We start from the raw sequence: 144,179 nt of genomic DNA, 5'->3' as shown, positions 1-144,179 counted from the left end.
GGAGTCCTCTCACATAATAATTAAAATCAGAAAATCATAAAGTTACCTGCTGAATATCTAGCCATGGGTTTTACAAGTTGGCAAAGATGAACATTTGTTTCAAAAGGATGTCAATTAGACAGCTGTTGAAAGAGTTGGTTTTACTTGGTAAGGCTTAACCTACTTATGTACTAGGATACAGTGTCTCCATTCTTGTTCTATATAACCAAAAGAAAGCCTTGAAGGTGAGACACCAGCAAGAATGTTCTCAGTAGCATTGTCTATTATATAGAAATACTCAAAACATTCCCCAAGAGTAGAAATGGACCAATGAAGTCATATAGATTCATAAAATGGAATACTACACAGTAAGAAAATGAATGTGCTATGCTACTGATGTCAAAATGAGTGACCTTGTGTGTGTGTTGTGAGTGTCGTATTGTGTATTGTGTGACATGCATACTTACACCTGTGGGTATGTAGGTCTGTGTGGGTAAGCCTGATGTTGATGCCAGCTATCTTTTCTTGATTACTTCCTACTTTTATTTTATTTTAAGACAGGATTTCTCATCTAACCTGTACCACATTGTCCTGGGCAGAATCCTGGCTGATGAATTTTAGACGTCCCTCTGTCTCTACCCTACCAAAGCAAATGCTACCATGATGGATTTTTTATGTGGTTCTGCATATCTGAACTCAGATGTTTGTGTTTGTGTGGTGGCTACTTTACTACTGAGTCATCTCCCCTGTTCTGGGTGAGCTTATATTGAAAAACAACAACAATAACAAAACGGTGAAGAACCATGAGCCCATTAGCATGAAACAGGCAAAATGAAGAGTCTTGGTGTAAGAATAAAGCCAGGGAACATATAACATACAGGTAGACAGAAACATACAGCTAGGGCTAGTTTGTACATGAAAGAGTAGACATCACTTGCAAGATTGCAAGCAGGATAGGATCATAGGGAGAGTGCGTCTTAGGGAGCTGATGGGTGGGATGCAGGCATTCCTAGGGAGAAAATTTCAGAGAAGTTTATCTTCTGGCTCTGCCAGGAAGGTACACAGTGTGTGTTACATGATTTTCTTTCAAACAGTTACGTTTAGACTATTCTGAATGTGTGACACAATATCTGCAGTTAAGATGTGCAGGGATGTTTCTGCCTCTCACATGGGAACTGCACAAAGAAGGAGAACCCTCAAAATGGGGCATTTGCTCATAGGTTGCTTTCACTTACAGTTTCTTTTTTCTGCTAAAAGAGGTAGCTTTTTAGTCAGTCCCAGGGCTGCTCAGACAAAATACCTCAACAGGACAACTGAAGGGAGGAAGAAATGATTTTGGCTTGGTGTCTCAGAGGTTCTTCCCAGTGCTGCATACATCAGTATGCTCATATTTTTATGTGGGTCCTGGGACTCAAACTCAGGTCCTCATGCTTGAGAGACTGACACTTTACTGCCTGAGCCATCTCCCCAGTCCTTGGCCTATGTATTTGACCTGGCTTGCGGGCTATCACTGAAACCCTAGCTGTAATCCTTGGAAGTCGCTTGCACGCTGGTGATCCAGAGTGACCCAGAATGCCTTGTAGGCTCACCCTTGTATTCATAACCTGGAGTGGAGCGCCAGCTATCATTTCGCCGTGTGCATTTCCCTCCAGGGAGCAGTGGATCCACTTAAAAAGGCAAAAGCAACAAACAGCAATTATGCAAATTGGATGGAAGGAAAGCAATAGCGTCCTGTTGGAGGTAATTTCCCCCATAATGAGTGTTGGAGGAGGCAGGAGAATGGCAAAGAAGAAGGTTAAAAAAATCACAAAGTGTAAGTGTGTGTGTGTGTGTGTGTGTGTGTGTGTGTGTAACAAGTACACGAGGAAAGCAGATGTGCATTGTGGAATGTGCATTGTGGAAGTCATGTATAAAGGCAATAATCTGTGACAGAAAAGATTTACATAATATTCTGTCTCTGCAAGGTCCCCTTTCTAAAGAGATGGTGAGATGCAGTCAGCAGGACTGCCTATAATGAATCTAAATCAGGTAATAATTTGCACTCTCAGATTATACCCCACCCCTGCGTAGTATCCATACTTGTTTAATGGATCCATTTCAGCCTAGAACAAGGAGAACAGAGTTACCTTGATGACATAAAGAGGGGCAGGCATCTTGACAGTAGGATGGTATTGGTAGGCACTGTGGATTTTGGTCGTGGAAGCCAAACCTACCTAAGTTTTTTTTTTTTTTTTGACAAGTTTTCTCTGTGTCACCACTCTGGCTGTCCTGAAACTAGCTCGGTAGATCAGGCTGGCCTCGAACTCACAGAGATCTGCCTGCTTCTGTCTCCCAAGAGCTGGGATTAAAGGAGTGCTCCACCACTGCCCAGCTCTCCCTAAGTCTTGATGGAATGTTGTTTTCAACATACCTCCTCCCAAATGGCCCCAGGTTTGTAGGGGTACTGGCTTCTGCCTGGAAGGTGCCTATATGACCAGGCAAATCAGTTTCCAGATCAGCAAGGTTCCTTTCTCTTTCTGAATTGCAGAGTGCCTCCTCCTGGCCAGAGAAGGCAAACAAGAGCATGAGATGTCACGTGCACCTTAAGATGTCACATCAAAATGGGGCAGGAGTGAGTCCCAACTGCTTGTCTTTAAATGTGGGGACAGCACTTACGTTTTGCGTCCTCAGGCACCTTTCTTTGTCATTCTACCCATTGTACTCAGAGGACTTGAAGTGTTCCTCCCACCCATGTATGTTAGGCTGACCCAGGTCTTTTGTGCTTGTCTGCCGCTGTTGTGGAGGCTGGGTCAATACCCTGGACACCAGCAGCTCCCATCCCAGGTTATCAGCTTCTAACTTTTCTGTGCTGTAGCCAGGAGCCACCGTGGAGTCCTCACTACATACTTAATGCCATGCTACAAGTTTTAATTAACCTGTAATCTCTTAGTGCAATGGTTAATGACGGTTGGACTCATGGTTGGCTGCCACGGTTGCATAAAGCTTCTTCAATGATGTGTCACATGTGTAGAAATAGCAAGTCTGGTTTCTTCAAGTCTTGTACATGCAACACATGACTCGTTGTGTGTGCCTATCCTGCTGTAAAGCTACAGGCAGAATAATGACCAGGAAGCAAACCACAGCATGTGTTGCCAGCACAGGTGTTGTCTATTTCCTCCAGTCTTTCCCCATTGCCTGCAGGTAATCAGCATGGATAGCAAAATGGGATGTGAGAAGAAGAGAATTTGCTTAAATTAGCAAAGAAGATTGCGGCTTATTGGGTGACTGTGTCTGATTTGCTGAAGGATAGCCTTCTTTTTGATGCTGGCATCCTTCAATTATTCATATGTATTTATCATCATAAAATGATGACTTAGATTTTTTTAAAGAAAGAAAAAGTATGTATATATGTGTATGTATGTAAGAAACCACACACACACAAACACACATGCAGACATGTACACACATTCATACAAAGAGTAATGTAAGAGGCTGTCTCTCAAGGGCAGGCTATTTCTTGGATCTGATTATAGGGAAAGGCTTTCTCAATGGGATTATACCCCCTCCCATAACCTATCAGTTGTCTGATCAGAAATTCATAACTCAGCTCAGTCAGGGTTGCAGGACTGCATTTAAATAGGCAAACGCCAGAGCCAGGCTCTGACATTCCCTCCGTCTCTCTCAATCACCCTCTTTCTCTTGTCCTCCTCCTAATCGCATGGCCCCTCTTTTCCCTTTCCCCTCTCATTTTCTTCTTAAGATTCTTCCACACACCACCATGTTATATTAGGCATGAACTAACATGATGGGAAGTTATTAGGAAATAGAGGAAGAACGGCGGCTGGAGAGGCAGGCACTGTGGGGATGGGGTGCAGAGAATGTGACGGGAGAAAATTGTAAATTGTTGCTGTCATTTCTTTCTGGAGACAGTAAAACCTGGTGGCTTGCTTTCCCTTTTTCATTTTGTATTTAGAAGGAAATATTTCAGGATTCATAGCTTAGCAGGCGTCCTTACCCAATGGTAAGATGTTTGTGATTATGAAGTTTCCGTGGCTTCCATATTCTATCCTCTTTTTTTTCTGTGAGACTGACAATGGATAGAATGCATGCGAGTCTGTTTGCTATCAGTCTTGGTGTCTTCCCTGTTGAATGTCTACCCACGGGCTGGATTCTATAGAGTTGTAACTCGATGACATTTCACTGTGGTCTGATAAAGTCGTAATTCAGAGTCCCTCCTTCCATCTTCTCTCCCGTCTTCTCCCACCCCAGTGCATATAAATCAGAACAATCTTGAAGCCCACATCCTACACTGGGAGGAAAATCTGTTTAATTGATAACACGCTAGAACTATCTGTAGAACTGAAATGTTGAAAGTTGAAGGTTTTTGCGTGCAGACAGGGGATGAATGTGAATCACATTGCCTGGGCTTTGATAGAGATGAATTAAAAAAAAAAAAGAATGAAAATCTCTGTGAGCCAACTGCCTATTGCTCTGGTCGCCTGTAAAGAAGGTGGTAAAACTGGTTTAACTTCATGTCATGTCACTTCCTTTTAAACGTTTTGTGTCTGTTCCCCGCTCTAACTCCTTTCCTCTCTTCTTGTTCATATAATTTGTTTTGTGCCTTTTGGGGATAGTCTTACTGTGTAGCTTAGGTTGGCCTGGACCTCACCATGTAACCAGCCCAGGCTGATCTAGAACCCGCGATCCTCCTGAATCTGCCTACCCAGAACTGAGATAATGGGTATATGCCACCAAACCTGGAGATTCTCTGGTGCTTCATCAGGCAAGAAAGGGAATCTCTAGCTTGGCGTTTCATAGCAATGTTTGCACTGAATTTTTTTTTCCTCGAGGATACCTATAAAGCATCATCTTCTGGATTTTGATATTTTCATGCTTAGTTAAAAATATTTACATGTATTTATTTATTTAAAATTGCCATCAATTTACTGGTGCTTAAATTTATTCCAGAGGCAAACTCCAAAGCCATTTTATCCATAAGGGAAAAACATATGGTTATGACAGATACTGTGTAACTTTTAACAACTACCCCAACCTTAATAAAACTTAAAGCATGCTATAATAATACTGTACAATTTCTGCCTGGGGAGGGGCAGGCATTGTCTACCAGAAAGCATGCTAAATAGATTTCTTTTAAGACTTAACCACTGTGTGAACCTTACAACTCCCATCATTGGCTTTAGCTGAGGACGGTTTTTATATCTAGAAGCAAAGGTACCACAGAAACTGATGAAGGTTTCTGGTCAGCACAGCCTAATGGCATTTGGTCCAGGTAAGATGGCGAATTTCAACCCAAGTCATTACAGGCTCAAAGATGATGCTTTCCCTGAGGGATTTGCCTTGATAAGGAAAGAGGCCCCTGTAGTTATTGTCTTTGCCATTCTATCTACTGGGTCAGGTCTAATGATTCCTCGGATCTTGCTTTCCTCTAGAGGGGCTGACCTGTACATTTCTGATAGGTCAAGTAATAACAACAGCTTTCTTGAGATGTAATTCACGTACAATATGATTTACCCATTTTAAATACACACGTCATTGGCTTTTGGTACAGTCACAGAGCTGTGTGAGTGTCATGGCATGCTCAACAGCCAACATAAAAAAATTCCCAGCCATTGGCACTTAGGTACCTCAAACCACAACTTTGTCCCCTAAGCTCCAAGCAGTGTTATTCTGCTTCCTGTGACTCTGGATTTGCCTACTTTAGGCATTTTCTGTAAATGGAACCATACGCTGTCTAGTCCTTTGTCTCCAGCAGGCCTGCCTGTCATGTCTCCTGAGATCCCTGATATGTCTGAGAGTTCATAAAAGTGCAAATGCATTCAGAGTTTGAGAGCAGTGTTGGGGTGACTGTCCTTCCTGGTCTGAGGACCCCTTGTGTAAAAACATCGCTTCATTTATTCCAGCAGACACATGCAAGGTAGGAGAGGGCCAGGGCGTGAAGAAGTGCCACCTGGAGTGTTGATGACTCCTCTCTCTGTCCTCTTCCTTGATGCCCTTTGGTACAGGACAAGGTCAAAAGAGTCTGCATTTGGTTCCCCAAACGACAAATGCCTGTCACCTTTTCTTCCTTTGGTAATCCTGGTTGCATACTTGAATCATTACTGTATCACTTGATTTCAGCAGCTGAAGGTGGATTCAAAGAGATCCAAAAGAAATGAAAACCTTTGGGTCTGGGGAGATGGCTCTCAGCAAAGTGGCGGCTGTGTGAGTGTCAGGACTGGAGTTCCATCTCCAGAACCCACATGCAGAAAACAAACTCCCCGACTGGGTAATTGACATGTGTGTGGGCAGAGAGAGTCAGGCAAGCCCTTGGAGCTTAGTGGCTGGCCAACCTTGCCTGTGGAGCCAGATCCATATGTTTTGTTTTTGTTTTGTTTTTTAAAAGTGGACAGTGCTTAAGAACTGACACTCAGTGTTGTCTTCTGGCCTGCACATGCATGCACACCTCACAAGTACCACCTACAAACATGCCCAGGAATGTACACTAACATAAGTAGATTTTTAAAAAATCAGTTTCCATTTAAATCGCCTCTACCATATGCCCAGCATAGGTGGAGAAGCCTAATGAACTTCTTTTCAAAAACAAGTTTTAAAAATATTTCTATTATTTTATGTGTATGGGTGTTTTGCATGCATGTGTGACTGTGCACCGCCTGGTGTCCATGGAGGCCAGAAGAGAGAGTCAAATCCCTTGGTACTGGAGTTACAATGGTTGTGAGTGCCATGTGGGAGCTCCAAATTGAATCTAGGTTGTCTGGAAGAGCAGCCAGTGCTCTTAACCATTGAGCCATCTCTCCAGTCCCAGGAATTCCTTTTTAGACTCAGCTGGCCGCTGAATACATCCAAATCTCCTGACAGTGCTCCAGAGGTGTTGATGAGGAAAGGTCTTTTCTCTCTGTTCCCTTCCTCCTGCTCCTGCCAGCTTCCTGTTCCTTGTCTAGAAAAGGTCAATGCAGTCTACCTTACATGGTTAAGCGTGGTGTGCACCCAAGCCTGCCACCCAAGACTCTAAATGTCCCGACCAGAGAGCAGCATCCTGGCTCTTCCAAAGTGCTGCCAGGATTTCTTCTCTGCCCAGCTTACCGGACAGGTCACAAGGTCTTTTCCCACACCAGCTTTTGGATTTCCTACTCCTGACCAGCTGCCATTCCAATAATGCTGATGCACGCATGAGGGACCCAGGCCAACACTTTGTCTCTGCTCTCTGGTTTTATCCAGAGAGGAGCCACAGTGCAACTCCACCCCATCTGATGCTCAGTTCACAGGAAAACAGTACCGAGGCTGGGGTTGAGGAGTGTTGGGGGTGGTTATTGTTTTCTTTTCTCTATTACTTCCTCCCATTTTTGTTGTTTTCTTTTGCACATATATTACCTTTCCCCCCCCTTACCCTGGGAATCTTATTTTTATTTCAAGAGCAATGGAATTTGTCGGAAAGCCAATTTTACACACACAATGAATCTTTATCTCCATATTATTATAAGCCAGAAGTACGAGGGAATACATGGGACAGAAACCATAATAAATTTATTTCTCATTTTCAGCTGTAAGCTAGGGTCCAATTCTGTTGAGACATTGATCAAAAAGAAATAGTGGGGTTTGCTGTGCTTTGTCAGGGCTGGATGTAGTCTGGGGTACACAGCTGGTTCAGAGATCACACTGCTCATATATGCCTTGGTTTTGCTCTATGAATTCTGGCCTTGGAGTCAACCTGACTGCCCCTGGTTAAAAGCCACATTGCTCTTAGGGACCAGGGACTTTTCTCAGTTCAGGAACATCCTCATCAAAGACTTCCATAGTCAAAAGCAATGCAAACCAGCCTTTCCCACTTTTCCATGGTGCTAAATAAATGGAAAACCTCACAGATCTGGAAGGAGTCATTCATGTGTGTGACAGGAGGCAAGGACACAGCTTAGACCTTGACCTACACTTTAGGTAGGGGACTGGGGTGCTTTGGTTGGAGTGAGGGAGCTGTTGATTTAGATGAGCCTTAAGAGGGAAGGTCATAGGCATAGCATGGGTCACAGAGATGTCAACTGACTGTCAGTTCATCCTATTTACTTATTTATTCTCTCTCTCTCTCTGTGTGTGTGTGTGTGTGTGTGTGTGTGTGTGTGCGCGCGCACGTGCACACAGGCTGTAGGACAACCTTGGGTTGCATCCTCAGGAAGGAACACCATCTACCTCCTTTGTGACAATGTCTCCCAGTGATTCTGGAGTTCATCATTAGGCTGGACTGGTGACCAGTGAGCACTGCGGGTCCTTCTGGCTCCATCCTCAGATACTGAGGTTGCAGACATGGTACGCCTGCCTGGCTTTTCCCATGACTGCTAGGATTTGGACTCCTGTCCTCTTGCTTTCAGAGAAAGTAACCTGCTGAGTCATGTGCTTAGCCCCTCAGTTTGTTCTTTGGCTCAACAATACTCACGGAGGAAAATCCAGAAATGGACTGGAAATGTGGTTAATTTGGGGATGGTCCTCAGTGTTTATTTCCAGTGAACTTCTGATACTTACATTAGCCAGACGCTACTTGGTGCGTGTGTGTTTGCCTGTGAATGTACGGTCACCATCAGGAGTCCTCCTCACTTCCCCTTCATCATATTATTTGAGACCAATTCTCTCAGTGAACTAGTTCAGCCATTGGTCTAGACTAGCTGGCCAGCAACAACCAGGGGTCTGCCAGTCTCCCTGTCTTCAGAACGCCTCAGTTGCAGACATGAGCTGCTCCCTCCACTTGGCCCTGGAGTCTGGGCTCAGGTCCATGCTTGCACAGCGAACCCTTTACCAACGGAGCCATCTCCAAAGCCTGTTCCTAGCTTTAGCTCTGCTCTCTGCAGTTCACAGTGCCATCAATATCAGCGCTCACTTGACTTCATTTTCCTCCAAACTGTTCATGAAAGACATGTTGGGGCAACCATTCCTTTCTGTTACAGAGCCTGCAGTGATAAGATAGCTCAGTGATGTTATTGTAGGCACATATTTTTGGAAAGCCCCTGGTTGACTATCAGAGAGGTTTCTGAGTACCTTGCTCTGTCTTCTTGCTGCCCAGTCCCTTCTTTTTTTTCCCTCTAGTTTATGCCCACCTCATTTCCTTCTTCGACTTACCAGCTCATTTCTCTGTTTCTCCCTTGGAAACGGTTGGGTTTTCATCTTTACACTGGGGTTGTTGTCCTCTTTCAGTGGTGGCTTGTGAACGATGGCCACCTCCTTAACTCAGCATTTTCTCCCACTATGAGAAGTGACTCTGGTGCACAGCCCTAGAAAGAATGAGGACACTTTGGCAGCACAAAATCCAGTCACTTTCCCCATTGCTAACCACATTGGGGGGTTCCTTGGATGACTCAGCTTGTGATGTTAAATGTGGCATTTATAGTTTTTATATTGTATCTGTGAGTTGATTTTAAATCAGGGAAATAGTTTCATTTGAATCCTTAAAGAGAAAAGTAAGGTAATTTATCCTTCAAAATTGGAAAATAGAACAAGGAACTGAGAAATAAAAAGGAAGGAACTAGCCGGGCGTTGGTGGCGCACGCCTTTAATCCCAGCACTCGGCAGGCAGAGGCAGGTGGATCCCTGTGAGTTCGAGGCCCACCTGGACTACAGAGTGAGTTCCAGGACAACCTCCAAAGCAACACAGAGAAACCCTGTCTCAAAAAACAAAAAAAGGGAAGGAACTATAGAAGGCTCCAGAAGAAAATGTGAAGAAGTGGTTTTGGGTCCTGCTAGAGAATAAAATTATACATATTAAAGCAAATATTATGTGAAAATTTTCTCAGGCCATTTGTGAAACTATATAAACAAATAAGTGAATAAATCTCATAGGTAGTAAAAAAATGAAGAAAAATTCAAATTCATTTGAAACAAATGTTTCAACAGCTTGAAACAAAAAAGGAAATTTCAATGGAATGTGTGATGTTTGGTTGTATAAAATAGAGAGATGATCAATGTGTGGAAATTCTCAGATCTTTAAAAGAGATACTGTTGCAGCTGGAGAGATGGCTCAGCAGGTAGGAGCACTTGTTCCTTCAGAGGACCCACATTTAGTCCCCAGCACCCACATGATGGTTTACAAACCTCTGTAACTCCAGTTCTTGGGGATACAGTGCCCTCTTCCGACCTCCATGGGTACCAAGCACACATGTGGTGCATATGCACACATGCAAGCAAACACACTCATTAAAAAAGATACTGTCTCAGCCCGGCTGGACCTCCGAAACAATACAGAGAAACCCTGTCTTGTAAAAACCAAAAAAAAAAAAAAAAAAAAAGATACTGTCTCTTAGCTGCTATTAGATCCTCTCCACAAAGCAACAGCGGGACACAGAGGAGTAGGGACAGAAAGTGACGTCATCATGGTTCAACAAAAGCATACGAGAAGGAGGACTTTAGCTTAGGTAACTTGATAAGGCATTTTTAGAACCATCCCTGTCCTTTGGATTTGGTTCCAGTCATTTCTACCTACAGTTTAGTTGCATGGAGTTTCTGGTCAAGGAAAATTTAACTTTGAAAAGTGCTGGAGTTGAATGATTTCAGGAGCCCAAACAACAATGTTTTCATGTGCAATTTAGTTTTGTTTCTCTAGCCAGAAGTCAGTTGGTTCCATCTGCATTTCTGCATGGGAGGAGGCCTTGGTCTTCTTGGCTGGTACATCCTGGTAGGAATAACTTGCAGGTTAGCAGAGTTTTTCTGATGTCATCAAATATTTCCTGATGAGAACTCTCGGCCATCTCATCCCCGGCCTCTTTTCACATGAATATTTCAAATTGGCGAGAGTGTGAAATACAAGCCTTAATCTCCTGTTCAAACAGTTTGAAAGGTCTAGGCATTTAATATGTGCGCACACTTTGGAGAGGGCTCCTGCAGCGCTGAAAGCTAGTTTAGTTTGGCACGCAAAAGAACTGTCTGTATGGCTGACATGTACCTGCCCTACTGTTTTAGGGGGTTTGTTTTGGAAGGATGCTATCAAATAATACTCTGAGAGAACTTCAGGGTGTCTACTAGCACAAAACAAAGGAATGAGATTGCCCTACAATCCCCCAGAGCTTGTGATTAAACAGAAATTTTTAAATGTATTATTTTTATTATCCACATTGGATTTTCAAAACCCTTGGATACACCTCTTGGCATGTAAACATGTGTGTTTGTGTATGGGAGTTAAGTACTGACATCAAATGCTTGTTTGGGGCCAGATCTACTGAGGGTAGTCCAGTGTATTGTCAGAGAAGACAGGGAAACAGCGTAGAGAATACAAGTTAACTAGCATCATGTCTTCTGTTTCCTGGAACAATATAAAAATAGTCACATGCCGCTTAATGATGAGGATCTACTGTGAGAAAGGCATTATTGGGAAGTTTTATCCTTGTGCCAACGTCCTGGACAGACTGTGATGTCTTCTTTGTCTCTGGGCAATATAATGTTATGGTATCATTTGGTGCAGGTGATCCATCGTTGACTGATACTGTTTGTTATGAGGTGTGTAGCTGGGTTTTTAGGGAGTTGTTGAAATGGCAGTCAATCACAGGCAATCCCTAAATACAGGAGTGCTGTGTAGTTAAGTCTTACCCAATGTCTTTGGGTAGCTACTAAAGAAATTTCAGGAAGCTTTTCCCAGAGTCTACAACACTTTGACCCAACCTTATAGAGTATATTTGTTTTCATCAAAATGCCCCTTAATGTATTTATTTGTATGTTGTGTTTACTGAGGGTGGGTAAGGCCAAGGTTTCACCCTGGTGAATGCAACCATGACTGCCTCCCATATAGTTATTGACCTGTGATTTTATGCAAGTCTCATAACTGATCAAGACAGCTATAGGGAAAATTATTCCTTAAAGTCACTGTGTCGTTTTGACACAGTGGACAGACAATGAATTTACCTCTAGAGTGGGGATTCTTTTTTGGGGGGGGTTTACGAGACAGGGTTTCTCTGTATAGAGTGGGGATTCTTAATTTCCTTTAGATCATGGACTCTTTGATAATTGGAAGCTCTGTGCTACACACACACACACACACACACACACAAGTTTTGCAGAGTAGCTCAGAAGACTTTTGGACTCTCTGATGCTCAGTGGTCTTCTTGTTAGATATAACTTCCCAGGTCAAGATCTCATCTTCTAAAGAATCCATACATGGGCCGGAAGGATGGCTCAAGTTAAGAACACTTGCTTCTCTTACAAAGAAACCCATTTCTGTTCCTAGTACCTATATCAGATGACTCACAACCATCTGTAATTCCAGTTCCAGGGGATCTGACACCTCTAGCCTCCTAAGGTGCTTGCACTTCTGTGCATATACTCACAAGCAGAGACACACACCTACACATAATTTTAAAAAAAAGAGGTGTGGGGCTAGAGAGATAGCTCAGTGGTTAAGAGTGCTTACTGAGTTCACAGAAAACACAGGTTCATTCTCAACACCCACATGGTAGCTCAACAACCCCTGTAACTCCATTTTCAGAGGATCTGACACCCTCTTTTGACCTTCATGGGATCATGTCTAAACACGGTACATGCATACACACACACAGACACACACACTCAGGCATACATGTATGCACATTAAATACACATAATATTTGAAAGTAATATAAACAAATTTTTAAAGAGCTCATACATTGAGCAGTCTGCATATTGTTAATGACCGTGGCCCTTTGTGACTCTTCATCTCGTTCTCCTTCCATAGCGTGTTTCCATCTTTCCATTAATTCTCTGAGTGTTGTCTTCTTTTAACCCCCAATCCTGCATCCATCTGGAGTTTAACTCGTTTCTGTCTTAGTCTCCTTCTCCCACTGCTTGTCACTGAAATGCCTTTGCTGTCCCTGCTCTGCTCTGAATTTCTCCATCTGTTTCCCATGCTCCTCGATTGCTGGAGGGGACCTGACAAACAGGATGTCAGTGCTCAGAGAAAACAGGTTTTAGAATGGGGCTACATAATTTTGGTACCAGTCACTCTGCAGAGAGCCAAAAATATAGTGATCCCATTTTCATTTTGTCAATATCACAATGTAAAGAGAGAGAGACACGGAAGATATGGTGGTGACATTTTACAGGCAGGAGAATTTTGATGTAAAACAAAGAATATTGATGTTTTATCAGAAATGTTTAATATTTAATAAGTCAATGTGCTACAAAGTATAATCCAGGGAAATGAAGTTCTGACTTCATTTCCAATGTTTTTTTCTTTCTTTCTTTTCTTCTTATTAATTTTTTAAAAATAGGATCCATTTTTCCAGTAGTCTGATTAACCCATAGCTGGATTTTAAGTTATTTAATTCCATGACCCATTTTGAGTGGATTCTGTTGAAACCAAATGAAAATGACAAGTGATGAAGTAGCCATCTCTAACTACAGCTCAGAATGAAGCAACTTAAATCAGTGGAGATCAATTGGATGTTAGGAGGACCAAGGAAAATGACCTGGTAGGAGGACAGCCAAGTAGAGAACTAACTTGCATGCCAGCATCGGTCTGTTTCCCTGCAGTCCTGAGCCTCTGTGGGCTTATTTGAGTGAATGGTCTACACAAACCATTTCCCAGGTTTAACAATTTGAGTACAAATTCTTATGAAAATGCCGTGTGATGCCATCTCCAATAGGGACAGAATTTAGCAGATTTTTTTCCTTTGGTGCTGCTTATGGAACCCAGGGCCTGGTCAGTGCTAGATGAACACCCTACCTCTGAGCCTCAGGCCCAGCACTCAAAAAAATCGTAGAAGTCACTGGATAGCCCGAACAACATTGCTTCTGCATTTTAGCATAGACTGTAACCTAATTTAGCTGCCAGTCCTTAATGCCTCATAAATGTCTTTTACCTAATAAGTGCTTGTATACATAGAAGTGAATTGCATGGAGCTGAGTTTATCTTAAGTTACAAAGTAATACTAATTCCATCTTGTTCCGTGGTCTTCATATGTGAATATTAGGAAATGCTGTTATCATTAGGTATAGGGGTGTATGAGCTGGAGGTGATCCTTTGGATCCATGGATATTCTGAAAAGATTCTACCTGTTGTCCAGGCTATTTCGGGGCAGCTGAAGAACTATGCCAAGTACAGCCTTTAATGAAGCAGTCTCCATGGCTCCAAGAAGTCTCCTTCCATTTCAGGCAACATAAGGCATCCTGGTAGGATGGAGCTCTGCACCCCCAGTTCTTTGTAGGACCCCATCTGGTTCTTATAAAGGTAATGTTTCTTAAAACAGAAATATCCTTAGGTTCTTGGAATTGATGGAAATTATTTTTAGTGATTTTTACATAGCATATTATTTAAGTTTGGGCAAACACTGAATTAGGTATTAATTTCCTATGCACTTAGCTTTTATCCAGCTGTAAAACTGAGATAGATTTACAGATTTCTATATAAATTTACTATAAAATGCATTAAAGTTCAAATTAACAGCATTAATTTAATGTCTTGAGTGATATTTGCTGGAACCAAGGTGCTGCTGGTGGATTTAATTGTAGAAGAAACCATATTTTCCTATTTGGTGTTTTACTTATTAAGTTGATTCTTTGGATTTTTGAGCCTGATGGGATTAACATTTTAATAATTTTCTTTATTGTGGTTATTTTTTCCTTTTCTGTCTGGCTTCATTTCAAATCACTGACCCATCATTTTGATGGGCCTATCAGTTTAATAGTGCAGCCTAGAATACAGTGTTGTGAAATTAAGAAGTGTGCTTGAATGAAAAATTCCTTCCTGTTTTTCTCCATGCTTATTGAAAATAAATTGTCAAGTCCTTAGAAATAAAGATTAGAGTCCCATTACTAATTTAAACTAGAAGTATTAGGGCTGGAGCAATGGCATACGAGTGTTTGCTGTGGGAGCATGAGGACTGGAGTTCAAATCCCCAGAACCCATATAAAGAAGGTGGGCCTGGTGCTCTAAAGGTGTCCTGGGCAGAGGCAGGAGGATCTCTGGGGCTTGCCAGACACCAGGCTTCCTCCAGGTTCTGTGAGAGGCCCTGTGTTGAGGGCATAAGCAGAGAACAGAACACATGTTGTCCACGCTGGCCTTTGTGTGTGCTTACCAGAGCATGTAACCTCCTACCCCACTGTACATACACACACCTACGTTTAAGATTACAGTGGGGCCACTAACACACAGGTGCTCTGGAGTCTGGTTGCCTGTGTTCTGATGTGTGCCATGAGATGCCATAGTTTTGCTGCTGTTTTTCTTCATTCTCCCCTCTGCAAGCTTTCGTTCTTACAATGTCTTATGCAGTCATTTGGCAAATACATATCACAGAATAAGTCAGCCTTTGCCCCCCCCATTAGATGTTTAACTATTTTTTTCTTTTTGTAAATTATTTTAATTTTAAGTAGCTTGTTTTACATGTCAATCCCAGTTCCCTCTCCCTCCCCTACTCCTGCACCCCCCACCATCCCCCCCCAGCCTCCCACCCTATTGCCAATTCCTTCCACATAGTGGATATCTAGAGTCTGTCATTTCACTCAGGGCAGGGTCCAGGCACTTCCCTAAGAGTCCAGGCTGAGAGAGCATTCCTCTTTGTGTTATGGACACACGATGTCTGTTTGTATTCCAGGGATAAACACTGATCCACTGCTTAGGGTCCCATAGGTTGCCCAGGCCTCCTCACTGACACTCACATTCTGGGGGGTCTGGATCAGTCCCGTGCTGGCCTCCCAGCTGTCAGTCTGGGGTCCAAGAGCTCTCCCCTGTTCAGATCAGCTGTCTCTGCTGGTTTTGCCAGCCCATTCTTTGCCAATTTGCTCATCGCTCCTCTCTCTCTGTCACTGGGTTCCATGAGTTCAGTTCAGTGTTTAACTGTGGGTGTTTGCCTCTGCTTCCATCAGTCACTGGACGAAGGCTCCAGGATAGTTATAGACATCAAGTTCATTATCAGGCATGGGCATTCGAGGTGGTCTCTCCACTATTGCTTATCTTGCCAATTGGTGTCATCCCTTTAGATCACTAGAGGTCACACTGGTGCCTGATCTGTCTTCTAACCTATGATTCCCTCTTCCCTCATCCTACCCCCCACTCAACCTTCCTGTTCCCCCATGACCTACTCTCTCTTCCTCTTCTCCCCCTCTCTATTTCCCAGCTCCCACTCCCCCCACCCCTTGCCGTGTTCCCCATCAGTTCAGAGGATCTTGCCTCATTCCTCTTCTCTTGGGTACCATGCATATCTTTTAGGTTCTTTCCTGTTTCCCAGACTCGACTCTCTGTCAGTGGAAGTGCAGACTGGCACTATCCTGATCCATGTCTAAAATCCATATATGAGTGAGTACATACCATGTTTGTCTTTTTGTGACTGGGTTACCTCACTCAGGATGGTTAGCACTGGAAGATGTTTAACTATTTAGGAACACATTTGTGCTGGCTAGTTCTTTTTTTGTCAACTTGATGCAAGCTAGGGCCATCTGGGAGACGGAACCTTGAATGAGAAAATGCAAGTTTGTGGGGTGTATTCTTGCTCAATGAATGATGCTGGAGGGCTTTTCCCACTGTGGGCACCCCTGGACTAATGGTCCTGGGTGCTACAAGAAAGCAATCTGAGCAAGTCTGAGCAAGTATCAGTCTGTTTGCCCTGTAGACCTGGGCCTCTGTGGGCTTATTTGAGTGAATGATCTAAACATGCCATTTCCCAGTTTTCACAGTATGAGTTTAAATTCTTATGAAAATGCCATCTCCTATAGGGACAGAACTTACCAGATTTTTCCCATCAGTGCTGGTTATGGAGTCCAGAGCCTTGCCAGTGCTAGATGAACAACCTATCCCTGATACTCAGCTCCAGGCCAACACTGGATCAAGCCAGTAAGCAGGGCTCCATCACGGACCTGCCTTCCTCTGACATGGACTGTAAGCTATAATCAAAATAAATGCTTTCCTCCCCAAGTTCCTTTTGGTCATGATCTTTGTCACACCAACAGAAAACAAACTAAGATAGTGTCAAATGACCCCACTGTCCTTTCATGATGCTAAATCAAACACTCAATTTATTAAATAACTTAATAATCTGCATCTTATTCTATGAAAAGAGTTCTTGAGTGGTAATTATTACTGGCAAGAGAAGTTTTGTCAGTATAGTATAAAGAATTCCATGTGAATTGCATGATAGATGTGATATGATTGTTTTATGTTTGGGATTTGGGTTTGTGTAAAGCCTTAGAGTAGCACATGGGTGCTGTATTTGGATGCTCTGTGAGGCAGAGATAAAGTTAAGTAGAAATGGAAGCACTGAGATGCCTCATAAGGCCAAGGTACTTGCAGTTAAGTCTGATGACCTGTATTTGATCCCTGGGAACCACATGGTGAATGGAGTAAAATGTCTTCTACAAGTTGTCCTCCAATCTCTCTACACACAACAAAGCATACAAGGTGTATGAGTGTATTCGTATACACAGTGATTAAATGTAACGAAAAGTTGAAAAGAGTGGAAACGGGAGGATCTTCCACTGTAGAATGAGCATGTCTGTGATCCTGACCATGCACAGAATTGATCTTCTGAAGGACAAACAGACATCGCTGTTGCAAAGACTATAGTAATCTCTTATATATAGGTGGGTGGTATGTATGACCGTATGTACGAGTGTGGGCATGGAGGACTCAGAGGTTGATGCTACGTGTCTTCCTTGATTTCTCTCCCTCTTATTTATGAGGCAGAATCTCTCCTTTGGACATAATGCTCACTGGTTGATCTAGTGTAGCTTGCCCTTTGTTCCCCAGATTCTCATGTTCTGGGGTTGTAAGTGGCCACCCACCCAGCAAGCATTAAAATGGGGCATTGGTGATCCAAACTCAGGTCCTGGTGTTTGAGGAAAACACTTTTACCCACTGAGCCATCTTCTTGAATCCATGCCCACCCCTTCCCATTTTAAATGGAAATATTGTTGCAAATGATTCAGTTTAGCCTACAGCTCTTTCCTGGATAAGCCCTATTTGTCACTTAGGACTTCAGAACTTGGCTTAAGTTGTTGCTTTTGGTTGTTTCTTAAGTTTCTCACTAATGACACTGGTTTGTTTTCAAGACAGGTTCTCTCCCCCCCCCGCCCCCCCGTGTGTGTGTGTGTGTGTGTGTGTGTGTGTGTGTGTGTGTGTGTGTGTGTGTTTGGGTTTGGGTTTTTGAGAGCATGTTTTTAGTTGTCGATGGCCTGGAATTTGCTATGGAGGCAGGCTGGTGTCAAATTTGCTGTAATTATCTTGTCTTTTTCTCAAAGGTGCTGGGATTACAGATGTTAGCCATCATGCCTGGCCATGAATGTGTTTTAAGGGATACTATAATTTGATGCAGCAATCAGACATGTCAGAAACTGGAGTTTAGTGCCATCTCAGAAACCCAGGCAAAGCCAGGGTCTGGAAACTTGGATTTTCTTATCCACAAAACAGGCTTCACATAGCCCGATCTGTACCCTGATAGAGCAAAGGACAGTAGTCTCTATCATAGGAGATATGTTTTAGATTCCCTCAGTGGACACAGGAAACTATGGCTAGGCACTTTTCCTTATACATAGGTACCTTTGATAAATCTTAATTTGTAATTAGGTAGAATAACGTATTAGCAGGAACTAATAAGATAGCACAAACATAACAGCGCACCATGATCAAAGTGCTGTGGACAGCAGGCCTCTCAAAGCACCTTACTGAGCTGTTGCTAATGATGCTGTAAGATGGTACAATATTTATGTGACAATGTGAACTGAGGCCAATAGCATGAATGTGGTGACGGGGTATCAGGCTACTCAGAAAAGGTTAGTCACTTAAACACAGGCCGTGCAACAGGTGACTTTTCAGTCTGAAAACCCCTACCCATGGGACAGAGCTTGTAGATGTACTAGGGAAAGGGTGGAGTGTAGTGCCTTGCAATTGCATCATGGTGTCCAGAACATTACACAATTAAGCCTTATGAATTCATTGTGGAATATTTCACTTAAGATGTTTGGGACCATGAGTAACTGTGGTATCTAAACCATAGGCAGTGAAACTGAATAAGCCCGGGAACTGCTGTGGTTTGAAGGAACAAAACTTGTCTATATGCTGAGCATGGACCCTCCCCCCAAATCCAAATCACACAGATTAAAATCCTCATGTACTTGTAGTCATGAGAGAGTCTCCAGTTGTCTCACATCTAGTGGATAGTGTCATTTTCTTCATATTTTAGTTGTATTAAAAAGTTATTGTAGATCAGGGGTTTTCCAGTTGGCTGAGTCTTGCTTGCTACTTGTTTTATACATAAAGTTTTACTGGGACACAGCCATGCTCAATGGTTTATGTATTATTGATTTCTTCTTTCTCACCATAAGGTCGGTTAAATGGTTGGACTAAAGACTGAGTGGCTTACAAAATCTGAAAAATTTCCCATCTGGTTCTTCACAGAAAAATGTTCCATTCTGATATTTATTACTGGACTCCAGAACTAATTATAGTCCAGTCTTTTCTAGAACCTACATCATTGATAGATGATATTTGGTGATTCAAACTCTTTTGTTCAGAACCCACCAGCTCCCAGTGCCCCTCTCAGTGGATGGTATTACCTGTTCTACTCTGACCTGTGAGTTCAAAGAGATGGGTATCTTGAGACTGGGTAACTGGAATGGTATCACTGAAGAGCTGGCTAGGAATCTAGGTACATATAAATCCAGTTCATGACCAACATGTAGCAGTGTGTACAAGCTACACCACTGTCATCTTGGTTTTTTTGTTATTGTTTGTTTGTTTTTGAGACAGAGTCTCACCTTGGGACTAACTGCTTGCTGATTAGGCTAGACTGTCTAGCCAGAGAGCCTCAGGACTCCTCCTGTCTCTGCCTCCCCAGTGCTGGGGTTGCAGGCAGTTGCCATCCTGCCTAGCCTTTTACATTGGGTCTGAGGATCCAAACTTAAATTCTCTTGCCTGTGCAGTGAGCCCTTTACAGACTGAGCTATCTATCCATTCCATACACCCCCAAGTTTAAACTTAAATGGTTTTTGAGTAAAGCAAATGGCCAACCCAGAAAATATATAATGAGGAAGGAGAAGACACAGCGGCTAAGTTCACATTTGAAATGCATTTATCTATTTTCCACATTTCCATATTCTTATGTATTTAAGTTTTCAGGCATGATTTGTTCTGTTCAGGTGAATTGAAAGAAGTAAGTACGATGGTTGGGGGACGTGGCAGTCTCTGTGAGCTTCCTTTCCACTGATTTAGAAAAGTCAGAGGTGTCTCATTTAAAGTAGAGACCTGTAGAGCTGAAATAGACCTCTGAGATCAGCATCTCCAACCTTTTTGACCCATGGATCATTTTCATAGTAATTTATAATGTTGTCAACCCTCTTAGGAATTTTTAAGATCAGCTCATCATTTTTGCATGATATATTATGAAGAGGTAATTTTAAGCAAAAACTTTAATCTTAGATCAGTACATTATTAAGAACTGCACTATACATTTTATCTTAACATAACCACCAATGAGAGTATATAAAAACACATTTTGCCTTTCTTCACTAGGGGAATGATAAATACTTGAAAAATCTACATAAAAGAAATCATAAAAGTAAAAAGTATAAATTGATAAAAAATGAATTGTAAACTGGCATTATTTTCACAGTGTAATTTTGGAATCGAAATGTGGATTAACATAAAAAGAGGAAAATTACTCCCATGATCTGATATTTAAGTTTCTTATATTCTTATGCTATAAACATTTATTTATTTTTATAATCTTGATGTTTGTGAATTGAATGATGACATCAGTTTGGGTTTTCCCTTCTCCAAAAAAATAATTTTGACTTAAAAGTCCCAGAAAAATTCAAACTGAGTATAATTGTGTGTGTGGGGGGGTATATACTCACTTTAGCATTCTTTCAAGTACCAGATGATTCTGGATGCTATGTAAGACTTTGCGAGCATGCAAGATGGCTCAGTGCGTACAAGTGCTTGTCCTGCAACCTGAGTTTGAGTCCCAGAACCCACAGTAGAAGGAGAGAATCAGCTCCAAAAAGTAGTCCTCAAACCTCTATAGCACTCAGTGGAATGAGCGTACTTGAGCTTACACACACACACACACACACACACACACACTAAATGAAAACTTTTGATCAATGAAAGTATTCAACAACTTACTAAAGCTATTGGTACAATTATTACTATATTATTCTCACAAAGTTCTGTTTCATCATCCCTTCCTAGTTTGACTTTTGGTTAACCAAACATCCTGGTCTTTATGTATCGTGTTGCATGATAGCCAAGGGAGTTTAGGATAAATCATAAAGTGGTTAGGGAACCTTAGAGGCCAAAGGACTGGGATCAGAGGACCCACAATTTATCTCCACTGACCCTAGACTCCATTCACATACACTGAGAGGCTCTTGACCCCTTCCACTATAGAATGGAAGAGTATTTCATGTATTATTTTACTAATTTTTGTGAAGAAATGGAAACTGATGATAATATTGATGAGTACTCATTGTGGGCATGAAGAAATTGGAACCAAGAGAAATGCAATAAAACTTAAGTTCATACAGCAGTGCTAAAACACAGGACCCCTGAATCTAGGGAAGCATTCATGGGTTTTGACTATACCACTTAGTATTTTGCCCAAGCTAGTTAGTTAATTAAGCTCATCAGTTAGTTCATGCCACAGTATGTATGATGTTCTAAAGCTGCTGGTCATCACATGGAAACTCATCTCATTATTCTTTAGACATCTTTTTTGAAGATGAAACTCATAATGTGTCTTTCTTTACAATATGCTAATTTTCTAATTATTTTGTCTAAGTCCCATACAGCAGTTATCCATTTTGTGTAAGTCACTTTGTCTTGAACGGCACAGAAGTCATGATCATTTGTTGGAGGCTAGACATCAACGAAATGAGCTTACAAGATGATAGAAGAATCCAGAAGGTACCCTGATGTACCTGATATTCAGTGCGCATAGATTAACCAACCCCCAATAGTATAAACAATGCCTACAAATTTAGATTGAAGATTAAATAGAGTTAATTATAATATTGTGGTACCAGATAGTTAATCCAACAAAATTCAAGACGTCCATTTCCCAAGTTGATTGGCTCATGATGGTTTCTTTGCAGACTGTAATTTCTTCAGTTGGTTGATTGTTGGCTGTCCATTGGTCCAGTGTATTGATTTGCAGTCCTTCCTCCTCGTTGTTAAATTTGTCAAGTTATATTATCGTCCCATTCAAGACTATGACATCATTAAGGCGTGGTGGAGACTATTTTAAATCAATCCATTGCTTTCAGAAGAGTGGAAGGCTTCATGTTGGTAAGGCAGTGTGCTTAGTTATGTATGATATACAGTGAAGAGGAAATCAGAATAGGATATGTCAAAGACCAGGAAGTTAGGAACTTCTGCTGGTCAGATTGCATGTCTTGATGAAATAGAAGCATCCCTCGGGTCTCTGGGTTGACAGTTCTCAGTACCAGTTTTAGAATCATACAGAGAACAACAACTTGGTCAACAGATATTGTCCACTCTAGCATTTCTCTCTCATGGTTTCACAGCCTCCTGCTTTCTCCCTGGGGCCACACAGCACTTGTGCAATGCTCTGGCGAAGAGCCTGTCAGTAAGATCTGGGGAGGGTACTCTGGCTCTTCTTAAATCCAGGAAATTGGGCCCTGAGTACCAGTGTTTGAGGTATCCAACCTTGCAGCTCACAGACTGTTTCTCATGCCTCCTCACTACCATTTAACACGCTTTGGCCAACTGTTCCCACAATCATCATTTGGAAATTTTCATTTCTGACATTGGCATATGAACTGTCTTGGAAGAAAGACATTTGTTAGAAGACTTTTGTCTAAATTCCTAAAAAAAAAAAACAAAACAAAAAAAAACCTTTGCTCTTGAGGCATGTCATGAACCAAGCCCCCACCCCACCTTTTTTTTTTCTTAAATTACATTTCCAGGAAGCTGACCTGGGTAGAAGCTGATCATGCCTGTCTTCTGTTTCTCTTTAGGAAGTGCAAATAACATGTTCTTAACAGGAAACCAAGTTATTAAGGGAACATGAAATGGCACCCTTAAAAACATTATGGAAAAAACCTAAATGTTTACACTCTGTAGCCATTATTAAGAGCCACCAAGTCCTAAGTGGTACACAAGATTACAGAATAAATATCATTTATGGAAACTTTATTGGTGATATCCATGACTAATTCAATGTCACACTGAGCACACTGACCCCAAACAAATACCTTTGGAGATATTTCATATTCTTTGACCTCCCCTGTCCAGCCCCTACCCCAGCCATGCAGTGAGGGGTGGGGGAAAGACAGTTTTCAAATGTAAAGCCAGGCTCCCTTCCTCACGTGTTTACTATCTCAGTGGGATTCCCACCAGCAGATTATTCACGTAGCTATGTTGTAAAATCGTCAATTTTTAATATCTGAACTACTGAGTACAAACATAACATTTAAATAAAAATAATGCGGAATTATTTATCTCTACCAAATCTTCGCTACTCCATAGAGGATGCAAGCTGTCTTTTTAATGATGCAAAGGAGTTGTAAATTTCCAGCTGAGGATGGGCAATAACAAAGAGAGTGATCTCCACGAGGCTCTAATGTCCGTGGAGTGGCTTAGGAGGCCAGCTTATTAGTTCTAACACACTGGTCAGCACAGGGTCACCTCTCTGCCTCCATCTCCCCCCAGCAGGACCACTCATGTCTGGACTATATTTGGGAATAAAGAAGTGAGGGGGAGGGGAAGAAATATACTTCAGGGTCCTCTCATCTTCCTACCATTTACAGCTATTTTTTTCACTCCTCCAATGTGCTATTCTTGTTCTGAGTGCAGCCCCATCCTTCCCTTCCCCATAGCTGCCCATTCTTCTCCCCTGACAGTTTATCTGTCTTTACATCGTGTTGTTAAAACAGACATCCTAGACATGGTCTCCTCATCATCATTTATTTCATTTGTAGAAGTCACCCCTGAATAAGTGTTTATAAATATATAGCTAAATGAATATTTACACAGGTGAAACACACACACACGCACACACACACGCGCACACACACACACACACACGGCTGGGGGGGTGGAGGGAGAGAGACACACACAAGCTGGGAATAGGATCCAACGTAGTATTTCAGCTTCCAATTAACAGGACCAGCCAAAGGAAATAAGAGGGAATATAGATACACATGCCTACACCTTTTACTGTCTTCAAAAATCAAGATCAATCCCATTTTAGAACGTTATAAATCCATAGAATAGTGTAAATCAATCACACCAAGACCCATGCTTCTCAGATTTTCACAGAAGAAAAGGTTTAGCTAACTATCCCCTTTTACACACGGATTTCTGTGCTGTCTTTGATTTTTTCTAGTATAGCTTTGCATATCACCTCTTCTCTTCCCCAGCCCCCAACCCCCAGCTCCCATTCTCCATCCAAAAATGAATGCAAAGAAATACTATTAGGCTGTCTGGTTATGTATTTTTTATGAGGCCATACAAGACGCTGTCTGACCCCTTGCCGCTCGTGTTATAAGCACACTGAAGATGCTTTTCATTTGGGTTTTGCTTTTCAGCCTGGGTGACCTCTATTAAATAAAAAAGGGGGAGGTGGGGGCTGTGAGGGAGGCCTAATATGTGACCCCAGGGACTGGTCGCTTCAAGGATTACATTTAATTCATATGATAATATTGAAATATAACGTTCCTGGGTCTAATGTTGTGGCTATTTTCTTTTTCTTTTTATTTCAGGGACTTGATGATGAATCTTGTCATAGATATTTTTCATCAGTTTGGAGCAGAGCTATAGTCCAAGTACTGGGGTCAGAGCCTTAACAGTACCCTCTTCCCTCTTCAAATTCAGGCCAGGATCATTAAAAAAGTCTCTTTTCCTGCTTTCCGTGAGAGACACAGATACATTAATTTCTTTCTCCTGTGTGCCTACCAAGAGTTCTGTTTCAGATAAAGAAGCAATTCATATTTTAGCATTTTTGTCACCCATACCCAGCCACTCCCAAATTTTTTATTACTGTAAAGGGTAACATCTTTTTAGCATCCATCCTTCCTTCCCTCCCTCCCTCCTCCTTTCCCTCCCTCTCTCCCTCCCTTCCTCCCTCCTTCATATCAGTTGTAGATATATAATGCTAATTTCCTATATGTACATGTGTGGTCATTTAGATAAAGACCTGCCTTTGGGTTCTAGCGTTTAGTACTGTGCGTGCGTGCACGCGCACACACACACACACTAATCCCTATATTCATATTACTCTAAAATTATCCTGCTGTCCATAATGTTCACATTGGTTGGTGAGTGTCCACTTGCATATATTGCACAGGCCTTACCCATTCACCAAAAGAGTATTTTCCTCTTGCTTCAGTTTAACTTTGTTTATAGCATTTAAGTTTATGATTGATGCTGCAAAACAATTTGCAATCGCAACCCCCTGTCCAGTTTTCAGAATCAGAATCCCGTTAAAGGTTCCTTAGACATCTGATGTCTTTTTTTTTTTCCTGGTTGAAATAAACTGGTTGATAGATAGATCTCAACTCCCTGCCGTACACTGTGTTTTGAAAATGTTTTTATTCCTTTCACTTTAATAGAGCAGTACTTAATTTCCTGGAATCAGCTGCTGTTCCCCAGTGCTGTGTGTCGATGTCCTCCAAGGCAGGTTCCTTGGAGGGATGGTAGCATCTCACCAGAGCTAATAAAGTCAATTAGGGTAATGTTATACAGTAGGCCACCAGAAAATCAGATGTGTCTGCATCATCCTTCTGTGTTTTCAGTTCATACCAATCTTGCTCTTCATAAAGAATATATAGAGATGACTTTTATTATTAGTTTGTAGATATATATTAAATTATAATCTCTCTATCTCCCTTTCCTATCTCTCCTTCCCTTGTCCCTCATTTCTCTCATTTCTTTTTAGTTATTTCAAGAGGAAAAAAAAACCCCAGAAAAATGTGCGGACATGTTCACACGTTTTCATTACCCGAAAAGTACTGCTGAAAACTGATCAAAGCTGGGAAATTCACGGCAGCAGCTGAAACCCCCATCTCCAGCCCGTCTGTTATTATTACCCAGGTATTACCACAAATGTGATTCAGCAAATAAAGCCCCTGGCTGCCTGGTTTCCCGTGCAATCAGCAAGCCAAGAGGGTCTGCCATGGGGTTTCCTGAAGGGACTCCTAATTGTCTTACATGTGTTCGCCTATAACCTGAATATTCCTGGCATCTGGGAGACTGGTGGAAACGTACAAATGTCTCCATGTACACATGGAGTCCCTATATTTTTGCCTTTGTCAGTCACTGTGCGAGAGATGTTTTGAAGCAGAGCCCAGGTTCTCCTTTGTAAGGCATTAGCTATGACCCTCCTCCTCTCTTCCCGCCCCCAGTAGCCCTGGACTTCAGGGTGCCTCCTTGACTGGAGCTTAACATGGAGTTGTCTTTTTTTATTTTTTTTTAAACCCAGTCACAACACAGAGAGAGGAGGAGGAGGAGGAAGAGAGAGAGAGAGAGAGAGAGAGAGAGAGAGAGAGAGAGAGAGAGAGAGAGAGAGAGAGAGAGAGAGAGAGAGAGAGACCCTGAAGGATGGGTCTCAAAAATTGTAAAGGAGCCACAGGGAATTCCTTTTGAGAACTACAGAAAGCAGGCTAGCTGAGGTAAGGTAGATGTGAAAGTCTTTCTTTTCTTTTTTTCTTTTCTTCCCCCTCTCTCTGTCTCTTGCTGGTGTGTCTCCCTCTCTGCCTTCTCCCTCCTTCTTCATACCCCCCCTCCCCGCGTCCATGTGTTCTCCCCTCAGTAACTGTCTGTCTTTGGATCTGGGAGGGCGGCTGGGGGTGGGGGGAGCCACCTAACTTCTTCCCTGCTTAAGCAATCTGAGAATGGAACTCATGTGAATATGCAAATAGGACTCCTGGCCGCTTGCGTTGCTGCCGACACGTGTACGTGTTGTATCTCCCCCCCACCTCCCTGTCTCAGCGTCTGATCTTCAACAGATTGCCGTTGTTTCCTCTGATCGCCAGCGCAGCGCGCTGGAAAGAGAGATGGGGGGGGGGGGTGGAGAGTGGAGGGAGTGTGTTGTGTGGCTGGGAGGGAGGAAATCATGACAAGATTGCTGTGACTTTTTTATATTAATGTGTGGCTTTTTCTCCTAGCTCATTTGCATGTCAAAGTGGCGGAGGTGTGAGGGCAGAGATTAGGATGGGGATGACATAATGATGTAATGAATTAAATGTGATCACTTCTCCCAAGCTGGGGGTGAGGTGGGGGGGGCGCATCGAGGTGGGGAGGGGGAGCTAGTGTCAGACAGCCAGAGTGAGCCAGCAAGAGGGGAGCACTGCTTCTGATCTGCACTGTGGTTGATTGATGTCACCAGCTCTCGGAATGCATCTTTTTATTGTGATGATGATGATGGTGATGGTGCTGATTGAGCTGATTACACTTAGCATTAGTGTGAAATTTGAATTTTAAGTGGTCAGTGCCAGAGCCCCCCAGCGCACGTGATTATTTGGTCCATCAGTGCAAACCCTTCACTGTCAAAATCTAACACCGCCCTGGCATTCGCTTTTATTTAAAAAGGATGGTGCAACCTCCAGGAAAGAGAAGATGACTAATTTGTGATATTACACAGAAGGCTGGAGCACAGGGCCTTTTCATGTGGCTTCAGTTCTGGTTTTAAGTACGCAAAAAAAAAAAAAAGGCGGGGAAAGAAGATTAAAAACATTTTTATTATGAGGGGAGAGGGAGATCGAGAGAGAGAGAGAGAGAGAGAGAGAGAGAGAGAGAGAGAGAGAGAGAGAGAGAGAGAGAGAGAGAGAGAGAGAATCTTTCACTATATCAGTAGGGTGGCAAAGGTTTTCACCATTGACAATAGGGAAAATGCAATTTCATCTCTGGCATTCAGCGTTATCTCCCTTTAATAACAAATCCAAACGACGCTGATTGCGAACAAAGCAAATCACCAGGCGGCTAGGTTGCAGGTCCAAAAAGCAGCAAAAATGGGACATTTCCCCTCCTCCTTTTGCCTGCTTCGTATGCAACACCTGAAAATGTGCACACAGTAGTCGCAAACAGGGAAAGGAGAGAGTCTTCCCCCCCCCCCGCCTTTTTAAAAATGTGTGTAATTAAAAAGAATATAAATACCAACTCCAATGGTTTTTCAGAGTTGGAGCTTTATTTTGCTCACATTCGTCCTGAGAGCCTCTAAGTTTCCTTTGGCTCGTTCTTGTGTCCTGCTCCTTGGACTTCCTAAGGTGTAGGAAATCAGTATAGCAACTTGGAACTAATTGTCCTTGTTGCAATAGCCCCAATGGTATACTCGAGCACTTAGGAATCCACAGACGTCACTACCATTAATTTATTGAAAAAGAAAATCCAAAGCAACTCCATTAGTTTTTTTTCCCCCTCCCTTGTTATTGTTAAGGGCTTTAAATGGATTTCCTAATTGGATAATTTTATTCACAAAGAATAATACACAGATGGAAAACAAGCCCGGACTCCGGGGTGGGGGTGGAGTCGGCAGGCAGAAGGAAGGAGAAGCATCAGTGCGAAGCAGCAGGGTCAAGTTCACAGACCCGCTCAGGTGCTATGCTAAGAAGGGCAGAGGGTGCAGGGAACAGCAAGGATGTGAGAGCCACCTGATCTTCCAGCCTGCAGGAGACAGATGGGTGGCTTAAACATGTTCAGACAACACAGCGGAGGATGCGTTTGCCTCCTTTCTGTCATGTTTAAAGGAAAACCCGGTGTGACTGGTCCTTGTTGATCATAGCTACTTCAGATTCATCCCAACCGCACTTTTCCTAAGATGCAAGCATCCTGGGTCTCCCTTCTCTCTGCTGCTGCCGTCAGATCTGTGTCTCCTGTCCCCCAAGTCCATCTTTTTGGAGGTGAGCTGGGTTTCTGACGTCTCTCTTTCCTTGCCCAGTTCTGATCACTATAAACCAGGTCCCAGAGGATGCCACACCCAGACACTGTCAGCAGAAAAGCACATGGACTCTGTTCTTATACCCTTCACCTGCCAAATGCAAACGATGCAGCAGGGCAGTGAGAGGAAGGTTCAAGTCCTGGCCCTGCTGCTTCAACAACACCTGTCCCCTTATCCTCCTTTCCTTCCCCAGGTAGGCCGTGGCCTCTGCAGCATCCTGCTTTCTTCCTGCCTTAGTCTTCTATGCCAATAAAGAAGAAAGGCAGCCATGAGGATTGTTACTATTGATCTGCCCAAGGGGATCATTAGGCGTCCGTATCAATCTACAAATCAGTAGGCCTGTGTTACTAGCTTGGGCAGTCATTGCCAATTTGTTCCTATTAGATGGCGGAGCCTGGAGGTGTGTGATGAGCAGATCGGTCCTTATCTCAGCACTGGGTTTACAGGCTTGCTGCCAGAGTTCACTGGAGTTTTATTTTGGGGCGTGGAGGTGATGGAGAGTGAGTGAGACGGTGATCTTTGTGGGCTTTCCTTCTCAGCCTGACAACTGTATGCACTTTGATTAGACTACCAAGGCATACCCCACCCTTTTTATCTGAGTCATCACTAGTGGGAAGTGGCCCCCAGGATCTTCCCGGAAAGCTGCCCAAAGGAGCCTGGAGCAGAAGTGTCTTCTTTGTCCTTGTTTTGTTACGTTGTTCATGGTCTGCCTCCCCCCCGCCCGCCACTGCCTTTGCTACCAGCAGTGTATTTACTGTTGGGCAAGTGACATTTTTCCCTGATATTTTCTCTGTAGTTCAATTAGATAAGGTAAAAGTTAAAGCTGCAGGTAATTTTGTTTGGGTGAATCATATTTACTTTGTCTCTTTGAACTGAAATCTAGAAGGAAATTCGTTCTGGCTGCATTCTTTATTACTGTTGTGTTTTTAAATCTTTAAAAAATCATCTTTGTCTCTGGTCTTTAGCTCCAAAAAAGCAACAACCAGAGTAAAAGCTCCATTCTGTTTCATGCAAGTAGATCGTGAAAAATAAAAATTACGTTGCCACGGAGGAAGGGGAGGGAAAAAAAAGGATAATGAATAAATAAGCACAATTTATGCCGTTACCGCTGCCAGCGTGACATTTCCTCTTCATTATTTTGTGAAAACCTCAATTTTAAACCTGGTTTTACTCATTTCTGACGTGAGCATTATTCAGTATAAATATCTGTCCATTGCCAGGCCTCGATGAAGCGCCGAGTGACATTTCTGCTTTATAGCTTGCAACTGGGGGTGGGGGAGAAGCAGGGTGGGGTGGCGGGAGGCAGAGAAGGTGGGCTGGTGCAGAGATGGAGGGGAGGGGCCAGGCTGCATCCACTTCCTGGGAGCTGTTTTTAATCCTGCAGTGCGTTTATTCCTCGTGAATAATAATCTCGTTTTCCAACTGGGGATAAGGGTACTGGGTCACACAACCTAGCCTAAATTGAATACTTAACGTATGTGTTTGCTATTGAATTGGCTACTCAAGAGGCAGGAAAGTTCTGTATTTATTTTTAAGCAATCTTTCAAATTTTGATTGTTGAAAATGAGACAAAACTATATATCAGTAAAGGCCAATTTCCAAGGGCTTTGGGCCTGCTTTTTAGTTATTCAAGGGATTTCAGTTTACTCTATAAAAAAAAAAAAAAGGTCCTGTCAGTTCCTTCAGGTGACCTTGAACTTAGTATTAGCTGGCGTGGGCCTTTCCTCACTTGTATATTTTTATTACTGTATTCCTCTCCTCCCTGCCCTCTCTTCTTTTGGCTTCCTCCTGGCCCTCCTCTAATGCACCCCCTCTAGCTCACCCCCCTGCAGAGCTGTACTCATCTGACAAGGCGGCTTTGCTGCCTTTGTTACTGTTGACTAGCTCACAGGACTTCCCAGGAGCACCTCTGTGCAGAGCTGACGATTCTGCAAGTTCAGCCACTCTGACTCATCCTAAAGCAGACATCCAGCCCCTTCCATCTCTGCAGAGCACGGATAGAAATCAATCTGGAGTGGGCTCAGACGCACGTTGTGAGAACTTGTCTTGCAAATGTTTATAGGCATGTTCTTTGGGCCCTGAGTCTCTTTCAGGATGGCCACCACACTGTGGAGAACAGAGTTTGCATTGAGAAGGCTGTTGCCCCAGCTGTGGCTTGTCTTCTCAGAACTGGGAATTCAGATTGCTTTTACCAGTGATGCGCTGTCAAAGCCAGATGTATCTGTGAATAAACTGGTTATTTAATAATTCTACGATTCTCCTGCCCCTCACCTCCACCCTGTCTGAATCAATGAGAACTTTGCAGAGGAGTGAACCAACAGCCCAGGGAAGCAAATGGCCCAGGAGCTCAGCCTGATGCTCGGCTGAAGGACAGAAAGGAGACCGTTTGCATGTCTTTGTAGTAGCAAAGGGAAACCCATCATTTTCTCATCACATAAGGCCTTATTGCTTAGGGATGCTGACTGTGTGCTACACTTCATAGAAACTTTTCATCAGGGAGGGTTTGGCTCCCTAGCTATGACATTTATAGTTGGTGATTGACCTAGTGAGGGCCCTGCACTGGGAATGTTGCCTTGCTCTTTCTCATTTTTTGACAGAAAACATTTTGATTTCTTAAGGTCCTGCTTCTCTACCCAAGCAGTTTTCTAGGTTCCTTTGGTTTATTTAGAGTGGTTTCATGGGTGCTATTTATGGAAGGGGCAATAATTCTCTGCATGCTGCTATCAGTCTCTCTCTCTCTCTCTCTCTCTCTCTCTCTCTCTCTCTCTCTCTCTCTCTCTCTCTCTCACACACACACACACACACACACCCCTGAAACCCTGTGTAGATTAATAGTCAATGTCTCTCACACACGCACATTTGTGTTGTGATAGTGGAGAGACGCTGAGAATTACTGACAAGATCCAGAATAATTCCTAATGCTGTCGAAGGCTTCATTTTCCCCTTGGCATGATGGATGAGGCTGGAGAAGTGCTTTCTGAGATCATTATGTGTATCGTTCTGTTAAGTGTCATTAAAGTCTGTCTGTCTTACACAGCATAAACAACATCCGTTGCTTTCTGTTGTTCCCTGCTTCTCAGAACAGTACCCACGCATCCCTTCCTTACCTCTTTTCTCTTTCCTGAGATTATCTGGCTATTAATTCCTGCCATAAAATTATTGAGAATTGTGTTTTTCTTTCCATGTAAAATTGAATAGTGCCAACCCATAAAAGGCCCTGGCTTATTTTTAAACCAGTAAATATTTTAGAAATTCATTTTATTAAAAGAACCAGATGTGGTGAGTAGCAGACTTTGGAGTGCCGGGCTAGGTCTATAACTTCAAAGGGATGTAAATGTCTTTTATTTTCTGGGGTCTCCAATGTATTCTCTATCGTTGATACATTACCTCTAGTTGATCGTGCAAGACGGGGGATGAGGTTGGATGTGATGAAAACCGTATTGAAATATTCTCTGAGAGGCAGATGGATTCGGAGGGGACTGTGCAAAATCACGTCCACGAGAAGAAAAGCCCTCCAGTGCTCTGGGGTCAGGGAGCGTTGGCTTTCTAAAGACTGTGCCTTAGGAGGGTGTATCCCTATCAGGCCGAGAAGCAGTTTGCTTCCGTGGGTGGGGGACAGGGGTCCGACGCGAAAGCAACATGAAAGCCGTGAGGAATACAGCAGCCAAGGAGAAATGACAGATGGCTCACGTTAAAACTGTAGCAATTTCACTGGAACAAAAGAATTAACTTTGAAGGTTCGGAACCTTCTCCGAGTCACAGATTGTACTGAACCCTGTGATAATGCACAAGGCTATCTGCTTTATAGGCTGCTGTCATTCTTGCTGGGGTCCTCCCTCCTCTGGCCCTGCATTGTTGTTCTTATTGGTTCTGAACAGTTTGCTGGAGTCTCTTTAGGCCCCTGGAGGCACATCCTAAGAAAAAACGAAACCAAAAAGAAATAGACCCTCATAGTTCCTTTTAAAACACCATTTCCTCTTTTGGGGGATTCACTGCAAGCTCGAAAGTCTGAGTTTTAGACTTTTAATAGACTTGCATAAGTTTGTTGCACAGCTGGGGCAAACCCAGCCATCCACAGCACAGCTAGTTGCTGAACATTTAATTTTATATTTGAGTAATTCTCCAGATCAGGCTATAATCATGAATGTCATATAAAAAGTTTTTTTAAAAGAAATTACATTATTTCGCAGATGTGCAAATACTTCTGAGAAAAAATTACATTGATCAGTTTTTAATACCCCCTGTCTCACCCTTCAGTCAAAGGGAAAAACAGCCCCCTCCATCTCTGTCTTCAGAAAGGTGCTAGATTGTAAACATCTGAAGGAAATGAAAGGGGGTTGGCCAGTCCACCCCAAACTCTTTCCAGGTTTTCAATCCTTTCCCCAGCAGCCTTCAGTTTGCAGACAAGAGGGAGGGTCTGTGGAATATAAAAAGAGACAGGAGGTGTCTCTGTTTGTTATTAAAATTTGAGGCACAGAGCAGTGCTCCAAGTGGCTAATTTTGAGTCCACTCCTTTAAGGGGCTTGAACAGTAAGAGGGAAGGTCTTAGTCAACCTGTGAAAAGGTGGTGACTTGAGACAGTGAAGGAGATGGCCACAGAGGAGGATTTCGCTGTGACAGGGAACAATGAGGGAGGTCACAGCCATTCCCTTTACAGTGTCTGAAACAATGGCATATGGGTATCTCATTTAAAGCTCTTCAGACAAACACCCCTTTTCATTTAGGAGACATGATTACCCTTTGTTTTGTCTGTTTATTCTGGTTCAGATAAAAGCACTTTAGAATTTCTGTGTTTTTTCTGAAATGAGACATTTCTGGAAGGGACAACTGAAGTCAGAAACTGTGGTGGCCATTTCAGGGATAGTCAGTCACCTGTGGTTGGAAACACCCTGCTGTCACTCAGGGCTGAATGGCTAAGTGTCCCTGAGTCTAAAGCAAAAAGAGTGAATTAAAGCTCTGAACTGCATGCTTTTTCCATATTTCTGTCTTTAACAGCTCTCAGCAACTGATACAGCATGGCCTCTGTCCCATATAATATTTGGATATTTGATATATTGTTTATATCATAAAGGTATTATAGAAGTGAAAAAATTGCATTAGCATTTGGCCCGTGGATAATGATTTGTTTAAGCTACACTACAGTTGTTCAGGCCTTCTTTGCTGAACCAACTTAAATTTTATTTTTATCTGGACCCAAAGAGTGAGATGATGTTAGAAAAAAAAATAAGATACTGTATTCAGATTAGTGTGTATGGAATCACAAGCACCCTGTGTCTTGCCAAAAATCATACGTGTCAGAAGGAAAAAAAACTAATCTAAAAATGCCAGGTTTATTTTCAAGCATGCAGGCAGCACCAAACTATGAGGGCTCTTATCACAGTGTAGGGAAACTCCTCGGCACAAAAATGTGTAACGAAAGCTGTTACTCCGAGTGCGGTTCATGTATTGGAACGGCTGTGACAGCGCGATACAGTTAAACACTTGTTCAATTATAAGAAAAAGAAAGTCAGAAGGGGACCTGATTTAGATAAGAATTTTAAAGGATCCTGGACACCTCTGAAGGACTCCCAACTTCCAGTCACAAGCTGGAGCCTTTCTCCAGGCTGTCTGTCTGTCCACTTCTCTTTCCTTATCCTTGTCACCCCACTCTGTGGGACCCTGGGAGTAAGAACTGCCCTTCATTCGAGCAGCTTCCCTTCTAAATCCTATCCATTTAAAAACAATTAAGGAGCGAATAATTTCAAGTGTCCGCGCTTTTATACCCTTATAGGAAATGAAGAAGTCCGCTGGTAGTGGCCCCCTATTTACCCTACACTTACTTCTCACTTTGCTTCTGGATGATTCTGCTGTTTCCTGGCAGATAGGTTTTTGTGACTATACAAAAGGTTCTCACTGGTATTGGTACCCAACATTTAGTTCTGGGAATCTGCACATTCACCATTGTTTTTTTGTTGTCAGTGAACGAATGCTCTATTGACAGATGTGCATCGTGTCTGTGTGTGTGTGTGTGTGTGTGTGTTGGTACGTACCTGTCATATACTTATTCGAAATACAGATAGATGTACGTGTGTGTGTGTGTGTGTGTGTGTGTGTGTGTGTGTGTGTGGCTCCTGTGCCATTGTATTTGTTTGACACATAAATTCATTCTTGGAGACTCTGAATACATAGAGAACATATGCTCCCATGCGTAAAATTCCTTTTGTTTAGGTTAACTTTTTATTTTCTAAGCTGAGTGGTCTGTGTGCCTTGCTAGGCAGGTAGGGCTCATTTGTTAATGCTGCCTCTTTTGAGGCTGACACCTTAATAGTGTTTGTGTGATGGCCTCAGAAAATCAGCATTGTAGTATCGTTTTGAAATTGCCCTCCTCGGTGGAAAAAAAGCTGCCAAACTAAACCCAAACAAATCTCCAAGCTGCAAGACCCCAGCCTTTAAGTAAACATAAACCATGCAATATTCTTTAATCTGGAAGGCTATGTCTTGCTAACCTTAACTAAAAATAATAATCTCAGGCATTAGAGAGAGACCCAAATCTTTAGTGTTTACAGTAAGACCCTCTGGTAGACAGCAGGGAAAGACTCTTCACTTGTCTGTCTCAATTTCATAGTCTTGAAGGTCTTATGTATTTAAATCTCAGAAAATGAATGGAAGAAAGTCCTGGACTTTTCTAAGGAGTCTGTCAGGTCTCTTGGCATCCACAAAGTTTTGCAAAAAGGTCTATGCATTCAGCGTGGGCAGCACGGGCTGGGGAAATGGTGAATGCTATCTTTTGTCAGTCTGTAGAGGTTGGTGTGGGCCATTTCAAATGGATCCTGGAATTTCCAGACCTGGTCTCTATCTTCCAAGTCATTTCTGTACCTGGAATAAAATGTTGCCGTAGAAATTATTGACATAATGGTCCCCATGAGGACTCATAGCCATCAAAGTGAAATCTCACAATAAATCCTGAGGCCACCTGGAGAACCACTGTTAAAGAGCTTTTTAGAGGAGGGAAAAAACTTTAAAAGCTTAATTCTTCTTAAGCACAAGTTCACTGATAGAGTCTCTGTTGTGCTTTCCAAGAGTTAGTTTTACTTTTAGCTTTGTTAAGTAACTCTTTCAAGCTTTTTTTTTTTACAGCAAAAATGCTACATTCTGTATAGATGACATCACTGTCCCCCTCTAGCCACTCTGAATGCCAAGAGTTACCCAGCAAAGAACCGCAGTAGGGATTTCTGCGTGTCTCAGGCATAAAAGCCTTAAAACATGAGGTGGGTCTTACATTCCTACTATACAATACCAGGACGTTATTGATCAGTGTGAGGGGAACTTCCAGCCAAAGCTAATTGGTCTTTGCAGAGGCGGGTAACTAATGCTGTTTTACACTTAGCACTCAGGCCACACATTTCATCCTCAAAATGCTTTGAAAACATTAACTAATTAATCATTAGCTAATTTAGCAGCTGACGAGGAAAGTTGAGACACTAAAGGAGGCTGGATTCCACCAGCATTTTTTGCCCACACACCCCTCCTCTGGAGCCAAAGATGGATTTCTCTGTCTGGAGAGGAGGGGGTGGGGGCTGGTGAAGGCTCTCTGCTGTGGGCAGGGTGCTGACCAGGTGATCCCTGTAAGGCACAAGAAAAAACAGAAACAAAAACCTTGAAGGGACACACTCCTGGACAGCCGTTAAAGGGACTGGTCAGATTTTTTTCTTAAATAATAAAAAAGCAAATAAATAAAAAGAAATGTAAAGACCAACTTAGGAGAGTCAACCTCAGAAAATGTCTAGCACATGTGAAGATCCTTGAAATTTAAAAGTGGAGCAAGGAAGTAATCTCTATTTTATTCTTTAGATACCAAAGACTTGCTTGTAGCAAGGTAGGCTCTCTCTTTCTCTCTCTCTCTCTCTCCCTGTGTGTGTGTGTGTGTGTGTGTGCGCGCACACGTGCTCATGCTCGTGTGTGTGTGTGTGTGTGTGTGTGTGTGTGTGTGCATGTGTGTGTATGAATGATCTTTTTCAGTTAATGCTTCCTGGGTTCATGTAACCTCTGAGCACTGCTTTAGAGATCCAGCCTCATTTAAGAAACTCAACACAGACACTGTAGAGACTTCCCTGTATGTTACCACCAAGGGAACTCTTTTTCCAGGGGGCTTGTCGGCACTGTGGCCCCATCCACTGTGTGAATGAGACATGAAAATAGTTCAGGAGTTTCTCTGAGCTATCAGCGGACCGCACAAGCTGAGTTTTCTTTAAAAAATACGGAGACAGTTCATCTAAAGAGTCACTGTGAATGAGGGCGTATGTGTGGTCCAGCTCTTTCAAAGAAAACACTCCACAAAGCCAACAGCCTTATAGAAGGTGGCACCAGTAACTGCATTTTTTAAAAAAAAGAGTGAATATATTTCGCATCTATTCAGTTTGTTCCGATTCCCACACATCCTTCTCCTGCAACAAGGAAAGGCAAGCTTTTAGTATATTGGAGGGAAAAATGGCAGATGTACAAAATGTATTCTCACCCGAAGTGGCGTGCCACATAGAAATGTGGCAGAAAGGGGCATCAGACACAGCCGCTCAGCTGTCTCGTGTGAGTCCCGCAGAAGAATGACTACCCCATGGAAAACTTCCCACCTAGCAATCTCAGAGATTCCTCTTAGATGTGAGAAGGCAGCGGAAGCAGCCATGTGCATCTAACCCAGCACATTAGAAGTGCATGGCATTAGAAGTGCATGGCATTCCTCGGGAGAAACTGAAAGTGATGTTGCACCCTCAGAAATGGCACCCGCAAGGGCTCACTCCTGGTCGTGACCATTTCAGATAAATACAGATCTGTGCTCTTCTGCACCCAATCTTGATGTGTCTGGATTTGAGTATTTCTCCTCACATGGCTTGTTTTATTTTATTTGTGCTGGGGATCTAGGCGATTGCTCAAGCCACTACTGATATACATCCCCACTTTCTAGTCTTCCTGAATGTACTGCCCATGGCTCCTGTTTTTTTTCAGTTTCTTCCAACCTGATACTGTTTCTAAAATTCAAATCAAAGTTGCTAATGACATCCTTAGTTAAGGTAATTAAAACTTTGTTACTTCCTGGTAGGATTTTTCTATTTTAGGGGCAAAAGAGGGTTCATATTTAAGTATTACTTATTTTTCACTTTACTTTTTGCTTTAGAATAAATAATTATAATATAACTGCTGACTTTTCCTTATCTCTTACCTCTTCTGTACCCTGTTCCCTGCAGTCTTGTCATGGTGGCACATTTGCCCCTGCTCTGCGAACATGTCTATCCCATCCATGAGGCTACCTTCCCCTTTCCACTACGAGAACTTTCCAGGGAGGACTTTGGAAAGTTTCAGGATCTCCAGTTTGCTCCACAGTTACAACAAACTACATGATGCAGGTTTCTGAACTCCCATTTACACTGATTCTACTCTAGCCTTCTGTCTTTTTTATTTGTTTGCTTGTTTTTGTCGTTGTTGTTGTTTTTGCGTTATTTCATGCATCGCTGTGACTCAAAGTCAGCTAGAACATTATGCAGGATGACAGTTCCTCTAAATGGTATTCTATAGTACTGTCACCAATGGAGGGGGGCAATTCTGTCATTTCTGAAACCCCTTCCTACCCGCTGCCAGGCAATGTCTCGAGAGATTAATTGGTCATTATAGCCATGTGGTAGTGAGGTTGGTAACATCTATTGAGTGGAGATCAGGGATTCTGTTTGTCATCTTATACTACATAGGATGATCCTCTGTAAGAAAGGATTCCTGGCCCTAACAGCAAGTTGTGTATTCTTGCTGTTTCTTATGTTGGTACCTGCAATTGGAAAATGTTACAAAAACTTTTGGGTATGTACTGAGTTTAGTTGTTTGTTTTTTCCAAAGTGGTTGTGAGCACACAGCTTTGTGTTGTTGAAGGTGTAGCTGACTTGTCTAGCTTCTTACCCCTCCCTTCCCTCAGCACTAACAGCTCTGTATGCAGAGTCAGAGACAGTGGTCCTACACATCGTTCTGATTCTCATTTCTGAAAGTGGTGGCACAAGGAGGATGGAAAGAAAGAGAAGCGTGCAGATGAATAAAGTGTGTGCAGGTTGAAGTGGGAGGGACGACCCCTGGAGCCTGGGCAGATGTTTATGTTTGAAGAGGCTCCTTGCCTACTGCATGCCACGCAGACAAGGAACGCTCAGAGAGACCTGATGCTAACAAGCCAGGACTCTCTCTCTCGGCTCCCCTCACCAAGATGGGTGGCTTTCCTGCTGTTATTTTACAGAGAGAAAATAATCTCTCCCAAACAAAACTTCTTCAGAGTGGATTGCCACACAAGCAGCTTGTAAAACCCGCAAGCTAGAGATTGTAGACATGGACCCAAGGTCACTCATGGGCGGGTGGTTCTGTTTCCGGGATGCTGTCTGTTACTGAAGAGCAGTTAAAGGGACCTGAAGACAGCAGGACTTTGTAGAAAATTAAGAAGGAAAAATTTTGGGAGGAGACCTCAGAGGAAGAACACAATAGTTTATAATAGGGACTGATGTCTCATTTATATACATATGTATGTGTATGATACATACATGTAAATACATGTATTTTCTACCATTTAGAGCAGTGAAGGGTACAGGACTGGATTCTCTCCAGTCCATCTATCAGCCTTTTAAACTAGCTTTCCTCTTAGCAATGAGGTTGAGCTTCCCTTTCCCAGTAGATGGCATTGTAGTCTGTTCAGTGGTGAAGTGCTTACCTTAGCCAATGGGGACTGTGTATACATATATATATATATATATATATACATATATATATATATATATATCCCCCAGTATCCTCCTTATTAACACCCCCTTCCCTTGCATTAAATACTAGCTTGAGGTTATAAATAAGAATCTTGTTTTTGCTAGTTACCTGTAACTCTCAAAAGATTTGATTGGGGGGGGGGAGATGCAGTAGATAATTTAATGTCGCTATAGCAAATGAAAAATTATATGGGCTAGATCTATGAGTGTGGGATGAGATATGAAAGCATGGAATATTTTCAGATGACTCTGTTTCAAAATGAGAGCTGCCTTTGGTCTTCTGAAGTCCACCTTTTTGGCATTAACCCTTTACATTCCGAATAGTTTAGTGTGTGTGTGTGTGTGTGTGTGAAGAGAAGCCTTGATAAAGTTTTATTCTATAGCAAAGATTGTTCGTTCGTCTGTGTAGCATTCTTTTTAGATGGACCCCTGACAAACGTCACATCTCTGTAAGCTGATTATTTAAAAATCCTCTTTAACAAAAATCATCTGTCTGAAGTCTGTATATTGCAGTAGACCCAAAATTGAATAATGTTTCTAGCTAATTGTAAATATTATCTTCATGATAGTCTTCCTTCTTTTAGACGGTTGAGCCTAAAAATAACAGCAGTAATTGATTGAGCCAGCAACTGTCATCATTGCCTGGTGTTAGAGAAAGATGTCTATGAGTGTTTTCTTCTTCCTACCAGAGTATCATTTTGCATGCTGGTAGTGAGGGACTCAGAAAAACAATCAGTACATGAAACTTGATTTCAACAGAAGAAAGAAATGATGATATGGGGAATAAATATGCTTGAAAAAGTCTCACAGTAAGACTTTCTGTAAATACCCTTTAAAATGAAAGAAGTTGGATTATATTAACTGTAGTGGAAGCAGAGTTACATTTCTTTCTTTTTGTTTTGATGAACTTTGACAAGGAAAATACCATACTTATGTGTCTGTGTGTTTAATTGGCTCTATAGTGCCATAAAGTTTATTTTTTCCACGAGGCTTCCATCTTTTTCTCATAAAAATATTTTTCTGAAACTGTAAATGTCTTCCCCACAAACCCCCCCCAAATCCTCTTTGTACTAAATATACTCTATATTTCTCTGATAGTCATTTGGTAATAGTATTTGACTTCCATTTATCAATACTGTTTCTTTCCATTATTTTTAATCACAAGATTACCAGCTATGTATTTAGTTATTATTTAAGCTAAATGGTGTCTTTGGCTGTTAGCTGGAAAAGATAATGTCCCAATATCAGGATTAAATTTTCATCTCTATCAACTGGCTTAAAAATACCCAACTTGATTCCTTTTGAATTAACCGAGTCTTATTTTATTTTATTTTTTTCCAGTATCACCAATCACCATAGTAACCACTAGCTGTCAGTTCAGCTTCTGACATTTTTCTCATTTGGTAAGATTTCAGAATTGCCATCCTCCCTGCCAACATGTCATGAACAAGAAAAAAAAATTGCATGAAAAATCTAATGGGTGTCTGGTCTGATTGTCCTCATTCGAGGCAGGAAAGACAAAAACTGATGAATTGTGAAATGTATTCAGAGGGATTCAGGGAAGCGAGTGGGAGACCCTTCCCCCCACCTAGTTTCTTTTTGTTATGCTTGATGCTCCATACATGCTTACTCTGACACTCGGGTTTGTAGAAATTTAAGATTAACAATTTTTACACTCACCCAGCTGATCTCTCTCTCCCTTAACATTTTTTTAAAAGTCATCATTAAAAATAAAGTTACCAAGACTCATATTTAGCTTGATTTCTCATATCATAGTTAGCTTTTTTTTTTTTTAGTCCAAATTTAGTTAGCCTTTTTTTTTTAAAGTCCAAATTGACTTCCAATATTTAAGCTGCTGAGCTTGCAAATGAGTGACAGTTTGGGAGCCAGATGTGGACTATAAAGCCACTCGGTGAGTTTGTGGGAGAGTGTGAGTGACTGAGAAAAAACATCGGGCCCATTTGAAAAGAGAATCAGAGCTTAATCTAGACCTTTGCTTTACATGGTGAAGGACAGCAAGAGAAAGCAGTGTTTTCCAGTATTCCAATTTGACACATGAATAGGGGAGGAAAGGTCCTGAATTTCTACCCCATCTTTGTGAATTGAGTAGGGAATGAACGGAATTACTTCTGAAATTCCTTCCTTTTGATAAGCAACAGAAAGCAGAAATAAAGGGGCACGAGCCTGCTGTTTCCTTCATGTAGACATGCAGATTAGTGAACACCTGTCCTGGGTAGGACGTAAACATAGAGCCTGTGTGTGGATCACATCCCCGCGACCTAGGCAGGGCTTTTACTTTGTATTCTCAATGTAGGGAAACACATTAGTGACATTAGCCTGTGATTGTGTACACACCAGTGTTCATGCAGGTAACAGGTCCTCGGGTGATGTAAGTGTACGTGTGTTTGATAAAACTTCTGCGTCTCTCCAGAGGTTCCCCTCAGAGGTAGATCAATCATACGGATATTTTTTCATGGTTGCCTACAAACTCAGGCTCAGCAGCAGGAAATCATTCGAGGAAGGAAAGCTGATTTGAGAAGCAGCTGTAGAACCCCGTTAGTCCCTTTCTCCTCCCGGGTGGACAAGTCCTGGATCATGCAAGCAGATGCTGGGATGTTTCCATTTCCCATTTCAGAGGCTTTCTGGCTTTGGCTTCTTTCAAAATAACAACAACATTCAGACAGGGGAAGGTTTGAAGCATGTCGCTGGATTTACTGCAGATTTTTTTTATTGTCACAGGTGTATTTAAACATTCTACATGGCTAAGAGAGCATAGAAAGACCTGCTGAAAAAGACTTGAGCCTCTTATTCTGAAAAGCAAAATCACACATATATTTTTGATGTGGTTTGTGTGAATATTAGAACATTTAATGTCCAGCATAGATAGATTGATAATATGGTTTTGTCATTGTTGATTAATGGTGTACTGAAATAGACATGTGTAAGTGCATACATATGTATATGCTATCAGATGTGTGGAAAATGAGCAGTTTGGCCCATCATGCTTTTATTATTTGATTCTTTTTAAATTTAAACACTTTGGAGAAACCAAATGAATAATTCCTGAATGTTTGCTGCAATTATTGCACACAAATATAACCCTTGAGAAATAACCAGAAAATTGATATTGAAACTCAGGGTATATTTCAAACACATATTTGGAGGTGGAAAAATAGAAAGTTTTTTTTCCTTAATACTGGCAAATAAATTTACCTCATAAAAGAAAAAAGCCAGAAAAATATAAATCTTTTAATAAGAAATAATACTACTTTTATATGCAGTGCTTTGTAATGAATGGTGTAAACAGAATATACTTTAATGCTTTTACGCTTTATAAGATTTATAACAATAATCAGCGAAACCTTGTAACTGTGTTTGCCCCTTACGTGCCTTGAAGCCATTGGATCTCGCAGTTAATTGTATAAATTCCATACACTATGGGAAATCACAGTGTATCATTTATATTCAGCATGTGTCATGTGTATAAATATTAAAATATATTAGCTCAAAATGGCTGATTATTCCTCAAACATTTTGTGATAAATCTTATCTTTTTATGGGTTGGGTGGGGGAAAACTAAATATTTCATGTTATTTGGAAATATTCTTTAAGCAACCTAGATTTATTATTAACATTTTAAATATTTATAGCTGCCTTAAAATATTTGGGGGCTTAGCTCACTTGATAGGCGTATACCCGGGTCCTGTTGTGTTTGTGTGCGGTAGTCCAAGTAAGGTCTAAGTACGGTTGTCCACTACTGCCATCCTCATGTGTGTGAAACTTGCATTTGTGGATGTGTTCAGTTACATGAAAGCAGTGCTTTGGCTCAATATAGGAATCTTACATTATTTGTACATGCAGGGATGTTTTGAAAACTGCCAGTATAACCTTCATCATTAAAAAAATCCTTTTGAATCTATTCTAGACAGTCAGGCGAGCGTCGATGTGAATTTTTGCATGTGAATACGCCATTTTATTTGCAGCATGTCCTTCAGATATTTTAAAAATGTGGGTTGTTTATATTCCCACGTAAACACATAAGTCAAATATACGAAGGTCTGACATAATAGCAAATGTAAAAAATTAGAGTGGTACATATTTATTGAGACTGATGGAGACGCATAATGAATAAACAAACACGGGGTTGAGCTGTTTTACAAATGCATTTGGCAACTGCCCGTAGCAGTCAGTGTGTACATTCTGAGGGGAGGAAATGTCAGAAGAGTCTTGTAAATACATGCAGCTGGAAAGAATAAAATAAAAAATGATGACTAGCGTTGACAGGCAGACTTGGGGTGTATGATATACTTTGTTCATTTGATTCTTAGAACTCAGTCGGGGGTTAAATTGGAATCCAGACATCAAAGAATTCTTCCACCAGACCCAAATTTTGCCCGCATAATTTTTTTCTTACAGTTGTCATAATTTTAGCTAATTTCACAGTGCAATAAATTTTTACCGTTTGAAGTCTTTTTTTTCCTGTCTTAAATATGCACACAGTATGTATATACTACATCTCCTATGAACTGCCACCATGCTCCATTCTGATTGCACACACATATAAAAATGATAGGCACACACGTGTGTTTTTTGCATGTGCCTGCTCACAAACATGTTTGCAGAAGAAATGGCGAGAGCAGCCCTGTCATTCGGCTGACCCTAATCCTGACACACTGAAGGCACAAGGGAACTGTTTTCGGTGGCTGTACCTTTGTTTCTTTCCTCTTTTTGCCCTTTTTTCTCTCCCCCTCCTTTCCTTCCGGCTGTTGTGTCTGAAAATGTTGGCAGTATGGGGTGCTGGATGTGTGGAGGTTTTGCAGATTTCTGTACGATTTTGATCTGAAGGTCAGGGCTGAGGAAATACACCGAGACGGATGTTTGCCATTTGCCATTAGCCTTGTTCTTGTTATCAGATGATTTTCTCACGTGAGCCACAAACAGAGGGCCATCTAAAGGGAGTGCAAATAAGCACTGTTGTACGCAGATATGGTTTCCCTCACCCCTTCTCACAGTCCTAGCCCTTTCTCTATGACTAGTTAGCTTCCAACACTCCTCAGGTTCATTGACTTTTGATTATAATCCCATTTACCATCTGCATTTCTTAAATAAAAATGTTAAAGGTAAATGTAATTCCCCCCCCACTGTAAAAATAAAAATAGTGACAAATCATACCTGTCAGGTAATATGTCATTTCTGAGCCACTGGCGTGTGCTCATTCAGCTTGGTTTTATCTTAAAATTCCACTTTGAAACACACACACACACACACACACACACACACACACACGAGAGAGAGAGAGAGAGAGAGAGAGAGAGAGAGAGAGAGAGAGAGAGAGAGACTGAGAGGGTTTTCTTTTCCATGTATCTAAGATTTTGTGTGTGTGATTTGGATGTTTTCAAGTGAAGTGTAGGGCTGGCTCATTTGGTCACCATCACCATCGTCACTACCATCATCACTACCACAATACATAGTTAAGCATTTCTGACTCCCACCCTGTGAAATTAACATTATCCATGGGAACACCAGATGGAGAAATAGTTTCATGTCATGAATGATGTGAATTACATTTTTAAAGATAATTGTCCAACTCCTGTCATTTCATGCACTATTCAAATAGTGCACAGAGCTAAGGACTGTGAGCTCCCTGCCTCCTGCTATTTACCCTGAAAGGGTCTCTCCTGTTTTCCATGGTGCTTTGTTGGAGGACAGGAACCATTTTGGATGGAGATTGGAATCCAGTAAGAGCAAATGCTGGTCATGGTTTCTGGGAATCAGGTAGAGGGCACTTCTGGCTCTTAGGATTGTTGAGTAGCTCTTATTCCAACCAGTTATTCATTTTCTGTAAACATGAGCCTGTAAGTCACAAAGTTGGCCATACAATCCTGCAGTTGAACTTACAGAGGATCCCAGGTGACCCCCATTATGAAGGGCCCACCATTGTTCATTATTGCAATGATTCTTTGAAACAGTTCCTGGGATGTAGTTCTCCTGGGAATTCTTGAGGAGGTCCTGGTTTATCCCCAAACATTGCTCTTGCTCGGGTGCCCTGAAGCAGGGCGTTGCCTCTCAAGCTCATTGTTGATTTGGTGGGCTAGCCTAGCCACATCTCACAAATGAGATCACTACCATCAAAGGTTCCCAGTAAGGACGTGGTTTTCTAAAAGAGGGATTGGTGTGGGATGGCCATGGGCTTTGCCATGCTGTCCCTTTCTGAAGATAAACATTTGCTTTCCATCTCATCATATTTCTCAGGTTATTATTTGGCCACTCATTTGCTTCACCATTATCAAATTATAGCAGATGATGGCTTGGATGCCTTAAAACACCCAGGAACCGTGGTCCTGTGGCTATTTTGGGCAAAGCCATAAGCACACACACATACCCCCACACACATACACATACTCTCTCTCTCTTTTTATTGTCCTCCCAGGGAGCAGAATTTGAACTTAATATTCCATGAAATAAGCCATTGTAATCACGTTGGGTTAATAGAAGAAGTAAAATTGCCTCTCCTCTCACAAGACAGAGCAAAGCTGCATTATTAAAGTTCTCGTGCGGACAGGCGGTTTAAAATATATCCTGGGTGGCTGATGCAAGGCCTTCCAGTGTGGATGACAGCTTTTCAGATCTTAATAGGCTGCTTGTTCCCGGTGCCTGGGATCCTTGCATTTCTTCTCTTCTAGGCAGGCTATGACATGGTGGCTCAAATCCGGCTTACCAGTGCCACGCGCAGAGCTGACTTTGCTAACAAGTGGCTTTCTGTGCCTTGTGTCAATAAGGTAAACAATTAGAGCTATAGATTTTGAATACTCATTCTTACCCATCTGTTGGGTGACCTTCTTGGAATTCTCAGCCCACTCGTTAATACAGGGCAATAATGGGAGGCCAGCAAGGATGATGTTCTCCCTTCAGATGGCCTATGCATTGCAGAGTCAATGGGCAATGTTTTTCTAATATGAAAAGGAAATGTTAGTAACATGTAACTGGTCTTATGGGAAACTAAATGCAAGTTTTCAGGAGAATGCAGTGAAATATGGTTGTACAGGGCTGAGCATAACAGCCCATCATCTTCATGAGAGCAGCCACGTCTGAGTACAAGAGAACCTAATCAAGAGACCTATTGGCTGTTGGTGTTCCTCATGGAAGGACCCGTATGAGAAGGTCACTGGACCCTTTATCCAATTTCAATGGCTTTCTTCTGTGCCTCTTAGCTAGCTGTATATAATTCTGCTCTAATTGCAGATAGCCTGGTGGTCTGGCAAGGTACACAGAGGTTGGGCAAGGAGTGGGGAGACAGTTGTTGGTCTAACCAGGCAAAGAGTTTCCAGAACAAGCATTCATGCGTCAGCGTTTTCTTCCATATAAGAACTGCCACCTGAAGCCTCATGTTCATGTTCAAATCCAGCAAAGACAGGGGAGGGCAGGTGCTGCCTACCAAGACTTACCTTCCCACTGCCATGGTCCTGAGTTGACGCTGAACCTGATTTAAACTGGGAACTGTGTCTCTGAATGCATTTTCTTCCAAGTGATTTTATGAGCAGAAGAAAAGAGAAAGGAATTTGCTGTGAAAAACTTTCCAAATGCCGTTTTCCAGGTCAAGCCTTGTCTGAGAGCTACAGGGAGAATGATGAGTCCTTTGTTGAGGATTCCTCTGTGACTTAGGAAATAGAGCTGTTTGGAGGTTTGGGGCAGATTAGTGTGAAGGCTTCTCGGCTGTTTCCTCTTTTCTGCTCTTGTTGTGGTTCCCTTTTCCTTGTAACTTGTGTCCCCCTTGCAGGACCTAGCAGATGCCTGACCGGCTCTGCTTGGAGTGATGAGTCCTGACTCCAAGGGTTGGCTGGAGGCGATGCTTTCTTGCTGGCATCGCCTTCAGCCTCAGAGTTGACAGGGACTATGTAACTTACATGGCTTGTCCGATGCCCAGCGGTATAGATTCCCTCTGGGTCCCTGAGTTCTTCCAAATGGTAGCAGCAAAACCTCAATTGCTCACAAACTGGTTGTCAGAGACCCACTTTTATCTGTAAATATGATGTACAAATAAACCTATAGGGGGTGGTAGAAAAGAGGATTGGTCCTTCATATAAACAGTATTACAAAGTAGCTCAACGTTACCTTCTAGACACTAAGGAGGCTTGAATGAACTATCTGATGCCCATTTGGAGGCTGTGCTATGAGAAAAGACACTAGAATTGATTGGATGAAGCAAATGTTTACTGAAGATTGACTTTGTTGGAGGTGGAGTTCCTCAGAGATCCCCATGACAGCTCTCTGTCTATGTGAAACTGGCATCAAGCAGAGCCCTCTCCCCTCTCTGAGCATGCAGGAAGCAGGGTTAGAAGCCGTGAGATGCTTTCCTTCTTTTTATATCCCATGCATAACGAATATTGCTACCCACTCCCAGATGCTTATCCCATACCAGAATATTAGACTGGCTACAGTTAGAAATGAGTTAACAGCTGATTTTTTTTGGTCTCAGTGTATATATAAGCACCTTTATTTCCCATGACAAGCCTTAAGTACAGTCCTGTAAATATGCAAGTAAGATCTGTGTGTATATCCATCCTCCCTGTTGAAAAAATCTCCTGGTTATCTTTCACATGGGCAAAGCCCTTTATAGTAGTGTATTTTATCTGTGGTGCATAAACAGTTACCCTTTGCCTGGGTAACGTTTGCTTGAAGACAGTTCCCTGCAGTTGCATCATTTGGGGGGTATTGACATAATCCATTCTCTACTGATAAGTTCCAGCTCTTTCCCTCAGTCAAATGATGTCTAAAATTCAACTAAACATTCCCTCTGTGTTTACTCTTCAAGTTGATTTGGGTGGTAGGGGCTATTTGCTTATTCATGAGTCATATTTAAAATGCTGTCTTTTCTCAAACACCCTGTAGGTTGTTATACTTCCAATTTGAAGTGATGCTTCCAACTGTGTTTCCAAAGTTGTACAATCAATGTATATCTTGACCATGATAAGGTTTTTAGAAGAGTGCTGTACACATGTCAGGTGACCAGGGGGGACTTAATGTGATGTATTCTTAAAGGACACTGACCTGGAGAAGGCTCTCTAGAATGCTGGGGCCTCTCATCTTAATTTAAATTTCACAGGACAATGTTTACCATTTTTAAAGGACAGAATTTCCAAGGCAGAAAAATGGTCTAAAGAAGATTATAAAGTCCTAAGAAAGAATGAAAGTGTTTTTGAAAAGCAGATCAATAGCTGGCTTAAAGCCCTTAGATTATAAACTGATAATGCAGAGTATTGAAATAAAAATGTGGGCATCTGGCACATGATGGATCAAGAGAGAAGAGTAAGCTCCCTGGAGGAGGAAGAGCAGGGGAGGAAAAGGGGAGGAGGCAGGGGAGAGGAGGAGGAGGAAGAAGACGGGAGGAGGAGGAAGAGGGAGCAGAAGAGGAGGAAAAGGAGGAGGGGAAGGAGGAGAAAGAAGAGATGAGAAGGGAGGAGAAGGAGGTAAAGAAAGGCGGAAGGAGAAAGGAGAGGAAGGACAAGGAGAATTAGAGGCAGATAACAAGGAAGACTCCGCTGAGATGGCAGGGTGGGGGCTGGGGAGGAAGGAGGCCAGACTCACAAGAAGGCTCAGCAGGTGAAAGCATTTGCCCTGACTGATGACTTCAGTCTGATTCCTGAAACCCACATTAAGGTGAAAGGAGAGACTTGACTACACAAATTGTCCTCTGGTCTCCACACTCATGCTGTGGTATGGGTGCCCATGGGCATCATCTATATATGCAACATTTTTTTAAGGAGGTGGAGAAAGAAAGGGGAAGAAGAAATTGGAGGAAGGAGGGAAAAGAGGAGGAAAAGGGAGGAGGGGAAGGAGGAGGCGGCACATAGGAGGCCATAAGGACAGCCTTTATAGGGCACTGAGTAAATTAGGATAGTTTCTACATTCTCATGAAGAGTATGCATTTAGTTTATGTGCTCAGGTTTGAAAGAGCTCCCTGTGTCCAGCAAGTACACTTTGTATTCCCTTGTTGAGATGGAATACCACATCTGGCTTCCAGAAGGGGCAGTAGGCACTGCCAAGGATGCCACCCAGAGTGTTTCATGTGTATAAATCCTGTCACCTGTGGTGGGTGACAGGGAAGCTACAGATTCACCAGAAGCTTGACTCCACAAAAAAGTCATCAATTATGGCTTTTCATTACCCAAGTGGAAGCTGCCTCTGGGAAATTCAGCAAAAGGGAAGCTATTGGGAAAAACAGGAAGGGAGCAAGAAGCATCAGTTAGAGGCTAGTGAGCCAGGGTTGAGCCAGGGCTCAGGACCAGGGGCCAGGATGCTATACGGCTGGAGATCTGAACAAGATACCTCATACCAACCCCAGCAAGAACAATCTTTAGGACTGTCCTTGCTGTTTCTCTAAAAGATTCTTTTTTTTCTCTCTTCCTTGTTCAAGAGGCACAGTCTTATAAGAAGGTATCTGATTGGTCAAGATCAGGCCACAGGCCAGTGCAAATTATCCAATGAGAATTAAGGGCCTGAGAACCTGCAGTCTCTAGGAGCCTCTCCTAACAGAGCAGCAGCAGTTCTCTGTTGAAAATCAGAGGGCACTTGCAAGATGAGTACCTAGAAAAATGATAGGTGTCCATGACACCTTCATATTTAATGTAGGTCATTAAATAAATGCCACAAGTGCTAGGAACTAAGTGCCATGTGGATTAGTATTAAAAAGACATCCATCTTTGGGCTATTATCCTCAATAGTCGGACTGACCAGGAGGTAAAAGACATGGGTAGAAAGCTCTCCCTGGGCCTTCTAGGATGTTGTGATTGTTAAGTCCAGAATGACTAGGATCCTGGGGAGTGCTGCTGAATGCTTAGATGCATGACTGAGTGAAGCAGACCCAGGCTAAGGCTCTGCAGCTGCTTACTAAGGCAGTTTCTGTTCTCTTCCCTTTCTCCTCCCATGTCCTTCTAGGTTTATATCCCAGATTAATTCTCGATTCCCAAATCTTTGAGTCAAGCCTTGCTTCTGAAGGGAGCCCATCCTCAACAGCTATCACAGCCAAATGAAATTTTAAAGGATCAAATCAGATTAAAAATCAATTACACACACACACACACACACACACACACACACACAATTTTTATGTCCCCCCTTGTTTTTGGGTGTCTTTAATAAATAATGAAAGAATGAAGACAAAACAGTACAAGGCCAAACACCCTAGCAAAGTGCTGGACCCCACATGGGATTTAAGGGAGGGGAAGCAATGGGTCTCATTACCACCCAGAGAGAGACATGTTCTGAGACCATGATAGCAGGCCCAGGACAATGACTTGTGCTTAGACACCCAATGCCTCTCTGAGACCTGGTAGTTCAAATTGCCTTCAAATCAGGACTTAGAACTCTGTCCTGATTGTCCGGGACTGAGGGTGGGGTGGGGAAGGGAATGAACATGCCCTGTGGGCGTCAGACAGTAACGCAGGGAGTGTGAGTTCTTGGCTCTAAGAAACTGAGTTCGGGAGGAACACATGGCCTGTAGGCTCACAGGGGTGCTTTTGTAGCACTGTGGTCACACTGTTCTCCCGTTCTTCAGATGTCACCTCCTCAGCGCCTCTTTTAGGAAGTTGCTTCTGCCCCACTATTGCTTTTATTGTGCGTGTGTGATGTATATGGGTGTGCGCATGTGTCTGCATGTGTGTACATGGATGTGTCCATGCACATGTGTGTGCTCACACCCATGGGGAAGCCAAAGGTTGATGCTGTTGTCTTCCCCCGTCATGATGCACCTTACACATTAAGGCAGTGTCTGGGGTCTAGATTTAACTCAGAGCTTGCCTAGGTAGCTTGCTTACTTCAGGGGTTCCCCTGTTTGACCACACAAGTAATAAGATTACAGACAGGCTTATGTGTTACCCCACATTTATGTGGGTGTTAGGGAGATCTGAACTGTGGCCCTCACATTTTCAGGGCAGGAGCTTTGTTCACTGAACCATCTTCCTAGTCTCTACCCATACTATTCTTACTGCAGACACTTTGTGTGGCTATTCTTTATCAGTTTTGGATCCCAGCTGTATTGGTTAGTGCTAGCTATGTAACAAGCTACCCATCCACCCCCAACAATCCTATAGTTCCTCATGATTTCATGGACCAACAATCTATTGGCTCATTGCTAGTGTTAACAATGAATAACTTCTTTGTCTAAGACCTCAATTATGGGAGTTAGGATGCCCATTCCCGTCTGTCACAATGCCTCTTGTTTGTAGGGAGGCCTACCAGGAATTCTTGGCTGTGATGTCAAAGATGTTAGTACGTGAGGAGCTGTAAGGATACTGGGCACAGAGCTCACATAGTATCACTTCTGCCATGATTTTATTGGTCAAGCCAGTGATATGTAATTGTCAGATTCAAGGGGAGAACAAAGAGTTCAAAAAGGAGTTATAACAATTATGTTTCATTTCCAGTTCATGATACCCATCCCTCCCTTAGGCATGCCCAACAGCTCCTCAGCTAGGCTATGTCAGGTCCCCTTTTTTATTGTCTCTGTAGTTACCCAGCTGACGTGTGTCCCATTTTGACCTCTGTGTATATCTTTTGGTGTGGAGCACAGTGTCTGGTACGGAGGAGTTAACCGGCTTCCCTGAGTGAGTGAGAGATGTCTCTGAACCAAGCACAAAAGTGAGTTCTGGCCGGGTGTGATTCTGGCAGATCTAGAAAACAGACGCAGAGGGCAGAAGTAGCTCCTGCGCCTGTTGGTGATGTCAGTGTTAATGAAGCAGTGAGTCAAAGAGTGGAGGCTCCAGTGCTGGGTAACGAGACACGTAGCAGACTGCTGAGTATGTGCAAGGCATTCCAGACGAAAGGCATTCCTTTGGAAGCACAAAGAAAGAAAAACTTACGGAGCCCCTGTCTTGTGCTGGGGAGAGGGCTCCTCAGTTAATAGCATTTGCTGTGCAAACATGAGGACCTGAGTCTTTCCCTGTACACATGTAAAGAAAAAGCTAGGTATGGCCATGCGTGCCTGTAACGTCAGTGATGAGAATCAGTGGGAGCCACTGGAGGACAGTTGGGGCTTGCTGGCCACCAGCCTAGCTGACAAATGGCAAGCCCCAGGTTCAGTGAGATAGAAAGACCATTTCTTAAAGGAAGAGGGCAGAGAGTGATAGCGGAAGACACTTAATGTCTTTCTCTGGCCTCCACATGTGCCTGCATGGGAATGTGCTCTTATGTGTACATGTACACACACACACACACACACACACACACACACACACACACACACACACAGAGGCACGCACACTTTGAGCTGTCATCACTAAAGTACATACTCTATGATCATTTTTTTTCCATCAGAATAATTCGGTTCTCTGTGTGTTAGTTGTATAAATCATGAAACTAAGAAAGCTGCTTAAAACAAGCTTCAATTCTATATTTGCTCACTTTCATAATATTTATAATGAGTTCCTCCTGAACTTACTCTACTCAGCCACTTAGCAAGCTATAAGGAATATAAGGATGGTGAATGTATTAGAGTGCACCAGAGAGCAAAGGCAGATGCAGAAATGAATTTCATAAAATATCCAGAATGATCTATGCTTGAAGGAAGCCTGCAGACCTCAGAGGGTGTCTGGGGGGAACTTGAGCATTTGATTCAACAAGGGTGACTAGGTATCTCTTTTCCCATGATGGTGTACTTGGTCAGTGAACAGAGGGTGGGTGTGGCTTCCAAAGACTGTTCCACAGTCTCAGACAGAGAAGTCTCTTTTCTCTTTGGTGAATAACTGTCCACATTCTTTGATGCCTGGTCCCTTGGGTATTACACTTTGAGTCTACCCTCTGGGATATTGTTCTTGACTTATCATGTTATGTCTACTGTTGATATCCTGTCTTCAAGAGATGGTATCTCTTACTTCAGCTACCCTTGTTGTGCCAGTCAGGTATGTTCTGGACAGGAGAGCTTGCTTTGAGGCTATGTGATTTCAGGAAGATGGGTGGAGGTTTTGGTGTAGGATACTTCCTTCTTGTCTTTCTGTCTATTCATAGTGGAGATAGGATTCAAAGCATTAGTGGGTGACTGTGGGAAGAGGGAAAGTTGTAGATTTTTATAGATTAACCACCAAACTGAGGACCTTCAAATATATTCATGATGAGGTACTTAGTTGTAGTCAATGAAATTCACTTTAGTTAGGTTAAATCAAAGAGAATGTATTGACTGATACATGTTGTTGATTGTATACGTTTCTTTCATAGGTCTGTAACCAAAACCCAGCAGAAGCCACCAAAGGGAATGGTTCATGGTTTAAGGATCTGTTGTCCACCATGATGGCTGCAGTGTTGAGAGTATGAGGTGAGGAACAGATAGTTAATATGATCAGGAAACAGGGCCATCCTGTAACTCTCAAGTCCCCCACTTATTGGCCTACACCTGTCCCTCAGCAAGGCTGTACATGCCCAAAGTTATATAGTCTCCCCCAATGGCCCCCACTAGCTGGGGAGTAAGCATTCAGACACATGAACCCAGGGAGGAGGCAGTTCCTACTTATATGGAAAAAACCATGGAATCTGCTAGAAAGCCTATAATGGAGTTTCCAGGCTGAGTTTCCCCAGATATATTCAGGAAAATATACAACAGAACAGACCAGTCATATGAGCTGTGGTTTCTGCATGGTCCCAGGTCCATGTGGTATCTGGGAATATGTGATGTGGTCTGAAAAATGAATGACCAATACTTAGCCTCAGTCTCCATATAACCCATAGGAGTACTGCCCCGCTTAAGGATGGAGGTTACCTGGGAACCCAGTACATGAGTTCTCCCTCGGGAAGCCGGGCCAGATGGGAGGCACTCCTGGGGATGGGGAAACAGCCACAGTCGCAGCCTCCATACAAATATAAATCACACTCAGTAGTATAGATGATTTCATGTAAACACTTATATTCAGGCTTCTTTAAAAAATTATGTGTATGAAGTATTTTGCCTGGGTATATTCATGTGTACCATGTGCAAGCCTGGTGCCTGCAGTGGCCAGAAAATGGCATTCCATTTCCTGGAAGCTACCATGTGGGTTCTGGGAAGTAAACCTGGATCCTCTGGAAGAGCAGCCAGTACTCGTAACGACTGAGCCATCTCTCCAGCCCCCACCATCCTCCTTTCAGGTGAAGGAAAAGGGGCAGAGTACCAAATAATTTATACACAGAAATTTAACTGGAACAAAGACTTCAAGGATGCTGCTTCTGAAGCCCTCTGGTGTCACTGATATCCTTTCCCTTTGTGGGAGGAGAGTCACCCATGTCCCCTGACCCAGTTTCTGAGATTCCCTCAAAAAACAATGATCGCCTAGAAACGTATCTGTGACTTCAACACATGATTTTTATTCCAAAATTCTCTCTCTCTCTCTCTCCCCCCCCTGTGTGTGTGTGTTATACGTATTATATGTACTGATTGTACACGTGTGTGCAAAGGCCAGACCTCAACATCAGGTGTCTTCTTGTATTGCTCTCGACCTTAACCTTTGAGAGAGTTTCTTATTGAACTGGGAGCTCACCCTTTGGGATGGACTGACTAACGGGTTAAGCAGCCCCTGAGGCCCACCTTTCTTAGCCTCTCCCGTGTTGTGTTTGGGTTACTGCACCTGCGTCATATATGGGTGTTGGGCATTTCGTCTCAGATTTTAGTAACAACACAGCCAGTACTTTACCCACCAAACAATCTCCCAGCCCCTTAAACACATAATTATTTAGAAACATTTTCAAAAATGTATAAAGCGTCACTTCTATCAAAGAATATAGGAAACAAAGACTAAGAAAATGCTGCATCCTGCCATGTGGGGAAGCTTCAAGTGGTAGTGTAAAAACAGGAAAGGACTTGGTGGACACTAGGAAGAGGCTTCCTGATGCTTATTTTGACTTTAATGAAGTTGTGTCCCTTCAACCCCATCTGTCTCTCTCTCTCCCTTCTCTCTCTCTCATGTGTGTGGTATAGGCATGGCTGTGTAGAAGTCAAGAGGACAGCTTGTGAGGAGTTTGTTCTTTCCTTCCACAATGTGGACCCCAGGGATTGAACTCAGGTCATTAGGCTTGGTGGCAAGCGCTCTTACCCTCTGAACCATCGCACGGGCCCTGCACTAATGGTTTTCATCATTTGCAAAGAACCGGCAAGCCAAGTTCTGCACCGAGAGGGTCTGAACTTTTTATCAAGTGCTAGTATCTTCAGGAGACAGCATGGGAGAAATGGAAAGCAGGCCGGAGAAGGTGGGGAGTCTGCTTTATCTCATCGCCACCCCCACTGCGCTATAAGTCAGAGCATTCCGTAAAGACCCCAAGGCTCTTGGCCAATTGCTGTAGTAGACAAGAGGTCTTTCACTTTTTACATGATGCATTTGTATTGAAAACACATGTTGGAGGCCAAAGTCATTTTCTTTACAGACAATGAAACTTACAACTGGTTTGAACAATTTCTTAAAACTCATGTGCCTTGCCACTTCTTATGGTTGATGGGACTAGAAAAATTAACAAAAGGGGGGAAAAGGCAGCGACAGGAGAAGCAGCAGACAAGAAAAGCATGAACATAATGAAAACGTGGCAATGGCTGCAAATGCCCGAGGAATACAGTGGCTTCCGGAGGCAGGTTCGTTCTGCCGCTTTGGAAATTTTGGCTATTGTTCGTACGGTGATACATACAAGGAGAATTTCATTTTTCAAAATGTTAGTTATCTGGCAATTTGTGAGGTTTTCTTTTTTTTTTATTGTAGAGAAGAAAGCTATTGGGGGCAGGTACTTTGAGGGATTTTGGTTCAGGACAGCCTGTCTTCCTTACGGTGGCTTTGTCTGCGTCAGGCGGTGATCAAGGCTGTAAGGATTCAGGCGCTATGCCAGTCTGCCCCTGTCACCTGGCAGAATGTACTCAGGCAGTGCCCTGATCAGCCCAGGTGCAAAGGACCCCTTTAAAAGCAAGACCTCCGCCCACTTTCGCTCCTTCCGCTCTATTTCCCGCTCTCTTTCCTGCTCTCTTTCTCTCTTTCCTGCTGTTCCCGAGGGGGTAGACAGGATTGTTTCTGTCTCCCTCTTCTCTTCTGTCCTCTCTCTGTCTCTGTGTCTCTGTGCCTCTTTTCTCTTTCCTTCCCTCTCCCTTTCCTTTCTAATAAAGCTCTGTCTGCCTGGCATGTTTGTCCCCTGCCTCGGTCACCCTCGCCTGCCAGGGTTCCCCATGCGCTTTATCCTAACAAAGGCTGTGTCTTTAAACAACTGGGAAAAGATGCGGTGACCTTCACTGTCAAACTCAATTTGAACTGGGCTGTGCGACTTCGCATTTTATTTTTTAAATTAGCGGTTCCTGTCTCTTTGGTGTTTGTCGGCAGGCCGTTCCAGCCGCATGAAGTGGACATGCACTTGGATGCTTTCCCGGCTGTGACGTTGTCTTCACGCCCCGATGGCCAGGACTGGGCCACTGTAGAAATGCTGAGCCCCAAAGCCCACCTTGCTGATGTCCTGAGAGTTCTGTGTTGCAAGTTAGTGACAACTCCAGTGGTATTGTCTTCAAGGCTTAAGTCCAATGAGTCAGCTTCCCGGGTTCCCTTTTCCTTTCCCAGAAGTATGCACCTCGGCTTTCTCTTGCTGGCCCTGGCAGTTGTGGGAATTGCTTTCTTACAGTTGTTTTTCTCTTTAATGCTTTTTTTCCTCTACTGCTTGGGATGGAAGCCAAGGCCTTGGGTATGCTAGCTCTCATAGTAATCAATTACTGAAGTACGTCTTCAGCTCCCCCCACCCCCTTTTCTAGGCAGTGTCTTCCTATGTGCCCCGGATGGCCTCAAACTCTTGTTACCCCAGGCTCTGCCCCTCAAGTGCTGGAATCTCAAGACTGTACAAACAATGAAACCAGAGACTGTGTGGACTTTAATTACCCAGCATTCTTTTGCTGCTCACCACCAGAGCTCCAAGTTCCCAAATCAGGAACAAACTCACCCTGTATTCCACTCTTCGGAAGCATGAAGGAAGCTGGATAAAGGAGTAAGTCAAGGACTTCTTCAAGGTCACACATCTCCTTAGTGGCCTGTGGACTTTGAATGTGAAAACCTTCCCCTGCCTCATGTGACTAACAGGCTGACAGAGGCTGCAGGCGAGGACATGGCAGCTATTTGGTGGGTCTTCAAAGCCTTAATGTACAAAACTGACCGACTTTTGACTTCTCCCTGGGCAGTGTAAGGACACTGCGTAGCTGCATCCTCTCAACATTGTTGGTGGCTGCACGGGTTGTTTTTACAAAGTAAGATGTTAAGGACATTCCCCAAGTTTACTTCATACAGCAGGAGGTATGAGTCCTGCCCTGTAATCTACTAATGGTCCTCAGAGAACCTTTGGGCATCACTCCCGGTTCTGGGGGAAATTGGGAAATGCTCTTATTTAGTCATTCAGCTACCTTCCCCCAAGGGAAAGGAAGGCATTTCCATCTCTTACATTCCCTTAGATGGTACTTTCCCCCCTTCTCAATAGGTAATTAGGTTTGTACAAAGAAAGACATAGGAAGACATCAGAAAGGAGTAGGCTAGGTTTGTAAGTGGTTAGAAGCCGGAGCGAAGTGAGGTCCTTTTGCCCTGCAGTATACCTGCTTCGTAATGTACAGAAAATGGCACATTATCATGGTGCTAAGAACTCCATCAACATGATAGGATTCACCTGAAATCCCTATTTTCAAAACCAGCTCATGCTGTGAACTACTCCCATCGTGGAAACTCTCTGGACACCCTTCCTAAGAGATCGGTACCTCGCTCTCATGTTAAAATTCTTAGCAGACACAAATGACTCAGGACCCACATGGCAACTGTTTGTAAGACACTGTGATTCTGGTCTGTCATAGTGGATGAGACTGTGTGGCGTTATTACAGGATCCTGGAGGGCTGAAGAATGTGACCCAGGGGCATTTGTTGTCACCAGAGCATCCCGATATATGGACCAATATGGCATAGGACCATGGAGATTAGCAGCAGTCTTGCCAGGGTGTGTAGCTTTCAATGTGCAAGGCCTTCCTTGTGTTCCCTGACACAGTCATGGCCTCTTTCTACTTTCTTCACCATTCTTGACCTTGTGATATCCCTATCAGGTGTTTAACCACCAACATTTTCTTATGTAACTTGCCCCAATCCTTCTGTGGCAAGGGTTGAGGGAACAGTACCCAGGAGGATCCCTTTGTAGGTTTGGTCAGGGGCACATTATCTAGTTCTACGAGATGTTCACCGTGACATCAGCTGCTGAGATAGGAACAAAGGACCCTCTTTCTGACTATTCCTCATGGTTTATCTGCCTTATTTTAAAAAGGGGGGGGCGCTTTCCTGGTGTGTGCAAGGGGCAGTTTCTTTTATGATCTTTTTGTTTGTGTTGTTTATCTTGCTCCATGGAGCCCATCAACTAGCCAAGAATTATGGTACATGACTGTAATCGCAGGGCATGGGGAGCTGAGGCAGGTGGATCATGAGTTCAAGGACAGCTTGCACTACATAGCGAGGCCTCATTATAAAGCAAAACACTCCCTCCCCATGTGGCCTATATGGCTCCACTGTAGAACAATTGAGGAGCAGAAGTTTTCTATACCCCAGCCTTTTTAGGATTATAATTTTTTTTAATTAAGAGGTCTGGGAGCGAAGACCAAACAGTAAGCAAAGCACAGGGCTAGGGTGAGATTATTTATATGAATGTCTTGAGGGACCATCACCTTTTGTATCCATAAACATATTTAGGGAGAAGAGTGTTTAGATGCCATCTTTACTCATTTATCCTTCAAACTGTAATACAGCACATTTTGGATTTCAGTATATTGCATTTTAAAGCTAATGATGCATTCATTCTAGAGCAAATTTTATTTCTAAGCCCTAATTTAATAGAATTAAACTCTAAGCTGAATTGGTTTTATGAGATAAAACTCTGAAGTTGATAACTGCATTTAGGAATAGTTCAGGTATTGAGTTTCTAATTTGCTTTCTGAGCATGGCAATCCCTCAGATAATCAATATTGACTACCTTTAATTGGTAGGAAAGGCTCTTGCTGCGTTTTCTGTCTTCTGGCCACAGGTTTTGGTCTCCATGCTGTTCCCTGATTGGTTGCAGTTGGTATGATTTTGGTTGGACTGTAAGTTGGATGCTTGTTCCATACTAGCTGAGAGAAAGCTGTATTCACCTCTGTCCCAACAATAATGCTGCAAGCCTACCCCCCACCCCCATGCCTTCTAGTGTCTCTGGGTTCTGTGAGGACTGTGAATTTAGTTTCTGTTGTAAACATTACTGTTTTCATTTGCTGGGACAGGGGGTGGGGGGCAGACTGATCAAGACCTAACAGGAACTTCTGAAGAGTGGGTGTGTTCCTGATTAGGCTCTGACAGTGTCAGTCATTCCTAATAACTTCTGAAAACCACACTCTTGTTAATTGGTAAATAGAATATTCTCAGATGCTACTGACATTTAAAAATGGGTTTCTTCAAGCCCATTAGTAATCAGGTGCTGGCTTATTTTAGTATAGACATGTATTTTTGGTGTGTGAATGTGTGTGTGTGTGTGTGTGTGTGTGTGTGTGTACATGAATGTAGGATGTCATCGTTTATCACTTTAAACTCTTGTCTTTTGAGGCAGGGTTTAAGTTCTTGCTAGTCTGGTGACTACAAACCCTGTGACCCTTCACCTCTGCTGGTCACAGAGCTAGGTTTATAGGGGTGTTCGTCCATGTCCAGCTTCTCACATGAGGTTGAATTCAAGCCCTTGTACTTGTTCAGCAAGCATTCTTCAGCTCTGAGTCTTCTTTCCAGCCCTAGACATAGATTTTAAGTGTGAGTTTAAAAGACAAGAACAAAACTGAGATCATGGCTTGGTGTGTAAAGGGCTTGCTGTCACAAGCATGAGGATCTGAGTTCCTATCCCCAGGACTCACAAAAAAAGGGTGATGCTGTGCGGTGTACCTGTAATTCCAGTCCTGGGGATGCAGATACAAGAGTCTGTGAGCTCTCTGGCCAGCCAATGAGAGACGCAGTCTCAGGAGTGTGGGAAGTGATCAAAGAAGACCCCAATAACCTTTGGCCTCCACATGCAGGTGCTCAGATATCTGCACACACCAATGCACATGTGAGCACAAACACATGAGCATGTCCACATACACAAATAAAATATAAGCAAATGTGTGGCTTTTCCTTCAGAGTGGAGTCCTCTGCTGATCTCATTCTTGCTCCCAATTTTCTAGGAATTTTTTATTCTTGCCAACATGGGTTGGAGGGTGTTACTTAAAGGGATATGTATTAGGAAATGTTGGAACTTCTGTATATTAAATTTTCCCCTGAAGTGAGACTATTTTAATTTCTAATGATTTCCTCTCTCTTATCAAGACAGAAACTTCGTATGAAACATTGTATTAAATTAGAGAATAACACACAAAATAAAATTTAGTCTCACCAATTGTATTTAGTAGCAGATAACTATAGACTGTAGTATTTTCCTCCACCCACACGTGCACACACATACTCATGTACACACACTCATGTGCACATACACACATGCTCAAGCACACCCACATGTTAGTACAGTCTATACAATCAGGAAGAAAACTGCTTTTTAAATTTAAGATGATGTTGGAAATGTTTGGTCATGCTATTAAATACACTTTTATAGTAGGATTTTTTTATCAGCACTATTGTATAGGTGGATGATAATTTATTTAATGGGTTTCCACGTTATCAGGCATTTATTTTCTTCCAAAATTCTTAATGTTTCAAATAATTCCATGATAGATGGCCATTCCATAAATGGTTTTTAATACAGGACTATTTTATATGTATGGAAAAAGCTCTTCCTCCCCATTTTTCAATTTTTTTCTTCTCTGCGTTATGACTTTTATTTTCCATTTCAAAAATTTTTCAGCATGATGATGGAATGTTTTCTCCACTCAGGTTGTTTATGAAGTTCAGTTTAGTTCTATGCTCTAGTAAATTCTCAGCTCATTTACATTTTCCAGAGATGAATAAGTCCGAGTGTTTCATTTTGACCTATAAATTTGCATTCATTTTAAGGTATAGATGATAACAGTGAACAAATTCACAACTCAAGGAGAGCTCAGCCACTTGTTTCATGTTGACAGGAATGTTCTTCCTCTGCAAAATTGTCACAGTGTTGGTGGCTCTGCCATCTGCTCCCGTGGCCACCCACCTGCCACACCCTTGCTGTTTGTGACTCAGGAAAGTTGGAGTCTTCTCTGAGAGTTCAGAAAGGCCATTGAATGTGACCCCCGGCCTGGAAGGCTGGAAAAGCAAATCGTGGGCCTGGCATATTTCAATGCGAGTAAATTACATTCTGTCAGCCTCATTGCCTTGAATTTCACGGCAAATGTGGGACATTGAACGGCTGGCATTTGACAATCAAGAGAGGGAGAGAAAAAAGGCTAACGCCTTATTAATGCAAACAATCTCCGATCCAAATGGCTGCAGGCAAGGAGGGGCTGCTATTTCCATGGAGGCAATTGCTGTTTTTCTTTCTGTTGATGCTAATTTCTCAGAAAAATTTAAGGTACTTTGTGTTTCTAGTTTTTGTTTCACGTTGGATTGGAAACACATTTGCTTTCCCTGGGGGTGGGGAACCACACTTGGTTTTAGGGGTTCTAGCAACGAAGAGATTTCCCTGGCCTGTGTGTTATCCTTTTTGTAGTAACATCATGATCCTTTATCTGGGTGCCCCTTCTTTATCTGTAGCATGCCTGTGGGTCCTCTGTGGTCAAACTCCGAGAGAAATCTCATTTAAAAAAAAAAAAGGTACCAACACATTACAGTAGCACTTCAATGTCTTAGACAAGCATTGTTTGTTTCTGACATGTACGCACACACACGTGATGGCCTGTGTGTAGTCCAGAGGACAACTTTCAGGTGTTGATTCATTCCACTATGTGGGTTCCTGGCACTGAAGTAAGTGATTCTGGCTTGGAGACAAGTGTCCTTACCTGTTGAGTTGTCTCGTTGTCTCTTTTCTTCACCTGGTACCAGCTTCTAACTTGCTATGCAGCCAACAGAGGATTTCCTGAACTTTAGATTACCCGTTTCCTTCTCCTTAGTGCTGGGATTACCGGTGTGGGCTATCCTGTCCAGTGTGTCCAGTGCTGGGATTGAAACCCAGGGCTTCCTGAGGGGAAACCACTCCACCAATGGAGCTCCAAGCTTAGCTGACAGCCACCTTTTCATAAGCAGTTCATACAGCTCTCTTTGTTCTCCCGAAAACACAAAGTCTGAACTACCCATTTGTGTAACTATAAAAACATGTTCATGGAACAGTGGTAGTATAGAACAAAAATTAAAGGTAACTGGCTTACAGAGACGTATCTATTTCAATTTGAAAATGCTAGGATAGCCACCATGGAAACTAATGAAGTCCTGTGTCTTTGGTTACATGTAGACTCCCTATGAATTGGGCAACTGAGGGTTTGTGGGTGTTCCAGTAGGGATCTGACTTCATTAAGCTATTTTCTGATATGGTAATTAGCTCTTAATAGAGTCTAGATTGGGACTCCATGCATTTGTCCTTTGATAGACCAGGAACTGCTTTTCTGGAAGATGTATTATGCTCACACTGAGTGCTGGGTGGTTTATTTGTGGTAGAAGAATTTAAGGTCTAGGATTACATCATTATCAATACAGTGTTGCTTTGGGGTTGATAGAATATTATTAGTGAGTTGTACAGGAGGTGGGTGGCACAGGTCTTCATAGTAAGAGATCATGTGGGGTTTAACATCCGTGTACTGATTCACTGTCATTAATTCCCATCCCCCATCACTGTGCACATCAGAGTTACTCATTCCTTAGAGATAAAAGGAAATGTTATGGAAGGTGGTGGCATTAGAAGGAATTTAAGGGATGTGTGTCTGTAGATGTGAATGGTTCAAGGCTTCAGAAAATATTTCAACTCCAACAGACCAAGCATAGAAATACTACCACACTACCAGTTTCAAGAACAAGATGTGCCAGGTTCACCTGTGTTCATAGGTTTTGATACAGTGGTGAAGGTAGCCCATCCAATTGTTCCAGGGCTTCACCTTGCTAAAGACACTTTACAAATACATGCTACATTTAAAAAGATCTCAACATACACCAAGTAGCAAATCAAGTAGACTTTTAACACTTTTCTTTTTCTCCCTTTGGGATAGGAGTCCACAATGTAGTCCAGGCTGGCTGTGAGCTCTTGGTCTTCTTGCCTGGACATGCCAAGAGCTAGGTCATTGATGTCTGCTACCACCTCCCTCAGCTCAAGAAGTTTTTAAAGACCTTGTTTAAGGTTCTACCTGTAACTATTTTGTTATTGTTTCAAGACAGAGTTTTACACTGTAGCCCAGGACAACCTCAAACTTGTGGTATTCCTCCTCAGCCTTCTGAGTGCTGGGATTACAGACATGAGCAATCAGCTCATTGGGTCTCTTATATAGTCCAGGCTGGTCTCCAACTCACTATGTAGCCTAGGCCTGCCTTGAACTCCCAATCCTCTTGTCTCAACTACAGGCTCCTGCAGCCATGTCTAGTTCTACTTGAAACTTGTAAAGACATTATTTACTTACAAAGGTAAAATAAGTCAGAACCTTAAAAAAGCAAACTCAAACCTATTAGCTGCTAAGTTTCAGGGTAATGTTTTTGTTGGTGTTAGGATCAAATCAAAATAAAATATGACCTCATGTCACATGTGTCTGCCTCCCAAGGATGAACTGGAATGGCTGCCACAATGAACCTCAGGTGGGTGAGGCTGCTGTATTTCCTTCTTCCTGTGATCTGATGCGAACGTAGTCCTATGTTATACTTAAGAACATGTAGCATGTGGCCCACCTCAGGGAGAACATATGGGCTCTTGATTATCTTCGTTGCCGGACCTTCTTGTAGGTTCTACTCTGTGTACTGTGTTCCAGGGGTTGGTTCCCACCCCTTGTAGTGAGCTCTATATTTCATATCCCTGTTTGAGCTCTTGGTGGGGGAAAAAATGGTTTGTAACCATGTTTTGACAGCAACAAGACAGTCTGTAACAAGCATGTGGAGCTGTTGTGTCTTTTGTAACTGTGCTTAATCACAATATATTTCAACAAAGGGAAAGTTTGGAAAGAAGAAATGATCTGACTGCATGAAGCTTAGTGTTTTGCCTCAGAGGTCAAAGGTATTGGTAGGGATAAAAGGTTTTTTGTTTGTTTGTTTGTTTGCTTTTGTTTCTTTTGAGGTATTTTTGAGAAATGTTCTCATGTAGCTCAGGATGGCTTCCAGTTCTCTGTGTAGCTAAGAATGACTTGGGACTCTTTTTTAAAGTATTTATTTTTATTTTATGATTTTGAGTGTTTGGCTTACATGTATCTCTGTATGCCATGTGCATGCATGATGCCCATGGAGGCCAGAAGGAGGGTATTAGACCCCCTGTGTCCGGAGTCACAGATGGTTGTGAACTGTTGTATGGGTTCAGAGAACCAAACCTAGGTCTTCTGTAAGAGCAGCAAGTATTCTTAAAGGCTGGGGCATTTCTTCCAGTTCTGATTTTAGACTCTATCCTTCTAGCCTCCACCTCCTAAGTGTTGGGATTGCTGGTGTGTGCCACCATGCTCAGCAAGGGGTCTAGGTTTTGGTGAAGTGGTCGGTACATCTCTGTAGCCAATGCTGGTGATGATCTCTGAGATCCCTTTTGCAGGTTGGATTCCCACCTCCCTATCCCTCAGCTGCTACAAAGGAGGATGCTGCTCACATCTAGAATATTGCCTGTGTAACTTGCCAGGAGGTGCTGAGAGTTTATTTCACCCCACAGCCCTGGAGTCTTGGAATTTGCTGAATGCAGTGGGGTAGGAGGGAGCCTGGTCTCTTTCCTCATGGGGCTTGGGGGTGGGGGACATGGACACACAAGTTGTCCTGCAATTCATGCCCTGTGGGGGTGAGAATGAAGCTGGGCCTCATCCAGAAGCACATTCTCACTCTGATGTCTCCTCTCTTCTGCTCTCCTCTCTTCCTTGTCCAGAGTCCTTCCTCAGCAGATCCTACAAGTAAACATTCCACCCTGAAGATGCTGCCTGGGAAAGCAGCTCCAGGCCAGCCTTGGTGACAGAAGGAGCCATGCTGAGTGCCAGTCACACCCAGCAAAGCCTATTTTAAAAACAGGGACCATTTTACTGTTTGGTCCAACTCTACTCATCTCTGTGCACTCACATCTCCTGGCTTGCCTTAGAATTTGGCACCAATCCACCCAACAGCATGCAGGTTACTAGACATTGGAGATGGAGTTTGATTTCAGAATTTAAGATCTGAACTGTTCTTCCCACCTGTGTATTTGCCCCAGGATAACAATCTATGGGCAACAAAAACCAAGGAATCTCAATTTTGGGGGGCAAATTCCCTTCCTTCTTTCTTTTCCCTCCTTCCCTTCCTTCCTTCTCTCTCTCTCTCTCTCTCTCTCTCTCTCTCTCTCTCTCTCTCTCTCTCTCTCTCTCTCTCTCTCTCTTTCTTTCTTCTGTGATTTCTCCCCCCTTCTCAAATAAGAGTGCTATACTGGTAGACTGAAGGAATACCTTGGATTTGGCTTATCCAGGACATTGACAATGTCACCTTTTCTTTGAAGATGAAACAGAGAAACATTGAGTGACTGGTATAATATTGTTTGTTGATTATCCACTCTGAGCAAGCTTTTTACACCTGGGAGAACTGCCTTTCTTTTACAACCACTTCAAACCCAGAGACCCTGTTATTTTTTAAAATTTAAAGTAGTAACTTAGATTAAACCATAGAAACCATACTTTTCCAAACGGGGAGAGAACTATTGCCTTGCCTGAAGTGCATGCTGAAACTTTACCTGAAGTTCTTAGGACTAGAAATGTTTGGATTTCATACTTTGGAATCCCTCATCTACATGGGAGCCCAATAAACTCATTACTTTCTCAAGTTGCACTTTGGTGCTATAGTACATTGGTCTGTTGTTGATACCCTATCTGGGGTAAGCAGATTCTTGTCTCGTCTCTCTAGGAAGAGTTCAATTCCTATAACCTCACAACAAATTCTAGTGTTTAAATATTGTTCAGTTAAAAAAATTCCATTTCACTCTGGGTCTGAACATGTCTTGAACTTAGCTGATTATAGGAGGCTGTAGCAGAGAGAGACCCTGCATATCTGATGGGATATGAGGCAGGAAGTTTCCAGGTCTTTTTGTCCACTGGGGTGTCAAGTAGCATTGACTTAGTTCCATAATAGCCTTTTCCTTGCATTTCAGCTGACCGTGGCAAAAACAAAACTAGGAATACGTGACAATTGAGTCTAATTCAGGCTAGCTTGGCTGGTCATCATTTGTCCTGGGTTCCCTGATGCTCATGCTGTCTTAGTGTGACACAGATCCGGTTCCAGCTGATATTTAGGAAAACACGGAAAAGTAAACTGAAATAAAAGCAGCCTATTGTTCTTCTGGGTCTTACTCATGTGGCCATGGGAGATAAACCCTATTTATCAAGTAGTTAAAAGATATTCCTGAAACTGAACTAGGCACTTTGTATACGTTATGTAATTTGAACCTTTCTGAACGCTGTTAGGTAGTTTTTCTTGTCCCATAGGACAGATAAATAAACTGAGGACTCGGGAGGCTAAACCCTTTGTGGAAGTTTGCTCAGTTAAGGATGGTTTTAGAATTTCATTTCAGTATCTGAACTCTAGTTACACTCTCAACAGACTTGGCTCAACTCCCGTAGCTAGATGATTACATGTGGAATAAGAAGTGGCCATTTTACACCAGGGCTCTGTGAGGAAGTTAATTTTAGGACGCATCCTAGTTCACTGTGTGTGTGTGTGTGTGTGTGTGTGTGTGTGTGTGTGTGTGTGTGTAGGTGTATGGAAGCCAAGGGCGACTTTGGGTAGTGTTGGTCAAGCATCATCTACCTTGTTTTTGAGACAGGGTCTCTCGCTGTCCTGGGGCTTGGTGACTTATAGACTGAGTAGTTAGTGAGCCTCAGCCACCACGTTGTCTCCTCGTCTCCAGTTCTTGCATTATAAGCAAGCCCCACGAAACTTAGTTTTTTTCCTTTGTTTCTTTTTGCTTTCCAGACATGAGTTCTCAGAGATCAAATTAAGGTCCTCATTCTTTCATGGCAAGTCTTTCCTAACTGAGCTACAACCCAGCTCCCTAGTCTACTCTGGACATGGGCTTCTGGAATGTGATGCTATCATTCTTGGGACAGGAGAGAGTGGTCCCCCTCCTTCAAGTCTTTGAAGGCCCCCAAATCTCTGAGAACTAAAGAGATGGTTATAATCAAAGATCAGCAAGTGAAGAAAAAAAATGACTTTAAAATGAAGAAATAATAGCTGGTCAAAAAGTTTCAACCTGGATGGTTGTGGTGTAAAAACTTGGGTGTCTCATTCTTTCTGCTTCACGTCATCTTTTAGAGTGTCCTAGTCATGCTGTTAGCATTCTTTCCATGTTGAAAGATTATCCTCCATGGATGGGAAGTTTCCCAGCTTCCCTTCCCAGGCATTTCACAAGTTTTCTCATGCCCAAGTAGGAAGCAAGAGGGCGCCCAGGCATTTGCTGCTGAGGAAATCTGGGCTGTGCTTATTCATGCATATTTACAAGGTAATTAGTTGTCCATTCATTCATTAGTGTGTTTATAGGGCCACTTGCAAAGCCTCAATTGCGGCTTGGAGAGGAGAGACAGCCAAGGAGGGCCTCAGGGGAACACTTGGGTTAAACATCGTCACAGCTTGATGCTTGCAACCCACCAGTTATAGGCTCTAAACCAGAACTAGTTTAGTGACTCAGATGGGCCATGTCAGTCATCCAGAAGCAAGAGCTTTAATTGGCTTATTCATGTAGACGTTCATGTCCAGTGAAAAAAAATTTCAATATTTTCTTTTTATTCCTTTTCTCTCTCTTTTGTGCACCTGCATACATAGTTGTGCTGATATGTTCAGGTCCGTGTTTATGTGTGTACATTGAGGTCACAGGACAGCCTCTGATGTGGTTCCTCAGCCTGCATATGCCTTATTTATTTGCATATTAATTATTGAGGTAGAATTTCTCACTGATTAGGTTAGGCTGGCCGGCCAATGAGGCCAAGATTCACGTATCTCTACCTCCCTAGCTATGGGACTACAAATGCATAGCCTTATGCCTGGCTTTAAACATTTTTTATTTTTATCTTTTACCTGGGTTTTGGTGCTTGAACTCAGGTCACCACGCTTGCATGTCAAGCGCTTACTAATCCCACCCGTCTCATCTTTTTTCTTTAATTTTTCATATAGTCATATTAGTTTCTGGTGCCAAGTCCATGCATATTGATAGACACACAGAAATGGGTTAAATACCACCATGGCAAAGTATAGAATAATTTCAGAATTTTTTTCAACTTGTTTTTTTTCTCAAAACTGAGGTCATAAATCTGAAGGAGATGTCCCTGTGTTCACAGAGAAGAAAAAGATGGTATTTTGAGAGAGAAAGGAAATTTGGCAAGAGACTGGGCTATGCAGGAGTTCTCAGGAGTTCTGTTGGACTCAGTTGCTCTTCTGACTTGAAGTTGCTACTAAGTTTTGCAAAATTCCCATGTTGGAGTATATAAGCTGAAGATAATGAATGCTACTGTCTTTGTATACAGTTTGGTGTGAATCATTGTCCTTCTGGCCTCTGGTGACCTCTGAATAGCTGCTGGGTTCCAGCCCCAGGATTCTGAGAGTCAGCCACAGTTGTGGTGGCCATGCGGGGTGGCCTGGAAGGAGGCAGGTACTCCAGAGTTGCTCCTTTGCATTAACAATGAGCTCCTCCAGCATATCAAAGAGAGACAGTTTGTAGAACCTGTGCTTTTGAAAATCTGTCCCTACGTTAGATCTAAGAGAAAACATGTCTAGCTCTTCAAATCATCTCCACATTTCCAAATCCCCTCTGTACCTTTGTTTTTCCTGCTCCTGGGTCCTCCATCAAGTTCCTGCGGTTGCCTGCATGTTTCAATATTTAGTTCCTTCAGTCATTTCAAAATTACTTCAAACTCACCTTCTTCAGAAGCCTGCATTCAAACCAACCTCCTGGAAGAGTGGAGGGCACGAGTGTACCATTGCTTATAAAGTATGGAGTTCCTGCTGTCATCCTCTTCTGTAGAACATGTGCATTCTGGCCTGTTTCTAACTTTCCCATCATGAAGTCATGCATGTAAACCATACATGTGGTTCAGTGTTCTTTCTGTGTTTAGAGTTATAATTTGACCTAGTGTGCATCTATCACATGCATTTGTCTACCATCTATGTCATTCATCTGTCCTATATCATCTATTGTCTATTGCCCATTACGATGCATCATCATTATATATAGTCTGTGATTGTTCTGTCATCTATCTTTCATCTATCCCTGACCACTTATTTATTGTCTACAAATCTGTCAATTGTTTATCTCTATTTATCATCTACCTTTCGTCCATCATCTGTCTATATCATTTATTAGATATCTATCATTACCTATAAGCAGCTATTTATATATTTTGTCTGCCATCATTCTGTTCTCTAGTACATAGAGATCTGTTTCATATCTATCTAATTTCGAGCATATCAATCTAGCTATCTGTGGCTATCATCTTATCTATCCATGTTTGCTGTTTACTATGTCGGATATACAAATTCTCTGTTACATGGCTCTCTGTCACTATCTGTCTACCTTCTATCTGTCTATCTTCCATATGTATAATCCAATACCTGTCATGTCTCTCACCTGTCTTCCTATCATATCTCTCATTGATTTGTTGGTCTCTATAACCATTCATTCATACCTTGAACAGGTTACATATCTCAGGTCTCAGTTTCATCATTCATAAAATGGGATTGGTAAAAATGGCTCATGGTGCTGTGGAAAGATTGCCAATGTATGTACATGAACATATATATATGTATACACACACACATATATATAATATTTAGAATATTTCCTGCTGGGTAGGAAGACTCCATTATTAACCTTCATTTTCTTCATGACCTTTTCTTCTTGCTCCTTCTGTTTTCTCTTCATACTAGTAATGCCAAGTTTCCTCCCTGGGAACATTTCTCAAACTCCATCTTCAGTCAGGTTCCAGCCCTGGCAGGAACAGAGCAGTTCTGTGTCACCCTTTCCACGGCACATTTCTTCCCCGCCTGTGGGGGAGACGTATGGGTTCCTTCCATTTATACTTTCCACCTTGATTTCCTTCTTTCTTTACTGCTATGGCTTCAGGGACTTGCTGTTCAGGTTCCAAATGTCTGCAGCCCTCCACTCTGCTGGAACATGTGCTGGAAGCGCAGTGTTGAGTGGCTGGGCAGTCGGGGTGTCACGTCAGCCGCTGAAGGGACTAGAGAACAAGAAGAGGCTGTTGGTAGCCCACTACCTGATTCTGTATGGCCTGTCAACTTGGGATAATCTTTTTCCTTTTTTTTTATTGTGTTTGTGTGCGGTATGTGTTGTGGTATGTCAATATGTACATGGGGGGTTATATATGTGGGAGGAAGGCAATCAATTTTAGGTGTCTTTCATCAGAAGCCACCTTTTCCCTTTGATAGGGTCTCTCAGTAGCCGTGGGGCTCACCACTTAGGCTAGGCTGTCTGGCCAGTGAGCCCCAGGGATCTTGTCTGCATCTCTGGAAACTGGCTCTTTCTCCATGGGTACTGGGGATCAGGCTTCAATCCTAATGTTTCCAGGCAAACACTTTCGTGCTCATTCTCCAGCCCTTGCCAGATTGTTTCTAAGACAACTTTTATTTTTCTGTGTAGCCCAGGTTAGCTTCAAACTTGTGGTCCTCCTGCCTCAGTTTCCTTAGTGCTGGTAATATAGGTGTGTGCCACCAAGGAATGGCTTAAGTTTTAAATTCAAAATTTTAAAATAAATGAAGAATATTTTATAACACATGAAATTTGCTTACAATAATGCTATTCTCCATAAAGTTTTATGGGAACACAGCCACACTTCTCTGTTTACGTGTCAATGTGGTGTTCTCAAGTGTGGCACAGCTGAGTTGAATAGCTTGGACTGAGGCCATCTGGCCTGCAAACCCCAAGTATTTACTGTCTGCCTTTTTTACAGGATGTTTGCTGATTGCTGGCTTGGAATCGTGTTCTAAGTAATCTGCTCTACCTCGAAACATTAAGAATCTGAATGAGAAATGGGGCTTGAAAGCATTATCTGAAGAGTGCTGTCTTTTAAAACAGTTTTTAAACATTATTTTATGTGCATGGCTGCTTCATCTTCAGGTATGTTGGTGTACCACATGATGTGTGTGCAGTACCCTTCAAGGTCAGAAGAGGTCGTTTGACTTCCTGGATTGGAGTTACAGACAGTTGTGAGCCACCTTGTGGGTGCTGGGAATTGAACCCAGGTCCTCTGTGAGAGCAGCCAGTGCTCTTAGCCCAGGGGCCTTTTCTCCAGCCCCAGGAACACCACTTTTCCTGAGCTGTGGTTGCATGTTTTCAGTATTTCCTGGTCCTTGTTTGTGGCATCTGAAGTGTTTGATGGGCTGTGTATTAAGTTAGTTCACATTAAACTTCTGTGTCAATTGCCTGGTTTTGTGGACAACTGTGTAACCCGACATTGTCATCTTGGAGGACCAGGTTTCATAGGATTCGATTCCTTGTTGGTGGCAAAGGCTTTGTTTCTTTGTGAACCACAGCAGTTTCCCTTAGTTTCTTTCATGGATGTTTGAAACTGGGCCCTTTGTACTGAATATCTTCACACATCTTAAAACAGAGAAACTTTGGGCTTTTCAGCTCTGCACACAGAAGGAGCCCTGGCATTGTCTTTCGCTCAGCGTGATTGACTCATTCCTTAAATAAAACTCCATTCTTTGTTCTCAGGGCCCCACTAACTGCCATATTCAAATTATTTGTTCTTGTCTAACACGACTTCAGTCTGTGCCAGTTATTTTGCAATCTTACCAACAATTAAGCGCAATGTTTACAAAGTAAATTGACACCTATTCTAGAAAAATTCTGCAAAAACAAAGAAGGAAATCCAAATAACAGAGTGGGAGAAACATGCACTCCATCAGGGTGTCTTTTGTCTTGTATACATTGTGTTGCTGAAGACTTGCCCCGGAGGAGAACAGTGGATTCCTGCCATGTGAGGTAGGGGCTCTGCTGGCAGACAATTAGAAGCATAGATGTCACAAAAGGCCCAGTTCTCATTGGGGGCGGTGGGGGGGGTCACGCCTTTCTTGGGCCATAAGAGCTAGGGCAGGGAAGAGGCAGTGGTTTGGCAGTAGAGACTCACTTTGCACTGTAGGAACATTGTGATAAGATTCTAACCCGAGGCTCTATCAGATGGAGTCCTGAACTTCCACACATGGATAATGTAGCTATGTTAGGTTTGGGAAATTAAAACAGGGTGGGGATTTTGTTCTGCTGTTTTGGGATAGGGTTTCATGTAACTCAGACTGGTCTCAGAGTGTTTAGCCAAGGATAACCTTGAACTCCTAATCCTTCTGCCTTACCTCTGGAGTGCTGAGATCAAAGGGGTATGCCACTGCACCCAGTTTATTGAGTGCTGGGGACTGGCCCCAGAGCTTTGTGCATACTAGGAGAGTAATCCACCAACCCAGTTGCACCCCAACCCTTCATATTAAGGGGAAAAGCCTTTCTTCCATCTTCCTACTATAGACAGAGCACTTCACAAATCGGAAACTTTTCTAGCACTCATATAGTGCCTCAAATGTCAACTCAATACCAGGAAACTTGATTTTGTGTACAAAATTATTAAAAATATATACTTGCTTACAGGTGCCAGGTAAAAGGAATACATGTGGGATGTAAGTAAATGTCATGCTTAAATTTGATTATCAACTCCAAAATATGTCCCTATGTACATGCAAATATACACAAAGCATGCCAGACTGCCAAAGTTTGAGCCGATTTTGTCTCAAGCATTTTGAATGAGTGATACTCGGTCTGTAATGAGTGGAGCACACCCCCAACTCTCCCCACCTCCACCCCACCCCTGCAATTCTTGGAATGTGGATCAGAAGAGTACTCTCTTTCTACTGTAGACCCCAGTACTCACCTAGAACCTGTTCACCCTCAGCTACTTGCCCCTGTGTGGCAACCGGCATCAAACAATTCCACCGTGAGATGTTACGCAAACTTTGTTTTCTATATACATCCCTTTTGGCATATTAGAGTCATTTACTCACCTGTACACACACCCCTTACCTCAGCTCCCCAAGTGCTGGGATTATAAGAATGTGCTGGCACACTTAGACAAACAAATAAGCTTTTAAAATTGTCTGTAACAGATCTGTTTTTCCCCCACTAATCCTTACTTGCTGGTCATCAGTGAAAGAGAAGTCTAATTTGATTGAACAGCTTAACTCGTTTCTATGGGAAAGTTTCCCTTAGTTTATTCCTTTAGATTTCGTCCCTTGCTTATGCTCTTTTCCAAGAAGGTTTCTGAGTGTGCGTATGTGAGGTGTTTGAACTCACACTGATGGTGACAGGAGGAAACAGGTCATACATTTGGGGCAGTGTGTGGCTGTGAAATCACAAGGTTTTGAGCGGCTCGGATGTCAACGGGGCTTGAGGTTACTGCCATGAAAGTGCGGTCCCTTCTCTCTCATCTTGGCCAAGCCAGGGATCTCCCAGCTGCCCCGTTCTTCCCTAGCACTGACTCTGAGGATCCCCCCCCCCCCCCGCTTATTGTCTAGAGTTATAGGAAGGTAAACTGAGACACACTACCTCCTCTTGCCTACCTCCAGGCTGAGTTCTAGGCACCCCAACTTGGCACTTCGTTGCTGTTGAGAGTTTTATGAGACGGAAGCTCTTTCTTCACATTTGTTTCCCACTGAACCTGAGTGTCATCGTCGCCCCACCCCCCACCCCTCTCGGAGTTCCAGCCGGAGATGGAGGTCAGAGCATGCACGTCTCCCTGCCTGCTGTCCTGAAGTCTCCCTGGGGTACAAAGGGCGGGGTTTCTCTTTCTTCTAGGAAGTTTCCCTTCATCTAGCCTCCTCCATCGCAGCTGGGAGAACAAAATGGCTGCCAGGGCCCTGTTTCCTGGGAGGCAGACTGAAGATCACGTCGTTTACCCCTTTGCAGAAGGGTTTGGATTCTGCAGAGCTTTCGTCTACAGGGCTGAGGACTTTACCCATGGCGGGTGGTTGTGAGTCCTGCTTAGAGTGGGCAGGGAGCACCCTGGATTGCCAAGAACCACGGGTGGCCTCATTTTTTGCTGAGGACACAGAATGCTTCTGTCCTTGAATGTACTTTAGAGTCAAACACTCTGGAGCACAGGGAACATTAAGTACTCCTTTGTCAGATGATAACAACAAGACAGTTCTCTATCAAAGGAAATTATTGTGATTGAAGAAAAAGCCAGCCAATTCCTGGGGATTGGTCCTGGGGAAAAAAAAATCTCATTGTGTACTGAAATGAAATCAGGTTTGGGTGGATATCCAGGGCGTTGTGAAACACAAACTAGCCACGCAGCTTTGGCAAAGCAGTGATTGTGAGCTACTGAAGAGATGCATCCTGTGGTGGTGGGGACTTTGGGGACTGGAGAAAAGGTGACTCTTCGTTTTCCTTGTTTTCGCTTTCCTCCTTATCTTGGCTGCTTAATGCCATTTCTAGTTCTTAGTACAGCACAAAGTTGTATATAGTGATGACCTACTGTGTGCTGGATTCTGGGTAGGACATGGAGAGACCAAGATTAAGTGAGTCCTGTTCTGTCCAGACACTTGGTCAAGAGAGAGCTGCTTTATAGAAGCTGAACGTGAAGGAGTGTTATCTTTGGGCATAGAGGTAGGATGATGGCTCCTGATGTCTGTAGACATGGGGCACAGGGAAGGCAAAGGACAGGGAAATGCTAATACGTCTAGCTGGAAGGACCTGACACATATGTGGAGCATCTGTCTCAAATGCTTGCTTGGATCACAGTCTCCAAGATTAGGCTTAGGGTAACAGGATGATAGAGTCACAAGGTCATGTATGTATAGTGGGGTACCAGCAGGTATCTTTAGGATGAGGGCATCATTTATTATGGTGACTTGAGACACTCACAGTGATAGTCAGCAAAATTGTCCTAGGACATTTTATTTCCTTCTACTGTATATGTGGATTGCACAGGACATTTTCACCAAGATAACTTGACTTTTTCATTTATTGTAATTGCCTTGGCAAGGGCGTGCAAGGATTATCTGTCAGTCTGTCAGCTCCGTATGTACTCCAAGCCCCTTAGGAAGGCTCGGAAAATGTAACCCAAAGACTCCAGAGCATAGTCTCAGCTCACTGTCTACATAAACCTGACAATTGCTCTGCTTTTGTGAAGCCGGCCTGCTAAGCCTGGAAAACTAGAAACATTCACTGACCTCTGGAGCAGCTGTTCAGGGTTCTTCCTTTCCTCTTCCCGGGAGGGCTTTATCCTAGTGGTGGTCTCAGTGGTCTCGGAGGCTGGATTCATCGGGTTTTCATGACTGTGTCGGAATGCTTGATAAGAACACCTTAGGGGAGAAAAGTCTTCTGTATCTCACAGTTTCAGACCATGGTTGTCTGGACACCATGGCTTTTCACACATTTAGAGATATCATGGCAGAAGAGTGGGGGAGAAATCCAGGAAGCAGAGAGAGGGAGAGAGAGAGAGAGAGAGAGAGAGAGAGAGTAGGGGTGACACATATCATTTGAAAGTGCCTCCTCTGATTAGACCTCGATCCTGAATCTTGTTCAGTTATGGTCATCAAGGTCATTAGCACCCTCATGATCTAGTCACCTCTTAATGCTGCTGCCAGCTGAGGTAAAGCCTTCAGCACAAGAACTCTTGGGACCATTTTTATAGTAAAACCACAACAAACTAGTCTTCTAGCCCAGGTATCTGAGCTGCTGGCTTTCCCTAAGGACTAGGATTTAAACTCATCCAGTAGGTCAGTAAAACATCATAGGACATTTCTTAGTGTCCCTATGACTTCAGCGATCTCCCATCTATGCCTGACCTACTGCTCCCATGGTTGAGGTTAACTTACAAGATTTTGGCAAAACACACATGGCTTTTGCTTGTAGCTAAGGCTTGGATACATTTGGAACAGGAGGGAATTATTACTGGGAACATCTGTCAACTCCTTCTATAACTCATACTTTGTATTTTGCAAATGTCTTTCAAACTCATTGTGTCTTTTAGCTGACTGGAAGGTATATAAAGAGTCATTGGGGTTCTTTGAGTGTAGAGTATTATTCAAGCCCCATATAACCAATGTTTACCATGTATAAATTAAATTGGTGATATGTGGGGTTTTTTTGAAATGACATTTTCCCTAGGATATACCCATATAAATGATTTTATTGTTGTCCATAAAAATGACAGAAGATATAATCACATCAAAAATCATTTATTTCAGTAGGACACTAAAACTTCAACATAAAGTGAAGGTGGGAAAAACAAGATAATACTTTTCCGGAATAGTTTGGAGTACCATAAATATATTCACAACTTAGCAAATTCAGGTGAATTCAGACAACATTTAAACACTCATATTGAAAGCACTAGCTGTCAAGTGGTCAGTGCTAAAGATCTGGATGTGTCTCATCCCAGTGCACCATGGCTTTATGGGGTGGGGGCATCTCTCTGCCGTTGCTGAAAGAGGAACTAATAAGAGTTGGGAAATGAGCCAGGTGGTGGTGGCAGACACCTTTAATCCCAGCACTTGGGAGGCAGAGGCAGGCGGATCTCTGTGAGTTCCAGGCCAGTCTGGTCTACAGTGAGAATTCCAGGACAGGTTCCAAAGCAACACAGAGAAATTCTGATGCAAAACAACAACAAAGGAGTTGGAAAATGAAAATGTCATTCAGCCGGTGTGTCTAGGCTTCTGAGAAGGCTCGTGACCATGGTGACTATACGCTTAAGTACAAGAAAGAGCTCTTTGAGAAAAGACAAAGGGCCAGGCGGTGGTGGCACACACCTTTAATCCCAGCACTCGGGAGGTAGAGGCAGGCGGATCTCTGTGAGTTCCAGACCAGCCCAGTCTACAAGAGAAAAGACAAATAGCTTTGAAAAGCAGACAGCATTGGTTTGTTGGTTTGGGTCTTTGTCGTCTTTATCCCAGCACTTTCGGTTATAGGCATTCTAAGGTTCTTCCTTAGTGATAAATGGATCATGAACAGTGAAAGATTACAATCTGTTGTTGAAACATAATGCCATTGCCTTGATGATTGACATTCAGAGTTGAAAGTGAGTGGTAGTTCAGGCTTATGATGGTGTCTTAGTTTTATATAATTGTTACCAGATACCTGAGCAAATTGACTTAAAGGAGAAAGATTAATTTTGACTTGCTGTTTCAGAAATGCCAGCCCTGAACTGACTGGATTCATGACTTATGGGTCTGTGGGGAGGTAGAACATTGTAAAGAGGGGTTGTGGTAGCTCAGAGCTGCGCATCTGAGAGACAGGAAGGGCCTGGGGTCCATTCGTCATCTGCAAGGGCACGCCTTCGGTGACTTCCTTCCTCCAGCCAAGCTTGGTTGTCCCCTGATGCCTTCAATGAATCCATTGATGAAGTCAAAGCTTTCATGAGTTGTAGCAGACTTTCTTTACCTTTCTTTTGTGTATCTTATTTTCACTGCTTCTTGTGTCTGTCTGGTGGTCGCCTGGCTTCTGGTCCAGGCTGTGTCCCTCCCTTTCTCTCTCTTTTTCTTCTCCTTCCACTCTCTGGAGCCTAGATTTCTCTTCTTAGTCTCTGCCAGCCCTGTCTAGCTACTGGCCATTCAGCTTTTTATTAGACCAATCAGGTGCCTTAGGCAGGCAATGTGAAACAAATGCTACCCAATTAAACAAATGCAGCACGAACAATTTAACACATCTTTACATTGTTAACAAAGGCAACAGAAACAAATGCAACATACCTTCACATAGTCAAAGGAATATTCCATAGTATAAACAAATGTAACACACCTTTGGATAGTTAATACACACAACAATGAGCCAGTCTATGTCAAAAGTCCCCTGGCTTGTCAACCCAGTGTTTAACACATGACCTTTGGGGGAGAGCACCTCCCAGCTAAACCATGATAGGAGGTGTCAAATCACCCAGGTGAAGCTAGATCCCACCATTGTTTCAGGTTGTGCCTACTCATGTGACCCATCCCTCATGGATGACAGACATCTGTCCACTCTTTATTCTGATCTCTCAGAAAGTTCTGTCTTGACACTGGCTCCGATAGAGGCAGAAAAATAGACTTGTGAACCACAAAAAGAGTTTCATGTTTCTGCACTGATGTGACCACTCAGTGCTTCTCATGTTTCATTGGCTAAACTCACTCATGGCCACTTCAGAGAAAAAGCCGATGGAGCAATGTGATCCTCTTCCCCGCCTGGAATGTGTCTTGAACATCTGCCAGTAGCTCCACTGATGACTGCAGGCATACTTGAAAACCATTTGTTCTCCCTTGCTTTAAGGTCCACCCCATTTAAATACCACCCCCCTCAAACCAACTTGCCAGATGACCCATTTTGTGTTTAGGAATCTCACTCTGAATTGGTTGAGCTCCCACCCATTCATCCCATGTTTTCTGCAGTGAACACTATGTTAAGTGACATCCTCCAGTTACTTGCTGTCTACACAAACATGCAGTTGTCCAGTGAGTACTGCTATGGGGATGGGTAAATGTGGAATGGGAGTGGTGGAGTACATACCCCAGAATCTGCTTTGGGGACACCTCAGACAGCTCCCTATCCTGAAGGGAAGTTTCTTGTGTTGTGCACTTTCTCGGTCTCCCTCTTCGGTTCTCATCTTCAAGTGAAGCCTTTCATGTACTCAAAATCAATACTATTCTACTCTGTTTCCTTTCCCATGTACGGGGAGTGCATTTCTTTTCATTTCCATGGGTCCATTTTGTCTTCTTTCATGTTCCTTTTCAATTCCACTTTGCTCCTAGCTTAGATATAGAAAAAGCAGTAACCCAGGAAGTAAGGTCAAAGTCAGCCTTGAGCATTTTAAGGGAATGAAGGAAATGCAAACACAGCTTCTTGAGAGCCCCGAGGGAATCTGCCCTTGACTCAGAAGGGAGGCTGTCCTGAATCCATTGAGGGTTCTGCCTTCACTCTGTGTCTCTTCTAGGTGCCCCCTACAAAGATAAAGGGACCCCTGGCTCACTCCCACTTCTGCACCTTACATGTGACACAGGTGGGGACACCTTGACTTAAGGCTTTGCTAGCACAGACTCCTGGTTTGTTTGGGTTTTCATGGGTGGAGAGTCAACTTAGAGGCATGCCTTTACCATAGGAAAAACATGTCCAGTCATTTCTGAGGGTGCCTTTCCTTCATGGTTCCTCTCCTTCCAGTCTTTACCTGTTCTCTCCCTGTGGTATGCAGAGTCCAGCTTGGAGGGGTTTGCTTAATCATTGAATGTGGCAGAACTCACTGTGGGGGCGCCTCCTTCCTCATAGCTGATGTGCCCTTTCTTCAGTTGAGAAGCCTGCTGGTGTCACTGCTGGCCCTCCCTCAACAGAGCTTTAACTCTGCGCTTCTTTATCTTGGGAGTGGTCTTCAATCCAGGAGCTCTTGCTGTTGTAATTTATTGAAAAATGCCTTGAAGAGAAGTCACACCATGCAACAAGACTCACATAGGTCTTAGAACAGGAGAGAGAAGGGGCAGAGGAGACAGAGAGGGGAGCAGAGGCCAGTTCTTGGGGATAAGAGTGTTAGAAGAGAAAGAGAGAGAGGGTGAGAAGAGAAAGAGATGGGAGGTGGTCAAGGCCCACCTTTTATAAGGGAACGTAGTGAATATACCAGGAGGTGCTCTCTAGTGGCTGCAGCTGAGGACATATCCTGTCAGGACCCCGAGGACAGGCCAGTGGTGATGCCTGAATGCTAACAGTTGCCATTTCCTCATGCTTCAGGGCAAGGCCTACCTGCACATCAGACACACATCAGACAGTTCACTCTGAGTGCTCCAATTTTCCTTCTTTACCAGCCAAGGTGCTATCTGGCCCTTCTGTTGCTGTATCTCACTTTGTTCAGAAGCTCAGGGAGGAGCAGACATCTTATCAGTCCTGAGATTACAATGAAGTACCAGAGAGTGAGTGTCAATAGCACTGTAGCAATGAGGGGCCAGAGGGGCCAGAGAGGCCACTCCAAGCATTCTAAAGTGGTCTCAGAGGTTCATTAACTGTAGAGGCTAACCTTGATGAAGGCCCCCCTAATGAGCTTTTCTGGAGACTCACTTTGGATCTCCTTCTGCCATCTGTTTAAGGCATGGTGGCACCCCAGGGCACATCTGGGTATCTTTGTGCAATTTCTGTTCTTTGTTCTAGAGCACAACACAACCTTCATACTCTTTGTGGGGATTGAAGGGACTAATTGGGAATGCATCTATAGGTTCTTATCTTTCTGTATGGCTTCTATTTAAAATCCTATATACTCCATGCAATGTGGTTCTTGATGGGCTGTTGGTGTTCAGTGTTTGGGGGCGGCACTGCATAATTTTATATTCCATCTCCTTAAGACCCTGAGTTGCTTTGGAAAAGGAACCAGACTTTGTGTTTCTTTTCTCTCACTTGTAAAGAACTGCTTACTGGTTTTCTATAAATGTTAGAAAAAATGACTATAAAGCCACACAGAACTGCTATATTAGTGAGAACTTCTGACTGTTACACTGGAGCAGGAGGACTCATGGCCCGTTGTGTTTTCTATGTGTAAGTCTATTTTTGACGTCTGCTTAGCTCATGGCATGCTAAGTTTGTGTATTGAACACCATCTGTCCTACTGCAACTGTCACCCCCAGTCTCTAACACTTACAGTCTGACCTAGCATGGAGAGAATTTGTGAACAAAATGGTTTAGAAAAAGTTCTCAAAGGAATGGCCTACTTTCTAGGCATTCAATTACATATTCCATGTATTATGCTGGCAGGTGAGCAAACACGAAAGAAAACAAAAGAACTCAAATATCAAAACAACACTGGATAAAAGCTTAAGAAGGACCTTGGTTCAAATTAGCTTATAGGCCAGAAGTTAAATATCAAGAGACAATTATCTTCTGGGCATGGTGCTGGGTGCCTGCAATCCTAGCACTTGGTCAAGGAAGATACAGGCAGGAGGCTAAGGAATTTGGAGCCAGCCTGGACTACATAGTGATACTCAGTCTCATAAAATACCGACATCAGCAGCAGCAGCAACAACAACAAAACTCTGCTTCCTGAATGAGTTGTGTTTTCATTTTCACCCTGTGAGGATTTGTTTTTTTTTTTTAAATAACTCGACACACCCTAGAGTCATCTGAGAAGACAGAACCTCAATTGAGACAAAGCCTTCATTAACTTGGTTTGTAGGCAAGCCTGTGGAACATTTTCTTGATTAATGACTAGCATGGGAGGCCCCTGTTGATGGAGCCCACTGGGCAGGTGGTCCTGAGTTGTATAAAACTTGAGCCGAGTGAGCCATGAGGAAGGAGCTAGTGAACAGCATCCCTCCACGGTCTTTGCTTCCGTTCCTGCCTCCAGCTTCCTGCCCTGCTTGAGTTCCTGCTTCAGCTTTCCTCATGGATGGGGACTAGCTATTATAAGTCAAAGAAACCCTTCCTCCCCTTGTTGCTTTCGGTCATGATCACTGCAATACAAAGCAAACTAGGATGACTCTTCTGTTCATGGCTGCATAATCTTAAGGAATGGATAACTATAGGGTCCTGATGCCCATTGCCTTGAGCTCTTCATGGGTTAGGATTTTTTTTTTGAAATAGAACTGTATTTTGTTTATTGGGAACTTTGTAAGGGGGAGGCTGGGCAAGTTAGGAAACAGAAACAGATACAGCGAGCTAACACAACTATTTCAAGGATCCAAGAGAAGCAGACAAAATTACAGACAGCTGAAGGCCAACTTCGGTCACAGGAAGACAAATGGATTCCTGGTGGTGGGTGTTTGGGCTAGGTATTTTCACCTTTTTGGTGTCTTAGTCCAGAAATTAAAGGTTCCTACAGGTTGAAAAATAGCAAGGAAACTTTATTCAAAAGCAAAGCAATAGCACAGACGAGAAAAATGCAGCCAGTGAGCAGTGGGCCACTTAAGAATTTACTCCAGGCCTTGTCCTTATTTGGGGCTTCCTATTATGGGATTTAGGAGAGGGAGTTTGGCTACTAAGGGGAGTGGCACAAGCGGGTCTCTGTTTTGATTGCTAGACTTCAGTCAGGGAAGCCTCTACTGTACATGTCCTCACCCACAGTGTATCTGGTTTTAATAACATACCCTACTGTGTATGTACCTGAAATCAGTCCAGGCCAGATTGGCCTATTGCCTGTACTTTCTGGATATGTTCAAGGATGAGTTTGAATGGAAATGGGGGCAGGGGTGTCACCATAGGTTAAGAATGAGTAACTCAGTCCGTTGTTGGAAGTGGGGGCATACATGCAGCTCCATGCAAGTGTGTGTGGGGGTCCTCAGGTTGCTATGTGCATTGTGAAGGGAGGAGTGGATGGGGAGGGTCCTTGGTTGTCAAGTTCATTATTAAGCTAGGAGTGTATGCATAGCCCAAGTTAAGTAATGTTCCATATTGCTAAACTATTCCCTGTGGTGGTCAGCCTCAAATTGATGTCAAAATGCCCATCTCTGTGCCTCAAGGAAGGCCCTTTTATAATAAAACTTCCTTCTTCCCATTTCCTCATCTATCCCCCTTACCCCATGGATGTAAGGAGCAATGAGCTAAAAAGAATCATTCTTGGTGGGATATTTTTACAGTAGAAACTTGTTGGATTGCCAATTATTTTATAATTAGGTGTTAGATTAAGTGTGTGAAGGGAAGTAAGTCAAGGGATGAATTTGCAAAGGGCTTGTAGCATCTACACAGGGTGCTGAGAAAGCAGCACCCGGGAATGTTAATGGGCACCCTGGAGACAAGTCTCCCGGGGCCTCACATACTCCGTCTTCCCAAACTACCTCCTTCCAGCTGTCACTTCACCCATTCCCATCTGTTTCTTATGCTCTAATAAACGATAGCACTAATTTATTTAGCACCTTTCATCAGAGACCCCCAGGGCCACTCTAGCTCTGTAGGGATCCACAGCCAAAGTGTGATGACTTTAGAGTGGACACATGGCCTGCTGTTTCTGGATGTCAGTACCAGACTCTGAAGTAGGGCTTTGCCTTCAGGGAGGCACACCATCAATGGTGTGATTTTTCTGTTGCCCTTTTCAAATCCCTTTAGCCTTGAGAATGGAAAATACGACCCATTTCTCCAGGGCTGTGAATACCGTGGGAGTTGCTTGCCATGAAGAGGCTAGAGTGTTTGTAGATATTTTGTGGTTGCTTCTGTAAATGTTTATTGGATTTCCCTTGGGTCTTTTGAACGTGTCCAAAGGGAAGGAGGAGTATGCTACATTCATTTTCTTTTCCTCTTTCCCTTCTTTGATGCAGAAGATGAACTCTGGGCCTTGTACATGCCAGGCAAGAACACCCATGCAGAGCTATATCCTTAGACCTTTTTGAACATTTTATTTATTTTATTTTATTTTGAGACAGGGTTTCTCTGTGTAGCCCTGGCTGTCCTGGAACTCACTTTGTAGACCATGCTGGCCTCGAACTCAGAGATCTGCCTGCCTCTGTTTCCTGAGTGCCAGGATGATCATTTTACTTGAGACAGGGTTTCACTACATTGCCCAGGCTAGATTTGAACTTGCTCTGTAATCCAGGGAGTTCTTCAATCTTCCATTCTCTTTCCTTAGACTTCCTAGTAGCTGGGATTACAGAATTGTACTATCTGGCCTGGTTTGTAATATTTTGTATTATTGAGGGTATTGTTAAACTCTGAGCTAGTCACTTGTGACTTCTTTGGTGCTTAGAAGCCTGGGGAGACCTGGGAGCAGGAAGATCAAATTGGCTGCCTTGACTGTAACCAATTGCTTTCAGACTTTGACTTTGTAGGCGGCTACTCATTTGAATATTGCTCCAATTCAGGAAAGGGCATCTTTTTCAATATTTAAGAGAACTTTGCCATACAGAATTCAGACTACAGCAAGACAGTTGACTCAAGAAGTTAAGAACATGCATTGATTTCTTATAAACCAACACTTTGAATTTAGAGTTTTTGAGCCAAGTGCAATTTGTTGATGTTGACAATTTGTTGAATACCAGAGAAGCAAATGCCAGAAGCTTTACGCAACAAGCCAGGGAATCCCAGAAATGAGATAAGGAATATGAGCAAAGCCCACAGGTTTGAATCAGAGGGATTGGAAAGGTAGTGGGGTGAGGATTCACTCCCAGGTACCAGCAGGTTTCTAGCTTGCCATGGCCGATCCTTTTCTCTAATGACAATTGTGAAGTCATTTTGAAAGGAAACACTTTGTGACATTGTTCTGGAGGGTATCAGAAAGAAAGCATAGGCTCTATAGTCTTCAGGGATGAGTTGTTTAAGGTATGCTTTCCTTATCTCTGCTTGACGAGACATTGAGAGAGACAGTAAAGCTGAGAGGCACCATGTGAGCTCTTCTTTTCTCGAAGATTCCCAGGGCATGAAAAAGAGTGACAGATGCTGATATATCTCACAGGCTCAGCTTTTATTCCATATTTCCTAAGTTGGTCATTGTTTCATGTTTTCTGTTCATTTCTTGCCCAGGAGCTCTGTGTCATTCTTTCCCAGGAAGTGATTTTGGGAGAAGTCAATGTACCATCACATTTTTGGGAGCACATGTACCGTGAATGGTTGCTTTTCATATCATGTGATTTCTATGATGCCATCAGAATTCCCTGGCATGACTTATCCCTCCCCTTCCATGACTCTTTCCAGTCAGTGGGGCCACCAGATGACATGCTCATTCTTTCCCAGGTTCTGGAGGCAGCGGTTGGTACTAGCTCCTTTCTCCTCTTGCCCCATCAATTGCAAACCCCTGTCAGCCTCTTGTTTGTTTTTCATCCTCTTTATATGGGACAACAGCATGCTTCTGTGGAGAAAGCTTAGTGGTAAAGACTTTCAGGTTTGCACTCAGACAAATCTCTGTCAAGCAACAGCAGCCCCAGAGGGTCCAGAAGGGAAGGGGTCTCCCTTGTCCCAGCATGACTTTAGTGTAACAAGTAGGCAGAATCGGTCCTGGAGGCCTATGCTTATCAACCCCTTGTTTAGAATCTCTTAGGAATCGACACTATTCTTGGAGTTCAAGCCCCTGTCCCTGTTTAGTGCCTTATTGTGACAAGCTATGTCCCTACCATCTGTCATCGATGTTACCTTAAAGACCATGAACCCAGGACTGTACCATGTCTGTGTCACTTCCCTGTGGAGTTCGTCTTTCCTTTACGGTTTCATTGCCTGCATCTCCTCCCTCTTGTCTCAAGTCATGAAGCCCTAGCTTGAAGCAAGACCTTAACGCACTGAGCGTTTTCCTGACAACCTGGATTTGGCAAAACCTCCTCATTTATGGGTGCTCAGCTATGTGGGCCTTATAGCTTTTGGCTCAAAGTGTCGTGTGTAACTTTATGACTCTTTAGTTATTGTGTGTTCCTTTTACTAGGTACCTGGCTCTTTAAGGATGGCTTTGCATAGAGCCCAGACCCTGTTGTACTGGAAGTGCTCTGTATAAATTTGCCAAAAGAATGAGTGCATGAACTAACAGTGTGGGATTGAAATTCATTCATTCACCCATCCATGACCCAGTGTTCTGTTGAAGAGCTGGCACAAGGTTTCTCACTAAAGTAAAGGATAAAAATTAAGGATTGACTGTGTTTCACGGTATCTACAAGAGCTGTGATGCCCAGCTGTATATCTCCTATGGAGATGTGTCTTGCCACATCCATGCACTTTAATCCAAATGTTTGATTTCTTTTCAAATTGAATTTAGCTACAACTTCCAGGTGCAGACTTTACAATAAATGCCAGTCAGGGATTCTTTTCTACTTGGGGGGCCTTTAATATCTGTGCAGAACAGAACTCAACTGGACATGAACACCCAAGAGTCAAGCATTCTAACTTTCTTTAGTTTCTTTTTTTTTAATTAAAAAAAAAAAGCTAGCAAAGGGAGTCTTTTCAAGGACAGCCAACCTGAGAAAAGCTACCAAGTGGAAAATTCTGAGTTAAGATGCAATTGTGTTATTAATTGTGTTTTAGGGCCTTTTACAAAAGTCATAACATGGTGAATTTGAGATGAATAGTGGCTTTTCCTTTGAAAGTGGAACTTGGTGGCTGGCAGAAGCCTAATATAACTGAACTATCTTGAGTTTCTGGGCTTTTAGGGAAGAAAGCTCTAGCCCAGGGTGATGAGGTGAATAGAGATTAGAGCCCCAATTCTGGGATCTCATCCCCAGAAAGAAAAATAAAACCCAAATGAAAACTGCATTAAAGGGAATGAGAAGTACGTGCTTGAAGGTCACAGGGAGAATAGAAAAGTCTCACCTGGGCTGGCACTGGGGTCAGTGTACACATTTTGGTGACAATGAAGATGTGTGAAGGGCCAGGCACAGAATCTTGCTGGAAGGAAAACGGGGAGGGGGAAGAATGATTCCCAGGGAAAGGGCCACCAAGCATCTGGGTCAGGTGTGGGAGGTTTTTTTTTTAACATTTATTTTTTCAGAATTTAATACACAAGTACTATATTTACATTATTTCACCATTACTTCCCTTTTCTAACTATTCCTGTGCTCTTCACTCCCTTTCAACTTTGACCTCTCTGTCTTTAATTATTGTTAAACAGGCACACACACGTATATATAAACACATATGTTGCTCATATGTATATGTATGCAAGGCTGATGACTTGGGATTGAATAACCCATTGGGGGTTGGTCTCTGGAGATCATGGATTCTTATTCTCTTAGCAACCATTAATTGCATTGCCTCTCCTCATCTAGGGGTGAGGTCTTGTGAAATTTCCCCTATCCATGTTTTGAGATGTACCTAGGAATTTTAGGATGTACAGTGATTTTAGAAGTACATAAACTGTACCTTTGCAAAAGTCACCCTGTGTGTCTACTTCAGACAAGCGTCTCTTTGACTTCCCATAGAGGTCAGCACCCTGACAACTGTCTTCTGTATTATGTATTAGTCGGAGTTCTCTAGAGGACTAGAACTGATGGAGTGAATATACACATGGTTTATCAGAGGGCCTTACATGCTATGGTCCAGCTAGCCCAGCAATAGCTGTCTCCCAATGGAAAGGCCAGGAATCCTATAGTTGTTCAGTCTGAGAGGTTGGATGTATCAGCTGGTCTTAAGCCTACATTGGAATCTTGAAGACGCTGGTTCTAATAATAGTGAAAGAATGCCTCTTCCCTGACTTTTTATATGAGCTGCCACAAGAAGATGTGACCAAGATTTAGGGTGGGAGTTCCCATCTCAAATGATCCAGTCAAGAAAATCCCACATAGGAGTGCCTAACTTCTTGGGTTTTAGTTGACTCCAGATGCAGTCAAGTATTATAGCCGTTATACATTCTCTGTCTTCTATGTCTGTCATGTACAGTTGGAGGGATGGGTGTTCATGCTCACCATGTCTCTAAAATTGCACACAGGTATTTTGACAGAGGCTAAATAAAAGTTTTCCAACTAGTGTTCCTCAAACCTCTGACCATTCAGAGCTGACACAGGGCCTAGACAGGGTACAGTTTTCAATTTTTCATACCCAACACACTAGGGATGTGTTGAGCTGATTAAATACCCCAACTTGTCATGCCAGCTGTGATGGCTAAGAAGAATTCCCATGGTATGGCTAAGAAGATTTCCCATGTTATAGCTAAGGGGGTTCTGTGGCTCAAAGAGTTTGTGATTTGCCTAAGACCTCTCAGCGGAGTTGCAGAGGCCTTGGAAGGGTTAATGGTGAATTTCCCCCAGTTCCCTGGTCCCTTTAGAACTGGCATCAGAGGCAGTCAAATATGCTGCTGACCATATTTCTGGAGTAGCTTTTATGTCAACCATAGGGAAGAACCATGCTGAGTTCACTACTCTGAGGATTGGTGGTCCATGAAGGAGGGCTCTGGAGGGACTGTGTATTTCATTTGTTAAAACTAGCTCTGCTTCTTCCCTTGTCTCTGGTGTAATTAGGATTTTGGATGCAGAGTGTTTGCACTTGAACCAGTTTTTCTACTTATGTGTCTCTGGCCTGGTAAGCTCATTAGACTCACCACCATCACTGCCAAGGAGGATGGTAAGAGTAGCTGCCTCTACAGTGAATCACAAGGACAAAAATGAGGTAATAAAAGGGAACTATGGAATCCCCAATGACTAGGACACTGAGCTCAGTTTGTTCCTTTGACCAAGTCGCTCTCTGGCCATGCCAGTGTCTTTAGTAGTGTAACATAGCTCTCTTTAGCATCAGAAATATCAGTGTGGTTCATGGTCTAGTTAGTTGCCACAGTTTAACAAAGTACTCTCAATCTTGGTGGCTTAACAGTATGAGTTTTAAAATCATGTGTAATGATGATAAAGGTGTCAACAGGTTAAGCAGGGAAATCCTTGCTTGAAATCTCAGTGGACATAACTAGATGCTAGCTGGGGCTGAAGCAGTGTGTGACTTTGACTGGATTGGCTGAGGACTTGAAACCACATCTTGACTCTGCCCCCCCAGGAGCTCTAAGAGGGACTCTCTCATGAGTGTGTACTCCCAGAAGTTATGACATTTGTTAAGAGTCCTACTGGTTCTGATGCTGTGTCCTTTCTGCTCTGTTTTCACCAGCCGGGGCACTTACAGGGCCACAAGGGTTGAAGGAAAAGAAGGAACCCATGCCAATGACTGTTCTTAGAAATCTCTTCTCATTGCTTCCATTTATAAGGGTTAGGATTGGTAGGTACAACCTGCCTCTTCAACCTCTTGGGTTCCAGGGTTAGAGTACACATTAGTCTAAGGTTATGTACAGAGAACCCAAGACTTAAATTTTGTGAACCAGGAAGATTTTCTGGTAGGATGAAGTCCTTAGGGAAAAAATAACTTAGTGTTCTGGAAGCCCAGGAGAGGGGATGGCTGTACAAGCATGAAGACCTGAGTTTGGAACGCCCAGACCTACCCAAAACAAAGCAACAAGAAAAACCCAACAACTTGGTCTGGCCACATATGCCTGTAACACCAGAAGTGGGGATAGGGGTAGGGATGGGGGTTGGAGACAGGAAGATGGCTGGTGCTTGGTGACCAACCAACTTAGCTGGAAAAAAATGAGCTTTGGGTTCAGTGAGAGACGGTGTCTCAACGAAATAAGGAAGAGAGTGATAGAGAAAGACTCAACGTCATCTTCTGGCCTTCCCAAGTATGTGCATAGATGTATTGACCTGCATACATGTACACATGAGAGAGAGAGACAGAGACAGAACCAGACAGACAGAGAGACAGACAGACAGACAGAGAAAGAGAGAGAGAGAGAGAGAGAGAGAGAGAGAGAGAGAGAGAGAGAGAGAGAGAGAGAGAGTTTGTCTAACAATGATTCTCAAAGGATGACTTTTGTCTTCAGGACACTTGGCCATGACTGTAGTAGTTTTTGGTTGTTATAACTGGAGACAGTGTTATTTAAATTAGCATTTAGTTGATAGGAGTGGGGGCTGCTACTATGCATCCTACAGCAAAAACAAAAAATCCTTCTCCCTATCTGTTCATATTTGAAATACCCAGCTCAAAGTGTTTCCAGAACTGAGGCTGAGAAATCTGCTTCCTGACTCACCTACTGTTATCACTGGGAGACTATTTTCCCAAGCCATGCCATGGAAAGGAACTCCCAGCTCCCGCCACTCTGCCATTGGCAATCCACAGTATGACATGACAGCTCCCCGGCATGCCATTTGTCTTGTTGGCAGACACAGGGAGCACCCAGTTATGTGGGTGACTTGCTGGGGCATGGAGAGCAGCTCCCTTGCAATCAAGACTTACAGTTCATGATTATTTCATTGAGTCTACCCCATGTGGCTTGAATGTGTTAATCACTGTCAGAGCTCAAGTCAGGTTTCTTTAGTCATTTGTTATTTGTCGTTGTTTATCTCAATGAAATCTTAGCATCTCCTGAACGTTGCTGAATAACCAGTTTCCAGCTCTTGTCTTTCTGGTAGATAAAGACCCAAACTGTGAGCAGTTAAAGTGGGAAAACAAATCCAGAGCGCACCTTGGGAAGGGCAGTGGAGACATGAGCAGTTGGACATAGTGCAGCTCTCTGCATGCCTTCCCTTTGAGGCACTTGAGTGTTAACTGCCCTTCACTGCTCCAGCAGGGACCCTGCTCGCTGGGACTGCTGCTCAGGTATGGACATCTGCTCCTTTAGTGCTTGATAAAATAGCTGATTGCAAGGGGTATCTGCCCCCTTGACAGTTCCTTAGGCTCAGCTTTGCAGGCGTTTTTACTGCACCTAGTGTCAGGGCGTTGGCAAGAGAATCTCTTGGGCATGGCATGAAATATACTCACTGTGGGACAATGGGACAAGGTAGGAGGGTGCTGATCTAATGTACGTTCACCTTATGAAAATTTCCTAGCCATGAACTCCCATGGAAAATCAAATCTACGTACTATTTTCTGTTTGGTCTCTGGCCACCAGACGTGTTAGTTATGTTCCATCTATCTGTCTGTCTGTCTGTCTATCTATCTATCTATCTATCTCCAGGCCTTACATATATATGTATATGTATATATATATGCACTAAATATATATATACACACATATATGTATATATTGTGCTTGTATGTTTGTGTCTGCAGTAATATCTCTGCTATACCATAAACAGTTGCAAATGATAAAAATAAATCCCTATTTGTTAATGTTACGATGTAGCCGCATCCCAGAGATCTACAAAGAATGATTTATAGACTACAGGATCTGAAGCCTGACCCATTTGGGTCTCAGAAAGCACTTAAAAAATAAATTTACCCTGGCCTCTCTCACCCCATTTCAAAAAGGGTGACAAAGATGAAGTAATTTATAAGTCACACTTTTATTAATGCTTTTAACTTTCATACATTTGGCTTTGTTGGCCTCCCTGTGGCATTAGTGCAGGCCCGGGTTGAATGGTAACCTTTGGCACGTTGAGGGGGGTTTGGTACAAATGATCAACTCATAAATAGGTGCTGGGCTCTGCATTATCCTGCCATAAATTCACAGGGCCCTTCAAGTACATCAAGTAAGAGTGAGGTGAACTTGGCGTTCTGCTCTGAGTGTACATTCTCGCATGGGGCTAATGAGTATGTGGCCAAAAGGTTTGCAGAGCCATGTCCAGTGATTTGTAACAGGACATGGCCTCTTGTTGGGAGGGACAAGATGTGCTGTGTAATATAAGAGTCACAGGAACTGGGCCTGTTTGCAAGGGAACTAAATGGATGCTCCCAAGTTATCTGAATGCCTTTGCAGACAGAACGAGAAAATGATGAATTGATTTGAGCTTCAAAATTTACCTGTCAGGCTGATTTTTTTAAAGATTGACCATGAAAAGGTGTCTGTAACATGAAAAGGTAAGAAATTGAGAAAGCTGAAAGATAATAATAGCCACCTATTTATTTGAAGTCTTTCAGAAGGAGTCTGGTGAGGTTTGTAGGATTGGTACTAGCAGAAGATGGGCTGTCAGGACAGGGTACTGCTGAGATGCAGACATGGCTGCCTTGCCCACTATCCGAGTCAATGGATTGCTTCAATGGGGCTGAAATAACTGGTTCTCCCAAAATTGCACTAGATCGGGTTTAGAGTAGGAGACTTTGATGCATGCCTTTCCCTGTCACTGCATATTTGTGAGCTTCATGCAGAGTCATCGGCCATGCTGTGACCCGGGCTCAGAGCCTTGCGTGGTTGAAGAGCTTCTTCCATCTTCATCTTCAAACACAGGTACCACAAGCCATGGTGTTAGTCCCTCCATTGTCTCATTTGCTATTATCCTTACATCAAGTCCTGCAGTTCCTGGGCCACCACGGCCTTCAGTATCTCCTGCCAGGAATGAAAACAAAAACAAAACAAAACAAAGCAAAGCAAAACATCTCTGCAAAGCAATCAGCAGCTTGGCTGCCTTTCACTCTGCTTTGGTCACAGGCCTTCCCGAAATGCTTCAACAGTGGCTGACTGGTGGCAGAATCAAGTCCAGTCTTCCAGCTCTATATGTCAGTGTTCATGCAATATGTCCAGTCTCTATCCATTTTGTCTTTTCTACTCCAAACCATCCATTCAGGTTTGCTGGTGCTCTCACCCTAAACCCAGTCGACACTTCCTTCTTCCGGCAGAGTCCTCTTCCTCCTTCCTGTTAAGTCTCAGCCATTGCTCCAGCCACTCCCCTTCCCTGTTGCTCTTGCTTCCCTCCTCTTTCCTCTCATCCTCCTCCCTCTCCTCCTTCTCTTCCCCCTGGGTCCTCCCCCTTTCTTCCATCACCCTCTTCCTCTTTCTTTGCCTCTCCTCCCCTTCCTCCTTCTATCATCCACCCCTCATGATTCTCCTCTTTCCCTGCTGTGAAGTCCATTTGGGTCAGGAGTGAGATAACCTGGAATGCACAAGGCCCAAGAGGAAATATTTTCAATGTTCGTGGCCCATACTGTCACTGCCCCATTTCAGTTTTGTAGAGTGCACACAGTTATTAGCCATTTATACGTTAACGCATGGCTGTGTTCCAGTAAAACTTTATTTACAAAAACCAGCAGTCAATTTGGCTCATGGGTCTAGTTGGCCGCCCCTTGACCTAGATCCAAACAACTCACCTTCTGAAGGCTTCATGTCCTGGTTTGCTTTCTCGTCAGCTGGACATAAGCTAGAGCTTATCTGGGGAGAGGGAACTGCAATTGAGAAAATGCCTCCATTCTGATTGTCTGTAAGCAAATATCTAGTGTACCTCTTTTACTAATGATTGATATGTGTGGGCCCAGCCCACTGGGGGTGGCGTCACCCTGGGGAGCTGGTCCTAAATTGTATAAGAAAGCAGCTTGTACAAGCCAGTAAACAGCATTCTTCCATAACTTCAGTTTCAGTTCCTACCTCCAAGTTCCTTCCCTGAAGTCCTCAGTGATGGAATACTAAATGAGACAACCCCTTTTCTCCCCTAAGTTGCTTTCAGGCACAGTGTTTTATCATGCCAACATAAAGCATGACTAAGACAATGCATATGGTAATTGAACACTTTCCTGTTTGACTTGCCTTGAAAAGATATATAAGATCATGTTAGAAGCATGGTTGATGGGTGTTTCATGTCTTGATCATGCCTATAATTATATTTTAAGTATCTCCTATACAAGTGAGAGTCAGCCAGGTATGTCAATGTAGGAAAATACACACACACACACACACACACACACACACACACACACACACACAGTGTGTGCGCGCACAGGCTTTATGTGTATATGTGTGTATGATTGTCTAGGTACAGATTTTCAATCTTTCTCTCATCACCCACTTCAGTTAATTTAGAAGCACTACCTTCCCCACATCTCTCAGTCATGTGTTGAAAGACCTGGTGCTGTCTTTTTAAAACAATTTTATTTTACAATTTAAATTTAAATTAGAAACAAAGTTGCTTCACATGTCAATCCCAGGTCCCTCTCCCTTTCCCTCCCCTCCTCCTACCCTCCCACCAGCCCCCCCCAACACCCTCTCATTTCCCCAGGGAGGGTGAGGCCCTCCATGGGGGTGTCCATAGTCTGTCATTTCATCCAGGGCAGGGCCTAGACCCTCCCCCAAGAGTCCAGGATGAGAGTGCATCTCTCATTGTGGGATGGGGGTCCAAAGTTCATTTGTATGCTAGGGATAAATACTGATCTACTACCCAAGGCCCAATAGATTGCCTCCTCACTGACACCCACATTCAGGAGGTCTTGATCAGTCTCATTCTTGATTCCCAGCCATCAGTCTGGGATTCAAGAGCTAATCCTTGTCAGGTCAGCTGTTTCTGGGGGTTAAACCAGCCCAGTCTTAATCCCTTTGCTCATCAGTCCTCCCTCTCTGTCACTGGGTTCCTTGAATTCATCTCAGTATTTAGCTGTGGGAGTCTGTCTCTGCTTCCATCAGCCATTGGATGAAGGTTCTGTTTCCCACACTCTCTGACTGTGGGATTGTAGGCTGACACACCCTATGTCTAAAATCCATATATGAGAGTACATACCATGTTTGTCTTTTTGTGACTGGGTTACCTCACTCAGGATGGCTTCTTCTAGTGCCATCCATTTGCCTGCAAATTTCAGAATTCCATTGTTTTTTTCTGCTGAATAGTATTCCATTGTATAAATGTACCACATTTTCTCTATCCACTCTTCAGTTGAGGGGCATCTAGGTTGCTTCCAAGTTCTGGCTATTACAAATAATGCTGCTATGAACATAGTGGAACACATTTCCTTGTATGAATGTGCATCTTTTGAATATATGCCTAAGAGTGGAATCGCTGGGTCTTGTGGTAGGCTGATTCCCATTTTTCTGAGGAATCTCCATACTGATTTCCAAAGTGGCTGTACAGGTTGGCACTCCCACCAGCAGTGCAGGAGTGTTCTCCTTTCTCCACAACCTCTCCAGCATAAACTGTCGTTGGTGTTTTTGATTTTAGCCATTCTGACAGGAGTAAGATGGTGTCTCAGAGTTATTTTGATTTGCATTTCCCGGAAGGCTAGGGATGTTGAGCACTTTCTCAAGTGCCTCTCAGCCATTTTAGACTCCTCTATTGGAAACTTTCTATTTAGTTCTGTAGCCCACTTTTTAATTGGATCCTTTGGTGTTTTGGACACTTGCTTCTTGAGTTCTTTGTAAATTTTGGAGAACAGCCCTCTGTCAGATGTGGGGTTAATGAATATCTTTTCCCATTCTGTGGGCTGCCTTTTTGTCTTGCTGACTGTGTCCTTTGCCTTATAGAAGCTTCTCAGTTTCAGGAGGTCCCATGCATTAATTGTTGACCTCACTGTCTGTGGTACTGGAGTTATGTTCAGGAAGCGGTCTCCTGTACCAATTCGTTCAATAGTACCACCCACTTTCTCTTCTAAGTGTTTCAGTGTGGCTGGATTTATGTTGAGATCTTTGATCCATTTAGACTTAAGTTTTGTGCATGGTGGTAGACATGGATCTATCTGCAGTCTTCTACATGCCAGCATCCATTTATGCCAGCACCATTTGTTGAAGATGCTTTCTTTTTTTTCCATTGTGTATTTTTAGCTTCTTTGTCGAAGATCAGATGTTCACACATGTATGGGTTAATATCAGGGTATTCAATTCGATTCCATTGGTCTACCTATCTATTTTTGTGCTAATACCAAGCTGTTTTCAGGACTACAGCTCTATAATAGAGCTTGAAGTCAGGGATAGTGATGCCTCCAGATGTTGCTTTGTTGAATAAGGTTGTTTTGGCTATCTTGGGTCTTTTGTTTTTCCATACAAAACTGATTATTGTTCTTTCAAGGTCTGTGAAGAATTGTGCTGGTATTTTAATGGGGATTGCATTGAATCTGTAGATTGCTTTTGGCAGGATTGCCATTTTTACTACATTGATCCTACCTATCCAAGAACATGGGAGATCTTTCCATTTTCTAATGTCTTCTTTAATTTCTTTCTCATCATACAGAGATGGCCCCTAAAATTGGTTAACTATCATCCTACTTCTAAATATAGTAATAAAAAAGCAAAAAAGAAACTTTCTTTCAAGAGTTGGGAGCACTTTGAATTGACATGATATAAACTTTCCATTATAAAACCTTTTTTGTTAAATACGTCTAAAGGGAGGCATCTTTATCAACTGCTGAGCCACTTTTTCATGCAATCAAGGTAACTCCTGACACTAGAATGGCTATGACCACCCATATGATATGCATGACATTACCCACACTAGTTACACTACTTTGATTTTTTTGTTTGTTTGTTTGTTTGGTTTGGTTTGGTTTAGTGTTTAAAAGTGCTGTGTGCTTGGTTTTGAGTTAGAAGGTCTGGCTGCCTGGTAATGGCATCTGGCAATTGGCTGTGGTGTGGGCAGGGGAGGGAGAAGCTTTGTCTGATTTCATTTAAAAATAGACGCTAATGGAAAAACTTGAGACTACAGATCCCACTCAACTCCCCAGCCCTCTCTTCTTCCTGTTTTTAATTGCCAGTGCTACTTGCAAAGCAAAGTACCAGGGCAGCAGACCCCTGCATGATGATCAGAGAAGGCAAAATCACTTAGAACTTAAGAGTGATACCCAATAATAGAAGATTGAAAGAAATGAATTGCTACAATGAGTTAAATTAAATTCAGCCCAACTAATAGTAGATTAAGCAAACATTACAAATTAAAACCAAAGCTCCAGACAAACAAGGGAGCAAATCTTGCCTGGAGCTGAGCTGCCAAGGGACCAGCTCCTAGCCATGATCTGTGCCCTGCACTGGGGAAGGAATCCCTGACTATGGAAAGAATTACTGAGTCTGGAGTCAGGGAAAGCGAGGAAGGTTTCTTCCCCAGCCACCAGGACAGCCGGTACAGTTGACTTCTGAATCATCGAGGGAGTTGTGACCGTCATAATCATGACGTTCACTCAAGGAGCTTGTGAGAAGAATGTGGTTGAGTGTTTGGCAAAAGTGCCGAAATGGATGAGAAGAAGGCTCGAGGTTTTTTGAAGGGTAGGATGGAATGCTATGTTCTGCTGGGCTCCTCCTTTTAGTTTTATTGAAATTCTCATACAGATAAGAAGTGTGATTAATTGATTTTTGTCTGTGGAAAGAGAGAAGGATTGAGAAAATCACCTGATGCCAATCTCTGGCACACACACACACACACACACACACACACACACAAAATGTATACATGTATGTCTGTCTGCAGTCACGTATGCACACACAAACACACACAGAACATTAGATGGGGCAGAGTGGCAGAGTGTGTAGCTCAGGGACAGTATATTTGCCTAGCATATCTGAAACCTGGATTTCACTTCTAGCCCTGAAACAACCAACCAACCTAGAAGAATGTTACTAGTTGGGAGAAAGCAGTAATTGCCCTTTCCTGGCCACTGTCCCTCGAGCTTGGCTGTCTTGAAGTTCTCGAAGCTATTGTAGTTGAGTACTTGGGATCCCTCACTCTGCCAGTGCTAACTACAGAGCAGACAGATGAGAAACTTCTGGGCCGGAGAAGGGAGTTGGGCAGGGGAAAATCGGATGTGCCAGAGATGAGGCAGCAGGGAGTAGGGAGGGCTGTGGTAAACCAGAGGGACCTGCCCATCTGTATATTGTAACATGATTATTACCCAAACCAACATGCCCACACTCCAGATTCATGAAGGCAGCCAATCTGCAAGGCTCTGTATAGGAGGAAGAAATGTGATTGACAGTACAGCGGTATGGCCAATGCCACAGAGGAAGTTCAAACAGTATACTAGGAGCAGAAAAAGAAAAGGTGTTTGTTTTGCCAAGGAGAGGAATGGACCTGCAAGTATACAGAAAACCACCCAGGACAGGTGGGACAGCATCAGAGATTTACAACATGAAATCATGTTATTAGTTCTTGGGATGTGATCTCCTGCCTAGTGCCGGGCCTAAGGGCATGTGCCACTGTGCCTGGCTGAGATCTTAGAGTTTAGGAGGTTGTTGGAGGCTCAGTTTACGTTTGGATCTCTCTACTGATGGAGAATTCAGTAACTGGAGAGGTCACGCCCTGCAGGTGTGGTTTATGCACATAGGTGGGGATGGTACATAGGGACCACTTATACCTGGAGGTTGGAGGTGATTGTCTGGTGACCTGCTCTGCCTATTTATTTTATTCCCCTCAGGCACAGAACCCGGAGCTACGCTGGTGGCCAGCAAGCCACAGTAGTGTCCTGTCTCTGCCTTCCCTGGCACTTGTTGCTGGCTGGCATGCAGCCATGCTTGGCTGGAGATTCTAACCCAGGTCCTCATTCTTGCAGAGCAAGCGCCCTTACCTGCTGAAACGCCTCTATAGCCTCTAGGGCTGGGCTCCCACAGAAGGCCTCACTTTCTTGTTAGGAGTCAACATGCTAAATGTGGGAGGGGAGGCTTTGGCATGAATTAGGGCGATCTGGAAAATACAAGGTCTGTTTGTGGAGCAGCAGCCTCCCTTTCTAGACTTGCACTCTTCTCCTCCTCCTTCGTCTCTTCCTCCCTCTTCCTCATCTTCTTCTTCCATGGTGTCAAGTATTGCAGGTAAGGAAATGTGTTCATTCCCTTGAATTTCTGCTAAGCAATGCAACAAAAGTCCAGCTTGGTAGTGGGCTAATCTAGGCAGAGATGAAATTTGTATCAGACTTAAAAAGGATGTTAATGGTGTAATGAGTCCTGGAAACAGAAGGCCAGATTGATGCTTGATGGGTGGAGCTTTTTTTTTTTTTGATAACCAGAACTCAAAGAGAAACTCTAAAATCTCCTCTACTGTTCCCTGAGAACATTCAGCAGCTCAGACCCCACAGGTCCTGAGGGCTATTCACATAAAACACATGAGAGAAAACACCAGGCTCACAGCCTTCCCACCCAATTTACTGACCCCAGTAAATGTACTTCTGTGAATAATTTAAATGATGAAGTTGGCTTGGCAGAAGAACAGCCCATGAAACATACTGGATAGATCAGAGTTCACAACTCTATGACCCCTCAAGGCCAGGTTTCAGAGCATCTGAGTGACTGATGGACTGCCCAACGCCATGGAGAGGACTTGAATGAGACTGTCAGCTGGGCCACCTTTCCCCTTTGTAGGAATAGGCAGGCTTTCAGGAACATTTTGAATGCTGTTTCCCAGAGGTGGGTTCATCCAGCACTGTATCTGCTCTGGGCAGCTGACCCGGCGTTATATACATCTTGGATGATTCTGTCACTGACAAGAGGTTTCAGCCTCCTGAATAGCCTTAAAGAGCCTTTTAATTCCCCCTGGGAGATCAGCTGGTACCTTAGGATGGTGGCAGAGTCACCTCCATCTGACAGCTGAGGAGAGCAGGAATCTGCCACTCGATGCCTCCTTCCATCTTTTCATTAAACCCTGGCTCTTTAGGAAATGCTGTATGAACCGTGCTTAAAAAAATGCATTGCAAAATCAAGCAGAGCACAAAGCGGACCCAGGGCAGGACACAGACACAATGGGGCAGATCTATCCCGCATGCCATCAGCCACACTATGCATTCTGCATCTATAAGGGACAGTTTGCTGGGGCCCTCTTGACTGTCCCAGGACCTTAGCACATTTCCTGGCAGGCTCTATTCCAGATCTGCTCGGGGTGCTGAGCTGTTGCCCTTGCAGCACCATGAGCTCATTTCCACCTCTTAACCCTGCCGTTTCCCCTGGCCTTCTGGAGACTCAGGCGAAAACACCCTTTGCTGCCCCTTCTCTGATGAGTTTACATGGCTGCATAGCACATAACCCAGTGTGTGTGCTTCACGCTTTTCTCTCTCCTCTTGGCCCCTCCCATACTCTGTGCTATCTTCCAACGATCCAGGTTCATTTTATTCAACCAGCATTGAATGAATTCCTGGGAGTGAAAGGTTTTAGATTAGATGCTAGTTTCTTTCTCTGTGTATGTAGCGCATTCTTGGGCTGTATGTCTATCCATTCGTTTACCTATCCATTTACCCATCTACCTGTCCACCATCCATCCATCTTATCCATCCACTCATTTATCCACCCACTTACCCATCCTCCCACCTACCATGCATTTATTCATCCATCAAACCATCCCTCTTCTCTTACCTAGGAATATTATATACTTTTGTTATCTGTTTCCACACCTCACCCTTATTTGTACATTTAAGACCATTTAACAGCAGTAACCATTACAATTAATCTTAAAAAACAAAACCTCAACAACTCTCACTTTTTCTACCAGTTTTGGGTGGCCAAAATTAAATGTTTCTTTGTAACATTCCTTTATTGGTTTCCTAAGGAGAAGTTGTTTATGGGAAACAACTTCTTATGCAAAGACACCCACACGCCATAGGCAGCATTTAAATAATTTCTTTCATCTTCTTCCAAAGTCTTTATCCTGAAGTATTCTTGAGAGGAAAACTGGACTGTTCAGGTGGTCATTTCCCTTGACTTCTATCTTCTCAAAAGATGGGTTAATATCGGGAGTGGTTATTTGAGGATGATCTCCTGGGCATGGAAGCTAACTCTAACCTGTGAACCCTGATCCTCCATCTGAAGGCAATGTGACTGGAACACATTGTCATGAACTATAAAATGGCTGCAACAATAAAAACAAGGTCATAGGGATTTCTGGGCAGATGAAGCGGTGTGTGCATCTGAGCAATGTGGCTGTTATGATGCCTCGTTAGAGGGTGTATTGGAAGGAAAATGAGATGTCAATGTCCTGAGAGAATAAATGGGTAGATGAGTGTCTTCCTTCAGAATACAGACAATTTTTAAAGAACAATTATTAGAGTCTATTGGTACCATTAGCTTCATGGTCATACCTATGAAGTCTGTAAGTTTTCTAAATTTGGATGTCCAAAGATCTGAACATTTTCAGGAATAAAAGGAGAAAAGAGGGAAGGATGGAGAAAGGGTAAGATGAAGAGAAATGAGTCAATAGGTACCAGCATGTAGGTAGAGCAAGGCTATATAATAATTAGAGATGATGTAGACGTGTAAATTGGCTTTTGAAGTGCCCAAAGCTCAGACACCAGCTATCACTGCTGCTTCACCTAGAGTCACACGAACTGAATAACTTCTGATTCAAAACCCATGGAATAGAATACTTAGGCATACTTCGTAAAACAGTTCTATGACAAATACTTTTAGTTGTAGTCATTTCACCCATGTTGATCCTGTTTCTAGATTAAAAGCTTGTGATGTTTTTTGCACTCTCCTTGTCCTAGTACCTGGTGGTAGAATGGATGGATGGAGCACTGCCATTTGCTTGGTTAGGCTCAAATTTACACATGAGATGTTGGATTCCATATAGTGCAGGACTCATCAAGTCCTCATCGAGTGTCAGAAGCTGAGCCAAGGCTGGAGAGGCTTGGGAAGTAAAACTTAGACCAGTATCTCTTTTTGGCCCCATTTTCTTTTGGCTTTGTTTTCTGCAAAGTAACATATTTTAAGATGCTTGTAAATCATCATGAATGTTAAAGTGATGATTTACAAGCACAGGGAGGAAGCAATCAAGGTGCCAGTGATGAGAAGGGACTTGTCCTGTGTGCCCCACATTCTCAGCTGATGTTGTAGGATATTGTAAACTGAGAATTTATTCCTAGCCCTATCCTGCTAGAAGCGTGTCCTTTGTGTGAAAACCTAAGTGTGTATCTGCAGGAGAGCAACTCTCTTTCCCCCAAATGGCCCTAAAGCCATCAATACATTCAGCTGACCTCAAGCCATGGCTTCAGGACTCTGGGATCTTCCCTGGTTATGTCTCTGATTTCTATCTCTCTGTTGATCATGTACACATCTTACTTCTCTGTCCCAGATGTTGCCAATGCCCTTGTGGCTGGTTTACTTTCTGCTTCCATTCCTGCCTCTGTCACTTCTCAGAGGAACTGTCTCTTACCACCAACCTCCAAAAGTGCCCTGGTCCCTCTGCCTAGATCTCTGCACTTTGCTAGACTTCCTCCCCACTGCTCCACCACAAAGGCAGCATATCTGTGCATATCTGTCTACTACAATATGAGCTCCATGGGACCAGGGTGTTGAGTAGCTGATCCATGGCTGAATCCAGGCACTGGAGCAGGGTCCCCCACTGTCACCTTTGCTAATCAGTAAGTAAATAACAATTAGATTTTTACCATCTGCTCATTCTGTGACTGGTGACTGAGCATCTACAATGTACAGAGACGGAAGGTCAGAATGTATAAAAACACACAACTACACACACACACACACACACACACACACACACACACACATCAGCATGCCAGCACACAGGAGCATGCGTACCAGCATGCTAGCACACACACAAGCACACACACCATCATGCCAGCATGCACTCCGGAATGGACACCAGATACACACAGACCCTTATGGAACAGTCTCACAGGTGTAAAGGTAGAATTCTGGATGAGATATTTTTTCAAATCATGTCAGACAAGTAGCAGATTACATAGTCTAATGTTAGTTACTCACTGGTTTCAGAACTGAAACATCAGATAATCATGTCCTAAGGATAGAGGCATCACTGCATTGTGGTGAGCATGTGCATACACTTTCTCTCCTGGGCATGCATGGCTTCACAGAGTTTAGAAAACAAGAAAAATGGCTTTACAGCAACATTCCAAATGCCAGAAAGGCGAAGCGTTCAGTCTTCCACCCCAAAGGGAACGGAAGCAGCTGCAGTTTTCCCAGATGAGAGCAGGCATTCTATAAGACCCACATATTTTCCAAGAAGTAACTCACATTTTCTCAGATGGTAGAAGTTTCTAAAGGGCCTCAGAGAATTGTAAATTATATAAAATACTAATCTTGTTTTTTTTGGGGGGGGGGGACAGAGAAGTGACGTGTGAGGATAAAGCTTTCCTTGACCCCAAGTCATAACTTCCTCCAAGCACATTTAATACATGTTTTTGTAGGTTTAGCATTCATTCATTCATTCATTCATTCATTCGTCAAACATTTGTTGAGAATCAACCTCCTGGGGGTAGCCTTGGTGTGCTGTGGGACCACTGTACATTCTTATGGCAAAGCAGCTAGAACTTAGTATAAGTTTGTGTTGTTTCATTTCCTGACTTTCTTGTTTTTCCATTTCTGTTTTACTACTGTTATTTTGCTACATTCTAACTGTAGGTAGTCACATAATAACCAGGCATATAAGCATGTGCAAAGAAAGAGTCAGAAATTTCCTATCTTTTCTCCGACTTCCCACCACCCTCCAATTCCTGTTCTTGGTAATTGATGGAACTCCTCCACACCTTTATTTCCCTTTACCCACACATGTGTACCTGGAGAACTTGGTTTTTGTTGTTGTTGTTCCAAAAAAGTTAGATATATCTTACATATTTGTTTTTCGTGTGTGGGTTACACAGGTGTGTGTGTGTGCATGCGTGCGTGTGTGCGAGTGTGTGTGTGTGTGTGCCATGATGTATATGTGGAGGTCAGAGAGGACAATGTGGTTCTCAGCACACATTTTGGGTGTGCCACAGCCAACTGAAGCTCCAGGTTTTGGGAGGGATCTGATACCTTTTCCTGAATTCTGCTGGTACTCAAATGACTGTGCACGTATCCCCCCCCCACATACACATAAATGATGAAATAAACCTTAATTGAAAGATTAACAGGACTTTTTTACTTATCAGACAGCTGTGGAAATGGGAAGAGGGAAGTGAGGTGATGTGCCCACAGTGAATATCATATTAGCAGGGTAAAAGCTTGAATCCATATGCCCGGTTGTCACATCAGCCTTTCTATTCCCCCCTGCTTGCTGAAATTAGCTAAAGACTAATTTTTGGGTGGTGGAACCAGCCAAAATTGTGGGACAAGATCTGTTGTCACCCTCGCACATGGCCCTTTAGCTTGCCTTCCTCCTAGGCAGTCTGGCCTTGTTTATTCATTCAGAAAATATGAACTGGCCCAGTAAATACTTAAGGACTTCCCTCGTGCTAGTTTGACTCATTAAGGTACCAGGAGTGGGGAACTGCATCTGTGACGAAGATTTTGTTTTACCGGTGAGGATAAAAGACGCAGCCCCATGAAAACAAACAAATCCCTCTTTAACAATTCCGCTAAGAACATGTGTTCCATAATTGAATATAAGCAGAAATAAAAGGCACCTGGGTACAGCTTGTTCCAAGTTCTCTTTCATTAGAATCTAAGTGGTAACATTCGTTTCCAGGCAGTGCCCCTGCTGTTGGTGCTGCTCATTATTGAGAGGGTGTAGCCACTGCACTGTGAAGGGGGGTGCATGGGTTCGTAACTACCAGGGCTGGGAAGTGGCTGGAGAACTGAGACCCTCTAGCTGATGGGTCTTTTATAGTGTCACTGTATCAGAAATCATTGTCAGCAAGTACAGTGTCTCAACTCTGTGGTCTGCTCTCGTACAAAGGGACAGGGACATTTTTCTTCTTGGTGGTGAATGTGGCATGAACTTCAGTCTTAGAGATGCTGTCTGCCCTTGCTCAGGTACTTGGGGGCAACTTCAGCAAGGCAGCTCAGAGGGTGATGTGGTCCAGGTCCTGTCAGAGAAGCCAGCTGAGAAAGCAGCAGGGGCCTTGGAGGAGCACTGAGGTTTCATTATTTTGATTTAAGGTGGCACTAGTAGAATTTGTGGGTGGGCTTCAGAATGGGGAAAGAGGAAAAGAAAAAAATAGATCATAAATTATAGTAATTATTTATGGGCCAACAAAGGGCACTCCAGCCCCAAGATCACAGCCACTGATAAGTAAGGTCTTGTGGCTTATGAGGCTGGAGTCCTCTTCTAGCTGTGATGGCTGTACGAGCTATTGTTGTTATTGGTTTGTGTGTGTGTGTGTGTGTGTGTGTGTGTGTGTGTGTTGTATGCATGCATGTATGTATGTATGTAATTGGTAACTATGGACACAACCAACACCAGGGCTTTTGATTCTTTCAGTGAGGAGTCTGAAATTCTATTCACCTTCAACACCCTCCATCACTTAGTGGATAAAGACTCAAGACAGCCTTTGGGGGTTGTCTTTCTCTGTCACTTATTTTGAAGGTTTCAAGGAAGTGGCTTCCTGTTATTTCAGGGAGTGCTCTGCTACCTTGAGAGGATTTTAAGAAATGAAGCACATGAGAAACCTGGGGATTAGTTTTTCAGAATAAAAATGAACACCTCCCTTCCTTTTTTCACTTTTGTAGATGAGGATGCTTCAAGAGAGCATCAAAGAAACCCTACCCAGTTCTACCTCTGCTACCCAGGTGCCTCATAGACACAAACTAATGCCCAAGGTTTCCCTCTCAAAGTGTGGACCTATAGGCGCAGCCATCTTGTAAATAAGATGACTACTTTTTCCTTTCCGTGGTGTCTTACTATCTTCAGAACTCATTATAGTTATTGCTCATTTAATCTTCACACCAGCCCTTCTAGCTAGCAGCCTGTGGTTCTTTTGTGAACAAGGAGGCTGAGAGGCACATAGTAGGATTTCCAGACTGAGGACTGCCTCATCACCTGCCATCCGAGGGCTTGTCTCACAAGTTCTCAACAGACACATGAGAAGCTCTGAGAACATTTGGTGCTTGGGGGATACTGGAACACAGGGACAAGCTGTTGCATTCTGTTAGTGTATTTCTGTTGCTTCATATTAGCAGATTGTTTGAGGAGCCCAAAGAATGTGTGATCCAAATTTCAGGCAGGAGACTCTGTGTGTGTGTACATGTGTGTCTATGTCTTTATGTGTGTGTGCATGAATGTGTGGAGGCTAGAGCCAAACTTTAGTATTGCTTCTTGGGTTCTTTCCACCTTTTTCCCCCTCTTCTTTTTGGTGAGCAGGATCTTTCACTGGCTCGGCACTCATCAGGTTTACCAAGCTGACTGGCCAGTGAACCCCAGTGATCTGCCTTTGTCTCTCTCTTCATCACTAAGACTGTTAGCACGGAAGGAATTTTAATGTCTGGAAGCTTCCGGCTAGGATAACTGCACTTAAGTATGGGTAGAAGGATAAATATTTAGGATGCATTTAGAAATGATGTTGGTTTAGGAAGATGACATAGGTTGTCCAATCTCAAGTAGTCTGTCCTGGAGGTGTGCATATGAACAATATTAAATGGACTCAATAGGTTGTATATACACATGTATGCATCTATCTGTCTGTCTGTCTATCTATCTTTCTTTCTATCTATCATCTATTTCTCTATCAGTCTGTTTATGTATCTATGTATTTATCTATGTATCTATATATCTATCTAATTATATATCCATCTATCAATCATCCATCTATCAATTATATGTCTATCATCTGTCTATGTATGTATGCACCATCTATCTATCTATCTATCTATCTATCTATCTATCTATCTATCTATCATCTGTCTGTCTATGTATGTATGTGTTATATGTGTATGTATAATACATACATACATCTATCTATCTATCTATCTATCTTCTGTCTAATGTAATGATAATAGCTAAAGAAGCAATCATGAATTTGGATAGGATAGGTGGGACTCAGGAGGAGTTGGAAGAAGGATAGAGTCATAAGCGTCATGTAGGTGCAGTGCTTATGTGTGAAGTTCACAGCAGAGTTTTTGCCTGAAGATGCATTTAGATGCTGTCAGGGAATGTTTGTTTTTCTATTCTATTATGTAAACAAGTAGAAAAACACAAATAAAATCCAATATGGGATGGATGATTCATCTGAACATTATAGTAGAGATGACTACAGTGTTAATATTCTGTACTTGCATGATATCAATAACTGAAATTTCATAGCCTATAATAGTTACTGAGTTTTCAGAAGACTTCCCTATTTATTAGCATTTTTGATATGCCTAGTCATTCACACTATTCTAATTTTCAGATGATTCTGAAGGTTCCGTGCTAAGCACAAGCCCCTTGACTCACCTGGTTTTTCCTTCCATACCCACGTAGATCTGAGTCTACCTGCCACTGCAGTAGGTGGCATCTGACTTACATTGTCACTCAGTGCATCACGCTCAGAACATTTCAGCCATCCTTGTGCTATCACAGGTGTATAGTGTCCCCCAGCTGGGTATCTTCGCCCAACCGGGTATTTTCTGTTTTTGGCCTTGAATTCACTATGTATCTGAGGATGACCTTGAACTACTGATCCCTTGCCTCTACCTACTGAGTGCTGGAATGACAGGCATGTGCTACCTCATCTGGTTTTATTCAGTGCTGTGAATCGAACCCAGAGCCTCATCCATATCAGGCAAGAACTCTACCAACTGAGCTACATTCTTGGACTTTAGACTTTGAGGAATTCACAGTTTGCTTTTTGACAACAGCAAACATTCACCCAGTAGCTCTTGATGGACCCCAGTTTTTGTTATTCTAGAAACACCATCCACAGAGGCTAAGGCCTTATGGAACAGATCCCAAGACCAGTGGTTTATCTGGGTCTTTGAGATTTGGAGCAATTCTCAGTCTCTATTGACTGCTAGGACTTGCCTGTAACTGGCTGACCAAAGCGAGAGGCATTTAGTTTCTTTCTATGTCTTATCCTGGAAACTCTTCAGCACTGGGTTACATGGCAGGCCGCCCAGTAAGGCAGGGGTTAAAATTATCCACAGGACTTCAGGAACAAGCCATAAGCCAGTTTTGGGTTCAGTTTACTATCTCTTTATGTGGCTGCCCCCACTCTCTCCCTCAAGCATGCATTATCTGGGCTATTATGGAACCCATCTGCAGAGGTGCCATGACCTCCAGCTGACCTCGACCCGCTGATGCCCTGCCTTGCACACCAATTACTAGGATATGTGGAGGCAACCACAGCCTTTTTGAGTCTCTCTACAGCTTATGGCCATGTGAGACCCTTACCTCCTTCCAGTGGCACCGGGCAAATTCTAGAGTCTTCTGCCATTTCTCTTCTTATGTGACATGTGCTCATTCCCAAGTGAAAACTGCAGAGCTGTGGTCGGTCTCTCATATTGGAAAACTGTAATTTTCCACTGCCTGGGCTATTTTCCTTGGATGCTGGGCTGTGAGAGACAGCAACAGGAATATGATAAGATTAAGTCATTTCATTGCTACCAGCCACATTGCTTTCTCCTATTCAGGCCATCTAGAGTTTAGGTGATGGGATACTTGGCCTCTTTGTACCTTTGTCTAAGATTTTATCTTTTCCTCTGAGTTAACAGGGGCTGTGTCAAAGGCTGAATGGCTCTGGTTGTATTTTACACTATATTTTTAATTGTTTCCAAACACAAATAATAAAATAATAATGCTTCACTTTGCATTTTTGAAGATGTCAAAAATTAGGTATCTGGTATATAATACAATGATGGCATTCTGTACTTAATTCCTTCTCTTAGAAATAACCCACCAGGATCTCCTGTTTCCCCTCTGCTGGTTCATGCGAGGGTTGTATGTTACCTGTATGTTACGAAACTCACAGACAGATGAGGTTGAATCCTGTGGGTTTGCTGGTTTTGTTGAAGCAAAGCATAGGCAGCCACATAAAGTAACTGGTGTCAGCATTGCACAGCACAAACCTATGTAGAAGGGGTCCAGTGTCTAGGTAGCACTGCAGGGCAGCCATGCTCAGAAAGTCCTCGCAACTTAGACCCTTTAATGTTTGTCTTCAGGAAATGAAACTCTTGATAAAGTTTTGAGTTAGGGAGGATTAGTGTTCAACATGAAAGTAAGGAAGAGATTATTCTGGAAGCAACAGGAGTGGCCGTAATCTCCGTTCTTTAGGACATCTTATAGAGCATTTGGCACAACTTGACATTCTTAATGGGCATGACCACAATTAAAAAAAAAACAACTTTGTATGTATGCATGTGCATACATGTACACACCTTCCTGTGTGAGTATGGATTTGAGCATGTCACAGAGTGAGTCTTAGGTCAGAGGACAGCCTTGGATCTGTGTCCTTGCCCTCTATCTTGTTTGATACAGGGTCTCTTATTCAAAACTGTATGTCAGGCTTCCTGGTCCATGTGCTGGGGGCGTTGCTTGTCTCCATCTCCCATTACTTTGTAAGAACACTGGATTTACAGAAATGCACTATTGTGCTGGCTTTATGTCAGGTCTAGGGATTTGAACTCAGTCATTTTACCCACCAAGCCCTTTCTCACAGCCATATAACTAGGGTTTCAATACCATAGATAAATTCTATAGATTCTCTATCCTTTGTTCCTTCCTTCCCTCCCTCTCTCCCTATCTCCGTCCTTCCCTCCCTCTCTCTCTTCTTCCTTCCTTTCTTTCTTTCTTTCTTTCTTTCTTTCTTTCTTTCTTTCTTTCTTTCTTTCTTTCTTTCTGAGACAGAATCTTATTACACAGCCACAGCAGGCCTCAACTCACTCAGTAGACCAGGCTAGCCTCAACCTCACAGAGATCCCCCTATTCTTCCTTCCAAGAGCTGGGATTAAGAGTGTGTATCACCACATTCTACTATTCCTATCATTCTTCACCAACCAAGCCCATGTTTTCATGCAACACTCAGGAAACACAGACTCCAATTTGCTACTTGCTTGTGATTGTTTCTCTGATTTTAGCCCTGACTATGGTAACACAAGCTGTTCTACAGCCTTTCTGGGCAGTTAGCAGGTGGACCCTTTAAATACAGGGATGAATTGGCTCTGTTTAAGCCATGAATTTCTAAACAAAGCAAGGTCATGGAAGTCTTTTTGGACTCTGGATTGAATTTTCTTGGCATATGTTTTTGAGCCAGATGCTTGGGCATGCATGACCTGCCCTCCCAGACTCCCCACTGGGTCAGAGCCTGAGACCTCTTCAGACTCCTGCTGTCCCTTGGGCAGTAGCTCATGACACACAGGCCATTTATCCTTGAGTACGTGTGTCCTCAAGCCCGCACTCATCAAGTCCCTCTTCAGGAGCTCACTGCTTTGTTGCTAATCAAAATGCAGGCATCTATCATGGATGCATTTATGAATAGAACAAGAAGGCAGGATTTTCAGAGCCTGGATGTGTGTAGATGTGTTGCTTTTCTTTGGTTTTTGAGTCAAGGTCTCTCATGGATCTGGAATTCGTCAAGGAGGCTAGGCTTGGCTGGGCATAAGCTCCAGAACTCACTTGTCTCCTCCTTCCTAATGCTAGATTACAAGCCAGAGAAATCACACCTGGCTTTTTACATGGGTTTGGGTATCTCAGGTCTCAGTCTTCCAGGGCTAACACTGTACCGAGCAGGCTATCCCACTAGTCTGAAGTTATTATTTTTATAAAGAACAAATGTGCTTCCTCCATCACTTACCTAGACACTGGGCTTAGAGAACCTTAGTTCACCTTGGTGTTATTTTATCTTGAAAAGTACAGATTTAGATTTTGGGTGTATGGCTACAGAGATTTCTGGGTCATACACAACCCATGTTTAAATGAGATGAGTATCTAACATACAACCTGTTATACAGTTTTTTCACCATTCAAGGAAGATACAAAATACTTGGCTAAAGAGAAAATTATAAAAAGTGTCTGCATCTAAAGTTTCAGAATCTAGGAGCCACTTGAATATATATGATTTTGCATAAACCATTTTTAATTAAAAATTTAAAATATTTATTTAAAAATATGTGTGTTTGTTTGCATTGATATATGTGCACCATGTGTGTGCAGTACCTGCAGAAACCAGAAGGGGACATGGATCCCCTGGACTGGAGTTACAGATAGTTGTGAGTAGTTATATGGTTCCTGGAAACTGAATCTGTATCCTCTGCAAACACAGCCAGTATTCTTAACCACTGAGACATTTCTCTCCCCAGCTCTGGATAAACTTTTTTAAAGCTGTTAGTTGCCTCATCTGTAAAGTGGGCTTCATATACCTCCACCAGGATTGTCTTTTGTCATAAATACAGTAATGGGATGAAGAGAGCTTTGAATAAAGACTTTGCAACCTGAAAGTGCTGTGTCCTATACCCTCTATCCCCGATTCTTTCGTGGTTTCTTAATTACCAGTGTGTCTTTGCATGATTGTGATTGGGACGAATGTGTGTCCTAGTGAGAATTTTGTGAAAATTGAGAGCCTCTTGGAGTCCCCACTGATTTCTTCCCCAGATATCAATTAGCAGCTGTGGTGGGGAAATGCTGAAAGGGACCCTGTGACAGTCTTGTGGGCTGTATCAGAAGGCTGTCCCTTCCACACAGTGCTCCATCTACACCCTCCTACAATTTGAGTTACTCATTGAGCTTCATACAAATCCAGTTTCCTGGAGTCCGATGAAGACTGTAGCCACCCAGTTGAATCATTTTCTTGTGGCCTTTGACCTAAAAAGATTACATTTCAGTGGGTAGCTAGGTGAGCAGTACATGATCGGGCTGCTGTCACAGGGCAAAAATCATATTTTTATGTGATGTTGCTGCATTAAAAGGGCCAATCTTGTGTCATGTAACATGTGAATAATGGCTGTAGCCTGTGATGTCAAAATTTTCCACACGCCTCATAAATAAATCCAGCCACACCCCTCCCCCAGCCACTACCCAAAGGCTATTCAGTTTAGAACCTCAGCTTGCATCCCAGATTAAGAATGCATTCTGACTCAAGGTTAAAGGTACAGTATCCCCTTTCAAAAGGCGCATGTCAGTGTCTGCTGAAGATAATAAATAACACTGGAAACAGGTTCTCACTCGCCAAGGGTACTCCTCCTCCTCCTCCTCTTCCTCTCTTCCTTTTTCTCTTTCTCCCTAATTTTGCCGATTCGTTGGGGAGAAAAAGAAAGATGCCATATTAGGTCATGACTTGATGATATATTCTTAAAAAAATAACTTCAGTTAAAATCCCCAGGGAGGGGGGGAGCATCGCACACCAGCTTCATCCAGTGGTCCTCAAGGGTGACGAAACCAGACACATGACAGCTGTGATTAGTATCACCATGGCCCATCAATGCAGTTTTAGTCCCCAGAAGTGTGTTTTCATCTGGGCCATGTCTGCCTACATGGGAAACCTGAAATACTGATGGTGCTTGCTAAGGAATGGCTGGCTGCCTTTCCATTGTCTACAGTGACCAGCTCAAGTTGCCCATCCGTGGGTATCATTCATTGCCTTTCTTTGAGCAGTAAAAGAGTAAAAGCATGGAGGAGACTTTCTACAAAACCCACCTTTGTCCAAAGCTCTCTTGTAGAAGCGAGGCTGTACAACAACCCCCCTCCCCGCAAGAAGGACAGAATGGTTTGCTTTTGCTGTTGCTTCCATTTCGCAGTGAATGAAGAGGAAGCAGAGAACCAGGGAAAAGAACAGATCAGGAGAGGAATTTGGCTGAACGTGCCTGGAAGCCTCCCCTCCCCCCACCCCGGGGCCCCCGCCCAGTCATCTCTCCCTTCTCTCCCCACTTCACAAACAAAGGCGGCATCTTCTCAGATAATGCCGCGCGTGTCAGAAGTGAACGTTCTGGGAATGTGCGCGGTGACCTGGTCTGTTACACAGACGCCAACCCCAAACCATACAGAAGTTGCTACATCTGTTTTGGCTTTGTTCGCAGCGCAGAGGGGCGGGGGGGGGTGCACTCCATGGTCAAGGGCCAAACTACATGTCATATTTCATTACGTTCATTAGCTACTACACAGAGGGCTGCATTCACAGGAAAGGTTGGCATTAACTCTTGAGCCGCCAGCCTTTTCCAATGAGGGCTTTTACCTTCATCCATAGCCCTCAGTTCTCCATCCCTTCTAGCTGTGGGCGCTGATTGAACTAAACTGTAAATCAGCCTGGAGCTCCACGATTTCCCCCTTTTAACTTAAAGGAGGGGAGCTACTGTTTTCTCCTAGGTAGCTACTTACAGGCGGGTGGAGCATCTGGATCCCATTAGGGGGAATGCTAGTGTAAACCCAGTGGGGGAAGGCATATTTAGAATTAATAAAACTTTCTTCTCTGAGTTTGTCCACAGTTGTCCTTTTCTTTTCCACTGCACATTACTTCTGTGATTTAGGGTTGCCAGCTCTCGTTTCCATTTCAGTGTTGAGATAAGATCATGTTCATTGCTACCCAGATATTTCCCTGGAATTTTTCTTGGCGTGCTTTAGTGAAATGACACTGTGCTCACATGGTCACCCTCTCTCCTCCAGGAAAGAAAAGCCTGTTTCCCCATGTTGATGGTACATTTCTCGAGGCTCCCTTTAATGGTCTGAAATAAAAGTGGGGGCATAGATAGAGCAGATCTTGAAAGTCTATGGCTATGAAAGCCATCTGCTTTTGCGATGCCTGTGGGGTATATCATGATGCCACTCTAAACCACCTGCAGGCAGCACATGCTATTATTTAATATTGTGAAGAATGGCCCACTGGCCGACATAGGTCAGCACACACCTGGATGGCGGTATTAGGGAGCCTGGAATTTTGGTTCTTTATATGGGTCCTGCCACTGATTTATCGCCTGGCAGTCTTCCATCTGTAAACGAGATGGTTTGCAAGCTAAATGCATGGTGATCATATTACCAGCCTTCTGGGGCCTCCAGTGACTGCATTGCTGGATGTTCTGGAAGCCCTGGCAAGACAATGGCTTAGAATCCCACACTGTTTGCAGCATGCCCCTCGCTCTTTGGTTTTCATTAACAGCTATTTGAAAGATCCAAGCAAAGGGGTTCCCAATCCTGATATCCATACCACCTGAGTGGGCTTTGTTAAAAGTACAAATCCCTAGGATGGGGAGATGGCTCAGTGAGTAAGAACACTTGCTATGTGACCATGAGGACCTGAGTTCTAATCTCCAGCCCTTGTATAAGAAGCCAGATATGTCTACACATGCCTTAACACTAGTTCTAGGGCAGGTGTTTGTGTGTGTGTGTGTGTGTGTGTGTGTGTGTGTGTGTGTGTGTGTGTGTGTGTCCAGGATGTTCACTTTTGGGGTCTGCTAGCCGGCAAGAACAGACAGCCTAGTTGAAAGTGGCAAGCTCCAGGTTGAGTGTGAGGCCCCAACTAAGGAGAATAAGGTGGAGGGCGACAGAGGAGGACAACAGGTGTCCTGTGACTTCCACATGTGCTTACACACGGAAAATGTTTTATTAAAAAAAACACATTTAAAAAAAGGAATTAAATTCTCTGCCTCCATGAGTCTTAAGGGACCTGAAGGTTCTGAATCGTGCAGGGTTTGAGAACGGCCAGTCTATACACCTGGCCTCAAGTTCAGGACTTCAAGTTCTCCAGGTTCGGCTGAAGTAGGTGTGAGAGTGGAAGTTTAGCTCCAAGAGATCCTTTCTGGAAGCCAGTCTCCTCCTGAAGGGATCATGGGTCACCTTCAGTCCTCACTCATGGAAGACACCAATACAGGATGGCTGTCCTGGTTTGCAATGAAAGTCACCATTTCTGCTGCACGTTGTTGTCACACTTCCCATGACAGTTCACTTTGTAGATCACTGTCTGCTCTTCTCTTGAGTGGGGTTTGACACCCCAGCAAAAAACCCACAATGAAAGTTAATATCCCATCACCAGAATAGGGTCATCAAGCTCATATTTGAAGCTAAGTTTGTGAAGGGGCAAAATGGTGACACAGGTGTGCAGGCTGTCCCCTGAGTTAGCACACTAGACTACAGATGGGTGCTATGGTGACTGTCTTTTGAGGGACCCAAAGGAAGGGGGATCATAGACACAATTTTAAAGGTCAGAACCTTTAAAGGTCTGTTGTCAGGATCACAAACACTCATCTTTTTCTAATCTTACCACTGTTGACTCATAATGTAAAGAGTTATTACAGGACAGACACACCACTCTGTAAGCTGCTTTTCTAAACCCACAGCAGCATGGAAATTGGTTTTTAGAAGCTACCTGTGCGCGGGGCTTGCTGTGTTCCCATAGTGATTTCCACAAGAGAAACAAAACAACAAACAACAAAATGCTAATTCCCTTTCTCATCTTCCTTTGCCATTTGAGGTCTCCATAAAAATTCAGGACACATCCTGAATTTGAATGACGGACCACCCATGAGGGCATTTTGTTGTCTCCATTTGTGTTTTCACCTCAGCATAGTCAATCCACTTCTTCCTCCTTTCAATTTGTCCCTAAATTTGGCCCGGCAATGAGGCCTTTTGCATGGTAAATTTCGGCCTGGAGCAAATTTTTATGGCTGGATTATAAACCCTTGAAAAGAGGGGCGTATGATGGAGGCACTGACCCAGCCTTAACTCCAGCTATAAGAGTGCAGTGCCATAATAGACAAGGCAGCACAGCCGAGTGCTGCTTTTAATTCGTCATTTAGTGGCTCTGAAGAGACCAAAGAGGCCTTGTTTACTTCTTCCTCTCCGCTTCTGAGGTTGGCAGCCGTTATTTTGAAATGTATTTTACAATAAAACCTCAGTGGTGATGCAGCCCCAGGCTTGAGCGTCCGTTCTAGAATGGGTGAGGGAGGGAGACAGGGAAATGGAGAGAACGAGAAACTCAAGAAACACAGATGATAAGAGGTGTTTTCGACTGTGCAGTTCTTACCTGGCATTGGTTGGTATTTTGTTTCTTTTACCCTTTTACATGGGACTTACCCACTATTCTGTCATGATCCAAAGATGCCCCCACCTCCGGTCCTCGGGTCCTATTTTGACATCGCCTCACTATAACAGCAATTAAAAAAAACAATGCTAATATTTGAAGTATCTTCCAGCACGTTTTATATGTGACATCAGGGTGTTTGTGAGGAGACAGGTTACATACTCTTTGAAGTCATTCATGCCACAAAGTTAAGTTTCTCTTTTCCATGTCCCCATTTTGTGGACTGAGAAGTTGAAACGATTGGGTACTGGTGTGGTGTTTATAAACCGACTAAGATTGTCTGCAAAGAGGTCAGCCAAATGGACAGAATAAACATAAAACAACAACTGAATATTGTGATGACAGAAACCGTGGAAAGTTGCTTTGCAATACAGGTACTCATTGCCCCACCTCTTGTTCTACTGTGTCTAGTTTTTTGTTGTTGCTGTTTTGCTTTCAAGGACAGGGTTTCTCAGTGTAGCCTTGGCTGTCTTGGAACTCACTCTGTAGACCAGGCTGGCCTGGAACTCACAGAGATCCACCTGCCTCTGCCTCCTGAGTGCTGGAATTAAAGGCGTGCGCCACTACACCTGGCTGTTTCTAGTTTTTAAAGGTCTGAGATCGCCAGGCCTCTGCATACATATGGACTGCATATGTCCCTCTGGCTGCTGTTCTCTGGGTGATTCTGAGGAATACTTGTTCATGACACTACCTCCTTCTTTTTCCAGGAAGTGTTGACTTTGGCTGGCCCAATAGGAAGGCTCCGTATGCAGGCAGGAGGAGAAGGAGTCTCCATTCTTTTTCTCTGGGAATCATACATGTTTGCATCCCTTTTTAGAAGATCCTATGTCCTATATGTAACCTTCTCCCATGGGTGACAGGCTCTGATAACTGTATCCTCACCTGACACTTTGAGGCCCAGAGCAGTATTTGCTCCTGATTTATTGCTGGCCTCAGTATACCTCAAGCTGTCTTCTTTCAGACCAGCCCACATTTCTTCAAACAATTCATCCATGAAACCTTCCTAGTTGTACCATTTGAACTGTGCAATTTGTATACTGGGGGGATATGGCTGGTACACAAACTGTATAGAGTACATGCACACACACACTCACACACACACATACACACTTTTAAAGGAAATAGTATCACTGTTTAAGCAGAAAATTTATAGAGTAGGTCTATCCAATGTTGGGATTTGTGGTGAGTATATTATGAAGTCACTTCTTATGATTCTTAGGCCAGATAAGGTATCCATCATGCAAAGCGGCAAGCCCTAGAAATTACATCAGATTTACAGCATAATAAACTTTCATTAAGATGAAGCTATGTGAAACTTATTCCCCTTCACTCCCAGGGCTAAACAAATGCTGCCTGAATACCTAATGAGGCCAGGGCTTGCTAAGTTGGTAGCACTGGTGTGAAGATGTTAGAAAGGCTGAAACCAAGGGCCATAGAGTGTGCCAGTCCCTGGGCCATCCCGAGTGTCAGAATACTACTGATATTGTCGCCATCAATTTACATCAGTCTTCCAAAATGGGGCACGTGAGGCCACTTGCTGAGGCTGCTCTGGGCTTGCACCCACCTTCCAGATTCCTGAGTGCATCTTCATCATTGCTCGGCCTGGGCTGTATCGAAGGCTTTACACTGCTTACTGGCTTTTCCCTTCGGTATTGCACTGGATAAATCAGTGGTGATCATTGTTAGCATTCCAGAGAGAAAGCACTCCCGAGGATGGGATGGAAGTGCTTCACCAGAAAGCATCCCAGAGAAGATTTAATGCAGAAATGCAGCATCCTGGACACACAGTCTTGTCTCTCTCTGCAAGCTCTCAGATTTACTGACATGACAGCTAAGGCTGAGAAACATCAAGTATAAAATCCTAAATAATAATAAAAAAAACTATAGGAGAGGATGGGATGGCAAGAGAATTTTGGAGGCCAGACAAGCAATTGAATTGATGGAAACTCATTTAGTGAATGTCAGGTACCTGCTTGAAAGTAGAATGCCAAGAAATGAAGTAATTCGAGGGATGGAAACATGAAGAATTTGGTTATTGGAGTCAGAGACTGCCTCCTTGGGTGTGGATACAGGTGAGAATAGGGTTGGAAGTTTCATGAAAGGCAGCTGATCAGTTAGGCTCTGGTCCTCCTAAGAGAGGACTCCTCTCCCCAAATTCTCCAGATGCTTGGAGCTCTGGAGAGGCTGGCCAGGGGTTTCAGAACAGCTGAGAGAAGGATGATGTTCCCTTCCCTGTGGGTTGAATACTGTCTACAGACCCGAAGCCTTCTTGAGTCACCTGCTATTGCACTGGCTTATCTCAAAGCTCCCACTCCAAGAGAAAAGATCTGCAGATACTAGCTGTGGTCTCAAGTACTGGGTCCCTTTCTAAACACAAAGACCACCAGCACCGTACAAAGATTCCAACAAAATATGAGTTAACAGACTTCCTCCAATCATACAAGGAGCCATTTACCATTATGATAGAAACAGAAGAGAGGGGAAGAGAGAAGAGCTCAGAGGAAAGAAACGGTACAAAAAGCAGAAGGAAACCGAAAACTAAGTTAAGGTGTTTAGACAAAGAAGATGCCATGCATGTGGAATAAGAAATAGGATAATGTTAAGAACTGTTTTCAAGGTGAATAATGTCCATGTACCCAGGCAACCAAGAAATATGACTGGCATTTCATATTTACGGGAATCAAACATTTGAGAGGAAAGCAGTGCCAATGGGAGCATCATTGCTATGCTCTACAGAGGCTCCGGAAGATAGATAATATTAAATAAGGATAAAGATGTATTTCCAGTGTGGAAGCCTAAATGACTGCCTCAGCTTTGGTTTATAATTCACCTATTCTGTCCCTTTTTGGTAACAATGGAGACATTAAAGAAAAAAAGATATAGCAAGTATGATAAAGAGACACATGATATTCTCAGGAGGGTCCCAGGATATTTGCCAGGTAGAGGGTTTAAAATAGAAATCCAGAATAATTTGGAAAAACAAACATGATTCCATATGTCTTTAATGAAACAGAAACTACTGAAGTATACTGTCTACATTATATATCATGTTTAAACATATCCTTAGGAAACTCATGACGTGGCAGAGAACTGGGGGTAGATTAATAATCTGTAGAAAACTAAGAGAAAAAAACAAGTCAGAGTTAAACTCTTAGAAAAACAAAAAGTTGTGAAGATAAGAACTGTAACTGTGATAAGCCTCATGGCTTGTGTGTGGATACATTGTAGAAAGCGAGTACTAACTTGAAAATTGTTTCGTAGCTGCAGTAATTGGGGGAATGGTGTACACATGCCCTCATGATGTTCTTTCCGCTTGCAAATGGTTTGGATTCTCATATTCCACAGTGTGAAATAAGAACATAAAGAGCAAAGGAAAGGAAAGAAAAGACCATGGGTAAGCTCTGGAGGAGCAGATCAGAGGTAGAGCACTGATGCAAAATAAGACAAAGCCTAGTGACCCAGTCAGAAACATGGAGACAAGGGCTGGGGTGATGGCTCAGCTGATGGCCGGTGTGCCACTCAAGCATGAGGCTTTGAATTTGGTCCTAGCACCCATGTAGAAGCAGGGTACAGAAGTGTGTTTATTACCCAGGCACTGACGATGTGGGGACAGGCATGTCCCTGGGGTTGTTGGCTCGTCAGGCTAGCTGAACTGGTGAGCTCTAGGTTTGGCAAGAGACCCTGCCTCATAAAATAAGATGGAGAGTGACTGAAGACACCTGGTGTTGACCTCTAACCTCCCCAGTCTCTACAAAATGATGCTGTATTACCAAATAGTATAAAAAGAAATACAGAGACAAACGCAAAAAGCAGGACGTTGAAAGTGGGTCCCTCTGGATGCAGGGCTGAGAAGAGTGAGGTGGCTGAGGTAGGAGCCAGCTGTTCCTGGAAGGATTTTGGCTTGTAAAAATGATGTGAATGTACTGTTAAATTAAGTTTTCAAAACATGTCTATCAGAGAGGATCTCTCTTTTTCCTTTTGGTCACAGTTGAGATGAGTCCTGGCTGTCGAGAATAGCTTTGTTTTTTAGATTCCAGGTACTGACTTGGGAGCACTTGACATGTACAGTCTCATCCAGTCCTTCAATCCTGCAGTGTTATTTCTTTCATTTCCCCGTCAAGGTGAAGGAACAGAAGAGGGGTTCCATAATTGGTTGTATTCTCACAGCTCTGTATGATTAGAGCCCAAATGCTGACCTGACGGTGTCCTTTTCTCTAATACTATCTATCTTCTTGGGATTTTCTCCCACTACTACTTTGTGTGTAGTGTGTGTGTGTGTGTGTGTGTGTGTGTGTGTGTGTGTGTGTATGTGCACATGTCCAAGTGCATACTCACATCATGCAGGCATGCTTTCATTTGGAGGCTTATTACCCTACTTCTTGGGTGTTGCTCCTCAGAAGCCATTCACCATGTCTTTTGAGACAGAGTTCCTTACTGAAACTCTGGGTCTCAGTGATGACACTAGGCTGGCCCGCTAGCAAGCCCCAGGGATCTACTTGTCTCCAGTTCCCCAGTGCTGGGCTGCCAAGTGTGTCCAACCACTTTTGACTTTATGTGGGTGGTGAGGGTTGAACTCAGGGCCTCATGCTTGTGTGGCCAATGCTTTACCGATGGGCATCTCTCCCTAGCCATCTGTTACCACCTTTACTCTTGTTGATCTTCCCGGCTAGAGGACACCCTTTCCCAGCAATCATATCTTCCTCCTTTCCTCACTTCCCAAATCACAGCGGCTTTGTCAGGACTCTTCCCATCAATAGCATTACCTTGGTAGAGATGCTGTCAGTTTACAGCTTACAGCTTAGCAGAAGATTTGGGAGTTGCATGCTTGGTGTTGGGCTCATGGAGAAAGTGAGGGATGCGGGTTTAGACAGGAGAATGTGCTGGATAGAATGGACTTGCTGCAGAGGCTCCTGCTGAATCTATGGAACTCTGGAGTTGAGTTGTTCCTTTAGTGATTGCAGTCTGGGAGAAGGGGATGGGTATTTATTTAAAAAAAACTGTTGGTCTTTGGCTATGGTTTCTTATTTGCTAGCTATGACTTAATTATTAACCCATTTCTGTCAATCTAAGTATTTATATGTGGTCTTCTCTTACCGGAGAAAGGTCCAAGGACCTGTTACTCCTCTGGCATCCTACATGTTAAATGCTTAGCATGTCTGCAAAGAAGCGATTTCCTGTTTATCCCTGCTTATATTCTGATTCTGCCCAGCTACGTCACTTCCTGCCTGGCCAATTAGCCAATCAGTGTTTTATTCATTAACCAAAAAGAGAAACATACACAGAAGGACTTCCCCCATCATCTCCTCTTTCTAAATAAAAAGGGTTTTAACTTTAACATAGTAAAATTATATATAACAAAACAGTTATCAAGAACTATAGTTAAAATATTTAGTCCATTAACATTTACCAAGATTTAAAGAAAATATTCTATCATCTATTCTATCTTTGTGAGTCTAATTCTTACATGTAACTTATATTTTATCATAAATAAGGAAAACCATAATCATAACTATCTGTCTTTAACTCCAAAGACCACAGAATAAACTATAGAATTGACGATTGATCTTGCTACCTGGACAGTCACCCAAAGTTCTGTAACATTGGAGTATCCATCTTCAGCCCATAGGCCATAATGTGTCTGGCAGACTTCTCAGCAAAGCAGGAAATTTTAAACTGTCCCACCTGTATTGGAAGTTTATCAGTCATTTTTCTCTATGTCTTGCAGAATGTCTGGCAGACCCTTCCATGATGCAGGAACCCTGCAGGACTGTCCCCATCTTGTTTTGCAAGTCCAGAAGTCACTTTCCTCTGGGTTCTGCAAGTCCAGTTTATACAGCAACAGTAAAACAGTCTAGGCAAGAGCGGTTTCTTGCCCAAATGGCTAGTCTCAACACATTGAAAGCAGACTTCATAATGAGTTTCTTTGATGCCCAACTTCCTCTCAGATGTAATGGGTATTCCCAGGACCAGTTGTGTCTCACTGTCATGAAAATCCCTAAACCATTTTAAATGCCATATTCTTAAGGTCTTTGAAAGGTTTGAAGAATATCTATCGATTTGAAATATATCTCTATCCATCTAGAAAACCTAACTAACCTAACTATAAGTTTTGACTAATATAGGTAACTATATATAATATGTACTTAATTACAAATTACATTTTTAAATGAGCTATACAAACACAATACCTAAACAAGAGGAGAAATATACATATCACAAAACTGACCTTAAATTTGTATCAATAAATGAAAATCCATTCCAATACATTTCTATACCATAATCTCCCTTTTACCTTTAAAAAGAGATTGGTTGTAATCATTAACCATTTATAACCAACCCTAATTAAATGAAAACAAACATTTATAAACAATATTTGGGAATGTGGGCATCATTCTCTCCAAATTGCTTCCTGCTGTTTGGGGCCTCTGTCTTGGGGATCCTAAGAAGACCCAGAAAGCTGGCTGTAGTGGTCTGCAAGGCTGCCTTGTCCCAGCTGTTTTGAATGTTGGATCACCTGGGCCACTGCTTCGGGGGGTTTTGCTTCATCAAAACATATTAGTCTGGAAAGAATCCACAGTTTTTCAATTTCTGTGGAAACACAAATACATATCTTTATACTTAAATTCTGAAGTCAAGGCATTTTTAAAATATTTAAATTGGATTAATCCAGCAGCATTTCTTTTAGTAGTTCTGCTATTTCCTCAGCCTTCAAACAATTCAAAGACAACACAATACAGTATCCAGACTCTCTGTGTACTTTGCATGGATTTTTTATAACTCTATTTATTTTACTTTTATTTTTTCATTTTTTAAGACGGGATTTCTCTGTGTAACTTTGGCTGCCCTTGAACTCACTCTGTATACCAGGCTGGCCTTGAACTCACAGAGATCCACCTGCCTCTGTTTCCCAAGTGCTGGGATTAAAGGTGTGTGTCACCATGCCCAGCTACTCTCTTCCTCCCTTCCTCCCTCCCTCCCCCCCTCCCCCTCCCCCCTCCTCCCTCTCTCCCTCTCTCTCTCTTTCTTCTTCTTTTTTTTTTTGGTTTTTACGAGACAGGGTTTCTCTGTATTGTTTTGGAGGCTATCGGTCCAGCCTGGCCTCGAACTCACAGAGATCTGCCTGCCTCTGCCTCCCGAGTGCTGGGATTAAAGGCATGCGCCACCACCGCCCGGCTCTCTCTTTCTTTCTTAAAACCACTTTATCCTGTTTCTTTTTTCTCTCCCAAGCCTACGTATATTTTTAAATACCCTGTAAACCTTTTTAGAAGTTTTACTTCATCTGAATCTTTCTTTGCTGTATATGTTAATCTTTTCTGGCCACGAGTCTTTTATCTGCTAAACAACATTGATAAAATTTAAAGCCACAGCTGTTTTAGCCGCTGTCTTTCCAAGATGCAGGGGTATGTTTACCACCAGCACTGAGAGCTTGGTCTATGCTGCCATCAAGCAGCATGCTGCCAGCTTGGGGACATGGTCACTGCCACTGTCAGCTGCTCATACACACCATTCAATTGTTAGCAGGGCCTCCTAAAAGAGCTCTGTGGTTTTTTTGCTGCTTATGTTGAGTCAGGAAACCTCCCTTAAAGGAGCCACATGAGTCTCTGCTTGTCTCTAGCTAAACAGAGCCCACCTGAGAAAATGCTGCTACCAAGAAAATGTGCTAGACTTTGTTCTTTTGTTTCTAAAATCTCTTTTAGCTTTTGTCATTCTACATGGAAATTCTTGCTGCACGTTGCTGGTGCCATTTTGTAACGTGCATTCTTCCTGCCAGCCTGGTCCCAGAGCTGCATCAGTCCCAAATGAACACACAAATGCATATTAATTATGAAACTGTTGGCCTTTGGCTCTGGTTTCTTATTGGCTAGCTCTGACTTAATTATTAACCCACTTCTATCAATCTAAGTATTTCCATGTGTTCTCCTCTTACTGGAGAAAGGTCCAGGGACCTGTTACTCTTCTAGTGTCCTACATGTCGAATGCTCAGTGCATCCACAGAGCAGAGAAGAGACGAGAAGAGTTGGAGAGAAGAGAAGAGACGAGAAGAGAAGAGTTGAAGAAAAGACAAGAGCGGTTAGGTCTTTATAATTCCACACAAATTAGTCTTTGGGTGCATGTTGCACTCAAATCAGCTTTTTTTATCCAGGTGCTCCCCTCTTGTTGCTGGAGGTTCTTGTCCTGCCAGGTACCACCACTGCTTCAGTCCCAAATAATCACACAAAGACTTCTACCAATTATTAAACTGTTGGCCGATAGATAGGGTTTCTTATTGGCTAGCTCTGTCTTAATTATTAACCCATTTCTGTTAATCTGTGTATTACCACAAGGTTGTGGCTTACCCATAATCCAGCATGTTGTTCCTTCCACCATGTCACATCTCCTCTTAGCCCACTCTCTTTGCCTACCTCTCCCAGAATTCTCCTCATCTCCTACACCCACCTATCTTCACGCCTCTACTGTCTATTGGCCAACAATGTTTTATTCATCAACCAATAAGAGAAACATATATGCAGAAGGACATCCCCCATCACCCTCTTTCTCGCCACACCCCACCTCTTCCCAAAAATATTTACTATTTGGCCCTTCACAGAAAAGCAGTTGCATCTGATATAGATTAAAACCAGACTCATGGAAACTTAGAACTGGAAGGACCTCTCTAACCTGATTCCTTATTTTCTAAATTAAGAAATGTGTCCATGCATTGGGAAAATGCCAGAGTAGAGTCTGGTTATTGTTTCCATTGGCCAGTACTGGGTTCTGATCTCTAGAGTGTGACTCTCTCTGGTAGATTCTCACATTAAGGACTTACATGCCAATCCTGTCTCAAGCTGACAGACCTGAATCTTGAGACATGAGCAGAAGTCAACCTACAGCCATGATTCCATCATCTTCATAGGCCGCACAATGTGTATTGCAAATGAACCCTGCCACTGTGTATGACACAGCTATAAAGAATATGTAAATAATAGGTGTGACTTGCTCAAATGAAACTTTATTGACAGGCACATGCAGCTAGTAAAACAAAAATGTGAATTCAAGGCCACAGCAATACTACCTGGGAATGTAATAGTAATATACATTTTTAGACCCTCCTCAAGGCTATCAGTCAGTCAGGAGGGATATGTCCCCCATGAAGACCTTCAGTTAGATTTCTAAAATTGTTAAAGTTGACTTGATTACTGGATCTGGTGGTAGAAGAAAGAATAAAAAGGGGAGGGGCTGGAGAGAAAGGTCAGCAGTTAAGATCACCTGAATTCAGTTCCCAGTACCTTTGGGAAGCTCACAACTACTGTAAATTCAGCTCCTGAGGTATCTGATGTCCTCTTCTGGCCTTCATGGCACCTTCATTCAGGTACACATACACATAATTTACCCAAGAAAAATCTAAAATAAAAGTAAAGAGGAAATCCCAGTGGTTCTGGACTGATATAGACAACGTATTCTCTTGCTCAGGTACCCATTAAATACACTTTGGGGCTTTAAGACCCTGCCTTCTGGAAAGTCCCCAAATTATACTAGTCTTGTCTTTCTAAGAAAACAATGCCTTTCTCTTTTGTTCTTCATAGTCATCACTAACACCCTTAACACAGACTAAGCAAAAATTTCAATGTTTATGGGTAAGCCTTCATTATTATTTCTGTTATAGAGTAACTGGTACTACCTTCCATGGGTACCTTGGAACTTCCCTGTAAATAGTAAATAGTTGTCTGCAAAAGCAAACCCTGATTATGAGCAACACTTTATACTTTCATGGCAGACAGTCATACATATGTGTATGTGTGTGAAAGTGAGTGAATGTGGGTGTTTGTGTGTGTGCACATATATGGAGGCTGAGGCCACCTCAATTATAGTGTTTTAAGTGCCATCCACTTTAGTTTTTAGATCCATCTCTCACTGGCTTGGAGGTTTCTGGTTCAGTTAGGCTGGCTGGATTGTGAGTCTCAGGAACCCATGGATCTCTGTCTCTCCAGGGCTGCAATTACAAGCATGTGCCACTATACTTGGCTTCATTATGTAGGTTCTGGGGACTGAACTCAGGGCCTCGTGCTTGTGTGGCAAGTTCTTTACAGGTTAAGGTCTCTCCCCAGTCCCACTCACTTTAAAAATATAATGTTGTTTTCCAACTAGAAGACATTTACAAAGATTAGTCTCTATTGGACCTCAGTTGGAAAAGTCTTCCTGGCGCATAGCTGTCCCTGATGGATGGCTAACCACCTCAGTCAGAACTTGGAGGTCATCATTTCATGAGACTTGGTCTTTGTTTTTGAATAAATAAGGGTGTAAGTCTGGTTTTGATTTGATTGTTGACCAGTGGTTCTGGTCCTTAAATATTCAGTTTAGGAGCAACAGTGTATCCTGGAATATGTTTAGGTAAAAGTCATGAGATATTTTGTCATGGCATGAACATCACACAGTGTACCTACACATACCTGATGGTACAGGTCAGTCACCCTGGTGTCTTAATGCAATCATGAGATATAATAAATAAAAGACATCTGAAGTTGTGGCCAGTATAGCACAACCTATTATTCTACTGTAAACCCCTTTACATGAGTAGAAGTACACCCTAAAGCAACAATAAAAAGTATGGGTAGTAAAGGATATAATCCCATAATGTAATTGTTGTAGTTATTGAGTATTTGTGCTATGTATAATTATATGCACTAGGCTTTTATGTAATGGGCAGTGCAGTGGGTTTATTTATAGGATCTTTACCACTAACACCAGAGTGACATGTTGCACTATGATGTCATAATGTCAAGAGACAACGGGAATTTATTTTAGTCCTATTCCAGGATTGAAGGAACACCTTTGCATATGTGATTTATTCCTGATCTTTGCCTTTTAAACATTTCATCTTGCACATGGCACTTTTGACAGAGTACACAGAGAGCTGAATGAATGACCATTTTCCAGTGTGTAAGGACTCAGGACAGGTAACCTCATTCTTCTTTTTTTTTTTGATAGTATCCTCCTTTTTTATTCACTAGTTAGCTTTGTATTTAGAAACATGGTTAATCATCATAGAGGAATGTTCTCTTGCACCTTCCCACAGGCTCCCCACATGAAGGGATCTGAAGTCCCCATGAGTTCAGCTGTGAATTATTAGTCATTCTTTTTTTGTTGACATAATTTCCATGATTACCTTTTAGAGGCTTATTTATTTCTATTGTGTGTGTGTGTGTGTGTGTGTGTGTGTGTTTGTCTGTATGTGTGTCTGTGTACCACTTGTGTGCCCGGTACCTTCAGAGGCCTGAAGAAGACTTGAGGTACAGATGGCTGTGAGCTGCCGTGTGCCTGCTGGGAATAGCAGCCCAATTTTCTGGAAGAGTGGCCAATGCTCTTAACAACTGAGCTGGCGCTCCAGACCCTTTAGTATTATTTTTCTTGATTGACAAATTTTTACCTTGTTATTTTACTGTTTGATTTTCATGAGCAGATGAAACTGTAAGTTCCTGGAAGGCAGGAGCTCACTGCCTAAGATCTTTAGCTCTTTTGCTGGCAATGCTTGATACAGCATAGAGAGTAAAGGAACTCATCTCTGTTCTCTCTCACTGACATTGTCCCTAAGTCTCATATGTCAAAGCAGTTGACCCTAACTTGAAACTGAAGAGTACACATTGCTGGTACAATTTAGGGGATTATGATGAGTCTAAACCTGCATCTGAGGGACATATTTTTCAAAGTGTTTTCATCAGTCACTTAATACTTATGAAAGCATTGGTAAACAATGAAAGGTAACTAACAAAGACACTGAAATCTCACAAAGCAGTTGTCTTACCTATTCCTTGGTGACAAATAAACAAGTGCGTAAATGGATGAATAACCAAGCTAACAACAGAATTGTTCTTTTTGGTTGGTTGTTCATGTCTTTGGGACAGTGTTTGCTATGTAGGCACAGCTAACCTGTTACTCACTATGTGGCACCAGCTGACTTCAAACTTGTAATAATATTCCTGCCCCAGTCTCCTAAGTACTGGGATTACAGGCACAAGCCATACCTGGCTCCTTTTGAGAAAGAGCCTGGCCTTGAACTTGTGATCTACATACATTGGCCCTCTAAGTGCCTAGCTTAGTGTACAGTGTTTCTTAGACCAGAATTATCATACTGCATAGGAGGTCCCAGAGCCTGGTTCCTTTTACCCAGCACCTATGCATTTAGCATCTACGTATCCTGAGTGTGGACTTCTAAAACCTCCCCAAGTCCCTTCAGCACAGCAACTGACTTTGCCATTTTATAGCATTACATCATTCTAGGGTGTTTGAGGGCTCTTGTGGCAAAAGAATAGCCTTGTTTTGCCCCTTGCTCTTATGGAAAACTTGACATGTCCAGTTCTTAGACTTCCGTCTGCTTACCTCCAAACTGGTGATGATGGGGCCTCCAGCCACAGTAGGTGTTAAGACACAAGTGCAGGATGTGAAGGGCCCAGCACTGTAACTGCTAGCCCACTATCATCAGCCTTCATCGCCATTCTTACGGTGCTCTTAACCGTGCTAAGTAGATGGAACTCGGCCTTGTTTAGGAAGCTTATTGGTGCAGAGAGTGGCAAGGAACAGGGGTCTCAGTCCTGCACGTAATAGGAACAACAATTGTGACACAGGAGCTAGGACAGTGGTTCTCCACCTTCCTAATGCGGAACACTATAATACAGTTCTTCATGCTGTAGTGACCCCCAACCATAAAATAATTTCGTTGCTATTTCATAAATATAATGTAATTATGTAAATATCTGATATGCAGGATATGTGACCCCTGTGGGGGTCATGACCCACAGATTGAGAACCACTGGTTTAGAGAGATGGTTCAGCAATAGAATGCACACTGCTCTTGCAGAAGACATGGGTTCAGTTCCCAGCTCCCACATTAGGTGGCTCGCAATCACCTGGAACTCCTGCACCAGAGGACCAGTGCCCTCCTCTGGCCTGTGGAAGCAAATGTGCTCATGTGCCCAAACCTTCCCAGACAAACACATTTACACATAATTAAAAACAAACCGAAGATCTTTTTTAAATATTTTGAGAGAGTTGCAGTCACTAAGATCAACATGTCTGAGGACATATGTTGCTGCTTACAAAGCTTAGCAATGCTGGCTCTTGAAATACAGGCATACAAAGACCCCTTTACGACAGCCAGAGAGGAAGAAGGGGCCCCCTCCCCTTGGACGCTCATTTCCCTTCCAGTGTGAGGGATGGGACTAGCTGGGTCTCACAGTGTGCAAGGACGAAGAATCCCATGACGCCATGCCTTCCAAAAAGAAAAAGAATGATAAAGGCGAGCGGGTGCACTGATTGCCTCTCTGGACAGCTGGCACACCTGAGAAGGGTTGAGGCGGGAATGTAATAAGGCCCGGGAAAGTGTAATAAGGCAACGGGAAAAGAATGACCTTTATTTGCAAGCATGGCTGAGATTTACAGTTTATTACTGATAGCTTTTATAAAGAGCCATTCAGTTCAGAGGTGAGAGGTTTGTCATCTGGAAACGCAATTAACTTTACCTTATCCCAATCCCCCTGGCCTTAGCGTGAGAGCAGCTCTCCAGCATTGCAGCAACATGGTGACCCCCCCCCCCATTTTCATTTCTGTCTATTGCATCCCCAGGTCCCTGGCATTAACACTGTTGCATATTTTTACTATTATTTTCTATTATTGCTACTCCCTGTCAGCGATAGCCAGAAGGCAGTTGTGTGGATTTTTTTAAGATCTAAATTATTTGATTTTCTCAAAGAGGAAACCTCAAAATAGACCGTCCCTTTAAACGACGGCGGTTAGAGGAGCGCACAGAATCAAGACGCACCCGAGTAGGTGTCGGAAATTAATTATGGCGATGGAGAAGTTGTGTGGAGGGAGAGGTGATGTTTTACATGGTGGTGGGAACCTTTGCAGTGGAGGCCTCAGAGCTCGCATATGCCCAGAGTGGCCACGCCGCAACAATGTCGGCTAGATAAATAAATAAATAAATAAATAAATAAATAAATAAATAAATAAATGACGCCAGCTCTCTGCAGCCTGCCCAGACCCACAGGCCTGTGAAGGAAGGCACAACACGTTTGAAACACGAAAAAATAAAAGGGATTTTGGTGCCCCTGCTGTGTGTGTATGAGAAGTCCCGAAAGGTCTATTTTTGTTTCACAGATTCAGTTTTACGACCCTCTCTTGTCTGTTAAGTCACGGCTGCAGAAATGTAAGAGCCAGACACAAAAGCAAGAATCTAGTTTTTTTTTTTTTTGCCAGTTGGTTTAGGTTATTTGAAATATAGTCTAGTATATTTTCCACACTTAGGCGGCTGCCAGATAGATCAGAGGAGGGAAGTAGCTCAAAGGGCCGGCATCCTCCCATTTTCCAGTCTCTGCGGAATTCAGAGAGAAGAGCTGCGATTCTGTTGGGGGCTTCGTTCCTTGAAGATACATTGTCTGAGGCTCTGGCCAATTCCCCCTTTCTCCAGAAAACCTCTACACCTGCCTTATAAAAACCCAAATGGAGGAACTCTTTTTACAAATTTCTAAGAGCCTATCTGAAAACTGTTTCCTCTGGGGTAAGGTAGAGCCAAATAATTACTACCCCTGCGTTTTTCATCCCCATTTTATTGTGGCTATTATTTGCAGCTGTGTTAGAGGTTAATATCCCTATTTTTCCCCTCCACTGCCTAAATATAACTGGGGCTCAGCACATCTCCAAACCAGGTAGTGAAGGAAATAGCATCGCCTCTGAAAGAGGCTAGGATTAGCCCATCTGAAATGAGGGTTTGGGGCCCTAGGGTAAGAATTACCCGGCTGCTGTTGATAGCAGATAGATTTAAACCCATAGTGTTTCTTTCTTCAGCTGAGAGAGGTCGGGTGAAAAGATTCAGAAGGTGAACAGAGCATGAAATGACGCCACAATAGAACGGCATTGCTCAGGATAAAAGCATCCGAGGGCCATCTTTAATGAGAGGAGGGAAAAGGAAAGCCATTGCTGCGGAACCTCCTTAGAGAACTCTTGGAAGTCAAAGCAGGGTTGAAGGTGCTTCACCTGAGGGCTGTGCTAGACTTGTGAAGGGCATTCTCAGCTGCTCTCTTCCATGCAAGCACCTTTCAAAATTAACCTCAGGAAAGCTCAAATCGTTTACCTTCTATGGCCCCCCATCTGTATGTAAACAATGGCACAGGGGAGATGAGGGTGGAAGGAGTGGCCGTGAATGGCTATTGTACCTGGGCTTACACTGGGCAAGACGGTGAGAGTCTGTAAGGGGTATGGCATGTGTTTAGGAACTTGAACCTACAGGATGCGATTTGGGTTATATGACCAGGATGAAGTACTTGAGGGCTCTGACCTGGGGGATGCATGAAACCCTCCATGGATTCATCACACTATGGCATCATTAGGAGGTGGCAAAAGTAGAGGGTGAGATCTTGTTGGCACAAACAGGCCACTGTAAAATGAATGTCTTTGGGGATTCCATTTGGTTTAGTCCTCTTTCTGTAGTCCCCTTTAACCTGCTTTCTGGCTGCGATGGTGTGAGCAGCTTTGCTTTTCTAAACATTCTGAAGCCAAGAGTCCCAAGTAATTCCTCATTTAAATGGTTCCTGCTAATGTTTTGGTCACAGTGAGGAAAAGTCACCCATAGTGTCTGTGACTCTGATGTGACCCTTGCTTCTTACACAGAGGTTGTGTTTTCTTAGGGGATTCTTGGAGGCCAGCATCCTTATATTTTATATAATCTCCACCAATAATGAATTCAGGGGTAGAGACAGGAGTCTCCATGATGGTGAGGCAAGTGCTCATCTGTAGAAGGAGCAGGACATGGGTCTTTAAGTATTTCTGGTTACTCAATCAGGATTCATGCCAAGTCATGGGTGTGCCTCTTCTGATTAGTGTGGATCTTGATGCTAGAAAGAGGGACCATAAGAATAATAACCCCAAATCTCCTTTTGTCCCATCTTTGCTTCATCAGACGATACTTGACAAGCTGCTCCCAACACTGTAGTAGGTTGTGGGGACTGGTCAATAAAAAAGGTAGACACAGTGTAAATCAAATGAATTTGGAAAGTTTTGCGATCCTTTCAACCTCTTCCCACCCACAGGATTTTTTGTAGCCCAGGCTAGCCTCAAACTCACCATACAACTGAGGGTGGCTTTGAACTCCCAATCCTGCTGTCTCCACCTCCTTGGGTCTGGGATTACTGGCATGTGCTACTAGGCCTGATTTCTGAGGTGCTAATGATTGGAACTAGGGCTTCAGATATGCTAAGCAGGCTCCCTCGTAAGCCACATCCTCAGCCTACTCTTCACCTTTTAAAAGAATTACAATTATTTAATTTTAGTTTGTTTAACTTTGGGGAACTTATAAGACTTCTAACTTCACTCAGTTTAAGTACCTCCATGAGGCTGATGACCAGCATAGCAATCAAGATGGATTTAGGGGCCCAGAGTCCTTGATGTTGGATAGCACCATACAGCCACATCCCAGAGCTGAAAGTAAACTCATTGACTTGCTGATGTTCAAAACAGATGTTCCGTCTTCTGTACCCACAGTTCAGAGCCACGTGGTCAAGATGTCTTGAGATTATCACAAAGCAGAAAATTTCTAAAGATGGGCTGATACTTATAAGGGCTGGTCTCAAAGGGGTTTTCTTTTTTTATTGTTTAAATTGATATAAAATGCACAGCAGTCACACAACTACTGTGTTCTCACTTTGGCTTCACTATTCAATAGATGACATGAATGGCCAAGCTCTAATGCAAAATAGGCTTCCTATTAGATGACTTTGTCAAACTCTTGGTTAATAGAAATGTAAGGTAGACTAATGTTTTGAGGTATCCACCACGCATGGGTTTAAACCAATAGAAAGTCTTTATTAGCCAGTTAGACGCTACACTGGGTGTTTGAGACCCCAGTGCAGTCATGAGCTTTTCTCAGGATTAGCTTTTAAACTAAAAAACATATCTGTTAACTGAGGTTGACAGACCTCAGTTAACAAGAACAGTTATCCAGAAGTGGAACTTAAGAAGCCAAAAAGCAAGGCTCTCTCCTAAAACTATGGACTTGGAAGGATTAGGTCTTTGTTATCTTTTTGGCAGGTGATGCTGTTTATATGCTGGGTTCCAAGGCCTGAATGGCACTTCCATCATGGTGTCAGCTGTGCTAACATATGGGGGCCTGGTATCCTATTGCTCTGGCATATAAAATGCAAATTCCATATTTACCACGTAAAATGCATTTGCTTGGGCATGGCCCTGCTTTAAGTAGAGAAATATTTGTAACTAGGTGTGTATTAGGTGTGTGTGTGTGTGTGTGTGTGTGTGTGTGTGTGTGTGTAAAAGCTAGGCGTCAATATTGGTTGTCTTATGCAACTGCTTTCTAATATCTGTTGAGAAAACATCTCTCACTGGACCTAGAGTTCAAGAACTTGGCTTGACTAACTGGCCAGCAATGCCCAAGGATCCTCTTGTTTTTAACTCCATAGTGCTGGATCATAGGCTTGTGTTGTGATGCCCATTTTTATACATAGATACTGGTGTTTTGAATTCAGGTCTTCATGGTTGTGTGTCAAGCACTTTACTGATGGAGTCATCTTCCCATGCCCAGATGTTACTCACTATTTAGTGACTGCAAGTTGAGATACATAGATAAGTAAACTCTCACATAAAGTCACAACCAAGAGATTGGTTGACTGGCACCGGTTAAAAATAAGAATGAAGACATGGGACCATGGGCTGAGAGTGAGGAATTGCTTCATCTTGCCTCACTGGAAAAGAAATATTCTAACCACATCTGGAAACTTAGCTGTGGTTCATATCCTGACAATGTGTGAGAGAGAGACAAAAACACAGAGGAAATAAGAAAGACCACAAGAATGAACTGAATGTGGAGGAACATAGTTGAGTGGACTGAAGAAGCCATTTATGTCCTCCTTGAAGAAAGGACTCCATGGGGAAGTGACCACGTCCTGTAATTACCTTCAAGGTAATTGCACAAATGAGAGAAAAGGATTAGTCTCCTTCTTCTGAAATAGCAAGAACAGAACCACGACCTACAGCTAAGAGAGAAGTACTAAGGCCATTAGTCAAAACCTCTTGTAGACAAGAAGCACTGGACAGCAGACAGGGCTCTCAGGGGAAGGAAGGCAGGTTCTGCCACAGAGGCCAGGGACTGATAGAGTGAGGTAGTCATAGACATAAAAGGAACATTGGACCCGGGACTTATTATGGTCTGTGAATAATTGATCTGATAGGGTTGAAAATCTGCCTTTGGTGTAGCTGGTGTGTGAAGCCTTGGAGGAAGGTGAAACCACAGCTTTGTATTTCTGCAGATATGCCAAATTCCCTCCGACAAGTTGTTTTAAACAGGCCCTGAGTTTGAAGTTTCATGTGGTGTGATTCCATTTGCTTACCAGTTGCTGGTCTGAATTTTTAGTTTAGCTGGGCGGTTTTGCTGTGGGAGCTTGGCTGAGAGGATCCCTGATGCCTACATTTGAGCACTGTCCCTAGAGCCTCTTGAATAGGGAGAGACCATGTAGTACCAATCAGAACCTTCTAGAATTAGTCATTGCCATGTTGAAGCTATGTAGACAAAGCAGGGCTGTGGTGACTTTAGTAGATGTCAACAAATGCTTGAAGCCAATCTTCCCCTTTCTCTCTTCTCGTTATTCTTCTGGGAGAATTGATGACTTGTTTCCACGTTCAGTCTGCTCAATATGGTAGACGTGGTAGACCGTTCTCATTCCAGTCTCTCATATCCAACACCTGTGAGGATTTGTCTTGCTAACCTGAGGGGTTAAAACTGAAAGTGACCTTTTACTCAGCCTCTGTTTACTATCTTGGTTAGAGTAATTCACATTTCTAACTCGTTGGAAATGTACTCAGTCCAGCTTCGAAGCTCTGCTTCCTGAGGACTCAGGGAGTCATCCCTGGTGGCATTCACCTCCTCACTCTCTGGTCTTTCTGCAGGTATCAGAGGAAAAAGCTCCCTGACAAGACATTGACTGGTCAGTATACCAGGTGGAAACTTGATCTTGATGAGAAGGTGGAGTGGAAATCCACAAGCATTTTCTTCAGAACCTTTCAGGCAAGTGCTGGACCTTTGAGAATTCAGGAGGACCTGCAAACTGTGTGACTGCTAATTCTGTCTTGAATGACAGTTTTGATTTGGCTTGGTCTCTACTGGAGGCTTGGGAGTGCTGAGGTGTTTCTCACATCTTTCTTTGTACAGTGCTCTTATTTCCGTACTAATTAAAGGGTTAGTTTTAAGTAAGGCCGAGCTCAGCATCATCCTCACACCCAACAGCCAAGTGTGGTCTTTCTCCCTCTGTTGGAAGACCAGCTCTGCAAGGTCGACTTTGGTTTTGGTCGACTTTGATTCTCTGAAGTGTGACAATTAGAACAATGCCAGACACACAGGAGGCTGTAAATTATTTGCTAAATAAATGAAAACCATATGTTTGCTCATGATGATCATATTTATGAACCTAAGGAGGTCAGAGTAAGGCAACTGGTGATACACACCCAGAAATGTTACTAACATAATGTTGCGGCTTCAGCTTCTAATTTCTTGATGTTTGTGTTGTGAGCCCAGCCTTCAACAGCTGAACTATTTCATCATCCCTCAGCTTCTAATTCATAAGGTTCACAGACAGTCAAGGAGATCTTCTAAATCCAGATGCTTCCCATGCTTGTCCTCTATAGATGATGAGAGAAGGTCAGATAACTACGGACATATATTCAAGATCACCATGCTCTTTAATTTCACAAGATTTAAGCCCCTGGTCCTCTGTGTCCAAAACAGTTTTCAGACCAAAGTGCAGGTATCTTACCATTTTCTGTGAGGAACATCCTTACTTGGAGCTGACACTGAAGTAACATCTTCACTAACAAATAACCCATAGCTTCTGTATTGCAGTTTCTCCAGTTTTTGCTGCTTACTTTTGGGGGGGGGGTTACAATCTGTACTTTTCACCTTAAAGAATTTAAAAACCATTTAACACTGAAATTTTTTAAAGAAAAAAGAGAGGGGCACACATTTGTACTAAGATTGTTGATAGTTGTGGTCATGTAACTTTATGATTCAAGTGTGGATGTCAGTAAGCGGTAACTACAGGGTATATTTCTAATACTTGTAGAGTGGTATTAATATGGTTGGTGAGATGGCTTTTGAGTAAAGGTGCCTGTCACCAAGTCTGATACCTGAATTGGATACCCAGGAATTTACTTGATGGAGGAGAGAACCAACTCCCGTAAGTTGTCCTCTGACGTCTACTAGCATTGCATGGCATGTATGCCCTGTTACCCCACAAAATTTAAAAATATAATAAGCAAACTCTGCTAGTAAAGTTTATGCTGTTAAATGCACTAAACATATCCTATCCCCTAAAAGCACAACTTCCTGAGATGTCACATCTGATGGTTTAATCCATTGTATTAGGGGATTGCCTGAGTAGTAGGGTACTAAATTAATTCATTTTGATCATCTTCTGACTTAAACAATGAACAATTCTATTCTATCATTTCAGAGTTTTATAGATATATATACATACATATACATATACATATATGTGTGTGTGTGTGTGTGTGTGTGTGTGTAACCCAGTCAAAATGCTAGGCAGAAAGAAGGTAACATGCTAGGCAGAAGGACTTTTGCTTGTTACAGAGCCAGTAGATTTCCACAGTCATGAATACATGTGCTCATGTTCCTAAAAGCATTTTTCCTTAGAATTATAGCTCCTAAATACCATGCTTGTGCGTGATGCAATTTGTTGCCTCAGACTTTTAGACATGCCCATACTTTGTAAACATTTGCTGATTGCTTTCTGGCTTTTCCAAAATCACTTTGGTGTTTCTGATTCTTATCATTTTCTCTTTTGAAAATCCTGTGTGTGTGTGTGTGTGTGTGTGTGTATGTGTGTGTGTATGTGTGTGTGTATGTGTGTATGTGTGTGTATGTGTATGTGTGTGTGTATGTGTGTGTATGTGTGTGTATGTGTGTGTGTATGTGTGTATGTGTATGTGTATGTGTGTGTATGTGTGTGTATGTGTGTGTGTATGTGTATGTGTGTGTATGTGTGTGTGTGTATAAGCTAGGTCAGAAATCAACCTTGGGTATAGGTCCTAACCTTCCACCTTGTTTGAAATGGTATCTCTCTCTCTTTTAAAATTTTTATTTATATCTGTGCCTGTGTGGATACTTGCACATGCACTCAAGTGTCCATGGAGGCCAGAAAAGGATGGTGGATCTCTGAAGGTAATCACAGGTGGGCTGACATGGGTACTGGGAACAATATTCAAGTCCTCTGTTCTTGTTTGTTGCATGCATCAAGCTTGCTGTTCCATGAACTCTGACAAGTATCCTCTCTCTACCTCCCGTCTTGCCATAAGAACACTGGAATTGCAAATGTGTGCTACAGTGCCTGGTTTTACATGAATTTGTGGTTTCAAATTTATTTTTTCACATTTTGCATGATAAGTGCTTTACCAGGTGTTATTTTCCCAGTCCCCAAATTTACATTTTAATGGTTTTCAGTAGCCATGTTATATGTATTTTCACATATAACTCACATTTATGTAGATTTATATATATATACATATATATATATGACTCTATATGTACGCACACTTAATATATCTGCCAACTATCTGGTCAACTCTTTACCTGGTTCATAGTGAAAGCGGTTCAATGATCCCAGTGGCTTGGTTGTAGCATCAGTTCTGGTCATGTATTGCTCTGAGCATTTGTCTTTAGAGCGGTGTTTCTCTGGGAAACTGAGTGCCCAAGCAAGATCAGTAGAGTTAAACATTATCATCTCAGTGATCAGATGTCTTCCTTTTCATAACATGAAGCACTCGGGAACCCTGACCACCTCTAACAGAGCCTATGGGCTCCTCCTTTGTCCACTGTCTTTCATTTCTCAGGAACAAGCTCCACCTTTTGTACATGTCAGGGGACGATTCTTTGATTTGTGATTCTTATGCTATCTCCTCTCTAAATGATTTCCATTTCTTTCCACTTAGCAGAAGCTCTCTATCAGGCCTCATTCTGGCTTTCTTTTGCACAGTTCTTACCAGTACAGGATTGGCGATGATCAATAACTTGTGTGCTTCTTAACCCCATGTTTTCATCTCTTTTTTCTGATTCTATATAGCACTATTATATTTTGGGTAAATTTTGATGGCTCTTCCAAGTATATGTTACTTTTATAACTCTTACTCTTTGAGAGTTTTGTAATTATCTAATGTTTTGTTTCATAATAATGTCTGTCTATCCACTGTATTAGTCAGGGTTCTCTAGAAGAACAGAACTTATGGAATGAATCTATATAGATATAGAAAGAAGATTTATTAGAATGGCTTATAGCTGTGGTCCAACATTAGTTGTCTACCAACAGAAGGTCCAACAATCCAGTAGTTGCTCAGTCCATGAGTAGATGTCTCAGCTGATCTTCAGTATACACCAGAATCTCTAATGCCAGTGAAGGTATGGACTTGCTAAGTTGGAGCAAGAATAGGCAGGCAAAGAGAGCAAGCTTCCTTCTTCTGTGTCCTTTATATAGTCTGCCAGAAATAAGTGTGGCCCAGATTAAGGAAAGATCTTCTACCTCAAAGATCTGGATTATAGGTGTATCTTCCCACCTCACAGATCCAAACTACAAGTGAATCTTTCCACTTCAAATGATTTAATTAAGTAAAAGTTCTGCACAGGTGTGCCCAGCCATTAGAGTTTTAGTTTATTCTAGATGTAGTCAAGTTGACAAACAAGAATGGCCATCATACGCACTAGCTTGTTGATAACTCAGAAAGGTAGTTATGTCATTTTCCATGGCTTCTATAGTTAAAGGCTTCAATAATAGTGTCTTAAAACAACACAGACTTATTACCTTATACTTCTGGAAATTAGAAGTCTGAGTTGGGCTTCACTGAGCTAAAGCCATCCCTCCCCCAGTGGCTCTAAGAGAGACTCTGCTTTCTTGCCACTGTTAGGTTCTATGTCTACCAACATTACTTACCTTGTGGCCCCTTCCATCTTCAAAGCAAGCATGGCTCATAGAGAGGATCTGTAACATCACATCCCTCTGATCCCAGTTGTCAGACATCTTCTTTCACTTTTGAGGATGCTTGAGACTACATGGGATCTATACCCAAAATGAAGAATAGTCTCCATTTCACTGGGTCATCTGATTGACAATCTTTCTTTTTTTCTTTTAACTCTTCCCTGATAGCTCCCTGGGTTGGGGTGTGTGGACACCCTTGGACCCATTATTTTACCTACCATAAGTGACTGTTTATACATAAAGCCATTATTTATCTCTGGAGCTGCAATTGTACCCTGGGCAGGGGTTATGTTAACCACTGGGACCAAGAAGAGGTGACTCAGTTGGAAGTGTCTCTGTGTTTATGGGATAACTGAGTTGTTGACATATCAGCAAATCTCCAGTCAAGATACTTTTATTTAAACATCTTTTTGCTATGGTAAAGAGGCAGTTTATGTGGTTGAAATGGTAGCAATTCTGTTTTTTATGTTTTAAGCCACTTTCTAGCTTTAATAGGTTTTTGGATTGTCAGTGATTGTCTGTATTTGTAGAAAACTAAATAGCTGTCTATTTTGGAACTCTTGCATATAGATATAGATGCTCAAGCCCATTAAAATTTGAATAAGAATGGTAGCACAGAGCCGTCAGTTCTGTAAGCATTGATGAATCTGTGTAATACACTGTACATTGCAAACTAACATAACACCATTATGAAATGTCATTATGGCATTTTCCAGGTCATATTTTCAATCAATCTAAAAGAGCTCGTTAGGAGCCTAGCGGCTTGAGATGGTTTTCTAGGTAGCTTATAGATTAACTTAAATTCATACAAAGTTTATGATCTAAGACAGATACATTTCAGTGTCTGTTAGGAATGGCTTTGCTTTTGGCCCTGACTCTGTTTAAATAGCTGTGCAACATTGGGGAATGTTTGGAGAATATTGGCCTTAGATTCCCAAACTACAAAGGGGAAATTTTTACTAAGAATGTAGTCTAGGGTCAAGGTTGCCTATAAAAATATAGGTTGTCCAGTTTAATTAGAATTTTAAATGAGCAATAAGGAATTCTTTTTATTATATGGCATAAATACAGCATGTACATACTAAAGTTATTCATTTATTTGACCTTCAAATGTAAGTATTCATTCTGTATTTGTACTTGAGAAAATGAATTAATTGATGGTATATGATGTCTCTCACCTTGTCCCGCCAAATGTGTCAGCTAGATTTCAAATTTTACCCACCCCAATGCTCCAAGTTGCCATCAGCAACCATGTTGAGTTGGCATAGATAATAAATTCCAAGATGTCTTGATTGTTTTTTTTTATCAGTTTGACACAAGCTAGAGTTACCTGGGAAAAGGAACCTCAATTAAGAAAATGCCTCCCCCAGATTGGCCTGTGGGCAAGTCTGTGGGGGCATTTTGTTGGTTAATGAGTGATTTGAGAGGGTCCAACTCACTCCGGCAGTTTTCTCCCTCTAACATCTGGGAAGGTTGCCATGGGCTGTATAAAAAGCAGGCTAAGTAAGACACAGGGAGCAAGCCAGAAAGCAGTGTTTCTTTCACACCATCTTCGATCCATTTCCTGCCTTCAGGTTCCTGTCTCGAGTTCCTGGACTTCCTCTCAGTGATACACTCTTACTTAGAAGTGTAAGATGAAATAAACCCTTTCTTCCCCAAGTTACTGTTGGTCATGGAATTTATTAAAGCAAAAGATAGAAATTTAACAAAAGCAGAAGTTTGTATCAAGAGTGGGGTAATCGATAACTATCTGTAGGATTAAAGAATAGTTGATGTCTCTATTCTCTTCATTCTGTATCTCAAGTTTAATAATTCTATACAATGTGCCTAGGAATAAAAGACAACAGGTGTGTGTGAACCCGGACAAGTACAAGGTCTTTTGACACCTAGAAAAGGGTTGGTTTTGCTTTTGGTCTTAGGAAGATGAAGATGATGTTTGGTCTTTCTCTTTTCTACCAAAATGGGGTAGTTTGAAATGGAAGATAAGCTTCCAGGTGAATCTTTGTCAGAGGAATGAGATACTCAGGAATCATTTCAAGTCAGGCTCAGTAAATACTGTGTAACAATATAAAAGTAGCATTAAATAATATATAAAGTGTATTTTATTTGTTTTTATATTTTAAATTGATAATTTTATACATATATAATACATCATGGTCACACACCTCCTCTACCCCCACTCATTCCCCTCCCACCTCCCCCCCTTAATTCTTCCACCAAATTCCCACCTCATTTTGATGTTTTTCTGTTTAGCTTTTGGTTTTGCTTTGTGACCCACTAGGTCACTCACCTGGTAATGAGCATGGGTAGCTCACCTATGGCTTTATCACTGAGAACAGTGACTTCCTTTGCCCTCACTGTCATTAGTTTCTTTGGTCAGTATAGGGCCACATGAACCCTTATCTATGACTAAATGCTGAAGGGCTTGATCTTATATAAGCCTTATGAAGTCAACTACAGCTTTTGTGAATTTATGAATACCATGGCTACGTCTGCTCAAGACAGCATTTCACAGCCCTCCTCCTGATCATCTGCCTTTTACACTACTTCCCCCACATGTGTTGTTCTCTGACTCTTAGAGGGGTGGCCTGTTTAAGGACAAATCTTATTACTTTTATTAGGCACGAGTCTCTGTGTTAACTGACTTTTCGATCACAGCTAAGGAACAGCACTAGAATATATGCAGAAACAAAGCATTTAGCAGGCAGTTTGACAATTTGGTCATTTTAACAAAACAAATAGTGCGTTCACCCCTAGAGCATATAACCCTCACCAGTTTTGGGCCTTTGACAAGCTCTGTGACACTGGGCATAAACTCCCTTCTATTAAGAAGGCCTCAGTCAGCTGGGCGGTGGTGGCGCATGCCTTTAATCCCAGCACTCGGGAGGCAGAGACAGGTGGATCTCTGTGAATTCGAGGCCGGGCTGGACCATCAGCCTCCAAAACAATACAGAGAAAACCTGTCTCCTAAAACAAAACAAAAAAAAAAAAAAAGAAGAAGAAGGCCTCAGTCAGATGCCAGGTGGTTACCGCCACAACACTCATGCCATTATTTCAGGAGTGAGCACCTCTTGCCTTGCAGACCAGTATATTAACAAACAAGACTGAAAGCTGTAAGACCACTGTTGACCCTTTTTCCTGAATGTCTTATATGACAACTTTTGGTACCACGAATGATAAGCTTCCAGATCTGTTATGGCATTGTCTCTGTTTTTTGCAACCAAGGTGTTTAGTGTCTTCATCATTAGGTTCTTTCCATCCAGTTCTGGTGGACTACTGAGGCTAATGGCCACAATCTGCAAAGGTCCAGGAGCCTCTGGTATCTTCCTGGCCAACCACTGCTATTATGTTGTTCATTTACTATCCCATTGTTTTTACTTTTGTTTGTTTGTCAAGACAGGATTTCATGTAACCCCAGACCACTCTGACCTTGAACATGTGATCCTTCTACCTCTTTCCTCCAAGGTTTGGAGATTACAGACATATGCCACCATGCTAATATTTGTTCGTCCTAGATTTTATCATCCATGTCAACTCAAAGTGATTGATAGTGGCTAGCAGGAGAATAGAGAGAAACTGAAAGTTTTATTTATTGGACACTGGGTTCTTTCTGTTTCTCCACATACTTGTGTTTGCCTCAGGAGGCCAACTGGCATGAGTCAAATATTTGGGAATGCTTGCCTTCTGGATTCTAGTTGGCTTTGATAAATGGGATAGAGATTTCATCAAGGGATTGAAGAGTGGGGGCAAAGTGAGGTTGGCCCTTGGTAAATGGTCCATGGCAAGTTGCATTCCTTTTACTAGATCCTTTCAGATACATTTGTTTGTGTTCCAGTTCTTTGTGGGTGATAGGAATTCCTCCTGCTCTGTGCATGCTAAGGCAGAGGGGTAGTGATGGTTCCCTGCTGGTCTTATATCACAATATATTCCCTCCTTTTACTTCTCAGCACTGCTCTCATCTTTACATTACCATCCCCAGTAAACTCTCCTCAGTTACTCCTTCTGAGTGTGTAGTCTGCGTCCTGCTGGGGCTTTGACTGGTTACATTGGGCGATGGTGCTCACAGAGGGTAGATCCAGCATCCGAAACCATGTAACTCAGAAGGAGTAGAACTGAGTCTGAAACCTGGAATCTGCAAATGAATTTTAAAAACAGAGGGAGAGAATGGAGAAGAGAGTACATAGGTAGCTTCATAGAGAACCTGATGATGGGCCTTGGAATTGCTTGGAAATATTTTAAAAAACAAGGCTGTATCACCCTGTTTCTGTTTTCAGAAAGACAGAGTAGGAATACAAAAGCTTACTTTTGATCTTTCAGAAACCTAAGAATCAAAATTAAAAAGCAGGGATAATCTCTAAGACAGTTTATGGTTCTTGTCTAGTACTCGTTTCTCTGCAACACATTGCTCCTGATACTTTGCATCTGTCTTCAGCTCTTGAAGTCCAGATAATTTTAGCTCTCCAGTGAAGATCTTCCCACTAAGCAGGAAAGTTTTCCTGACATAAGGCCATTACTGGTATTGATATTGACAAGAAGAATGGCATGCCATACAGCTCGCCTGTCTGAGATCAAGATTTTGAATGACCTGGGACAAAGTCTCTTTTCTTGGATTAGAACATATCCCATGAGCTTCCTTTGCTACCAGTAAACCATGGCATGACAGATAAGGGCAATCCATGGGAACTCATGTCACAAGTGGTGTGTGGCTTTCTTGAACGATAGATGTTTGGGACTGCCTGGCTTATCATCACACTTCTACACACTCATATATATCCTGAGATCACCCCATCCTTTGCTTCTCTTTCTCTACCAAAATCATTTCTCCAAAGCTTTTATTAGCCTGCGACTCAAGATCTTCCAAATTCCTGCTTTAGACCTTTAGGTATTTGCTATGTTGGAATCCATTTGTGACTCCAGAAGCACAAGCACTACTAACTGATGTGGATTGTGGTATGGACATCAAGGGGATGGTATATTGCATTTGCTTAGGTGGAGGCGGGTATGATGATACCCTAGAGATGAGCACACCCCAAAAGGCTCATGGGAAATGCATAGGTAGTACCCCTGGTGCTGTTACTGAGATACTTGTTTGAAAAGATCTATAAATTTTCAGTGAAAAACTGTGATGCAATGAGCCAACAAATTTCTAAGGACAGGTACGGATTTTGTTAATTGCAAGAAAAGTTGCTCCTGCATGGTTTAATTTTAACTAATTTTATAAAGCTGTCTTTTATTTCTGCTGTTACCCTGGGGGACTTGAATGACACTGGGACAGAATGATTTCTCCATGGGGGAGCAGGAAGGTTGAGTCAAGGTAAGAATAGAGGAGAGCAGAATGAGAGATACCATAATAGATCGAGTCATTATAGTCTTGAGGAGTGAGCTGACTCTAGTGAGATCTCCAGAGATCTACAAGGATAACACCAACTGGCAAACTAAGCAATAGTGGAGAGACTACATTAATTGCCCCTCCTTGATGGTAAGGTTGATGACTACCTTACATGCCATCCTAGAACCTTCATCCAGGGATTGATGGAAGCAGAGACAGATACCCACAGCTAAACACTGAACTGAACTCCTAGAACCTAGTGACAGAGATGGAGAAGTGATGAGAAAATGGGTCAAGACCATGATGATGAAACCCACAAAGACAAATGACCAGATAAGGGGGAGTTCTTGAATACCAGACTGATGGCTGAGAGACCAACAGGAGAGTGATCCAGACTCCATGAATGTAGTGCCAGTGAGGAGGCCACAGAAATCACTGGGGCCTTGGGTAGTAGATCAGTGTTCACCATGGTTTATGAATGAGCTTTGGGAGCCCATTCCAAATAGAGGGATGCTCTCTCAGCCTGGACACATGGGGAAGGGCCTAGGTTCTGCCCAGGATGAAATGACAG

The sequence above is a fragment of the Mesocricetus auratus genome, unplaced genomic scaffold (assembly GCF_017639785.1).
Source record: "Mesocricetus auratus isolate SY011 unplaced genomic scaffold, BCM_Maur_2.0 Super-Scaffold_6723, whole genome shotgun sequence".
NCBI lineage: Eukaryota > Metazoa > Chordata > Mammalia > Rodentia > Cricetidae > Mesocricetus > Mesocricetus auratus.
The sequence above is the reverse complement of the archived record's forward strand: the minus strand, read 5'-3'. Positions refer to the sequence as shown.